Genomic DNA, 121251 nt, shown 5'->3' with positions numbered 1-121251 from the left:
AAGATGATATTTGTGTCCATATGTTAATGCTGTTCGAACTTGTAATTATGGTTCATTTATGCTAAGCCTTTGTTATTAGGGTCAGTGCTCTAAGGAAATGTAAGCTCGGACGGCACTACCCACAGTGGTTCAAGTATAAAAATGTGTACACACTTTTGCAAAGTTTAACACTATGAGGCTACATATAATCACTGAGTGTTCTCTGGTTTGGTGTAAATATTTACTGAAGCCTGAAAGCAAGGTTGATGAATCTTTGTTTTCAAAATAAAATGTTCACAAAAAAAGAAACTAGGAAAAAAACATTTAGCTGAACTATTATACAATTTTAGGTACTATTTCTTTGACGCATCATTTAGTAAAATGTGTTGCTGCATGCTAGTATTTGAATAAAATAATCGTAATGGAAAATCTGCATAATCAGTTTCAAAAAGATTATGGGAAGCATGGAAATGAACAAGCATTGGCAAAACCAATAGATCTGTTATAGCTGGTCCCGCCTTTTGGTTTTGTCAATGCTTGTCTTGTTTTGACAAGGTTTTTTAAAAACTGTATTGTTATGGGAGCTGCTGGGCCCTCGCTATTATAACAAACATTGGAAGAAAGCAAACATATTGATTGGTCTCAAAAAGCACACATTCCACTTTAGTCCCTGGCCTGAACAAAACTACTTTATGTGGCAATATGTTCCTTGCGAATGCGCAGAATGCTGTTATTCACAGTGAAGCCAGTCATTAGCTAGAGATAGCATTTTAGTAAAAACAAAAGGTCTTGGTTGCCGCAGACCTAATTAAGGGCCCTATTCTTAAAGTTACCGATGTGCACCCAGGGTATATGTCCCTGCAATAGTAAAGATGTACAGCTTTCATGAATTAACCAAAGTAGGCCAAGAAATCGTACTCCTAAAAAATATTATTGACCAGCATTTTAGCACAAGCAAATATGCATGTGTTAATCTGATCATACGAAAATCTGTTTACACATTTACTTTCCCTCCAACCACTTTTTCCCAACCTGGGATGAAGTTTTACTACTTCTTTTGTTAAGAGTAAATTTACAGCTTTTCTCATTATGGGAAAAGATTAGCAAAAAGCTGGTGGAAACCCCTAAAACATGGAAGTTATTAGCTTTGCACAGACTCAAACGGGCATTCCAACCCTGAAACTGTTACTGCTACCTCAAGCTTGTAGATCTGCCAAAAGTGGCAAAACAAGAGATCTGCTAGTATTCAAGCCCACCTATAGAATGAGTCCTAGCATAATCAGAGACTCTGTTATCAGAGCTCTTATATGATAAAGTTGTTGCCAGAATTGGTCACTGCATTGTGTGGCACAAAATAATTTTTTTACGGACAAGCAGATTTTTGAAGGCACGGCCCCATGAACAAGTAGATATTTTAGTAAATTCTACAGCTCTTTATTTAAATTATGTTGTCTGTTAAAAAATTGACATCATACAGTCTTTCTTTTTAAACTCCCAGTACCCCAGCAATATTGTCATATAGTTCAGTTTACTAAAGCCTCTCTATTTGCAGTCAGAGAAAGAAAAGTAAACCCCAGTTTCCATGTTGAAAGAATAAGCAGCAATTAGTCAGAATACATAGCCTGACATTCGAACTCTATCTTTGAATGCACAGGAAATGAGACAAACCAACAAGGTATCTTAATTGCTTATTCACCTTCTGACTCTCAGCCTGGTTATGTTTTGGGGTGCTCCAGCACTCATGAGACACCTATGTCCAGCACCCATACTTAAAAATAGCTGCAGTGCTGTCTACTTTTGAAACTTTGTCCACTGTTAGAGCAATGGGCGACCAGCCATCTACTATGAGTCTAAAATGTATCCCCTGCTTCATTGAACTAATAGAAGGGAAACCAGCCCGTAAAAATGCCTGCATGATTGTCACCCTGACTTTGACTCTAAGCCGCACCGTAGCTCCTTCTGTCATTTGTGCTTAGTGCTGGAAATTTACATTTTTACTTCAGGATACCACAAATTGGGGACAAAGGTGTGGTAGCAGAAAGGGGTTTAAGGCAGAAGACCCCGAGTCTTGAAAAGCAGGATCTGATAGCTAACTTACACATCCTTTTTCATTTAATAAAAACTACAGCAACAAAATTGGCAACAAAGGCGAATGTGACAAAATTAGTTTTAAATTTCTTTTGAGGTTAAGACATCTGCTGCAGAGATCTTTGCATGTTCAGCAATTTTGTATAATAATAATAGTAAGCTAACTCTTGTGGTGAATGCACCTGTTGCAGAGAGCTGGGTTTTGGCTAGTCACAGTTATAATTTATCATAATGTAGAATACAGGGCTAATGTGCCTGCTGTAAAGCACAATGCATAACATGCAGATCACAGAGTAATGAACTGCACGTAAAGTGCAAAGCATAGATTTGGAGCCTTATTGGTTTTTCTTAATTTGTTTATCATTCCCAAGTTGCTAAAAAGGTTCCCATCAGTAGTAAACTCTTTTTAGTGCAGACAACCCCAACAGCTGTTTTTTCTATTAAATCAAACATTTCTGTTTCTCTAGACATAACACTCTTAACATACAATGCCTACCAGCCGCTGGCATACGATGCAACAAAGAAGATAAGGAAACACCACAGGCTAACACACGTTCAGTCTCATGCACTACCCAACAGTAACCGCAAATTGTGTTAAAAAAGAAAACGTTGATTTAGTCGAAATCCATCCTTTACCAACCTTTTCATTTTTTAACTAAGAACTGATACACTTATATAATATAAAATATTCACATAAATTAGTAATACAACCACACACCAAATACAAAATAAAGACTCTCCACAAAGTGACGTCCAACCGAACTTGATTATTCCATTTTAGAGCAATGAATCAATTTAGCTCACAAATTAATCAGACATGAAAGAAGCAGATACTTAGTTGGCAAGGAACATCAACGAAAATAAACGGCTGCTGGTGTCACGTGTTTTATGGAACTATGTTAAGGTTCTAGAATATTAGCGGTTCTTGAATTTTTTAATTGCTGCTAATGAGTGGCAATAAGGGACTTATGCATAACACTAGCGTCCGGTCTTGTCATGAAATCACAGCGACAGCATCTGGTGTCTGCTCCACTCCCCGCGCCTCTTGCATGGATATCATTTAGAGATCTTGCAGAGGTCGCAGCTGCGACCTCTGGCTTGCCCTTTGCGACCCCTGGCCTCGGAGGTGGCAAAATCAGTGCCAGGAATGCAGTGCTGGCTCACCCTTATGGATGTAGGTTGGGGTGCCACTCTTTGTTTTTTCTCAGTTTTTTTAATTACACTAGTGGTGTATAACTTTTCATTATTAACTATAAGTGTAATAATAAATTGAGAACAATTAGCTGGAATATGGCCTTACTGACAGTTGGTGTAAGTAAAAAAAATGCTTTTAAATATATGTTGTGTGCGTGCTTGCAGGTGAGTTTGTGTGCACGTGAAAGAGTGTGTAAGTGTGAACGCAGGTGTGTGTGAGTGAAATTAAAGGTGAAAGGGCATGTGAAGTCACTTCCGCTACCCCTGGCATTTTGGTGAATTGACATTCATGGCTTCTACCCCCCACCAAGATTCTCTAATTCCAACACATTCTGCATTCCCAGTTCCACCGACAACAAACTTAATTAGGTTACAGACACCACACCACCTCACTCTGGTTATTACAGACTCCGTTTCCAGTCCACGATGCAATGTAACAGCCTAATGTTTTCTCACTGTTGTAGTCTTAGTTTCATTTCATTGAAGTGATTAGAGTAACACACCTGGAAGCAGTGATTTGTGGGCTTCTAAGCACCAGACTGGAAATGATGTCTGTGATCACCTCGAGAGGTGGTCACTGTAGTGGTAATACACCTTACTTTACACTACATAAGTACTATATGTGTGGCAGTTTGTGTGTGTGCGGTGCTTGCACTTCTGGTGGATGAGTGTATCTGCGAAGTCTAGGGAACCTTCTCTTGTTTCTACCTCTGCCTACAGTGTACAGTGAACATCTGTGCTGCTTCATATGATGTGCTGTGTGTGTGTGAAGCTTACAGTGCGGCAGTGGTACTGCTGCTGCTTTGCAGTACCTGTAGTGTATGAGGTAAAGTTTCAGTTGTACTGTACTCTCAGTAATGGTGCTGCTGTTGAAACTGCTGCACTCGTTGCAGGCCTGTGAGGGACGAGTTTGGCCTCTGTGCTGATCTTGTGAATCCTGCACCGTGCTGCCCTGTGCATGTTCTGTGCCTGTCTCACTTGAACTCCTGCTGCCTGGAAGCCTAAACTGCAGCATCCTTGCTGTACCTGTTGTGTGTGAGGGAATCCTTCAGTGCTGCTTCCTTGCAGTTACTGTCAGCATGTGGCAGATGTCGCTGCCTAAAGTGAATCTGTTCTTCTAATAAGCTGCTGGTTGCAATACAGTAACTCTTGTATGTAAGAGGGGAGTTTCCACTACTACTGCCAGGGCTAAACCTACTCCATGTAAGAGGCAGCTAAGCACACACTCTGGTTACACACATTGTGCTTTTTCGGTATGTGTGGGATGCTTGCACTGACACTGCTCATGCTGTACCTGTCTTCCTGATGGATACTTACAACCAGAGATTCTTCACCCCAGCGCATCTGCTGTCACACCCATCAGCAGAGGCTCCGTTATCTTCTTGTTTCTGACTTGCATCCTGCGCCAGAGCAAGGATACTGATAATGGTGAAGGAGATGCCTTGCTCCCTTTTCATTATACTTATGTTCCCTTATAATTTGGTTTACAAAATGCCAAAGAGCTTGATACCTCCACTGAGACGGGCTTGTCTGTATATGGGCCACCAGCATAAAGAGAGCCTCATTCAGCGTGGTGGTTTGGTACATAGCCAAAGAACAACAACTGAAGCTTCTCTACATTGAGACTAAAATTAATGTTTCAACAGAAATTTTGCTCCAGGGCCAGCAACGCTGAACCATTTAATAACATCCTCACAGATCATTTAAAGGATAATGTGATGGCCTCCTGGTCGAAGCCATGTTCTAGGGCAGCACCCAGTCACCCAGATTTTCTCCCTGACCACTAAGGTTCAGCCTAATTAATTTCCAACCAATCCCTCGGATAACAATTTCATTTTTAAGTGTGTTTTAACACCAGGCTCAGCAATTTCCCAATCTGTTCCGAAAATATAGGAGTTATTTTAGGCACTTGGCATATATGCAGCGATAGCCTTCCCAGTCAGTGATGAAGGTCCTTTCAAGGCAGATAGTGCGCTGGCCAGTTCTCCAGTTCCTCTTCCCAGGCTACAGTGGCCAGCAAACCCCGTTACTTTGTCCTCAGCGGAACATGCCAAACCAGTCAGGAGAGGGCATTATTCAACCAGGCTAGCAATCCATCACTTGCAACAGATGTGTCTTGAAACTTGTTCAAAGAGGCTAGGCCCTTCCTTTTCTCTCCTCCCACCCAGTATCCCTCCCACACAGCACATAAGAGCATCAGTCCACCCTGCTACAGGAGGTATGCTTGTTACTCTCCAGAGGTGTTAGAAATAGGATACCAGACTCGGAGTAAAGTTGAGGTTGTTATTCCCGCTGCTTTCTCCTCCCGAAAAAGAACATGAGTTTTAGGTCTGTCTTGGGCGTCCGACCCCTGAATGCCTTCTTGGAGAAGGACAAATTCAGAATGCCCACATAGACTTACATTCTTTCTGCTCTGGACCGTGGATTCTGGATAGTGTTCTTCAACTCATAGGACGTGTCTTTTCGTATACTGATCTTGCAGTCCCTCGCATTACCTGTGATTCAAGTTAAGCCAGGAGATTCAAGTTAAGCCAGGAGCATTTTTAGTTTGCTGTGCTCCCCTTTGACCACACAAGCTCCCCTCAGATGATTGCGGTGGTCACTGGTCATCTTTAGAGGTCTGGTGTTCCTGACTTCCCATAACTCGACGACTGGCTGCTGATGGTGGTTTCGCCGCAGTCAGTAATGGACCACCTCTGAACAATGTCAGAACTTCTAACATCATTGAGATTTACCTTGAAGTATCAAGGTAACCTTTCTGACACTATCGAGGTATCTGCAGTGATGGCACACCTGTTACAATATTTCTTGTGGCAGGCCACTCTCTCTTCCCCAGCCAGAGCTGACTGTGGTGACAGGCATGTTGCTGGGTCTCGGGGGGGAATCATCTGGGTGAGGTGGAGATCAGAGGCATCTGGACTTCTTTTGAAGGCTTGCTCTTCATCAACCTTTTGGAATTATTGGCTATTCACCTGGCCCTGAAGTCTCGGAAGTACCTGGAACTCCTGAACATGAGCACCTCTCCTCATATCAAGCTGCCACGTCACGAGTACCTCCTCTCTCTGCAACGGGGCAGCGTCCTATACCCAAACATGCTTAATTTACACCTACATGTGTGGAGATTGAGCAGCAATAATTAACTACTTTTGATTTGCTGTTTGAAGAGGTGGATGTCATCCTTTCCGCCAGACATCCCTCCATAAAATCCATCTGTGTTAGTTGGGTGCGCAAAAAATGTCTTACCTGGTGTGAAGGTTGGGATACTAATCCATTGTAGGAAAAACTACTGGGTGTCCTTTAGTTTGTAGCCAACTAAGGCATTGCAGTGGGCACGTGTAGGGTTATTTGTCAGCCCTTTAGGCCTTTTTACGTTTGCAGGACCAACTGTACTTGTTTAAATCACATGTTGTGATGAAGTTTATTAAAAGTGTGGTAAAAATGTTTGTGATGCCACAGTGGTGAGAACAAATTTAGACACTCGGGAAATCTCATTGAAATCTAACATATTTAAATGAAAAATAGTTGGCAAGGATAAAAACTTAAAGTGCAGTTAGCCATTTCAGTGGACAAGCACTCTTTATAACACATCAGTTGGAATACATTGTGCTACATTGTGTCCATTTTCACACTACTTTTATACATTTTCCCACTACAATACGCAGAACACTGAACAAAATAGAAACCTTGGATGGACATTAATTAGCAGGTGTCTGGCTCTTCTCATGTGATGTTATGTTTTAGGATTTATACAGCGCATGGCTGCCTCAGCAACGAGGTATCCCAGCGCTAGTCCTAGATGAACAGACTGCAGATGAAAAGAGACCTATTGCGAGATGCCACTGGATGCGGCCAAGAAGAGAATAACCAGGTCTTCAAGATCTTCCGGAAAGACCAATGGTTCTGAATACTCCTGATTGACCAAGGGAGCGCTTTCAAAGGGCCAGAGCTTTAGCACAGAAGGAGCAGCCTCCCACTCTGACTCTCTTGATGCGTGGGACAGAGGCCAGGTTAATATTGACAGAATACCCATGAAGGCATGTACGGGGACACTAGGTTAGACAGGATGAGGGCCCCCTGAGAGAAGAGGATCTTATGAGAGATTCACAGGGTCTTAAGAAGCACACACTTCTCAACAGAGAGCCAGTGCAAATTACGATGCTGGAGACTGAACAACACTTTGGAAGTGAGAATAACAGGCCAGTGCAGTATTTTGGGTCAGATGGAGTCTGCAAATCAGCCTTCTTGGTTCCCAGGTAGAGTATCCTACTGTAATCTAGCTAGGAAAGAATAACCGCCTGAATAATTGCTTGTTGGGTGAAAGGATAAAAAAAGGATGGGTTTGAGCCCAGGCATAAGTTCAAAGCACATACAGACCACTGATTTCACCTGTGTTTTGAAAGTTAATGCATTGTCCACCCAGACACCTAGTATTTTAACCACCAACCTAGGCTGAGGGGGGAGACCAAGTAAGGACAGTGATAAGACCTTTAGATCAAAATACAACAAGCTACGGTAAAAAGCTGATCACTAAATCTGCAGTTCATGCTTGACTATACTAACTTCTTAATGAGCATGTGCTTACTTGAACAGGCTAAATGTGCAATGTACAAAACAGAATAACATGATGGCAGTGCATTTAAAATATGTGTTAATGTTCAATACCTCTAAGATTTTGGGAGTGCTGTATGCAGGTATTAAGCACATTCATAAATGTTATTACAGAAAGCACCGTTTTATTTTACCAGACTTATCTCTCTGGGTTTGTTGTGGAAACAGGAACTGTTTCAAGTTGGATCTTTGTGTTAGAAGCAGCAGATGATGGATTATGTGTTTAATGCGTCAAATACATAATTATGCAAAAAGTTGTGGCTGCGAAATCGCATAATTCTAGTGGCTCTGTTATTAACTGAGGACAGTATCAATCTCACCCCCCTCCCCAATTTATAGCCCAGTTTCTCACATACATACAACGCTGGAGCCAATACAAATTTGCCCTCTGCATCTTTTGCCCTTCAACCAGCACTTTCAGTGAAACTCCCCCACAAACCACCATTTTTGTGTACAAATTCGTGCTGCAGTCTCAGGTGGCCTTCTTACCAAAAGTCGTGACTGTTTTTCCACGTTAGCCAATCGATCACTCTACCAGCATTCTTTGGTCCCCCACCAACCCTACGAAGGAGGGGGATAGGCTCCACCTTTTATATCCCATTAGGGCTCTTACATGGATTGTACCAGGGGGAAACGAGTAGACAGTCCACTTTTTGTTGGGTCATCTGGAGAATTTAAAGGAAAGGCTGTGTAGACGAGGACCGTGTTGAGATGATTAGTCTGCGTTAAGATCTGCTGTGCACTGGCAAAGAAGCAACTCCTGGAAGGTCTGAGAGCCCACTCCATTAGGGTCAAATCTGCTATCACTGAAATTTTCTACTCCCCATTAGTAAAAGTGCAAAGAGGGTACTGTCATTTCTATTTTGAATATTAACTAAACATTCCCATTTTAGGTGCTTTGGGGCAAACGTACAAAGGCACGTAAGAGTGTGTAAAAGAGTACTACATGTTACTAATTTACATATTCTACAATGCGTTTGTGAATGAGCCTAATTTTTTAACAATCTTTGAAAACTTATGCTGTAAAATGCGCTACTGGTCCATTGTTTGTGAAGTTTTATTTTTATCTTTTAACAGATAGTTCCCCCTAATTTTTCTCCAGGACATTGTTGGACTTACTTCCTGTGATCACTCACTGCAATTTGGGGATGGTATTAAAAAAGTTCCTGGGCGGTTTTAGTTTGCAGTCCATTCTAAGCATTTACCATTCCTGTCTTTGGCAGGACTGTGATAGCAGACGACAAATCACTGCTGTCAGGCTTTGATCTCTGTTTACCTTTCCAGTAACTGTGGCTGAGGTGACCAGCAAATTCCAATCATCGTTGTGCTGGGCAGTAACTCCAACTGCATGCAACTGCTCTGCGAGGCTAGCCAATGTATGAAGACACAAATACAAGCAATTTCCAGATGATTCCTTTTAATGAACTATAAAGGAAACAAGTGAGAGAAAGGACAATTAACCTTATCAGGCATTGTTATGTCTGGGTGGAAGGGCTTTTTTTTTAATGTGGCCTATGAAAGAGATGTGACTGGCAGTGGCTGGTCTTATCTTGTCATTAGAGCATTTATCTACACTTATACTTGGAGCAGAACAAAGATAAGCGAGAGCCGTGCAGGCGGTCACGTGTATGACTTTGAGGGAGATTTGGTTTCAGTTCTGTTGTGTGTATGACACTTAAGAACTCTTCCATCCATGACACCCAATGGCAGAGGACTCGGGTTCCTTGGGGAGTGAGATGCTTCATCATTTGTTATGGAAGACCCAGGTCTTTACTGCCTTCTTGATGTCTAGGTGCTCTTGAATATGTGTCTTTGCTGGGAGAGATCTCTGGAATTTTAATGCGTATCTGAGGGAGGAGGATCCACTGTGTCATGTAGTGAATGACAGTCAGCTGAAGTGCTGGCCTAAAGTGGATGGATTTGTTTTGTGAGTATCTTTACAAATTAACTTGGATAGAGGATTGGGGTTTGCTGTTGATAGCCCTGCGAGCAATACAGAGTGCCTTGAAGGCTGAGCGCCTGCACACGGGTAGCCAGTGACGTGCATGGAATGCTGGTAAACTGTGGTCATATAAGCAAAGACGTATCACGTCTTGCTGCAGCACTTTGAACTGTACACAAGAAACCTACACAAGACGGTGTGAACTGAAGAGTAAAAAGCACTTCTTGTAACTTGGTTCACTTAGTGCACAAGAGATGAGCTTGAGCCCACAACAATCTGCTTACCTTCTTCCTGAATCAGTGTTGCTTGTGGTGGGCCAAGACTGTGGAGCCACGTGTATGCAGATGGTTCTTCCATTCGCTCGAGGTTGGCACCTTTGTTTTGGAAGAGTTAACTTTAAGTTGGATCTTCACAAGTATTATCTTACAGTCCGAGGCACAAATGTCCAGCTTTAAAATGTTCTAAGAGTCATCAGCAGGGTTCTAGGAGGTTAGATGTCTTTTAGCCGGTTGTGGTAGATACCCAACAAGAGTGGTGTAAGGTTCAAGCCTTGATAAACACCACAGTTGGTGCTGAAATGAGATGGTTTATTAGCAGTGCATGAGCATGCTGTGCTGTGGAATCTGTAATAACTTCAGTTAATGCCATTCAGTAGTTATTGTAATTGTATTTATGTAGTGCTTACTACCCCTGACGAGGCGTTGAATCGCTTTCCGGATAGTAGCACACTACTCCGGAACCCAAAAGTATTAGTGAAGGATTAGTATAGGGAAATATGAGTTTGTGTGAGCAGTGGACACGTGAGTCTGTCAACTGGATTTAACAGAATAATGGAGGGATAGAAGAGGGAAGAATCCAAAAGTGTTAATTTGGAGATCATAGTAGTAAGATGAGGTTTGGAATGAGTAAAGGAGAGATGAAGAAGGGAACAGTCTGTAGATAGGGATTAGGGAGATAATAGTAGTAAAATTAGGTCTGGGGTGAGTCAAAGGAGAAATACTTAAGCGAGAATTTAGAAAGGGCTATTTGAGAGATCATAGTAGTAAATTGAGTTTTGGAGTGAGCCAGGAGGGGTAAAGGGAGGAAGAGTCTAGGAAGGGACATTTTGGAGTTCATAGTAGTAGAATGAGGTTTGGGATGAGTCAGAGAGTGGGCTACAGATTAGATTGATAGAGGTGTGCGGTGAGACAGTAGTGCGTTGGAGAGAGTGTTTTTTACCTTTTTTTCTTTATTGTACAGTAGGACTAAGGTAATAAATATATAGATACATTATTACATAGGAAGGGAATATATGTTTAAGGAAGATACTATATTGAGTTTTAAAGTTGTATAAACACAGACTTTCACGTATTGCAGTATTTGAAGTTCATTTATTTGTGTACTTTTTATAACATTACTTTTATCTTTCCCTCAATATTTCAATGTTGAAATGCTTGTAGATAAATAGTAAAGATAATATCTACCTATTGTGATAGATAAATCAGAAACTCATAAGCATCTAATCTGACAACTTATATAGAAACTATGCTATGACCTATGAACATGTTAAGTGTAGAATAATCTATCTATCTATCTATCTATCTATCTATCTATCTATCTATCTATCCACACACACACACATATATATATAGCCTTAAGATTGTTAAGAAGGCCTAAATAGTATATATTTTTGTAGGAAAAAACATAGTTATTATAAATAATAATTGTACAAAGAAATGCATATATATATATATATATATACACATAATTACACATTAGAAAAATTTACACACACAGGGAAATGCAGTACATTGCTGTTTGAGTATGGTGGTTATGTAGGAAAGAGTCAACTCTTCATTAGTCTTCTGATGATAAGATAGTTAGCCGTGGGCTCTTATATTTGGTGGTAATCAATTCCATAGTTTGGCTGCTTGAACAGAGAAAGATGTACCACCTATTGTCTTTCTCTTGTATGGTGGGATTTTGAGGCGTGGTGCCAACCTTGAGCGGAGGTTCCTTTGTTGAATGTATTTGGTGATTTTATTCCTGATGAAAAGCTATTCTGTTCCATGTGTTGCTTTGTGGGTGATACAAAGCAGCTTGAAGGTGGATCTTCTGGCATCAGGTAACTAATGTAGGGCCCTTAAGGCAGGCGAGATTTGAGCTTGTGGTTCTACATGTAGCAATAGTCCGGCAGCAGAGTTCTGAATCTGGTGTAGTCTTTTCATAGTAGATAGAGCTGATCCATGGTAGAGGCCATTGACCTAATCCAGTTTAGATAGTACAAAAGAGGTAGTAGCCTGGACCTTATATGGAAATCCAAGGTGGAGGAAGATGCGTTGCAGAGTTTTCATGGTGATGAAGCTTGATTTTGCGAATTTGTCCACTTGAACATTCATTGTTAACGTGGAGTCCACGGTAATTCCAAGGTTTCTCACTTCCTTAGATACTTCAAGAGGTGGTCCCAGATCATCAGGGCAGGCTCAGAGTGGGTTATAATGTTTCCAATCACCACATGTGAGTATTTCCGTTTTGGAAGCCTTCAGTTTGAGATGGCTTCATGTCATCCACTGATCAACGGCTCTGAGGCAATTGTGAGTTTTTAATGTCTTTGTGACGTTCCAGTTTAAGGAGTATTTTGTGTCATGTGCATAGTTGTAGCAGGTGAGTTGAAATTCATTGGTCATTGCCGGTAATGACTTCATGGAGACGTTGAAAAGCTTGGCTGAGACGATTGAGCCTTGAGGGACCCCAGCTTTTGTGAAGTACATTTTGGGGAGTCTGGATGACATTTGTTCTGTTTAGAAGGAAGGATGTGATCCAGTCGAGAGCAATCCCTTGTATGCCGGCTTCGTGGAGTCTTTGTATTGGGGTGTCAAGGTCAACTGTGTCAAAGAGGTCCAAAAGAAGTAGTGCAGCAACTCCATTGCAGTCTATTGTGTTTTTAAGGTCATCCTTAGCTTTGTTGTATAATAGACATGGGGATGCGAAGTTGTGAAGAGTGTCATGTTGTTTATTTTATTTGCATTATTTAGGGTGCAAGGAGTATGGGTTAGGGATGGTGGTGGAGCATGTGGGTCTTATTCTAAGGCTTTAAATTGTGCAGTGGATGAGAGGCGGGTGAATGGGAGTTGAGATGTTGATGTATTTGTTGCTGTTGTTGGTGAAGATAGAGAATTTGGGATTAAAGATGGATTAGGACATGGCTGTTCGAGCAGTAGCAGCTCCTCCCCCTCCACCCCCCCCCCCCCATCAAGTGCCTTGAGACCCTCACAGATGAGCAGCGCGCTCTACAAATGCAATGCTTGATTGATTGAGGATGTGTGTTATTTGTGTAGTCTTGAGGGAGGGAGGGAGTGTATGTTTGTAATTTGTGACGGAAAGTATTATGAAAGTGTGTGTGATTTTGATGTGGTGGTGTTTGGGTTTTGTTTTTGTGGAGTAATGAGAGGAGATATTGATGTAGTGGTTTTCTGGGAAGGATTTGTATATAAAGTACTGCTGGCCAGTGGAATTTGAATTGTACATGGGGTAGTGATATGTTTTGGAAAAGAGTGTATGTAGTGTGTAAAAGTGGTTGGACAAGACCTATGAGTGTTTGTGTTAGAGTTGATCACTGGAAGAGGTAATATGTGTGGTGGAGTTCCGGTGTAAGGATTGTTTGGTTATGTGTTTTCGGCAAAAAGAGGAGCAGGGTGTTGGTGGATGATATGATGGAAGGCTGAGAATAGGGTTTGTCATCATAAAAAAGGTTTGTTAGGAGAAAGAGGATAGAACTGGTGTTTAGTATGAATAGTGAGTGTGTGTCTGGTTGCAGTAAAGTTATGCACAATGTGGCTTTGTGTTGTGTTGGTGATCTGTGGATTTGTTAGTGGTTTAGGACAGAGTTGTATTTCATGTGAGAATGAAGGTGCCATAGTGTTGTAGTTGGTGTAGAAGGGTGTATAGGTGTGGTTTGTAGGGTTTTGTAGTGGTTGTTGAGACATTCAAATATGTATGTGTTTGTTGGTGGTATGTCAGTAGAATGCATTTGCTGATAATGTGTTTGGATGTTTGTGACTATGAAAGGCTTAAGGTAGCTGCTGTTAAATGATAAACTAGGCAGCATCTCTGACCCTTGGCCTGAACGGGCCCTAACAGGCAACTGCCCTTGTCCTTTCCGCCCTTAGAATTGATATCCGGGCTGACACAACCTGAGCCCTTGTCTTAAATAGCCCTATTGATCAATGGAAACCTAGCCCTAACCATACCCATAATCAGAACCCTAAACCCCAGAGCCAATGGGAGACCTGTCCCTATTAACCAATCACAGCCCTAGCCCTAAGAGGCAATCCAAACCCAAAATCTATGCTCTAAGTCCAATAGGAAGCCTAGCCCTAACAGTCAATCAGAACTTAAAACCGTAAGCCCTTAGACCATTAGAAACCCTATACCTCTGAGCCAACCAGAACTCAACGTCTAAACCCTTAGTCCAATAGAAAATCCTAGCCCAATCAACCAATCTGAAACTCTAGCCCAACCAGCCAGTCAGAACTCAAACCCTAAGCCCTCAGTCCAATAGAAACCCTAGCCCTAGCACTCAATCAGAGCAGAAGATGCAACAGCCAGTAAAAATGTATATAAGGGGCAAGAGACCTTAAGCACAGGCTGCTGGTGCAGGGGGAGGGAGGTGCTGCTGTATTTATAATTTCCTTGGATACAGACAGACTCAGTCCACACTTTCTGGCTTCTTTATTCACCTCTTCAGGTAAGACCCAATTCTGAAGCCACTAAAATACTTCTTTTTGCTCACTTAAAATAATCACTTTTTCAAGCCAAAAATTAGTACTACATTTTCCAAAGATACTTGAAACATCAAAGCAGATTAAGCAGTCTCTTAAACACACTGTGGTTAGCCACTGAGGTGTATTTTGCCTATTTACCTTGTAGAGGGGGAAGGGGTGGGGGGGGGGTCAGGGATGAATGGGGGCCTGGCACAGTATAGAGGAAAACTAGGAGAGAAATTCAAGCAGTCATGGTCGGAACAAAACAGTTTAAAAGTACAACATTCGCAGAAACCAAGAGATAAACCTATAGTCATGGGTAGAGGAAATAACACTTTTAAGAAAAGGCAACAATACACAGAAAGTCTGTGTTTTTACCACATTCTTTGTCTGTTGCTCATTGGGCTGTTTAGGGCGTAGAACCCACATCAGTGTGGAAGGATACAGCTGCAGGAAATGATGCTGTACGGAAATGATTCTGAATGGGATTATGAAACAAGATAAATGACCACTCCCCCAGTCAATCAGCACTACAGTAGTAGTATTACTTTATTGTGCACATAATATTTAAAAATTTGTTACAATTAAATCATCAACATAATTTTGCTTATAACCCGGGAACAAAAACGTTCCACCAAACTTCGAGTTGTGTGGCAAAGAGAATAAGTTCCTATCTAAAGATAAAATAAGTAATTAAAAACAAGTATCTGCTAAAGAGCAACAATACCTGAAAAGGGCAATAAAAAACTAATACATGGTAAAGTGCAAACTGTGTGTGAATGAGTTTGACAAGTGCATGCCAGTGGTGTGTAGATGTCACCTTGACAATCAAGTCATTGATGACTTCTTGCTTGGCATTGATTCCATGATAGATACCCTTGTCTATCATGGTCTTCTATCTCGATTGATACTGGCATTCCGATGATTCTGATGCGAATTATGATGGTGATAATAATTTTGCTATTGGTACATGGAAACCTGAAAAAAGAGTCCCATTTATGTGGTTCAGCAATTGAAGCCACATTCTTCTTCTCACAGAGCACAATGGGATTATCATGCTGTGAACATCACTGTGTATCCTGTGCTGGACTGTGTTGCTTGGGAAAGAGTTCCTTGTTAGATTTTGGGTCTGACAGAAATTGTTCAAATCTCCTATGTTTTCAAAATCTCCCTGGGTGACTTTTTAATTGCTGGCCTTCTTGCAAGTACATGGGACATACATACCATTAAACAATGAATGAATGGTTTGAGTTCCTATGTCTCATTAGATAGCAGTGATCTCTTTTCAAATGCAAAAAATTACAGGAGCTATTTTGTTTCCCAAAATATGGACATCATTCTGGAAGGAAATGTTGAGCACCACTAAGGTTCTGAAAGTTTTAAAATAAGTTGTGTTTCATTGTATTTGTTCTTTTTGTTAGTTTTTTGGTTTCAATACATGGGTATTTGTTATTGTTTTTATGGGCATGCATCAGTTTTTAAGGAGTCATCTTTTCCTTGCACACAGCTCTTTGTTCTTCCTGTCTCAGGCTTCAAAATATTACCCTGGTCGTGGTCTGGCATCAGGTGGGAGTTGGAGGTCATTAGGGGAGTTTGTTTTCCTCCATATTTCTACCCTGTGCTCCACTCAGTGTTTATTACATATGTGAGTGTATGCTCTAGTGGTTGGCCATGGGCGGGACGATTAGCGCTCCCCAGACCTACAAAATGCAGACAGCTGAACGGATGCACCACCGATGTGCCAGGGGTAAGCCCATCCATGCCCATCCACTCCCGGAAAGCGATCAGTGCCAGTCACGCTGCCTTTCCCCTTGCGGTCAGGTTCTCTTCTTCAGCTCACTTGGATTGACTATTTTCTTATTTCCTGTGTTGTCAACCAGGTTTCAACCAAACTCTGCAGAGGCATTCAGAGCACGGAATTCCGAACAAGGCCTCACGAAACTGTTCTCAGGATAAAAATGAACAAAGTAAATGGGAATCCATGCTGAGATCACTGCCTTTGACAGTTCTTTAGCATCAGGTTTTGACAACCTAGCACCGTTAAAAACCAGCACAGGGAAAATATCTTCTCCATCTGCCAGTTGGTTCTCACTGTGTCTTTACACTGAAAAACAGAAGTGTGAAAAATTTGAAAGAAATTGGTGGTTGAGCTATTATAGTGACAAAAAGCAGGCTTACTGTGTGGCTTTAAAACTAGTTAGAAAAAAATATAAAAGAGGCAAAAAAAGATTTCTTTGCTCAACAAATTGCTGCTCAGAAAATGCTCCCGGAGCAGTATTTAAAACTGTGAAGTCATTGTTAAGACGTGAGGCAAGTAAACAACGTACTCCTGCTACCCGGCAGTTTGCAGAAGGCCTATCTTACTTCTTCCAAGCCAAAGTGACAAAAATCTGTGCAGACTTTGTCCACTCAGATGCATCTCTCTCCACAGGGCCTTCCGCACGTACCTCTTTTATTTAGTAGGGTTAGTTGTTGGAATCATTCAAAAAGATCTATCTGGAAGAACCAGAACAAATGTTGCGTAAAATAAAATCTGGATCTCATTTTGACCATGCCACTCCTTAGCATTAACCCACTTATCAATCTTCTTTTTAATGTATCTCTTGAACATGGTGTAGTACCTCCCTCTCTTGGAAAAAGGCACTTATTGTACTCCTTTTAAAAAAAAAGATCAATGCTGATCCGCTCACACTGAGTACTTACAAACCAATCTCCCTTATTCCTATCTTAGGAAAGATGTTGGAATCCTTAGCGAACAGCCAAATTAACAGGTTTATTGAGCACAATAATATCCTTCATTCCTCCCAGCCAGCCTTCCGTGCCGGGCTCAGCACAGAAACTGCTCTTCTGAAGGTTTCTGAATACATCAGAACCAATCGTGATCTGGGTTGGAAGAGTGCTTGATTTAGTAGAGCTGTCCACTGCCTTCGACACAGTATCCTATAATATTCTCCTTCAGAGATTGCAGAAGATTGGAATCGTGGGCAGGGCTTTTGACTTGCTACATTCCTTCCTTTCTGAAAGACAACAAGCTGTATTTCTCTCTCCTGAGACTTCCCAGTTCAGGTCCACTGGTTGTGGTGTCCCACAGGGCTCAGCTTTAAGTTCCACTCTATTTACCATCTATATGGCCTCTCTAAACTCTGTGGTGCAAATAATGGGGGGTGAACACCATATCGTATGCACATGATACCCAACTGATGCTGGCCTTTCAACACCTTGACGATTCAGTGCTAGTGACTTCCAGGGCTCTCACAGTGGTTGCGGACTGGATGTGTAACAGCTGTTTACATCTTAATGTTGGAAAAACTGAGATTCTTAGTTTCGACACGCCATCTCCTATGGATTCTTCTTTACTTTGGCCGTCCAAACTGGGCCAAGTTCCCACTCCATCTGCAGTTGCCAGAGACCTGGGGGTTCTGATGCATTCAACCCTGTCCTTTAAACTACAAGTAGGGACCACAGTTGCTACCTGTTTTGGCTAATTTAAATCTTTTAAAAAGTTCTTAAAAGCCTTCCTTTAACTAGGAAGGGGATTATTCATGTCCTGATTATCTCTAGATTGGACTATGCCACTGTCCTTTATCTGGGTATTTCTCAAGATCTGCTCACAATCCATTCAGTTCTGGACTAAAATCTCTTTACTTGTTACCAATTAAATCCAGAATTAAGTTTAAAGCTCTTTTAATCACTCATAAGGCCTTTTTTTTTTAGAACGGTCTGCCCTATCTTCAAAACAAGTTAAAAAGCATATGTTCCCTCTAGGGCACTTCACTCTGTGAAACAAAATCTGCTTTTTGTCCCAAAAGGGTGTAAAACTAAATCTGATGGCAGATCTCTCTCCCTTCTTGCTCCCACTATTTGGAATACTCTTCCATTGTATCTTCGCAATATCTCTAGTTAAAGTGTATGTAGAGATCAGTTGAAAACACTCTTGTTCCGTGAACATTAATACCTCCCTCGTATTTCAGTGCCAGGACGATTCTCCTGAAGCAGCAGCTGTGCTTTATAAGTATAATTTCAGTCATTCATGATTACTTTAATCCATCACCAGCCCTAGGGAAATATATAATTATACGCAGTGGGGGTATTGTCAGACCCCATTCACAAATAGTGCTAAAGATTTCTACAGAAGGGTTCCCTACTTTAATGGTGTTGATGGTCTGATCCATCCGCCTTCTAGTATTCTCAAGACACAGAAAAATTGAAAACGATCCTGATCACTTATCACGGGTATATTTATTTCAGATAGTTTATTGATTAATTATTTGCCAAACAAGTTTTTTATGTGTAACTATATGGGGGACTAATGAATATATACACACACACACACGTATGCGTACACATATATATAAACATATATTAATGCATATAAACATATATGTAAAGTGACGAAATGGGCAGTGTTGTCATCAGTGATGTCATTTGAGATGTTATCTTTGATGTCAATAATGTAATTGAGCAGGTCATGAGTGATGTATTCTGTGAGCTCATAAGTAGAGCATGATGGGGACACAAGTTCTTGACTTGAATGGGTGAATTTCAGTGTTTTTTAATTTAAAATGCTATGTTTAAATGATATGTTCACAAACCATAACATCACTTTAATTTTTGTTTTTTTCAGTGAATTCCTGTTTTTTTTAAAGGCAGAGTAAGATATTGTTACCATACCTATTTATAATGTCACTTTGACATTTGGTTTTCCAGTGAATTTCTAGGGCTTAAGGTAAAATAAGCTCTTATTACCATGCCCATCCCCTCCATGGGCAACCTTTCCCTGCTGCTTGCAGCCTTCAGCAGTGCACAGTGTGGGGTTTGACGAAGAGCTTGGCCAGTGTCCAGGGCCTGCACCTCACCTTGTTGGCGCTCAACCCCTTGCCGAGGGTGACCGTAGGCTGGTATGGTGGGGGGGCGGCTGCCCACCCTGCACCTAATGCCCCACAGTTTGCCTGTAATCAGGTCCTGTACCAAACCTCCTGTAGGTGGCCATTACCCTACCAAGCATATTGTGTGGTGGGTGGGCACAGTACAGTAGTGCATTTTACAACTGACTCAGACATTTAAAAGGTCGACTAAATAGGAGTGAAAGCATGGCACACTCGTAGGACATAGTTTCTACTTTTTATTTTCTAACGAAATAGTACCGGTTCCCCAGACGAACCTTTCACTTCCCTCCCCCAGCACCAAGACCTGCTTTCTCCACTGGTCTGAGTTTTATATAGCCAGCCGCCATATTCCAAACATTGACTAAGTTGTCACTTAAAAGAAATGTAATTTCAACTTTCTAGGGTTAGGCATTTCACGTGAAAAACGTGTCCTGTGAGCTAACACCATTAAGATTTTTGAGCTTGTTCCCTGTGTTAAAACAAAATACAGTTTGAAAAATCAACTTTCTATGCTACATTCTAGTGGCTGAAAAGCCACAAGTGCTTGGGAGTGCCTCACTAGGCCAGTTACTGAGCCATGGCAGAGCTGCAATGAATCAATCCCAAGATGAGAAGTACTGTTGCAACAGTTTGAGCAAGGTGACATTTTTCCCAAGAATGAAGGCCATATTTGAGGCCTTTCGTTGCAGTTTCGTTCCTTTCTGTGGTGGCACTTTAAGGCATGTGCCTACTGTCCCTTATGTAGAGTCAGCTCTGAACAGCTGCCCTGGGCTTCTGCTGCTTTGAGACTGGTGGTCACTGCATTTTGGCTTTTCTTTATTTCGATCTTGTGCGTTTCCATTTTTCTTTTAAATCATTAAGGGCCTCATTATGAGTTTACTGCGTCCCAAACGTGACAAATATTCCATCCGCCGTATTACAATTCCATTATATCCTATGGAACTTGTGAAACACCCGACGGGTTACCCGTCACGTTTAGGATGGAGTAATCCCCTCCGCCAAACGCGTAATGAGGCCCTAAATCTTTTTCAAACCTTCACATGTTCAATTAACAAATAACCCTGACTTTTCTCTTGCCACTGCTTTCCTTTTCTGTGGTTTCTTCATTTGTCCATTCGATTCTCCATTCCTTCTACAGCCCTGTTCCTGTATCACACGCATCTGAACCGAAGCAACTATTTTGAACCGGGTTTTAGACTTGTACTTCCCAACAGCGAGATAGTACAAGTACGTCATATAATTCCTTTGGAAGCTTTATGGCTTGGGACCTGAGTGCAACACATATGAGTGGAAAGCCCACCTTATGAGAAAATCTAAGAAGATAGAAACTGTACTTTTCCAACCTGGATCTGTATGCTCAAATTGAGTCTATGTCGAATAAAATTCCCTTAACCAAACCATAAATTGATTAGACTTTCCTCTCTTAAAACTTTGAGAGAACGACCACCCTTACTCCAAAGTTCACTGTCCATAATTACTAGGTAGTAGGTGAAACCCAAAAGAGTACACCGCACTTCAAATAAGCGCTTTCACTACCTACAACTTCAGAAGGAATTCCAAGTACCGACTTTTTACCTACACTACATTTCAGTACTCAAGGATGACGTAAGAGTTGTTGCTCCTGCGGTGCACTTAAATCGTGCTGAGCGGTGATCTTCTTGAGGAAGGCTGCTATAAGAAGTGCAGGAATTTAATTTGTATACAAATGTTTATAATTAGGCTACAGCTTGGGTTCTAACAACTTAGGTGACATAAGCCATCAATATTGACTTTAGAGGTGGATATTACTGAACATGCGAGCTAATGACTACCTACTGTGTTCAGTATTTCAGTTTTATGGAACCAGCACTCCAATTGTGTAACAGTATGTGACTGTGTAGTGAAGAAACTGATGTGTTACTCCACTGTCCCGCGCACAGGGTCGCGTGACTCACCACCAGCGCTTGTGATGGAATAGGTCATTGTGAAGTGCTTCCTGTAGCAGGACAGCTTCCTGTCAGATGACCAGAGGATTCTGGGAGCAGCAGTGTGGGGTGAGTGCTCCTGGGATCATTTCGTAGTAGAACGAGACAGGTGAGAGTCCAGAGAATGTACAGTTGTTTAAAGTTTGTTCTAAAACAAATGTAAATGTAATGTTTAACTGATTTGTCTAAGAAAAAGCCTGGTCACCGTAGAAATGTAACATTATAGCGCGCAGTCACTGATCAAATGCTAGTTATATTTATCCACTAGTCATTCAGTTATAGGTCAGGTGTAAGACTATACGTCTTAACTGACATGTAAGTCATAAGTTAGAAAGGAAGATGTCAGTGAGTGTCTTGTAGACCTTCTGGTGGTTGAGCGCTAGTTCAAGCAATCAATCAAGGATTTATAAAGCGGGGCAAATCACCCATAAGATCTCAAGGCGCTTGGAAAGCAAGGAGAGGACAGGAGCAAGAGCGAAGTAGCAGCGCGGGGAGAGCTGGACCCAGGACCTGCTCCATGGAGTCACTCTGCAGCCTCCATTAAGGAGGACCTGGGAGGGGCATTGGGAGGTGGTGGGTGGAGCTAGGTGGGAAATAACGGGCGGAATGAGGGAGCAGCAAGGAGAAGGCACACACAAAACGGTGGAAAAACAAGGAGAAGGCACACAGAAAACGATGGAAAAACAAGGAGAAGGCACACAGAAAAAGGAAAAGCAAGGAGAAGGCACACGATGGAAAAACAAGGAGAAGGCACACAGAAAACGATGGAAAAGCAAGGAGAAGGCACACAGAAAACAAAGGAAAAACAAGGAGAAGGCACACAAAAAAACAAAGGAAAAACAAGGAGAAGGCACACAAAAAACAAAGGAAAAACAAGGAGAAGGCACACAGAAAATGACAGAAAAGGGAAGGGGAAAGTAGTGAAAACGAGGGAAAAGCAAGGACAAGACAGGAGCAAGAGCGACACAGCAGCACCGGGAGAGCTGGGCGTAACCCACCCCAGAAAGTGTTTGCGTTACCATATTACCAGGAAATTAAATGTATTTCATGGTGTAAGTATTGCAACCAGAAGTAACTCACTCAAAGGTGAAGAGAGTATACTCTGCAGTGGGCAGGTATCCTCAGCAAAGGGTGGCCGGTGTAACACAGATCAGAGACGTGAATCACTGGAGCTTCTGGTTTTAGGGGTCTGGCTCAAAGAGATTGTCTCTCTTCAGAAGGTTTCACTGTGTTCCTCTTGTGAGGATTTAGTCTAAGGTTTGTCAAATTGTGGAGTGAGACCGGCTGCTGCAACTGGCAGTAACATTTCCACAGGAGACTAGTCCTGGACAAATATGGAGATGTTTCTTCCTTCCTAGTGGAGCTATACTCTGGTTAGCTGAAAGGTTCTGTAGAGCAACTTGCTTTCTCAGGTCTTGTTCTTTTAAGTTCTCTTCTTTTTTCCTTCTTCTGATTCTCTTTGCTCGTTGCTTGCTAGGATGTGCCATGGTCATTCTTTCAGACAGTTCTATCTTCTTAATGTGGTTCAGATTACTCTTACGTATGTAACTTCATCAGGATACTCTACAATTGTCTTGCTTGTGATATGACTTATGCAGTGTCCTAAGTTTTTCATATAGTAAAGCCTAATGTTAAAAAACAGATATATGTTATATACGCTTGGTGAAATAATATGTAAAATTATCATTACTTATGTTTGAAAAATTCCAAAAAATTGACACTATGCAGCAACTCTTATTTTCATTGGATGTTACTATAGAAGAGGTCTGTGTTGTGCTTGGCGCGGGTCTCTATGCATGCAAGAACTTTGTGGGAGGTCTCCACCTATGCATGGCTACTGTACAGCACACCCTGGCTGGAGGACAGACAGCTGCAGTGAGTGGTCATGCAAGCCACAGGAAAGCTGCCAGTATGTTCCAGCAACACCCATGAAATGGTATTCAAGTGACCTGCTATGTCAGCGTTTCCCTCCAAGTACAGCTTTCCATTTATATTCCAGTCCTTCAGGGCGCCTCGTCAACCAGGCAGCTGCCCCTGTGGGCAGGCAAGACAAGAATGCCATTTGCTTTGGCCTGTTAGAGCCAGGAAAGGGAATAATGCAAAATCACTTTTACTGACAATTGACACAGACCTTTCTTTTAAACAGCACATTGTCAAGAACTCACTTGTTGTGACACAGTACCCTCCAGACTTATAACCTTAGCAGTATGCTGTTGTGCTCCTGTGAACTGTTATGGTCAGTATTGGCCATTATGCCAAAGGATACTTGGGGTGACTTTCTTTCGAAGCGCTCTGCTGACATGAGAGATTTTCACTGTGTTCAGCTCTAATAGACTGTTGTGCAGTACAACCTCCATCTCTCTTCTTGGAGGGGCATACCCATCGGTATCATTGAATGTGTGGGCACTTGACTTTGTTGATGTCCTGAGGAAGCCTTTGTACGTAGACCGAAACACATCGACCCCTGAATATAGGAGCACAGGAAACACAGTGTATACCACTGGCTCAGTTTGCCAGAACACCAGGGTCTGAGTTCAGTCCAGCCCTGGGGCTATAACATGATTGAAGTCCCTGCCCAGTATTGGTAGTGTGCTGCCAGCCTTTAACTGGAGGGTACCCGTTTTATTTAGTGTGTCCTTCTGTAGGCAAGAGGGTGTGCAGGTGTTAATAATGGTGAGGCCTTGGGTCCTCGCGGTACTGCTGCGGTCAGACCATTTTTTAGTAGCCAAGATGGGAGACTTGTTTTTTGTTAATATTGCCACCCCTCAGGACCCGGAGTTGTAGCCAGAATAGCCGAGCGATACATATTGACATCAGGCAAAGAATCTGCCCACACATTCACTGATGCCCCTCCAGGAGGAGAGATGGTGGTTGTACTGCGCAACAGTCTATTCGAGCCCATGTCAGCAGAGCGCTTCAAAAGAAAGTCATCCCAAGTATCATTGCAACATAATGGTCAGATACCGACCCTAGCGGATCATAGGAGTATGACAACATACTCTGAAGGATGTAAGTCGGGAGGATGTTGTGTCACAATATCTGGGCAGTGGCGTAACAAAACTGGAGGGGGCCCCTCTGCAAATAACAAGGAGCCCCTCCAGACTCACCCAGGCCAGGTGCTGTGCTGAGAGAGCCTCCTGGAGCTCGGGGGGTCCCCGCACTACGGGTACTATGCAAGCCTTTGTTACGCCATTGTATCTCGGCGTTCATGCACCTTCAGGGATGGTTGTGGTGCCATCAGCAGGCCAGACCACATGTTGAAACTGGTATAGGATGAGACATAGAGTAGTGGATTGTCAAGGGCCAAAGTTTTTTTTTTCTTCTACAATAGCAATAAAGCAATACATGTAAAGACACATAACTACATAGAAAGGGTATATATGTATAAGGAAGATAATATATCGAGATATAAAGTTGTATTGTATAAACAGACTTATCAACCTCAGTTCTATATTTCTTAATCAATGGTTTCCTTCCCCTGAGATGCAATCTCAGTTTGACTACATTGTGTGTCCTTGTAAATGTAAAATGTAAATTAGCACTTGTATAGCGCACTACTCACCCGTTAGGGTCTCAAGGCGCTGTACTCATACCGCTATGGAACCCCTCCTGGCTTTTCCCTGTGAGGCGCCCACTCCTGAGCACCCCCAGGGTGAAGCCAGGCATCCAAGCGCTGTTGGGGCCGTTGTGGAGATTAAGCAAGCTATTGCCCAGAGTTGCAGAGTGGGACCCATGAATTAGATTAGGCACCGAGGCGAGAATTATCTGGTCAAGGGGAATTGAGCCCAAGACCTGCCGAAGCGGGACTTGAACCCTGGTCTTGAGCCAGATCTCTGCTTCAGGGTCTGCCGCTCTAACCATTGAGCCACACTTCTCCTTGGGCACAAGGTGCTAACAACATGTTCAAAAACTTCTTATATCTGGAAAAAAAATCCAAGCTCTAATTGAATATGCAAATGAAAAAACTGACTTAATGTCCTTGATGACTTATGCGGTCCACTTGACCGATAACTAAACTGGTTTAAGTAATCTCTCCTCCAAGTCTGTGGGTAACACTCACAGCTCCACAGTCACACACACCCATCCGGGTACACTCTCACCAGGTGAGATCCTGTGACGTGTACAGACACGCAGCCTGTCTCTCCTCCGAGTCTGGGTAACAGCAGCGCCTCACAGACTCCCATCCAGGTACACTCTCAGCAGGTGAGGTCCTGTGACGTGTACAGACATGCAGCCTGTCTCTCCTCCGAGTCTGGGTAACAGCAGAGCCTCAGACACTCCCATCCAGGTACAATCCCACCAGGTGAGGTCCTGTGACATGTGCAGACACCCAGCCTGTCTCTCCTCCGAGTCTGTGGGTAACAGCAGAGCCTCACACACACCCATCCAGTTACACTCTCACCGGGTGAGGTCCTGTGACGTGTACAGACACGCAGCCTGTCTCTCCTCTGAGTTTTGGGTAACAGCAGAACCTCACACACTCCCATCCACGTACACTCTCACCAGGTGAGGTCCTGTGACGTGTACAGACATGCAGCCTGTCTCTCCTCCAAGTCTGTGGGTAACAGCAGAGCCTCACACACTCCCATCCAGGTACACTCTCACCAGGTGAGGTCCTGTGACGTGTGCAGACATGCAGCCTGTCTCTCCTCCAAGTCTGTGGTAACACTCACAGCTCCACAGCAGAGCCTCACACACTCCCATCCAGGTACACTCTCACCAGGTGAGGTCCTGTGACGTGTGCAGAAATGCAGCCTGTCTCTCCTCCGAGTCTGTGGGAAACACTCACAGCTCCACAGCCGAGCGTCACACATTCCCATCCAGGTACACTCTCACCAGGTGAGGTCCTGTGACGTGTACAGACATGCAGTCTGTCTCTCCTCCAAGTCTGTGGGTAACAGCAGAGCCTCACACACTCCCATCCAGGTACACTCTCAGCAGGTGAGGTCCTGTGACGTAAACAGACATGCGGCCTGTCTCTCCTCCGAGTCGGTGGGTAACACTCACAGCTCCACAGCAGAGCCTCACACACTCCCATCCAGGTACACTCTCACCAGGTGAGGTCCTGTGACGTGTGCAGACACGCGGCCTGTCTCTCCTCCGAGTCGGTGGGTAACACTCACAGCTCCACAGCAGAGCCTCACACACACCCATCCAGGTACACTCTCACCAGGTGAGGTCCTGTGACGTGTGCAGACACGCAGTCTGTGTCTCCTCCAAGTCTGTGGGTAACAGCAAAGCCTCACACACTCACATCCGGGTACACTCTCACCAGGTGAGGTCCTGTGACGTGTACAGACACGCAGCCTGTGTCTCCTCCAAGTCTGTGGGTAACAGCAGAGCCTCACACACTCCCATCCAGGTACACTCTCAACAGGTGAGGTCCTGTGACGTGTACAGACACGGAGCCTGTCTCTCCTCCGAGTCTGGGTAACAGCAGAGCCTCAGACACTACCATCCAGGTACAATCTCACCAGGTGAGGTCCTGTGACGTGTGCAGACACCCAGCCTGTCTCTCCTCCGAGTCTGTGGGTAACAGCAGAGCCTCACACACACCCATCCAGGTACACTCTCACCAGGTGAGGTCCTGTGACGTGTACAGACACGCAGCCTGTCTCTCCTCTGAGTTTTGGGTAACAGCAGAGCCTCACACACTCCCATCCAGGTACACTCTCACCAGGTGAGGTCCTGTGACGTGTACAGACACGCAGCCTGTCTCTCCTGCGAGTCTGTGGGTAACACTCACAGCAGAGCCTCACACACTCCCATCCAGGTACACTCTCACCAGGTGAGGTCCTGTGACGTGTACAGACACGCGGCCTGTCTCTCCTCCAAGTCTGGGTAACAGCAGAGCCTCACACACTCCCATCCAGGTACACTCTCACCAGGTGAGGTCCTGTGACGTGTACAGACACGCAGCCTGTCTCTCCTGCGAGTCTGTGGGTAACACTCACAGCAGAGCCTCACACACTCCCATCCAGGTACACTCTCACCAGGTGAGGTCCTGTGACGTGTACAGACACGCAGCCTGTCTCTCCTGCGAGTCTGTGGGTAACACTCACAGCTCCACAGCAGAGCCTCACACACACCCATCCAGGTACACTCTCACCAGGTGAGGTCCTGTGACATGTGCAGACACGCAGCCTGTCTCTCCTCCAAGTCTGGGTAACAGCAGAGCCTCACACACTCCCATCCAGGTACACTCTCACCAGGTGAGGTCCTGTGACGTGTACAGACACGCAGCCTGTCTCTCCTGCGAGTCTGTGGGTAACACTCACAGCAGAGCCTCACACACTCCCATCCAGGTACACTCTCACCAGGTGAGGTTCTGTGACGTATACAGACACGCAGCCTGTCTCTCCTGCGAGTCTGTGGGTAACAGCAGAGCCTCAGACACTCCCATCCAGGTACACTCTCACCAGGTGAGGTCCTGTGACGTGTACAGACACGCGGCCTGTCTCTCCTCCAAGTCTGGGTAACAGCAGAGCCTCACACACTCCCATCCAGGTACACTCTCACCAGGTGAGGTCCTGTGACGTGTACAGACACGCGGCCTGTCTCTCCTCCGAGTCGGTGGGTAACACTCACAGCTCCACAGCAGAGCCTCACACACACCCATCCAGGTACACTCTCACCAGGTGAGGTCCTGTGACGTGTGCAGACACGCAGCCTGTCTCTCCTCCAAGTCTGGGTAACAGCAGAGCCTCACACACTCCCATCCAGGTACACTCTCACCAGGTGAGGTCCGAGTGTGGGTAACAGCAGAGCCTCACACACTCCCATCCAGGTACACTCTCACCAGGTGAGGTTCTGTGACGTGTACAGACACGCGTCCTGTCTCTCCTCCGAGTCTGGGTAACAGCAGAGCCTCAGACACTCCCATCCAGGTACAATCTCACCAGGTGAGGTCCTGTGACGTGTACAGACACGCAGCCGGTCTCTCCTCCGAGTCTGGGTAACAGCAGAGCCTCAGACACTCCCATCCAGGTACACTCTCACCAGGTGAGGTCCTGTGACGTGTGCAGACACGCAGCCTGTCTCTCCTGCGAGTCTGTGGGTAACAGCAGAGCCTCACACACTCCCATCCAGGTACACTCTCACCAGGTGAGGTCCTGTGACGTGTACAGACATGCGGCCTGTCTCTCCTCTGAGTTTTGGGTAACAGCAGAGCCTCAGACACTCCCATCCAGGTACACTCTCACCAGGTGAGGTCCTGTGACGTGTACAGACACGCAGCCTGTCTCTCCTCCAAGTCTGGGTAACAGCAGAGCCTCACACACTCCCATCCAGGTACACTCTCACCAGGTGAGGTCCTGTGACGTGTACAGACATGCGGCCTGTCTCTCCTCCAAGTCTGGGTAACAGCAGAGCCTCACACACTCCCATCCAGGTACACTCTCACCAGGTGAGGTCCTGTGACGTGTACAGACATGCGGCCTGTCTCTCCTGCGAGTCTGTGGGTAACACTCACAGCAGAGCCTCACACACTCCCATCCACGTACACTCTCACCAGGTGAGGTCCTGTGACGTGTACAGACATGCGGCCTGTCTCTCCTCCAAGTCTGTGGGTAACAGCAGAGCCTCACACACTGACATCCGGGTACACTCTCACCAGGTGAGGTTCTGTGACGTGTACAGACACGCAGCCTGTCTCTCCTCCAAGTCTGTGGGTAACAGCAGAGCCTCACACACTCCCATCCAGGTACACTCTCACCAGGTGAGGTCCTGTGACGTGTGCAGACATGCAGCCTGTCTCTCCTCCAAGTCTGTGGGTAACAGCAGAGCCTCACACACTCCCATCCAGGTACACTCTCACCAGGTGAGGTCCTGTGACGTGTACAGACACGCAGCCTGTCTCTCCTCCGAGTCTGGGTAACAGCAGAGCCTCAGACACTCCCATCCAGGTACAATCTCACCAGGTGAGGTCCTGTGACGTGTGCAGACACCCAGCCTGTCTCTCCTCCGAGTCTGTGGGTAACAGCAGAGCCTCACACACACCCATCCAGGTACACTCTCACCAGGTGAGGTCCTGTGACGTGTACAGACACGCAGCCTGTCTCTCCTGCGAGTCTGTGGGTAACACTCACAGCTCCACAGCAGAGCCTCACACACTCCCATCCAGGTACACTCTCACCAGGTGAGGTCCTGTGACGTGTACAGACACGCAGCCTGTCTCTCCTCCGAGTCTGGGTAACAGCAGAGCCTCAGACACTCCCATCCAGGTACAATCTCACCAGGTGAGGTCCTGTGACGTGTACAGACACGCAGCCTGTCTGTCCCCCGAGTCTGTGGGTAACAGCAGAGCCTCACACACACCCATCCAGGTACACTCTCACCAGGTGAGGTTCTGTGACGTGTGCAGACACGCAGTCTGTGTCTCCTCCAAGTCTGTGGGTAACAGCAAAGCCTCAGACACTCCCATCCAGGTACAATCTCACCAGGTGAGGTCCTGTGACGTGTGCAGACACCCAGCCTGTCTGTCCCCCGAGTCTGTGGGTAACAGCAGAGCCTCACACACACCCATCCAGGTACACTCTCACCAGGTGAGGTCCTGTGACGTGTACAGACACGCAGCCTGTCTCTCCTGCGAGTCTGTGGGTAACAGCAGAGCCTCAGACACTCCCATCCAGGTACACTCTCACCAGGTGAGGTTCTGTGACGTGTGCAGACACGCAGCCTGTCTCTCCTGCGAGTCTGTGGGTAACAGCAGAGCCTCACACACTCCCATCCAGGTACACTCTCACCAGGTGAGGTCCTGTGACGTGTACAGACACGCAGCCTGTCTGTCCCCCGAGTCTGTGGGTAACAGCAGAGCCTCACACACACCCATCCAGGTACACTCTCACCAGGTGAGGTTCTGTGACGTGTGCAGACACGCAGTCTGTGTCTCCTCCAAGTCTGTGGGTAACAGCAAAGCCTCAGACACTCCCATCCAGGTACAATCTCACCAGGTGAGGTCCTGTGACGTGTGCAGACACCCAGCCTGTCTGTCCCCCGAGTCTGTGGGTAACAGCAGAGCCTCACACACACCCATCCAGGTACACTCTCACCAGGTGAGGTCCTGTGACGTGTACAGACACGCAGCCTGTCTCTCCTGCGAGTCTGTGGGTAACACTCACAGCTCCACAGCAGAGCCTCACACACTCCCATCCAGGTACACTCTCACCAGGTGAGGTCCTGTGACGTGTACAGACACGCAGCCTGTCTCTCCTGCGAGTCTGTGGGTAACAGCAGAGCCTCAGACACTCCCATCCAGGTACACTCTCACCAGGTGAGGTTCTGTGACGTGTGCAGACACGCAGCCTGTCTCTCCTGCGAGTCTGTGGGTAACAGCAGAGCCTCACACACTCCCATCCAGGTACACTCTCACCAGGTGAGGTCCTGTGACGTGTACAGACACGCAGCCTGTCTGTCCCCCGAGTCTGTGGGTAACAGCAGAGCCTCACACACACCCATCCAGGTACACTCTCACCAGGTGAGGTTCTGTGACGTGTGCAGACACGCAGTCTGTGTCTCCTCCAAGTCTGTGGGTAACAGCAAAGCCTCAGACACTCCCATCCAGGTACAATCTCACCAGGTGAGGTCCTGTGACGTGTGCAGACACCCAGCCTGTCTGTCCCCCGAGTCTGTGGGTAACAGCAGAGCCTCACACACACCCATCCAGGTACACTCTCACCAGGTGAGGTCCTGTGACGTGTACAGACACGCAGCCTGTCTCTCCTGCGAGTCTGTGGGTAACAGCAGAGCCTCAGACACTCCCATCCAGGTACACTCTCACCAGGTGAGGTTCTGTGACGTGTGCAGACACGCAGCCTGTCTCTCCTGCGAGTCTGTGGGTAACAGCAGAGCCTCACACACTCCCATCCAGGTACACTCTCACCAGGTGAGGTCCTGTGACGTGTACAGACACGCAGCCTGTCTGTCCCCCGAGTCTGTGGGTAACAGCAGAGCCTCACACACACCCATCCAGGTACACTCTCACCAGGTGAGGTTCTGTGACGTGTGCAGACACGCAGTCTGTGTCTCCTCCAAGTCTGTGGGTAACAGCAAAGCCTCAGACACTCCCATCCAGGTACAATCTCACCAGGTGAGGTCCTGTGACGTGTGCAGACACCCAGCCTGTCTGTCCCCCGAGTCTGTGGGTAACAGCAGAGCCTCACACACACCCATCCAGGTACACTCTCACCAGGTGAGGTCCTGTGACGTGTACAGACACGCAGCCTGTCTCTCCTGCGAGTCTGTGGGTAACAGCAGAGCCTCAGACACTCCCATCCAGGTACACTCTCACCAGGTGAGGTCCTGTGACGTGTACAGACACGCAGCCTGTCTGTCCCCCGAGTCTGTGGGTAACAGCAGAGCCTCACACACACCCATCCAGGTACACTCTCACCAGGTGAGGTTCTGTGACGTGTACAGACACGCAGCCTGTCTCACCTCCTGGAAGTGCCTTTGATGTAATCTGCCGGAGGAAGGTGTTTGGAGCCCTGTGTTGTAAACATGAGGGTGGCAGCCGTTACTAATAACCCCTCCCAGACTCGCCCCCCCCCTCACACTGGTGCCATCTCACACCCCCAGGCCGCGTTGTGCCCAGCTCTGACCTCTGCCCTAGTGCTCCCAGTCTGACCATTGCAGGGAGGAGCGTCTCACTGGTGGCAGAGGGGAGGGGGGAGGGCTCAGCAGCAAGGCTGGGGGAGGAGCAGGGGGAGGAGGGAGTGTGTAAGAGGGTTTTACTACAGCAGGGACCAGGGGCAGGAGACACGGAGGGCTGTCATCCCCCACAGCCGAGGAGCTCTCGCCGACCCTCTTCATCACCGGTAAGTGCCCCCCCGCATCCTTCACTGAGGTCAGGGGGATGGAGGGACTTCATGTGCTGGGACAGAGAGCGAGAAATAACGCGGAGACGTGAACCTGTCCTTGTCAAAAGCCTCTGCTGTGTACAAACACCAGGCAGAGGGGCTGCTGGGACAAGGCTTCTGTGGGAGCGCTCTACACCCCCCCCCGGGCTGGTGTGGTGGGGTATTGTTTATTTAACTACTCATCCACAACCGAGCATCCTCTGCTATCACTCGCTCACTTTCTGCCTGTCGTTGACTCTGTACAGCGCTTCGATGCCCTTTGGCTAGGCTCGCGTTGCAGAAGACCACATCCGCACATGTGCATTAATTCACAATTACAATGTGCACACAGCAGCTGTGTGTACAAACCTATGCTTCTAACCCTCTCATGTTTATTTTTCTTAAAGTAACACATTTTGATACTGTGTCGCGCGATCCAACACGCAAGTTTACAATAAACGAACGAACGAACGAATGAATGAATGTTGGTTTGTGGCTTGTTGTAAACATGAATGATTGACAGTGACGGGGATTTGTGACAGCTATCAAGCGTCTTCCAGCGAGAGTCACTTTCACCCACTCCTCGTATGTTGCCGAGGTGCACTATGAATTCTGGGACTTGTAGTTTTCCTTCCTTATTACATATGCGTGCCTGAAGCCTGCAGAGTGCCCTTGGCTTTTAAAAACACGACCCATCGGTGCTGTTTGTGCAAAATTCCTTGCACTTGTGCAGAATGGTGTAATCTGACTCCAGGACTGCCTGGAGGTGACCTCGTGACCTGAGGCCAGTTGGCAGGCACAGGGCACTTATTATTGGGATTTATGGCAGGGTGCTAAATATATTTGTCACAGTGCACGCAGGATCTGTACACAGCCGCCCCAAATGTAGTGCTACCCACCAGTGAACGTGGCGCTTCCCATGGTGCACAGTAAGGTAGTGAAAATCAAATGTATGACGTGAGGTGACTGTGGAGATCACTGTCCACACTTGTGTTATGGCACACCGGTTTGTATCGGTGCGTAGGTCACTGTACACCGTTGTTGCTGTATGCAGACTTGTTATTGTGAAAACCACTAACACAATTATTGGGCACAAGTGTGTGTTCCTGTGGGAGTTACAATACCTATACATATATTTCAGTGCACCCCCCGTGCATGCTTGTCGTACTGCACATTCACTTGTGTTTCCGTTCAGACGACTATACATATTTGTGTTACCCTATATTCACATACCCACCCATCCATCCTTACTGTCCAATCCTAAACAAATGTGTTAATCTACACACACGCTTTGTACAGATCCCTATACACACTTGTGACTTCTGGGGTACTTGTGTGACTGTATACATTGTGTAAGAGTACACACACACGTGTCACTGTGAAAACAAGTACACATAACTGTGTATTCGTACACACTTGCATTACTGTGCAGACCAGAGTGCACAGTTGTGTTACTTTGTGCATACACGTGTGTTACTGTACATACCTCTGCTATTGATCACAAACTATTTTCACGTGGAGACCACTTTGTGGTCCAGATGTTACTATACACATACTTGTGCTAACTGTTCAGAGCACTGTGCAGCTTGTTCTACGACGAAGGTGACTAAACATAATTGGTATGTACAACCCCTTGTATCGCTGTGCAGACCAAAATACTTAGCTGTGTTATGGGCTCACCCTCGTATTACAGTGCAAACCACTCAAAACTCGTGTGTTATTGAATACAAACCGTTCTCCTTTGGGGACCACTGTAGACAACTTTCTTACATACTTGAGCATACACTGTAACACAAACACGTGTTATTGTGCAGACCAAAGTGCATCCTGTGACTGCATACACTTGTCTTATTGTGCACACTGCTGAATACGAGGCTATGCTACTGCACACCCACGTGTGTTACTGTGCAAACCATTGTGCACAGTTTTATTCCTACAGACACTCATGTTGCTCCTTTGCAGACCAATATATATATATATATATATATATATATATTTTATTTTACTGCGCAGCGCGCTGCATAGATTTGTGTTACTGCATGCACACTCGAGGTACTGTGCATCGATTTGTGATCTGTGCAAAGCACTGGACATGTGTGTCTTATTGAAGACACGTGTGTGCTTTTGTGTAAGCCATTGTACATAATGATGTTACAATACTCACTTCTGTTACTGTTCACACATGGAGATGTGCTACTGGGACGCCCACTGTACATACATGTCTCTGTGCAGACACCTATACATGCCTGTGCTACTGTACAGACATGTTATTCTGCGAGTTATATATATTTTTCTCTGCACCCAGACTTTATTTGCCTCACAAAGCCTTTTACATACGTTAATTACTAGGCACACGTATTGATCTTGTGCAGGCCACTGCACACACGATTATTACTGTGCAAACGTGCTACTGTACACACTTGTGTCAAGATGTAAATATCTGCATACCTGTGTTAACAGACACACCCACTTTGTGTCTTGATAGAGCCTTGTATATACATTACACAAACCTGGAATACTATACTCAGGCTTGTGGTGCAGTGCAATCCTCTGTAAAAGCTACAATACTATAAACATGTGTGTTACTGAACACACACCGTTACAGCTGAACAGGTCATTAATGCACACATGCCACCGTGCGTTGCATGTATGGGTTTCTCTCCAATTGTGTTACATTAAACATGCACATGCAAGCATGTTTAAACAGTAACATCATTTTACATATGGTAATCGATGTTTGTTGACAATTACCTAGTGACAATTCTTGTGCAACAGAGTATATTCACAGTATCTAGGCACTTGTATAATGGACAAGCACACTTCCATTTTACATGTTAAAAGAAATTTAGATCTTTGGAAGATTCTACGTAACTTGTTCACTGCAATTTACTTGTAGGCGTAAAATGTTTATTTAAGATACCACAAATATATAAATAAACTAAATTGTATTTATTTGTGCACAGTATGCCAGTCATATGTACGCAAACACGTGAGAACAGTAGTACATGTAATTAAGTGTGCACCATGTGTGTACAGTGACCTGCTGAGGAGGAACTGCGCCAGATAGAGCGTCAGAGGCGGGAAAGCCGCGACCGACCCCGGGCCCTGTTAGATGAGGCCTTAGCAGCCAGTGTAGAGAGACGCCCGGCTTTGACTACAGGGGACACGTGGCACAAGCACGTGCGGAGAGAGGTAAGGTGGGCACAAAACTGGCCTGGCTGGCCAACCCCGCAAAGAGGGGGGACTCCAACTGGAAACAGATGACGGGGGGCCGAGAATTCAGGCAAGAGGAGATTAATGACTGTTTCCTTCAGTACTGTACACAGTTATACCAGAGATAGAAGCAGGTAGGGCGTACCCAGCCTCCCTAGAGATACCCATCTATTTATTGAGGAGGCTGAGGCTCCGGGGAGGCTATCACCCAGCAAGAGATCAAGGTTGCGATAAAAGGCATGGCATGTGGGAAAACCCCTGGGACAGGTGGCTTTCCAGCGGATTGGTACATGACTTATGCAGACCCGTTGGCACCTAAACTTGGGAAACTGTGTAATGAAGCCCAGACAAGGGGCTGATTGCTTGATACTACTCTGGAAGCATTGATGGTGCCGTTATTGAAGCCCGGTAAACCCCCTTGGGATTATAGAGCCTACTGCCCCCTTTCGATGCTAAATGTTGATTATAAAATCCTTAGTAAATAATTGGCCACATGTCTGATCCTCCACATGTCTCAGTTAGTGCACCCAGATCAGGGAGGGTTCATACCTGGGCGTAATACGTCCCTCAACATTAGACGCCTACTCTCCATTCTGCAACAAGGGGCCCCTGACTCCAGAGGGGCAGTGGTCATGGCTGTTGATATAGAAAAGGCGTTTGATAGTTTAGAATGGGACTATTTGTATGCGGTAATGACACAGATGGGATTGGATGGCGGCTTTGTGGCCTGGACTAGGCTATTATACATGGACCCAACGGCACACGTATGGACGAATAAGGTGATATCACAAAGTTAAAGGGTGGAGAGGGGGACAAGACAAGGGTGCCCACTTTCCCCCCTGCTTTTTGCTTTGGCTGTGGACACCTTCATGGCTCGGGCTCGGTTGGGAACGCATTACAGAGGTCTGAAAGTGAAAGGGCACTCGCACAGAGTAGCATTATATGCTGACGACATGCTGCTATTTTTGTGAGATACTGCAGAAGAGTTAGCTGGGGTAGGGCCATGTTGAAGGATTTTGGGGGCTATCAGGCATTAAAGTGAATTGGCAGAAATCCTGGATGTTCCCAATAGTTGCAGAAGTAGACCCCCCAAATGACTTAGTCCCTCTGCAATGGGCCGAGGTGTGTCTCGTACCTAGGCTTTAGGATATATCACGATCGTGCAGCCCTGGCGGGAACGTGGGCAGTGCTCTGCGTGCCCTGAAAACTAGCATAGAATTTTAGAAAACCCTCCCACTGTCAGTTACAGGTAGCATAACACTGTTGAAGATGGTTGCCCTTCCCCGTCTTCTATATTATTTTGGAGCACTCCCCTTGAGAATCCAACTAGTGACGTTTAGGGAAATGGATTCAATGATTATATCATTTATATTGGGCTCAGCCCGCAGACGGGTAGCACTGACTACACTACAACGGCCAGTGGGGGAGGGGGACCCAGCGGCACCAGACTTTGAGAGGTACTACCTAGCGGCCCAGTTGCAGTAGTTTGTCCAGTGGACAGCAGGTAGCCAAAGACCAGAGAAAGAGTTAAGCCCTTTTGTGCCAGGGTTGACGGACTTAACTAGAATGTTACTGAAGGTCAGGTGCACTTCCACGACAGACACTGAGGAATTCAAGGTGATTGCTAAATGCTGGGATAGATGCCTGCATAGGGGCCATGTTAAAGTACCCTACTAGCTGGGCCTGCAACACGAGGGGATTGGAGAAGTCTGGAGGCCATGGCGGGGGCTTCCACCCTGGGGGGCCTCTTTAGGAACGGAGAAATGCTTCCATTTGAGGATTTTAGAGCAGACTTTAATATCTTGAGGGGGCACTTTCTCTTATATAGATCATTTACCGCTGTGATTTGCCGCCACTGGAGAAAGGGCACAGTTGAGCCTCCAGCAATGGGCAGCTGTAGATATATAGCCCTCCCCTTGGGTACTATTAAAGTGGTTCCTGTTTGTACAGGGCAATAGGTGGGATTGCCGCCACCCGTTTGAAAAACTGAAGACTAACTGGGAGGAAGATTTGGGTACCCCGATATCGGAGGAGGCCTGGGATGCCATACTTGCTAGAATGCCTAGAGTTTCACAAAATGCTCTTTTTAAACTGATTTAATTTCTCTGTGATGCAGCGAGCATATCTGACTCCTGAGCGAATACAACAGTACTTTCAGGTGGGAGGCAAGTTGTCCTCGATGTGGAGAGAATGGGTGGGGATGCTCCACATGTTATGGAGTTGCCCACAGGGGCATCAGTACTGGGAGGGGATCACGACGCTGCTGGCCACTATGCTGACTAGGGATGTCCCTTGTACACTGGGGCACAGTTTGCGGAGTTGGTTCCCTCACACTTTGAAAAATGGAATTACCAGCAAATTTCAGGACTTGGCTTTCCTAATAGCGAAGCGTGAGATAACGCGTAATTGGAAAACAAAGGGGGGCCCAACTACTGCTATGGCGCAATGAAGTAGCAAGGTGGGCAACAGTTGAGGGCATGAAGTAGCAAGGTGGGCAACAGTTGAGGGCGAAGTGCTATTGAGAGATGCACACAAGGGGATCGGCTCCCTGGAGATGGGATGTGCATGGGAGGCCATAGCGACTGACTTTCAGGCAGCTGCAGTAGATGATGTTGCATCACCCTGAGGGATTACACCTGGAGATGCTTAACATGGGTCTGCGATGACGTTTATTGGAGTAGGGGCTGGCTGGCTTCTCCTCCGCCCCCGCGACTAACTCTTTGGGTGAATAATACATATGTCACTGGTGTACTGAACATATTGTGCAACTGAAGGACTCACCTGGGATTTTACTGTACTAAAAACCTACCTTAGATGCAATCAAGGGTGGGATTTGGGGGGCTGTTTCTGATAATGGTTGCGGAAGGGTAACAGTGGGCATCAAATGTGACAGATGCAACAATATGTTTAGACACACTTAACGTTTTCTATGTGCACACTGTATCACTGCTTTTACTTTTATAAGGAAACAATGATGCAAGTTTGGACCCAACTGAGTCCTCTGATTTTTAAAAAAATTAATAAAATGTGTTTACAAAAAATATGTGTACAATAGCACAAGTGTATTTATGGATCTACATTAGTAAGTTTAAGAAATGAAAGAAGCAATGGCAATGCACAGGCATTCAATATCTCATCATACACGTGCTGTATCGCTCATCCTCGCACTCCTATATCCATTCATCCACCCTCTGATTCTTACATTCACTTACTAACCCATCCCCAATAAAACACACAGACAAACTCAACAAGCACATGCAAGTTAAATTAAAAGAATACAGGTAGAAAAAATAGAAAAAATGCCACTGTCTAAGGGCCCATGTGCTTGCAATGGAAAAATAAGTAAAACATTGAACATAATAATGGAATGTCATCTTTGAATGCGTATAGTATGTAGTTCTTTTAGAGATGTAAAGTGGTCAACACGTTGTTTATAAATATGACAACCACCTTAAAATGGTTAACAATAATACACCATGGACAATACCATTCCAAGATGGTCACCAGTTTTAGAAACCGTGGCAGCACAAGATCCGCGCGCAGCAGATGAAATGAGCAGTGAGCGAGCCACCCGCTGCTCTGCGCGTGAGCTGCGGCGTGCTCCAAAAACAATTAACGATGGGGGGGAAAGAAATGAAAAGAGGACTACCAAAGGAGAAAATGAAAAATTCACTTATGCTCAGGCAGAGGTGCACATGATGCTGCCACTCACATGCCAATGGTTGCAGTGGACTGACCCATCCCCCCATACTATATGCAGGGACGGTGGAAGCAGAAGGGGACAAACACAGACCAGGCCTGTGGCTGAGAGGAATAACCTAAAGACCCTCTATACATGTTTATATATGTGTTTTTAATGCTTCTTTTATTGCAGGCGTGCGGTAGGTGTGTGAAGCTGCCAGGCTACATCTAAAATGTACTTTAATACACAAGCGCAGATAAATTCTACAGCTATTTACACAATTACTGCTGTCAAAGTAATATACAACCCTTTCTAATAGGGGGTTGTAAGGACTGTCCCTGCAAACCTCATTCCCCAGGGTTGTCAGGGGATGTAAACAAACACCACAACCCTTGCATACTACAGGAATCTTTGAGATTGCATGCAAAAAAGTAACTGTCCACAGACTTTACCACAGTGTAATTACAATCCAGCCTTAAAGGCCTATTGGCTTTAACATATCTTTTTCACTATAAATAAGTCAGCCCTACTGCCTGTGTTGTAACTTTTCAGATTGAACAGACGAGACGTTTGGCATTTGACGTAACTGTTCTCAATGAACCAATCAGGCTTATTGCCTTTATCATCGGCCTGTCACTATGACAACTCAGGCCTACAGAATTGATCACTATCTTTCCCATAAAACAACAATCAGAGAATTAATAATATGTACAAAATTGGAGTTGGCAAACTCCAAACCCTCCTAAGAGGATCTACCAAGGATTATCACAGTGGAAATGTTGTTACCACCACAGAGGATAAGCAACACCAAAGGCCTTGACTGCTTTGCTTATCTGTGAGACTCCATGTAACAAGTTACTCTGTGCTCTAAATGTGCCAGTACTGTCAGGTACTGGGTCCCTGCCCTTCTTTCTTTGCGGAGGGAGAGTACCTACACTCAGCAGTACTTTGAATTAGAGAGTACCAGTACCTCTCAGATGTAAGCAGGGACTGTGGTATAGGGTACCTGTACTTCTTCTGGGTTTTAATTTCAAGCACTGAAAATACCTGTCTGCAGGTTTTAGTGCTGTGTATTAATTTGGCTTTACTCACACTCGCTGTGCATTGAATAGGAATGCCATTGCATTCCTTTCTGTTGTTCATAGAGACCTCTGCTCCCTAATGTGTTTTCTGACTATCTTGTATTTCTTAACTTTAATGTTACATGCTCCTTCCCAGTTCTGTGGGCATGGAAAATGTTATATTCCTATCATGTTGTTTATTGACAGTTTGAAACATTGGTTTCATAATAAAAAAATACATGATAATAAAAGAGTATTAAAAACATAGAAGCACAACAATTTACAAGATTAAAATAACATAAAACAGGAATAAATATCATTAAAAAGGTCCAGTGCAAAAATTCATCAAGTGGTTATAAATCTCATTAAAAAGATTTCAGTGCAAAATTTAATTGAGTGGTTATCAAGAGTCACTGTGGAACTTGCCTTTATACTGTAGCTAATAATTTTTGTCTTAATGACCATGCTATGTGCAAACATTTTGAGACCACCACGTATCACTTTGACATATGTAGGCTTCTCCTCGCGCTATACTGAAGTCTGCTAGGTGGTAAACATGTTGTGAATTGCAGTTATATGTACACCGGTCACTTGCATGGTGAGATGCCTTATGTCACTCGCCAAGCAGCCTCCTCGGCTATTCCACCGCGTGAAAATAATAAAAAATCATCCCTCCCTTTCCTCACATTTCCTTACACTCTCCGTTTTTTCTTCTCACTCCCTCTTCTTTCTTCTCTCCCCCACTCTCTTCCTATTTAAAGTAATTTTAATTACATTGATATAGCTTTTAGTACCCCTGGAAGGTGTTAGTATGGATGCCTTTGGTTTTGTTCAACTTTTAGGTCTGTTATTGATCACTGTTTCTTTCCCCCAGAATGCCTCTTCTCACCTCACCTTCTCACCCTTTAGTCAGTGCCCCAAGCCTCTGTTCTCCAAGATACTTTAATGTTTTGTCTTCAGTTTCTTGACTCTCTACTTTTCCTCCTACAGAATTGCCCAATCCGGCTCCTGAGTTCATCGCCCCCTGGAGCTCCACTCTGCACATCACAATCACTTCTTCACCCTCATCCTGTCGGACCCTTTGCTGTGTTCCGAGCCTATCGACGCACCCCTCCCTCCTTACCAGTAGGTGTCACTCTAGGGTTAATCGTGGAGTCTTGAGGCTTCTCTCTTTTTTTATGCACCACAATCTAGAGCTAACATCTCATTCTTATTTTTCTTTTGCTGGTAAATTTTTTGTTGTGCTACTAACTTTGGCGGCGTTCGACGAATCAAACAATATTTTCAAAACTAGTGTGCCAGTCACCTCAGCAGCTGTCTGGAAAGTTTTGGGGTGATATGTGAAGCAGGGCCGAGAAAAAGAAGGGGTCCAAAAACACATTTCCCCTATGCAATTTCCCACAGGAATTTTGAAAACTACTATACCCCAAACTGCTGAGCGGAATTCACCAAATTTGGCAGAAAGCTAAAGATTGGTCCAGCACGAGTGCTTTTTATGGGCGAGCACAAAGTGCTCCGTCCATTCTGTAATCTCTCTTTGGGCTTGAAACCACGCCCATGCCACGTCAGTCACTTTTAAAATCAGCTTGCTTTCATTTGTGAAAGGCACGCATACGTCATGCCTTTTCCGGTGTTTAACCCACCTACACAGCACTGGTAAAGTACCAAAAACATACGAGGCTCGATGTTTTCAGCCTGGAGTCCGGACTACTTTATCTGTTTGTTTTCCACGCAGTGCAATCGTGCTGCATTTTACATAGCGCGATCGCGCTGTGTTTTTTTTTTCTTTACAACGCTAATAGCTCTAACTCGAACAAATGCGAGACCCGTTGCATTGAAAATGCTTGTTGTAATTTGGTGTAAATTCATTCAGTAGTTTTGGAGTTATCAAAGTAAAAATGAATTATGTAGATCTAGGGATGTGGATCTACACGCCAACAGCAATGCCGTGATTGGCTGGCTGCAACCTGATAGGAAAGTTGCGGCCGCCATTTTCTGTATCAGGACATGGTCCAGGGGGTAAAAATAAAACTTAACAGTGATGGAAGGAGTCAGGGTAGAGGTACTCTGACCACATGGGAGTGATGGAGGGGCCTATGAGGGGCCCCTCATCGGCAAGAAAATGCCCAAAAGGTTTTTTGGGGGATTCGAAGACTCAGCGCTGCCCCGTTGTGTGACACCAGTTTTAAAAAAATGCCCACTCCCAGATCCACTCACACACCCATTTACACACCCACTCACAGAACTATGAAATCAATACCACACCCTCGCACATAGACCCACACAGTCACTTAAACATCCACTCACAGACCCGCTCACACACCCACAAAACCACTCGCATGCACACCCACTCACAGACCCACACAGCCCCTCAGACACCCACTCACAGACCCACAAAACCAATCACAGACCCACATCATAGGGTTGACTGGATGGGAGGGGTTAGCTGTAGGGCCTGGCCACAGGCTGGGTCCTGCGGCCAACCCCGCTGCATACAGCTAAAGGCAGTGTGCGTCGTGGAGTTGGCTGCATGCAGGGGGTTGGGCGTCGGGCCCTGCCGCCAACCCCCTCCTCATATGGCCAAAGGCCAAGCGTGGCGGCAGTTGGATTAACATATGGTAATTAAATACTACTTAACGTTAAAAAAAACCTAGAAATTCACTGAAAAAAACAAAGGTTACAGGGACTTTATTGTTAGGAAATAGAATTTAAAAAAACTTTAGAAATTCACAGAAAATCAAAAGGTTACAGGGACGGTATGGTTTGGTTCAGATTTTGCACACAAAACCATAGAAATTCAGCAGTTATACTTATTTCGAGAAACTATAACTCATGCCCCAAGGTAACTATAACTTGTGCCATCGCTATGCACTCTTAATGACCCCACATATTACATCAGTCATGACATCTTCTATGACATTATTGATAATATCACTGTAACATTTGCAATAAAATTATAGATGAGAAAACTGTGCATGGCGGGGCGTGAGTTATAGTTAAGTTAGGGCACAAGATATAGTTTCTCGAGATAACTATAACTGCTGAATTTCTATGGTTTTGTTTGTGTAAAATGTGAACCTAACTATAATGTCCCTGTAACCTTTGTTTTTTTTAGTGTGTATGTATATATGTGTGTGTGGTTTTATTTATTTATTTATATATATATTCACTTAAAAAAAAACTAATTTTACAGGGACATCATAGTTAGGTTCTGAATCTACACAAATAAAACCATAGAAATTCAGCAGTTTATAGTTATCTCAAGAAATTATAACTCATGCCCTAAGGTAACTCTAACTATAGCCCCCACCATGCACTGCTAATTACCCCACATATTAAATCTCTGATAACATCTTTCATAACATAATTTATAATATCAATGTAACATTTGCAGTAAAAGTATTGAGAAAATTGTGCATGGCAGGGGCACACGTTATAGTTACCTTAGGGCACGAGTTATAGTTACTTGAGCTAACTATAACTTCTGAATTTCTATTGTTTTGTGTGAGTAAACTCACAATCTATCTATAATGTCCTTGTGATATTTTTATTTTTAAGTGAATTTCTATGCTTTTTTTATTCTTATTTCCTAACTATGGGCGACCCCATATAAGCACCAACCCCACCCCTCAAAAGAGTGAGATCATGTTTCAGTATGTACCTTAAATGTTTGAAGTTGAAAAGAAATTAAAGCGAGAAAATGACCACTCACACACCTAAACTTGAACCCTCAACCTTCAGTGTGAGGGCCTGAGTTGTTCACCACTAGACTACAGGTGACTCTTTACACTGTAGTGTCATAACTGTGACCTAACTATAACATTCAACCCAAAGAAAAACATGCAAATGTTACATCACAGGGAATGTTTAACATTTAACACACTAGTAAATATACTGACGCATTGCCATGAGATACGGGGATTTGAACCTTCAACCTACTGAGAGATAGTCCAAGAGCTTTACCAGAAGGCCACAAGTGACTCTGGGCCACATGTACGTATATTTGAAATTGCGATTCCATGCAAATTAGGGAATAGCAATTCCAAATGTAAGAAACTGCATTGAGTTTCTTTTGCGATTCCCAGTGGGTCGCAAGTAGACCTGCCTCATTAATATTAATGAGGTAGGTCGCAATTTGCGACCTACAGAGAATCGCAAAAATCACAGCGATGGTGGCCTGCTGGTGTCAGCAGGCCACCATGTCTGTGATTGCTTTTAAATAAAGCAATCTTGTTTTTTTAAACGCAGCCTTAAAGGAAAACGGGCTGTGTTTAAAAAGAAAACAAATGAAACATTTCAGTTTCATTTTTGAAGAGTAGGCAGTTGTCCCTGGGACCACTGCCTGCCCTTTAAAAATGTTTTTGCATGCATTCACAAAGGGGAAGGGGTCCCTGGGGGATCCCTTCCCCTTTGCGACTGGGTTAGCACCAATTTGAAATCGGTGCTAACTGCGATTGTTTTGCAACCGCATTCACGGTCACAAAACAATCATACATACCATTTAAATTCGGTACTCGAAAGGGATGCCCTAAACACGCCCCTTCCTAATACGGAATCGCAAAACCCAAATTGCAATTCGGTAACAAGTTACCGAATCCCAGTTTGGGTTTTGTACATCCCAAGAAGCATTTTTCTAGTTGCAAACAGGCCGATTCTGCAAATCGGCCCGTTTGCAACAAGAAAACTGCTTTGTACATGTGGCCCGAGGTTCTGCTGTGCATCAAAACATAACTACAACATTATAAGCAAACATCATGCTAGTGTGAAGCTTTGAAGTCATTAAATGGAGAGACCATTGCAAAAACAATCTCTCTCTCACTCTTCCATCCTATTTTGGGATGGAAGCGAGAGGGAGAGAGAGAAAGTGAAAGGACCGTGGGGGAAGCCTCAAGACCCCAGCAGTCCCAGCCGGCTCACTGCCTCCTCCAGGATTGGATTGGAGTGGAGTGGAGTGGAGTGCAGTGGGGTGGATTGGAGTGGGGTAGTGTAGGAAAGTACCATCTTGCCTGGCATGTTACCCCCATTTTTCACTGTATATATGTTGTTTTAGTTGTATGTGTCACTGGGACCCTGGTAACCCAGGGCCCCAGTGCTCATAAGTGTGCCTGAATGTGTTACCTGTGTAGTGACTAACTGTCTCACTGAGGCTCTGCTAATCAGAACCTCAGTGGTTATGCTCTCTCATTTCTTTCCAAATTGTCACTAACAGGCTAGTGACCATTTTTACCAATTTACATTGGCTTACTGGAACACCCTTATAATTCCCTAGTATATGGTACTGAGGTACCCAGGGTATTGGGGTTCCAGGAGATCCCTATGGGCTGCAGCATTTCTTTTGCCACCCATAGGGAGCGCTGACAATTCTTACACAGGCCTGCCACTGCAGCCTGAGTGAAATAACGTCCACGTTATTTCACAGCCATTTTACACTGCACTTAAGTAACTTATAAGTCACCTATATGTTTAACCTTTACCTGGTAAAGGTTAGGTGCAAAGTTACTTAGTGTGAGGGCACCCTGGCACTAGCCAAGGTGCCCCCACATTGTTCAGAGCCAATTCCCTGAACTTTGTGAGTGCGGGGACACCATTACACGCGTGCACCACATATAGGTCACTACCTATATGTAGCTTCACAATGGCAACTCCGAATATGGCCATGTAACATGTCTATGATCATGGAATTGCCCCCTCTATGCCATCCTAGCATTGTTGGCACAATTCCATGATCCCAGTGGTCTGTAGCACAGACCCTGGTACTGCCAAACTGCCCTTCCTGGGGTTTCACTGCAGCTGCTGCTGCTGCCAACCCCTCAGACAGGCATCTGCCCTCCTGGGGTCCAGCCAGGCCTGGCCCAGGATGGCAGAACAAAGAACTTCCTCTGAGAGAGGGTGTGACACCCTCTCCCTTTGGAAAATGGTGTGAAGGCAGGGGAGGAGTAGCCTCCCCCAGCCTCTGGAAATGCTTTGTTGGGCACAGATGTGCCCAATTCTGCATAAGCCAGTCTACACCGGTTCAGGGACCCCTTAGCCCCTGCTCTGGCGCGAAACTGGACAAAGGAAAGGGGAGTGACCACTCCCCTGACCTGCACCTCCCCTGGGAGGTGTCCAGAGCTCCTCCAGTGTGCTCCAGACCTCTGCCATCTTGGAAACAGAGGTGCTGCTGGCACACTGGACTGCTCTGAGTGGCCAGTGCCACCAGGTGACGTCAGAGACTCCTGCTGATAGGCTCCTTCAGGTGTTAGTAGCCTATCCTCTCTCCTAGGTAGCCAAACCCTCTTTTCTGGCTATTTAGGGTCTCTGTCTCTGGGGAAACTTCAGATAACGAATGCAAGAGCTCATCCGAGTTCCTCTGCATCTCCCTCTTCACCTTCTGATAAGGAATCGACTGCTGACCGTGCTGGAAGCCTGCAAACCTGCAACATAGTAGCAAAGACGACTACTGCAACTCTGTAACGCTGATCCTGCCGCCTTCTCGACTGTTTTCCTGCTTGTGCATGCTGTGGGGGTAGCCGGCCTCCTCTCTGCACCAGAAGCTCCGAAGAAATCTCCCGTGGGTCGACGGAATCTTCCCCCTGCAACCGCAGGCACCAAAAAGCTGCATTACCGGTCCCTTGGGTCTCCTCTCAGCACGACGAGTGAGGTCCCTCGAATCCAGCGACTCTGTCCAAGTGACCCCCACAGTCCAGTGACTCTTCAGTCCAAGTTTGGTGGAGGTAAGTCCTTGCCTCACCTCGCTGGGCTGCATTGCTGGGAACCGCGACTTTGCAGCTACTCCGGCCCCTGTGCACTTCCGACGGAAATCCTTTGTGCACAGCCAAGCCTGGGTCCACGGCACTCGTCCCTGCATTGCACGACTTTCTAAGTTGGTCTCCGGCGACGTGGGACTCCTTTGTGCAACTTCGGCGAGCACCGTTTCACGCATCCTCGTAGTGCCTGTTTCTGGCACTTCTCCGGGTGCTACCTGCTTCAGTGAGGGCTCTTTGTCTTGCTCGACGTCCCCTCTCTCTTCAGGTCCAATTTGCGACCTCCTGGGCCCCAGCAGCGTCCAAAAACGCCAAACGCACGATTTGCAGCTAGCAAGGCTTGTTGGCGTTCTTTCGGCGGGAAAACACTTCTGCACGACTCTGCACGGCGAGAGGGATCCGTCCACCAAAGGGGAAGTCTCTAGCCCTTTTCGTTCCTGCAGAAACCTCAGCTTCTTCTGTCCAGTAGAAGCTTCTTTGCACCCGCAGCTGGCATTTCCTGGGCATCTGCCCATCTCCGACTTGCTTGTGACTTTTGGACTTGGTCCCCTTGTTCCACAGGTACCCTAGATTGGAAATCCACAGTTGTTGCATTGCTGGTTTGTGTCTTTCCTGCATTATTCCTCTAACACGACTTCTTTGTCCTTAGGGGAACTTTAGTGCACTTTGCACTCACTTTTCAGGGTCTTGGGGAGGGTTATTTTTCTAACTCTCACTATTTTCTAATAGTCCCAGCGACCCTCTACAAGGTCACATAGGTTTGGGGTCCATTCGTGGTTCGCATTCCACTTTTGGAGTATATGGTTTGTGTTGCCCCTATCCCTATGTTTCCCCATTGCATCCTATTGTAACTATACATTGTTTGCACTGTTTTCTAAGACTATACTGCATATTTTTGCTATTGTGTATATATATCTTGTGTATATTTCCTATCCTCTCTGAGGGTACACTCTAAGATACTTTGGCATATTGTCATAAAAATAAAGTACCTTTATTTTTAGTATAACTGTGTATTGTGTTTTCTTATGATATTGTGCATATGACACTAAGTGGTACTGTAGTAGCTTCACCCGTCTCCTAGTTCAGCCTAAGCTGCTCTGCTAAGCTACCATTATCTATCAGCCTAAGCTGCTAGACACCCTATACACTAATAAGGGATAACTGGGCCTGGTGCAAGGTGCAAGTACCCCTTGGTACTCACTACAAGCCAGTCCAGCCTCCTACAGGTAGAGTGGAGGGATTGAAATGGGGTGGGGTGGATTAGGGTGGGGTGAGCTGGGCTGGAGAGGGTGGACTGGAGTGGGGTGGATTGGATTACTTTGTGGTGGGGTAGATTGGGTCGGGGTTGATTGCATTGAGGTGAGGTGGATTCGATTGGTGCGGGGTGGATTGATTGGAGGGGGTGGACTGGCGTGTTTTCTCTCCCAGTTAAAGAGCGACTTATTCAATCTTTGAGTGTTTCTTTGGTGTAGGGCATTGTTCCCAACTCCTGGAAGCTTGCTCTTGTTACTCCTTTGCCACAAAAAACAAATCTAGATCCTTTGAAGTGGTTGAAATACAGACCTCTATCTCTCCTGCCTGCTGTAGCCAAAGTCTTAGCAAAGCATGTACACCTGCAGCTTACATCATATATTGACCAAAATAGTAATCTACACTCCTCGCAATCAGGCTTTAGTGCCGGCCATAGTACCGAATCGGCTCTCCTCGGGGTCCCCGAATACCCGAGACACCAACTCGATACTGGGGGTACGGCAGCATTGATTCCCCTAGATATCAGTGCCACTTTCAACACTGTAAACCATACTGCTCTGCTTTTAAGACAGGGGGAAATGTGTGTTCAGGGCACTGCCCTGGCTTGACTGAGATCCTTTCTGCATGACAGTAATTTTTAAGTTCATACGAACCAACATAGGTCTAAATCCCACCATTTAGCTTCTAGGGCGCCTCAAGGCTCTTCTCTCAGTCCATGTCTGTTAACCTTAATGCTAGACCTCTAGCTGAAATTGTAGAATCCTAAGGACTTACTCTCTTTTCATATGCAGATGATACCCAGATTGTGGTATCTATATCTGCAAGTGACAGTAGCTACACCAGAAGCCTCAAATACCTGTCTTGTCCAAGTTTCATCCTGGATGAATGCCAATTCACTAAAACTAAATGGAGACAGGATGACGGTCCTGCTGGTGGGCAACCTCCCTAACCTATGGGGTCCCCATTTCTGGTCCATATGCATGGGTAATACTCCCTCTCAAGTACCTGTCGTAAAAAACCTAGGGGTCTGGCTTAATGACAAGTTATCCATGAGTCATCAGATTAGCAAAGTTGCTGCCACCTGTTTTGGCATTCGGCTCAGAAATATTCTCAGTTGTCTTCCGGTTCCATCACAGAGGACCGTGGTCCAGGCTCTGGTCATTTCCTGTCTGGACTACGGCAACGTTCTCAATCTGGGTGTCTCGAAAGCTCTGCTCGAATGGCTTCAGGTGGTAGGAAATGCTGCTGTGCGCCTTCTACTCCTCGCTCCCAAATCCATTTCTGCAGCCAGTCTGCTCCACAAACTACATTGGCTACCAGTAGAAGGTCATATTCAGTGTAAAGCTTTGTGCTATATGCATCAGTGCCTTTCCAACACTGGGCCTCGGTACCTGAGATCTCTAGTTGCTTGGTATGTGTCCAATCACTCGCTCCGCTCAACTAATCGTGAGCAGGCATTGGTTCCCAGAGTTAGGAGATCCCACCAAGGAGTTCGTCTTTTGCGATTGTGCCCTAAACTCTGGAATAGCATGCCTCAGAAGCTGAGAGCCTATAGCTCACTCACAGTGTTCCGTAAATTGCTAAAAACCTGGCTGTTTCCACCATCCTAACGTTCGACGATTGGGTGTGACTTTTTGGGATTACCTTGATTGGACCTATGTTTCAGTTAACAACTTAGCATTGGGAAACCTTTTTTAGGTAGCCATGTGCTTTATACATCACCCATAATGAAGCATGCTTGAGTGAGAAGCTATCACTCACTGGCTTTGCACAAAACTACAGGTCCTCGAACATGGTCAGAACTCGTGGACTGTGGGCATGGAGGGGGCTAGGACCTTGGTAATCCTGGGGCTGCAGAGTGGGGAGGAAAGAAAAAGAAGTAAAACTCAGAGAAGGGTTTTATTGAAAAAAAACAAGAAGGGAGGTGGAGCCGACTGCAGCCATCCAGCTTTAATTGTGCACCCCTTTATTTCAACCACGCAGGCGACAGAAGTGATCACTATGCCTCCAAGCACGGTTCCTGACAGCGAGAGGACCATGAGGCGGTATCCTTCTAGGCTGGAGGGAATCCGGGTGCTGAGCGCCGATGCCCTGCAAATTTGGATTGGCCATCGGGGCATCTGCCCAGGGGGGGGGGCATGAAGCAGGCTCCTCTTGGGGTATGATGGACTCGCAAACTGGGTCCAAGGATGCATCTGCTATTGTAACTTAACTATCATTTGTGCAAGGGGCGATGATTCCTAGTCAGGGACATCTTACGGATTTAGGGGCCCTGGGCAAAATGTATTTTGGGGGGCCCTGTTCCGAACAGCATTGAATTTATGACCAGTTTCAGCTCTTTCATGCCTTGTCCAGGTCACTGACAGTGCACAGGCACACTGTCCAAAATCTAAATGTGTTTACATCTAATATTCAGGGATAGTGACTATTTTCAAAATTGTGATACAGCAGCTCATTAATATTACTGCAAATAATCTCTGTGACCCCCCCCTCCATTTCTCATATGTGAGGTCCTGTTTTGATTGAAACTTTTTTTTATGGATGTTGCATGAAACACAAACACAACATTTCTTTGCAAAATGTCTGTAGTCGTCTCCCACACATCACCCTCTTAAAAATATATTCAAGAAAAACTGTATGTTTAAGAATTATTCAAGATCATCAGGGCAAGACTCTCCAGTACAGAGCTGGCTCTATCGGGACCCCTGAAATGCCGGGGGGCCTGCGCCAGAGCCCAGTTTGCCCATTCCCTAAACCTTCTCTGGTCCCAATCCTTGGACCCGGAATCACCGGACACCCCAAGAGTGCAGGAAGAGAGTAACCCATGCCCTAAACCTTCTCTGGTCACAGTCCTTGGACCCGGCATCACCGGACACCTCAAGAGTGCAGGAAGAGAGTAGCCCATGTCCTAAACCTTCTCTGGTCCCAGTCCTTGGACCCGGCATCACCGGACACCTCAAGAGTGCAGGAAGAGAGTAGCCCATGCCCTAAACCTTCTCTGGTCCCAGTCCTTGGACCCGGCATCACCGGACACCCCAAGAGTGCAGGAAGAGAGTAGCCCATGCCCTAAACCTTCTCTGGTCCCAGTCCTTGGACCTGGCATCACCGGACACCCCAAGAGTGCAGGAAGAGAGTAGGCCATGCCCTAAACCTTCTCTGGTCCCAGTCTTTGGACCCGGCATCACCGGGCACCCAAATAGTGCAGGAAGAGAGTAGCCCATGCCCTAAACTTTCTCTGGTCCCAGTCCTTGGCCCCGGCATCACCGGACACCCCAAGAGTGCAGGAAGAGAGTAGCCCATGCCCTAAACCTTCTCTGGTCCCTGTCCTTGGACCCGGCATCACGCGACACCCCAAGAGTGCAGGAAGAGAGTAGCCCATGCCCTAAACCTTCTCTGGTCCTAGTCCTTGGACCCGGCATCACCGGACACCTCAAGTGCACCCCAAGAGTGCAGGAAGAGAGTAGCCCATGCCCTAAACCTTCTCTGGTCTCAGTCATTGGACCCGGCTTTACCCGACACCCCAAGAGTGCAGGAAGAGAGTAGCCCATGCCCTAAACCTTCTCTGGTCCCAGTCCTTGGACCCGGCATCACCGGACATCCCAAGAGTGCAGGAAGAGAGTAGCCCATGCCCTAAACCTTCTCTGGTCCCTGTCCTTGGACCCGGCATCATGCGACACCTCAAGAGTGCAGGAAGAGAGTAGCCCATGCCCTAAACCTTCTCTGGTCCCAGTCCTTGGACCCGGCATCACCCGACACCCCAAGAGTGCAAGAAGAGAATAGCCCATGCCCTAAACCTTCTCTGGTCCCAGTCCTTGGACCCGACATCACCGGTCACCTCAAGAGTGCAGGAAGAGAGTAGCCCATGCTCTAAACCTTCTCTGGTCCCAGTCCTTGGACCTGGCATCACCGGACACCCCTAGAGTGCAGGAAGAGAGTAGCCCATGCCCTAAACCTTCTCTGGTCCCAGTCCTTGGACCCGGCATCACCGGACACCCCAAGAGTGCAGGAAGAGAGTAGCCCATGCCCTAAACCTTCTCTGGTCCCTGTCCTTGGACCCGGCATCACGCGACACCTCAAGAGTGCAGGAAGAGAGTAGCCCATGCCCTAAACCTTCTCTGGTCCCAGTCCTTGGACCCGGCATCACCCGACACCCCAAGAGTGCAAGAAGAGAATAGCCCATGCCCTAAACCTTCTCTGGTCCCAGTCCTTGGACCCGACATCACCGGTCACCTCAAGAGTGCAGGAAGAGAGTAGCCCATGCCCTAAACCTTCTCTGGTCCCTGTCCTTGGACCCGGCATCACGCGACACCTCAAGAGTGCAGGAAGAGAGTAGCCCATGCCCTAAACCTTCTCTGGTCCCAGTCCTTGGACCCGGCATCACCCGACACCCCAAGAGTGCAAGAAGAGAATAGCCCATGCCCTAAACCTTCTCTGGTCCCAGTCCTTGGACCCGACATCACCGGTCACCTCAAGAGTGCAGGAAGAGAGTAGCCCATGCTCTAAACCTTCTCTGGTCCCAGTCCTTGGACCTGGCATCACCGGACACCCCTAGAGTGCAGGAAGAGAGTAGCCCATGCCCTAAACCTTCTCTGGTCCCAGTCCTTGGACCCGGCATCACCGGACACCCCAAGAGTGCAGGAAGAGAGTAGGCCATGCCCTAAACCTTCTCTGGTCCCAGTCCTTGGACCCGGCATCACCGGACACCCCAAGAGTGCAGGAAGAGAGTAGCCCATGCCCTAAACCTTCTCTGGTCCCTGTCCTTGGACCCGGCATCACGCGACACCTCAAGAGTGCAGGAAGAGAGTAGCCCATGCCCTAAACCTTCTCTGGTCCCAGTCCTTGGACCCGGCATCACCCGACACCCCAAGAGTGCAAGAAGAGAATAGCCCATGCCCTAAACCTTCTCTGGTCCCAGTCCTTGGACCCGACATCACCGGTCACCTCAAGAGTGCAGGAAGAGAGTAGCCCATGCTCTAAACCTTCTCTGGTCCCAGTCCTTGGACCTGGCATCACCGGACACCCCTAGAGTGCAGGAAGAGAGTAGCCCATGCCCTAAACCTTCTCTGGTCCCAGTCCTTGGACCCGGCATCACCGGACACCCCAAGAGTGCAGGAAGAGAGTAGCCCATGCCCTAAACCTTCTCTGGTCCCAGTCCTTGGACCCGGCATCACCCGACACCCCAAGAGTGCAAGAAGAGAATAGCCCATGCCCTAAACCTTCTCTGGTCCCAGTCCTTGGACCCGACATCACCGGTCACCTCAAGAGTGCAGGAAGAGAGTAGCCCATGCTCTAAACCTTCTCTGGTCCCAGTCCTTTGACCTGGCATCATCGGACACCTCAAGAGTGCAGGAAGAGAGTAGCCCATGCTCTAAACCTTCTCTGGTCCCAGTCCTTGGACCTGGCATCACCCGACACCCCTAGAGTGCAGGAAGAGAGTAGCCCATGCCCTAAACCTTCTCTGGTCCCAGTCCTTGGACCCGGCATCACCGGACACCCCAAGAGTGCAGGAAGAGAGTAGGCCATGCCCTAAACCTTCTCTGGTCCCAGTCCTTGGACCCGGCATCACCCGACACCCCAAGAGTGCAAGAAGAGAATAGCCCATGCCCTAAACCTTCTCTGGTCCTAGTCCTTGGACCCGACATCACCGGTCACCTCAAGAGTGCAGGAAGAGAGTAGCCCATGCTCTAAACCTTCTCTGGTCCCAGTCCTTTGACCTGGCATCATCGGACACCTCAAGAGTGCAGGAAGAGAGTAGCCCATGCTCTAAACCTTCTCTGGTCCCAGTCCTTTGACCTGGCATCATCGGACACCTCAAGAGTGCAGGAAGAGAGTAGCCCATGCTCTAAACCTTCTCTGGTCCCAGTCCTTGGACCTGGCATCACCCGACACCCCTAGAGTGCAGGAAGAGAGTAGCCCATGCCCTATACCTTCTCTGGTCCCAGTCCTTGGACCCGGCATCACCGGACACCCCAAGAGTGCAGGAAGAGAGTAGGCCATGCCCTAAACCTTCTCTGGTCCCAGTCCTTGGACCCGGCATCACCCGACACCCCAAGAGTGCAAGAAGAGAATAGCCCATGCCCTAAACCTTCTCTGGTCCCAGTCCTTGGACCCGACATCACCGGTCACCTCAAGAGTGCAGGAAGAGAGTAGCCCATGCTCTAAACCTTCTCTGGTCCCAGTCCTTGGACCTGGCATCACGCGACACCCCTAGAGTGCAGGAAGAGAGTAGCCCATGCCCTAAACCTTCTCTGGTCCCAGTCCTTGGACCCGGCATCACCGGACACCCCAAGAGTGCAGGAAGAGAGTAGCCCATGCCCTAAACCTTCTCTGGTCCCAGTCCTTGGATCCGGCATCACCCGACACCCCAGAGTGCAAGAAGAGAATAGCCCATGCCCTAAACCTTCTCTGGTCCCAGTCCTTGGACCCGACATCACCGGTCACCTCAAGAGTGCAGGAAGAGAGTAGCCCATGCTCTAAACCTTCTCTGGTCCCAGTCCTTTGACCTGGCATCATCGGACACCTCAAGAGTGCAGGAAGAGAGTAGCCCATGCTCTAAACCTTCTCTGGTCCCAGTCCTTGGACCTGGCATCACCCGACACCCCTAGAGTGCAGGAAGAGAGTAGCCCATGCCCTAAACCTTCTCTGGTCCCAGTCCTTGGACCCGGCATCACCGGACACCCCAAGAGTGCAGGAAGAGAGTAGGCCATGCTCTAAACCTTCTCTGGTCCCAGTCCTTGGACCCGGCATCACCGGACACCCCAAGAGTGCAGGAAGAGAGTAGGCCATGCCCTAAACCTTCTCTGGTCCCAGTCCTTGGACCCGGCATCACCCGACACTTCACTATGTAACACACTAAATATAATTTCAAAATCTTTAATTAAATGGGAAACTATTACCTCCAACTCATTCTTATTTCATTTTTCAGATATTTCTTCTTCTCTGTCCCGAGAGAAACATGTTTTACAAAATATAGTGAATCCCTGTGATTGAATTGATAAGACTCCTGCTGATGTTCGTAGTTTTAGTGCCCCCCCCACTTCCGCCTTTCCAAAAGTTTGTGGGGTTTACAAATTCCCAAAACCTTTGTCTGCACCACCTCCCTTTGGTCTTTTATATATAAACATTATTTGTGCACATTCCCATTTCCGACTTCTGCTTTTTTCACTTAAGCAAATTAGTGGGGGGAGGGTAGGGGAGGGGTCGCCACTGTGATGTGCTGGAAAGTCCCATTACTACATCATCAAAGTAGCCAGGTGTGAGTTAAGAACAGTACATCGGTGCCTCTCTACATGCCTTAACTTGATATGGTGGTAGCCAATATCATGGATGCAATATTTTCATAGGTGGCTTTTTGTAAACCCTATACAGTAATGTATGAGCAGCACATTAACTAAGACCAGTCCCATGCCAAACTGGTGGCACATACGTATTTTGTCCTCTCGGTGTAAGTGATGGTAAGAGTTGTGAACATGTGGGCACGGATGTTGTCACTGTGAGTACCTTGCACCACTGTGTCATGTGATATGACTTTGCAGCCTGTGCCTGTTGAGTAACACTCTTCCATGAGTGACTGTTGTGAACTACTTCTTGTTCAAATCAAACAAGCACTGGCAAAGCCATCCAGTCTGGCTTTTTGTTAGAGGAGCTGTTTGATAATAGTTGGGTGACTTTGTGTGTGTTGCCTCCAACTGTCCTAGAAACAATAGAAAAATAAGCAGCCTCTAGGGCCAGAACAGTGTGGAAGCCGGGAATGATGTATGGAAGCTGGGAGTTGGGAATGATGCATGGAAGCTGGGAATGATGTATGGATGATGGAGGCTGGGAGTTGGGAATGATGTATGGAAGATGGGAGTTAAGAATGATGTACGGAACATGGGAGCTGGAAATGATTGATGGATGATGGAAGCTGTGAGTTGGGAAAGGTACGGAAGTTGGGAAAGATGTACGGAAGATGGAAACTGGGAGTTAGGAATGATGTATGGAAGATGGCATGTTGGGAATGATGTATGGAAGATGGAAGCTGGGAGTTGGGAATGATGTATGGATCATGGAAGCTGAGAATGATGCATGGATGATGGAAGCTGGGAGTTGGGAAGGATGTATGGAAGCTGGGGTCTCTTTGCTGAACAGACTTAATTGGGAGAATCAAAGAAGAGTTGTGTGGAAAGGAGTTAAATCAAGTTTGTGTTGTAAGTTGTGAGCTTAAGAGGCATACACAATAAGATATTTCATAGTAAACACTTTGTACACAGGGCCAGCACTTTTTTTGCCTCCATTCAATTCAATGGTGCAGCAATGTCCGCATGCAGTAGGAACATATAGAATGGACCATAAGGCGAATGTAGTGGAAAGGGTGAATGTGCACAGATCATACGCGCTTAACTATAGGATTAACTCATGTGAGGTGCCCACAGTGAGGAAGACTAGCGCCATGATGTCCCAGGATGGCTGGGAACATTAAAAACATAATATGATGAAGAACTCCATCAGGACTACCAATCATCGTATTTTCAACCTCAGTGGGCTAGCTGGTCTTTGTAAGGGAGTGATGCCCATCCAGCAGGAGGTCAGATGGACCAAGGCAGAAGCCAAGAGATGTCTATTACCCTGGGTCAGACAGGGACAGGAAATAGACACGGGCACCAATATAAAAGTGTCCCCAATGAGCGAACCATATATGGCCACATCAGGGCAGTTTTGAACTTGTAAAGACGAGCTGTGCAGGTGTTTTGGAAGGTGTGGGAGACTGTATGCGTTTGTGCTTGCTGCAGGCAATGTTTATAGTAATGTCAGGAAGTCAACAGTAAATATCAGCCCACCAGACCATAACACAGGCCACAAACAGCAGAAAACAACCCACACATTGACCTGCCAGACCAGCCTTCTGACACTGCCAGATTGGTCTGAAGGCCAGTCCAACCCTGCTGTTAACATTACTAAAGAGAAATAGACTAGAACATTTACAAATTGTTTAAGGACCTACAAATTCAGTGAAGTTTTGTTTATTTTGTACTATTTTGTCTTGTTTTCCATGTTTAGGAAAATAAAGCGGGTAATCTCATTAGTGTGGGAGTTGTGACAGGGGAATGGGACGGCTGACCTACTGGTGAGATGTGGAATTAAGATTTCACTATGGGTGTGATCTCCTGAGCAGCTTCAGGAGCATCATCTGGAGAAGAGAGAAGAGGAAGGAACAGCATCAGGTGATGTAATACACCTGTGAGAAATGTGGGCCATGAACAGACCCTGTAGGATCACCCTTCCAGTGCTGTCTCCCTCTCTCTGGGGCTCTCTTTCTCTTTCTTTGCTTTTTTAGTCACTCTCTTGTCGTCTCTAATTCTTTATTTTGCTTCTCTCTCACACTTGTTCACTCTCCCTCTTTTTACTAATTTTCTACCTCTTCTTGTTCTTCCTTTCACTGTCTTCTCCAGTGCTTAATTTGAACCAGTGTTTGCCACTGGCACGTAGAGGCTGATTTAAGAAAAGTGTTGCTGCACCCAGTGTTGCGCCACCTTCTTTGCGCCCCTTAGCGCCCCCCTACCGCCACCATGTGTGCGCCTTATTTAAAATACGGTGCACCATGGCGCAGGGTAGGGGCAACAGCGTCAGAATTCCTGATGCTATTAATGTACTCTGCAGGAGTAGTGCCAACATTTTACACCTTAAGGGTTCTGCAAAGTCGGTCCTGGAGAGCCGGGTCCATGCCAGATTTTTAGCATATCCACATTTAGAAAAATGTAGATTTCTGAAACATCTTGTTTCTAAATGTAGATATGCTAAAAATCTGGCATGGACCCGATTCTCCAGGACCGACTTTGCAGAACCCGAAGTTTAGCGCAAAAAAATGACGCCATGGTGGTGCTAAGGCCTCTTAAATCAGGCCCTTAATTTCCAATACCGGGACTTATGAAAGCGAGCCACATGGTGGCGCTGTTTGTCTAATTTTGTGATGAACACAACAATAGTTGTTTGCTCATTTTATATACATTAAAGACTAATACCTGCCTCCCAAAGCTATAAGAACAGCTTGGGTAGCAGGTATTAGTCATTTTAATGTATCAAAAGTGAATTGTCAGTAGCGCTGACAGCGGGAATGGGTGGGGCCAGCTGCAGAGATCTGCTGACAAGGGCCCGACTCTTACTGTTTACAAATTAAGTGCTGGTCTTCACATTCCTTTACGCTGTTTTCCTCTGTCTGTTTCACTATCTCTCTCCTTTTCTCCCTGTCTCTCTGACTTTCTATTGCCTCTCTTGTTTTCTCCTTTCTGTCTCTTAGTTCGTGTCTTTCCATCCACATTTTTCTGTCTCTGTTTTGCTATCTCTCTCTTGTTCTCTCTCTTTCACTTACATCTTTCTCTCTCTCTCTCTCTTCCTCTCAGCACCACATCTAATTTACCCAGCAGTGACATGACCTTTCCCAGACCTGAGTCAACAAGACATGCTTTGTTCAAAGCAAATATGGTAGAAGACATCAGATGACTTTGGCTTAAGAGGGTGACTACAGAAAGGGACACGTTCTGGCTGTCCTGCCACCCTGTCTGTAGGAAATAATGCAACACTTTGTATCTGCATCGGGCATTGCACAAGAGCTGCCAGGCTGGCAGCTGCACTTTGCCCCTCATATGATTGCACCAGCTTCTCACTCAGTCAAAGGGCAGGTCCTGGCTGGATAAGCTCATATATCAGAAATAGCTTGGATTTCAGAACACTGTTCTGAGGCTTCGCACTGAGTCTGGGACCTGCTTGGAATCGCCTCAAAATGTCTGGAATGTGAGTATTTTTTTCAAATTCTGAATTCTCTTGGGATTGTCTGACCGAGCTAAGCTGGCATCATTTCATGCCAGCAGGGTGAGTTCTCCAGTGTGGAGCAACACCCTCCAGGGGTTGGTATTATACTCAAGGGTGGTCACTTCTTGGCTGGTTCTTAGAACTGGGGAACTTGTCTTTTTTATCTAAAAGCTTGGTGGGTCCTGGCAGATTTTGAGACAAAAATACCACATTTGTACAATAGCTGCTTCCAGTGTTTCCTCCCCAACCCTACATCCAATGAGCTTCAAGAGAAGACCCTGCTTTTTGTCTTTTCTCTGACATGTTTTGGGGTGCCCCTCCACCCATACTCCCACTTTCTGATTACCTCCTAGGGTATTTATTTTGTATTCACTTAAACTGAATTTATCTAGATTATATTTTTCATTTAGCTCACTATGTTGCCCTTTGGCTGCTTCATGACACTGTCCGGCACTTCAAGCTTTAAAGAAATTAAGAAAATCAATAACCAAGTTAACAAAATAAACAACCTCAGCAAACAGTTTTTGTCAATCTGGTTCCAGGGTTGTCCCGATGGTAGTGATATTGGTTAATATTAGGTGACTTCTGGAATTACACAGTCACAGAAAATGCCTATAGCATGTCACCCCCACCGGACGTCTTATTTATCCAGTAAGCTACACGTCGCAGCTCCTATATACCCCAATAATGGTCTTTGACTGACTTAGCCATGCCTGTCCACCATCATTTAAACCTCGTTGTATTTTGTCAGCTTTTTTAAATCCTCTTTTGTTAAAACCTCTGCCACTTGCCAAGAATAAGCCTTGTCGTTTCTCGCCTTGACTATTGTTACTGTCTCTACCTGGGCACCAGAAGTTCAGTCTTGAACCAACTACAGGTCATCCAAATGCCACTCTCAGGCTTCTTTGCTCCTTCCCCAAATTGTGTTCGGCCTCTCAGCTCTTAATCAAGCTTCACTGGCTCTCTATTGAGAAGCGCTCAAAGTTTAAAGCGCTGTACATCGCCCACAAGATCCTCTAGAAACAATGAGCGCCAAGCCTTGCGGCTCTGACGCAGTCTTATTTCCCTGCGACAGCCTCGCGCTCTGCAGACATGAGTCTGGCCTCCATCCCCAGCCACACAAGAGCCAGGTTGGGAGGATGCCCCTTTCGTGTGCTTGCCCCCACCCTGTGGAACTCTTTGCTATTTTCATTAAGAAAGATTCAAAACCATTTAAGCTTGCGGAAGCAATCGAAGACTTGGCTGTTCTCCCTGTAATCCCAGCCTGCTTTCTCCTACGGTCGCCTTACCCGTGACTAGTCCTGTGAAGCCCCCTCGGGCACATCCATGCGCTCTAGAAATCTTTTTTAACATAAGATTACAGTGAGCAGGGGTACATGCGGTGAGGCAATTCCAAAGGAGAGGTCTCTGCCTAAAACGTTTGGGTCTTATAAAGATCAGGGTTTGTCGAGAAGAGAATCCCGCAATAGAAGCAGAACTGGGGAATGTAGAAGTTAAGAGTGGGGGCTCTGAAAAGGAGTGAACCTGGACTAGAACCTGATATGGGGGACGCAGCAGTTAAATAAAACTGGAGTGCTAAGAAGCTGGTATCAGAAGATTCAGAAGGTAAGCAAGAGGCAATGAGAAGTTGAGGGGCGACAGGTTCAGAAGCTGAGATCGTGGGGAGTCAAAAGCCCAGAGCAGGGTACTGAAAAGCTGAGCATGGATGGAGGGGTTAGAAGCTGAGAGCAGGGGAGCCAGAAGCTGGAAGCAGGAGGTTCATGAGCTGAAGGTGGGAGGTTCATGAGCTGAGAGCAGGAGGTTAAAAAGCTGAGAGCGGGAGGCGGTTTGAAAGCTGAGAGCGGGAGGCGGTTTGAAAGCTGAGAGCGGGAGGCGGTTTGAAAGCTGAGAGCGGGAGGCGGTATAAAAGCTGAGAGCGGGAGGCGGTATAGAAGCTGAGAGCGTGAGGTTCAGAAGCTGAGAGCGTGAGGTTCAGAAGCTGAGAGCGTGAGGTTCAGAAGCTGAGAGCGTGAGGTTCAGGAGCTGAGAGCGTGAGGTTCAGAAGCTGAGAGCCAGAACTGGAAACGTGAGGTTCAGGAGCTGATAGCGTGAGGTTCAGGAGCTGAGAGCGTGAGGTTCAGGAGCTGAGAGCGTGAGGCGGTTCGAAAGCTGAGAGCGTGAGGCGGTTCGAAAGCTGAGAGCGTGAGGCGGTTCGAAAGCTGAGAGCGTGAGGCGGTTCGAAAGCTGAGAGCGTGAGGCGGTTCGAAAGCTGAGAGCGGGAGGTTCAGGAGCAGAGAGCGTGAGGTTCAGGAGCTGAGAGCATGAGGTTCAGGAGCTGAGAGCCAGAGCTGGAAGCGTGAGGTTCAGGAGCTGAGAGCGTGAGGTTCAGAAGCTGAGAGCCAGAGCTGGAAGCGTGAGGTTCAGAAGCTGAGAGCCAGAGCTGGGAGCGTGAGGTTCAGGAGTTGAGAGCGTGAGGTTCAGGAGTTGAGAGCGTGAGGTTCAGAAGCTGAGAGCCAGAGCTGGAAGCGTGAGGTTCAGAAGCTGAGAGCCAGAGCTGGAAGCGTGAGGTTCAGGAGCTGAGAGCCAGAACTGGAAGCGTGAGGTTCAGGAGCTGAGAGCGTGAGGTTCAGGAGCTGAGAGCGTGAGGTTCAGGAGCTGAGAGCGTGAGGTTCAGAAGCTGAGAGCCAGAGCTGGAAGCGTGAGGTTCAGGAGCTGAGAGCGTGAGGTTCAGGAGCTGAGAGCGTGAGGTTCAGGAGCTGAGAGCCAGAGCTGGAAGCGTGAGGTTCAGGAGCTGAGAGCCAGAGCTGAGAGCGTGAGGTTCAGGAGCTGAGAGCCAGAGCTGAGAGCGTGAGGTTCAGGAGCTGAGAGCGTGAGGTTCAGGAGCTGAGAGCGTGAGGTTCAGAAGCTGAGAGCCAGAGCTGGAAGCGTGAGGTTCAGAAGCTGAGAGCCAGAGCTGAGAGCGTGAGGTTCAGGAGCTGAGAGCGTGAGAGCGTGAGGTTCAGGAGCTGAGAGCGTGAGGTTCAGAAGCTGAGAGCCAGAGCTGGAAGCGTGAGGTTCAGGAGCTGAGAGCGTGAGGTTCAGGAGCAGAGAGCGTGAGGTTCAGGAGCAGAGAGCGTGAGGTTCAGGAGCAGAGAGCGTGAGGTTCAGGAGCAGAGAGCGTGAGGTTCAGGAGCTGAGAGCGTGAGGTTCGGAAGCGTGAGGTTCAGGAGCTGAGAGCGTGAGGTTCAGGAGCTGAGAGCCAGAGCTGGGAGCGTGAGGTTCAGGAGCTGGGAGCGTGAGGTTCAGGAGCTGGGAGCGTGAGGTTCAGGAGCTGAGAGCGTGAGGTTCAGGAGCTGAGAGCGTGAGGTTCAGGAGCTGAGAGCCAGAGCTGGAAGCGTGAGGTTCAGGAGCTGAGAGCCAGAGCTGAGAGCGTGAGGTTCAGGAGCTGAGAGCGTGAGGTTCAGGAGCTGAGAGCGTGAGGTTCAGGAGCTGAGAGCCAGAGCTGGAAGCGTGAGGTTCAGAAGCTGAGAGCCAGAGCTGAGAGCGTGAGGTTCAGGAGCTGAGAGCGTGAGGTTCAGGAGCTGAGAGCGTGAGGTTCAGGAGCTGAGAGCGTGAGGTTCAGAAGCTGAGAGCCAGAGCTGGAAGCGTGAGGTTCAGGAGCTGAGAGCGTGAGGTTCAGGAGCTGAGAGCGTGAGGTTCAGCAGCTGAGAGCGTGAGGTTCAGCAGCTGAGAGCGTGAGGTTCAGGAGCAGAGAGCGTGAGGTTCAGGAGCTGAGAGCGTGAGGTTCGGAAGCGTGAGGTTCAGGAGCTGAGAGCGTGAGGTTCAGGAGCTGAGAGCCAGAGCTGGGAGCGTGAGGTTCAGGAGCTGGGAGCGTGAGGTTCAGGAGTTGAGAGCGTGAGGTTCAGGAGTTGAGAGCGTGAGGTTCAGGAGTTGAGAGCGTGAGGTTCAGGAGTTGAGAGCGTGAGGTTCAGGATGCTGAGAGCGTGAGGTTCAGAAGCTGAGAGCCAGAGCTGAGAGCGTGAGGTTCAGGAGCTGAGAGCGTGAGGTTCAGGAGCTGAGAGCGTGAGGTTCAGGATGCTGAGAGCGTGAGGTTCAGGATGCTGAGAGCGTGAGGTTCAGGATGCTGAGAGCGTGAGGTTCAGGATGCTGAGAGCGTGAGGTTCAGGATGCTGAGAGCGTGAGGTTCAGAAGCTGAGAGCCAGAGCTGAGAGCGTGAGGTTCAGGAGCTGAGAGCGTGAGGTTCAGGAGCTGAGAGCGTGAGGTTCAGGAGCTGAGAGCGTGAGGTTCAGGAGCTGAGAGCGTGAGGTTCAGGAGCTGAGAGCGTGAGGTTCAGGAGCTGAGAGAGTGGGGTTCAGGAGCTGAGAGCGTGAGGTTCAGAAGCTGAGAGCCAGAGCTGAGAGCGTGAGGTTCAGGAGCTGGGAGCGTGAGGTTCAGGAGCTGGGAGCGTGAGGTTCAGGATGCTGAGAGCGTGAGGTTCAGGATGCTGAGAGCGTGAGGTTCAGGATGCTGAGAGCGTGAGGTTCAGGATGCTGAGAGCGTGAGGTTCAGGATGCTGAGAGCGTGAGGTTCAGGATGCTGAGAGCGTGAGGTTCAGGATGCTGAGAGCGTGAGGTTCAGGATGCTGAGAGCGTGAGGTTCAGAAGCTGAGAGCCAGAGCTGAGAGCGTGAGGTTCAGGAGCTGAGAGCGTGAGGTTCAGGAGCTGAGAGCGTGAGGTTCAGGAGCTGAGAGCGTGAGGTTCAGGAGCTGAGAGCGTGAGGTTCAGGAGCTGAGAGCGTGAGGTTCAGGAGCTGAGAGAGTGGAGTTCAGGAGCTGAGAGCGTGAGGTTCAGAAGCTGAGAGCCAGAGCTGAGAGCGTGAGGTTCAGGAGCTGGGAGCGTGAGGTTCAGGAGCTGAGAGCGTGAGGTTCAGGAGCTGGGAGCGTGAGGTTCAGGAGCTGGGAGCGTGAGGTTCAGGAGCTGAGAGCGTGAGGTTCAGGAGCTGAGAGCGTGAGGTTCAGGAGCTGAGAGCGTGAGGTTCAGGAGCTGAGAGCGTGAGGTTCAGGAGTTGAGAGCGTGAGGTTCAGAAGCTGAGAGCGTGAGGTTCAGAAGCTGAGAGCCAGAGCTGGAAGCGTGAGGTTCAGGAGTTGAGAGCGTGAGGTTCAGAAGCTGAGAGCGTGAGGTTCAGAAGCTGAGAGCGTGAGGTTCAGGAGCTGAGAGCCAGAGCTGGAAGCGTGAGGTTCAGAAGCTGGGAGCGTGTGGTTCAGAAGCTGAGAGCCAGAGCTGAGAGCGTGAGGTTCAGGAGCTGAGAGCGTGAGGTTCAGGAGCTGAGAGCGTGAGGTTCAGGAGCTGAGAGCCAGAGCTGGAAGCGTGAGGTTCAGGAGCTGAGAGCGTGAGGTTCAGGAGCTGAGAGCGTGAGGTTCGGAAGCGTGAGGTTCAGGAGCTGAGAGCGTGAGGTTCAGAAGCTGAGAGCCAGAGCTGGGAGCGTGAGGTTCAGGAGCTGGGAACGTGAGGTTCAGGAGCTGGGAGCGTGAGGTTCAGGAGCTGGGAGCGTGAGGTTCAGGAGCTGAGAGCGTGAGGTTCAGGAGCTGAGAGCGTGAGGTTCAGGAGCTGAGAGCCAGAGCTGGAAGCATGAGGTTCAGGATGCTGAGAGCGTGAGATTCAGAAGCTGAGAGCCAGAGCTGGAATCGTGAGGTTCAGGAGCTGAGAGCGTGAGGTTCAGGATGCTGGAAGCGTGAGGTTCAGGATGCTGGAAGCGTGAGGTTCAGGATGCTGGAAGCGTGAGGTTCAGGATGCTGGAAGCGTGAGGTTCAGGATGCTGGAAGCGTGACATTCAGGATGCTGAGAGCGTGAGGTTCAGGATGCTGAGAGCGTGAGGTTCAGAAGCTGAGAGCCAGAGCTGGAATCGTTAGGTTCAGGAGCTGAGAGCGTGAGGTTCAGGAGCTGAGAGCATGAGGTTCAGAAGCTGAGAGCCAGAGCTGGAAGCGTGAGGTTCAGGAGCTGGAAGCGTGAGGTTCAGAAGCTGAGAGCCAGAGCTGGAAGCGTGAGGTTCAGGAGTTGAGAGCGTGAGGTTCAGGAGTTGAGAGCGTGAGGTTCAGGAGTTGAGAGCGTGAGGTTCAGGAGTTGAGAGCGTGAGGTTCAGGAGTTGAGAGCGTGAGGTTCAGAAGCTGAGAGCCAGAGCTGGAAGCGTGAGGTTCAGAAGCTGAGAGCGTGAGGTTCAGGAGCTGAGAGCCAGAGCTGGAAGCGTGAGGTTCAGGAGCTGAGAGCGTGAGGTTCAGGAGCTGGAAGCGTGAGGTTCAGAAGCTGAGAGCCAGAGCTGGAAGCGTGAGGTTCAGAAGCTGAGAGCGTGAGGTTCAGGAGCTGAGAGCCAGAGCTGGAAGCGTGAGGTTCAGAAGCTGGGAGCGTGTGGTTCAGAAGTTGAGAGCCAGAGCTGGGAGCGTGAGGTTCAGGAGCTGGGAGCGTGAGGTTCAGGAGCTGGGAGCGTGAGGTTCAGGAGCTGGGAGCGTGAGGTTCGGAAGCGTGAGGTTCAGGAGCTGAGAGCGTGAGGTTCAGGAGCTGAGAGTGTGAGGTTCAGAAGCTGAGAGCCAGAGCTGGGAGCGTGAGGTTCAGGAGCTGGGAGCGTGAGGTTCAGGAGCTGGGAGCGTGAGGTTCAGGAGCTGGGAGCGTGAGGTTCAGGAGCTGAGAGCGTGAGGTTCAGGAGCTGAGAGCCAGAGCTGGAAGCATGAGGTTCAGGATGCTGAGAGCGTGAGATTCAGAAGCTGAGAGCCAGAGCTGGAATCGTGAGGTTCAGGAGCTGAGAGCGTGAGGTTCAGGAGCTGAGAGCGTGAGGTTCAGGATGCTGGAAGCGTGAGGTTCAGGATGCTGGAAGCGTGAGGTTCAGGATGCTGGAAGCGTGAGGTTCAGGATGCTGGAAGCGTGAGGTTCAGGATGCTGGAAGCGTGAGGTTCAGGATGCTGAGAGCGTGAGGTTCAGGATGCTGAGAGCGTGAGGTTCAGAAGCTGAGAGCCAGAGCTGGAATCGTTAGGTTCAGGAGCTGAGAGCGTGAGGTTCAGGAGCTGAGAGCATGAGGTTCAGAAGCTGAGAGCCAGAGCTGGAAGCGTGAGGTTCAGGAGCTGGAAGCGTGAGGTTCAGAAGCTGAGAGCCAGAGCTGGAAGCGTGAGGTTCAGGAGTTGAGAGCGTGAGGTTCAGGAGTTGAGAGCGTGAGGTTCAGAAGCTGAGAGCGTGAGGTTCAGAAGCTGAGAGCCAGAGCTGGAAGCGTGAGGTTCAGAAGCTGAGAGCGTAAGGTTCAGGAGCTGAGAGCCAGAGCTGGAAGCGTGAGGTTCAGGAGTTGAGAGCGTGAGGTTCAGGAGTTGAGAGCGTGAGGTTCAGAAGCTGAGAGCGTGAGGTTCAGAAGCTGAGAGCCTGAGCTGAGAGCGTGAGGTTCAGGAGCTGAGAGCGTGAGGTTCAGAAGCTGAGAGCCAGAGCTGGAAGCGTGAGGTTCAGGAGCTGAGAGCGTGAGGTTCAGGAGCTGGAAGCGTGAGGTTCAGGAGCTGGAAGCGTGAGGTTCAGGAGCTGGAAGCGTGAGGTTCAGGAGCTGAGAGCGTGAGGTTCAGAAGCTGAGAGCGTGAGGTTCAGAAGCTGAGAGCCTGAGCTGAGAGCGTGAGGTTCAGGATGCTGAGAGCGTGAGGTTCAGAAGCTGAGAGCCAGAGCTGGAAGCGTGAGGTTCAGGAGCTGAGAGCGTGAGGTTCAGGAGCTGAGAGCGTGAGGTTCAGGAGCTGGAAGCGTGAGGTTCAGAAGCTGAGAGCCAGAGCTGGGAGCGTGAGGTTCAGGATGCTGAGAGCGTGAGGTTCAGGATGCTGACAGCGTGAGGTTCAGAAGTTGAGAGCGGGAGGTTCGGATTCTTTAAGCGAGAGTACTGGAAGCTGAAAGTTGGAAAGTAAAGCAGCCGGAGGCAGGAGGCTTGGACCAAGGAGTTGAAAATTCAGCAGCTGTGAGCAGGAGATTCACAAGCCATGACTGGCTGCCTCAGAAACTGAGTAGAAGGTTCAAAAGCTAAAGGACGTGATGTTCATAAGCTGTGAGTGAGAGGTTCTGAGATTGGTCTAAAAGTGAGGTATTCAGAAACACCTGGTAGCTCAGAAGCAGAGAGCAGGGGGTGTTGAAAGCAGGTACCTTTGTAGAAGAAGAGGTTCAACAGTGGGCACCAGTAGTTATAAAATGTAGGCCATTAGCCTCTGAAGCCCTGGGCTCTGGTTCTTGGGGAGAAGGCAGGATGTGCGGCTGCAGAGAGTAAGAGGCCTGGATCGAGAGCCAGGGGTTTGGAAGTAGGGACCAGTGGTCGAGAAGCCCAGCACGGAGGTTGACCGGCACCTGATGGATACTTGAAGAGACCCGGACTGAATCATGCAGAAGGGACATTGAAGCGCACTAACCTTTTCATGCTACAAGAAAGTGGTATTTCAAAGTACTAAATTGGTTGCTGAACAAAAATCATAACAAGGTGCGAATTAAAATGTAATAGCGCCCACTTACAACCAAGACAGCATCTGGATTTGTGTAAAAACGATTCATAATGTGTGATGCTCCATCACTGGCCCTAAATATAAAAATAAAATATGTGAGGGTGGGGTAAGAACTGATTGAGATCTGCCCACATTTCATGAATTTGCATTCAAATATATTTTTTGTTTTTTGCAAATAAATGTATTTATCTGGCACCTCATTTAAGTAATTTAGTAAGTACACCCATAAACCTACAAAATAGTAATTAATTGGGAACGAACTACAGAGTTGAAATAAATTAGGAACTAGTACATTGCACATTGCACATGTGGAATGAGAGCATTGCACAGATGCCCCTTTACTAGGGCTAAGCAAACAAGTGTAAGTCCCCCCAAGTTCATGAATGTTGTATTTTGAGACACAAGGTATGCAATCCCCAGAACACGAGTCTACAGATGCATTTGAAGCAGGGCAATATAAAAAAAACAAGCAATGTAGCAGAGACCAGTGGACACAATAGAATATTAAGACTGAAACACAAACAACAGTAGAAAGAACCAACATAATGAGGAAACTGAACACAGACCTCTGTCAGAAAGAAACTAGAAGAGCACAAATTGTTACAGAGACAATGAGTCAACTAATAGTATTTCAGGTTCCAATTCACAGAAAGAGCTACAAATGTTGGCAGCATAAACTCTGGCGATTCATTGTGGATTTTATTTCTCTACATTGACAAAAAAGCCAGACGCAAGAGGTATCTATACTGCTCACATTTTCAGGTATAATCCTATTTCCCCCAACACTTCATTTGGAGACCACAGAGAAGAAACAGCATGTGTGTAGGCTGAGGAAAGATGTGCATTTGCACAATGGTGCAAGTTTGTTTTTTTCTTCTTGAAGAATGGTTTCAATAGGAAGAAATCCCTTTGCCTAAACACCATTAAATAAGAATTGACCATACAAATGTTACTGGATGGATTTTATATGGTAAAGGCAATTAACAAGTACCACTAACTGTAAGGAAATGCCTCCTTGGCATGGTTGCCCCCTGACTTTTTGCCTTTGCTGATGCTATGTTTACAATTGAAAGTGTGCTGAGGCCTGCTAACCAGGCCCCAGCACCAGTGTTCTTTCCCTAACCTGTACTTTTGTATCCACAATTGGCAGACCCTGGCATCCAGATAAGTCCCTTGTAACTGGTACTTCTAGTACCAAGGGCCCTGATGCCAAGGAAGGTCTCTAAGGGCTGCAGCATGTCTTATGCCACCCTGGAGACCTCTCACTCAGCACAGACACACTGCTTACCAGCTTGTGTGTGCTAGTGAGGACAAAACGAGTAAGTCGACATGGCACTCCCCTCAGGGTGCCATGCCAGCCTCTCACTGCCTATGCAGTATAGGTAAGACACCCCTCTAGCAGGCCTTACAGCCCTAAGGCAGGGTGCACTATACCATAGGTGAGGGTACCAGTGCATGAGCATGGTACCCCTACAGTGTCTAAACAAAACCTTAGACATTGTAAGTGCAGGGTAGCCATAAGAGTATATGGTCTGGGAGTCTGTCAAACACGAACTCCACAGCACCATAATGGCTACACTGAAAACTGGGAAGTTTGGTATCAAACTTCTCAGCACAATAAATGCACACTAATGCCAGTGTACATTTTATTGTAAAATACACCACAGAGGGCACCTTAGAGGTGCCCCCTGAAACTTAACCGACTATCTGTGTAGGCTGACTAGTTTTAGCAGCCTGCCACAAACCGAGACATGTTGCTGGCCCCATGGGGAGAGTGCCTTTGTCACTCTGAGGCCAGTAACAAAGCCTGCACTGGGTGGAGATGCTAACATCTCCCCCAGGCAGGAATTGTCACACCTGGCGGTGAGCCTCAAAGGCTCACCTCCTTTGTGCCAACCCAGCAGGACACTCCAGCTAGTGGAGTTGCCCGCCCCCTCCGGCCAGGCCCCACTTTTGGCGGCAAGGCCGGAGAAAATAATGAGAAAAACAAGGAGTCACTGGCCAGTCAGGACAGCCCCTAAGGTGTCCTGAGCTGAAGTGACTCTAACTTTTAGAAATCCTCCATCTTGCAGATGGAGGATTCCCCCAATAGGGTTAGGATTGTGACCCCCTCCCCTTGGGAGGAGGCACAAAGAGGGTGTACCCACCCTCAGGGCTAGTAGCCATTGGCTACTAACCCCCCAGACCTAAACACGCCCTTAAATTTAGTATTTAAGGGCTACCCTGAACCCTAGAAAATTAGATTCCTGCAACTACAAGAAGAAGGACTGCCTAGCTGAAAAACCCCTGCAGAGGAAGACCAGAAGACGACAACTGCCTTGGCTCCAGAAACTCACCGGCCTGTCTCCTGCCTTCCAAAGACCCTGCTCCAGCGACGCCTTCCAAAGGGACCAGCGACCTCGACATCCTCTGAGGACTGCTCCTGCTTCGAAAAGACAAGAAACTCCCGAGGACAGCGGACCTGCTCCAAGAAAAGCTGCAACTTTGTTTCCAGCAGCTTTAAAGAACCCTGCAAGCTCCCCGCAAGAAGCGTGAGACTTGCAACACTGCACCCGGCGACCCCGACTCGGCTGGTGGCGATCCAACACCTCAGGAGGGACCCCAGGACTACTCTGATACTGTGAGTACCAAAACCTGTCCCCCCTGAGCCCCCACAGCGCCGCCTGCAGAGGGAATCCCGAGGCTTCCCCTGACCGCGACTCTTTGAACCTAAAGTCCCGACGCCTGGGAGAGACCCTGCACCCGCAGCCCCCAGGACCTGAAGGACCGGACTTTCACTGGAGAAGTGACCCCCAGGAGTCCCTCTCCCTTGCCCAAGTGGAGGTTTCCCCGAGGAACCCCCCCCTTGCCTGCCTGCAGCGCTGAAGAGATCCCGAGATCTCTCATAGACTAACATTGCGAACCCGACGCTTGTTCCTACACTGCACCCGGCCGCCCCCGCGCCGCTGAGGGTGAAATTTCTGTGTGGGCTTGTGTCCCCCCCGGTGCCCTACAAAACCCCCCTGGTCTGCCCTCCGAAGACGCGGGTACTTACCTGCAAGCAGACCGGAACCGAGGCACCCCCTTCTCTCCATTCTAGCCTATGTGTTTTGGGCACCACTTTGAACTCTGCACCTGACCGGCCCTGAGCTGCTGGTGTGGTGACTTTGGGGTTGCTCTGAACCCCCAACGGTGGGCTACCTTGGACCAAGAACTAAGCCCTGTAAGTGTCTTACTTACCTGGTTAACCTAACAAAAACTTACCTCCCCCAGGAACTGTGAAAATTGCACTAAGTGTCCACTTTTGAAATAGCTATTTGTCAATAACTTGAAAAGTATACATGCAATTTTGATGAGTTGAAGTTCCTAAAGTACTTACCTGCAATACCTTTCGAATGAGATATTACATGTAGAATTTGAACCTGTGGTTCTTAAAATAAACTAAGAAAAGATATTTTTCTATACAAAAACCTATTGGCTGGATTTGTCTCTGAGTGTGTGTACCTCATTTATTGTCTATGTGTATGTACAACAAATGCTTAACACTACTCCTTGGATAAGCCTACTGCTCGACCACACTACCACAAAATAGAGCATTAGTATTATCTATTTTTACCACTATTTTACCTCTAAGGGGAACCCTTGGACTCTGTGCATGCTATTCCTTACTTTGAAATAGCACATACAGAGCCAACCTCCTACATTGGTGGATCAGCGGTGGGGTACTAGACTTTGCATTTGCTGGACTACTCAGCCAATACCTGATCACACGACAAATTCCAAAATTGTCATTAGAAATTGATTTTTGCAATTTGAAAAGTTTTCTAAATTCTTAAAAGACCTGCTAGGGCCTTGTGTTAGATCCTGTTTAGCATTTCTTTTAGAGTTTAAAAGTTTGTAAAAGTTTGAATTAGATTCTAGAACCAGTTGTAGATTCTTAAAAAGTATTCCAACTTTTAGAAGCAAAATGTCTAGCACAGATGTGACTGTGGTGGAACTCGACACCACACCTTACCTCCATCTTAAGATGAGGGAGCTAAGGTCACTCTGTAAAATAAAGAAAATAACAATGGGCCCCAAACCTACCAAAATACAGCTCCAGGAGCTTTTGGCAGAGTTTGAAAAGGCCAACCCCTCTGAGGGTGGCAACTCAGAGGAAGAGGATAGTGACTTGGAGGAAAATTCCCCCCTACCAGTCCTATCTAGGGAGGACAGGGTCCCTCAAACCCTGACTCCTAAAATAATAGTCAGAGATGCTGGTTCCCTCACAGGAGAGACCAACACCTCTGAAATCACTGAGGATAGCCCCAGTGAAGAGGACATCCAGTTAGCCAGGATGGCCAAAAGATTGGCTTTGGAAAGACAGATCCTAGCCATAGAGAGGGAAAGACAAGAGATGGGCCTAGGACCCATCAATGGTGGCAGCAACATAAATAGGGTCAGAGATTCTCCTGACATGTTGAAAATCCCTAAAGGGATTGTAACTAAATATGAAGATGGTGATGACATCACCAAATGGTTCACAGCTTTTGAGAGGGCTTGTGTAACCAGAAAAGTGAACAGATCTCACTGGGGTGCTCTCCTTTGGGAAATGTTCACAGGAAAGTGTAGGGATAGACTCCTCACACTCTCTGGACAAGATGCAGAATCTTATGACCTCATGAAGGGTACCCTGATTGAGGGCTTTGGATTCTCCACTGAGGAGTATAGGATTAGATTCAGGGGGGCTCAAAAATCCTCGAGCCAGACCTGGGTTGACTTTGTTGACTACTCAGTGAAAACACTAGATGGTTGGATTCAAGGCAGTGGTGTAAGTAATTATGATGGGCTGTACAATTTATTTGTGAAAGAACACCTGTTAAGTAATTGTTTCAATGATAAACTGCATCAGCATCTGGTAGACCTAGGACCAATTTCTCCCCAAGAATTGGGAAAGAAGGCGGACCATTGGGTCAAGACAAGGGTGTCCAAGACTTCAACAGGGGGTGACCAAAAGAAAGGGGTCACAAAGACTCCCCAGGGGAAGGGTGATGAGACAACCAAAACTAAAAATAGTAAAGAGTCTTCTACAGGCCCCCAAAAACCTGCACAGGAGGGTGGGCCCAGAGCCTCTTCACAAAACAATGGGTACAAGGGTAAAAACTTTGATCCCAAAAAGGCCTGGTGTCATAGCTGTAAACAGCATGGACACCAAACTGGAGACAAGGCCTGTCCCAAGAAAGGTTCCACTCCAAACTCCCATCCAGGTAACACTGGTATGGCTAGTCTCCAAGTGGGATCAACAGTGTGCCCAGAGCAAATCAGGGTCCACACTGAGGCTATTCTAGTTTCTGAGGGTGGGGTGGATTTAGCCACACTAGCTGTCTGGCCGCCTAACATGCAAAAATACAGACAGCAACTCTTAATTAATGGGACTAGAATAGAGGGCCTGAGGGATACAGGTGCCAGTGTCACCATGGGGACAGAGAAACTGGTTTCCCCTGGCCAATACCTGACTGGAAAAACGTACACAGTCACCAACGCTGACAATCAGAGAAAAGTACATCCCATGGCAATGGTTACTTTAGAATGGGGAGGGGTCAATGGCCTGAAACAGGTGGTGGTCTCCTCAAATATCCCAGTGGACTGTCTGCTTGGAAATGACCTGGAGTCCTCAGCATGGGCTGAGGTAGAACTAAAAACCCATGCAGCAATGCTGGGTATCCCTGAACTGGTGTGTGTGAAAACAAGAGCACAATGCAAGGCACAGGGTGAACAAGTAGAGCTGGAGTCTGGAAGAATGGCCCAGCCTACCAAGAGAACAGGAAAGTCAGTTGGGAAACCAACTACAACACAGCAAAAGAAAGGGAACCTCTCTTCCCAGGAAGAAGTTCTGCCCTCTGAGGGAACTGAGCCTTTGGAGCTTGAACCTTATCAGGTTGAGCTCTTAGGCCCAGGGGGACCCTCAAGGGAGGAGCTGTGTAAGGGACAAGAAACCTGTCCCTCTCTTGAAGGCCTTAGGCAGCAAGCTGCTGAAGAGTCCAAAGGCAAGAAAAATGGAACGCATAGGGTCTATTGGGAAGATGGACTCCTGTACACTGAGGCCAGAGACCCCAAACCTGGTGCCACTAGGAGAGTGGTAGTGCCTCAGCTGTTCAGAGAGTTCATCCTAACATTGGCCCATGACATTCCCCTTGCTGGACATTTGGGACAAACCAAGACGTGGGAGAGGTTAGTCAACCACTTCTACTGGCCCAATATGTCCAACATGGTTAAGGAGTTTTGCCTCTCCTGCCCCACCTGTCAAGCCAGTGGTAAGACAGGTGGGCATCCAAAGGCCCCCCTCATTCCACTTCCAGTGGTGGGGGTTCCCTTTGAAAGAGTGGGTGTGGACATAGTTGGTCCACTAGAACCTCCCACAGCCTCCGGAAATATGTATATCCTGGTAGTAGTGGATCATGCTACCAGGTATCCTGAAGCTATTCCCCTTAGGTCGACTACTGCCCCTGCAGTAGCCAAGGCCCTCATTGGTATCTTTACCAGAGTGGGTTTCCCTAAGGAGGTGGTGTCTGACAGAGGTACCAACTTCATGTCAGCATACCTAAAGCACATGTGGAATGAGTGTGGAGTGACTTATAAATTCACTACACCATACCATCCACAAACTAATGGCTTGGTTGAGAGATTCAACAAGACATTAAAAGGCATGATCATGGGGCTCCCAGAAAAACTCAAAAGGAGATGGGATGTCCTCTTGCCATGCCTGCTTTTCGCTTACAGAGAGGTACCACAGAAGGGAGTAGGATTCTCACCCTTTGAACTTCTGTTTGGTCATCCTGTAAGGGGACCACTTGCCCTTGTTAAAGAAGGCTGGGAGAGACCTCTCCATGAGCCTAAACAGGACATAGTGGACTATGTACTTGGCCTTCGCTCTAGAATGGCAGAGTACATGGAAAAGGCAACCAAAAACCTTGAGGCCAGCCAACAGCTCCAGAAGTTTTGGTATGACCAAAAGGCTGCACTGGTTGAGTTCCAACCAGGGCAGAAAGTCTGGGTTCTGGAGCCTGTGGCTCCCAGGGCACTCCAGGACAAATGGAGTGGCCCTTACCCAGTACTAGAGAGGAAGAGTCAGGTCACCTACTTGGTGGACCTGGGCACAAGCAGGAGCCCCAAGAGGGTGATCCATGTAAACCGCCTTAAGCTCTTCCACGACAGGGCTGATGTCAATCTGTTGATGGTAACAGATGAGGATCAGGAGGCAGAGAGTGAACCTCTCCCTGATCTTCTGTCATCAGACCCAAAAGATGGTACAGTAGATGGAGTGATCTACTCAGACACCCTCTCTGGCCAACAGCAAGCTGATTGTAGGAGAGTCCTACAACAGTTTCCTGAACTCTTCTCCTTAACCCCTGGTCAGACACATCTGTGTACCCATGATGTGGACACAGGAGACAGCATGCCTGTCAAGAACAAAATCTTTAGACAATCTGACCATGTTAAGGAAAGCATCAAGGTGGAAGTCCACAAGATGCTGGAATTGGGAGTAATTGAGCGCTCTGACAGCCCCTGGGCTAGCCCAGTGGTCTTAGTCCCCAAACCTCACACCAAAGATGGAAAGAAAGAGATGAGGTTTTGTGTGGACTACAGAGGGCTCAATTCTGTCACCAAGACAGATGCTCATCCAATTCCAAGAGCTGATGAGCTCATAGACAAATTAGGTGCTGCCAAATTCTTAAGTACCTTTGACTTGACAGCAGGGTACTGGCAAATAAAAATGGCACCTGGAGCAAAAGAGAAAACAGCATTCTCCACACCTGATGGGCATTATCAGTTTACTGTTATGCCCTTTGGTTTAAAGAATGCCCCTGCCACCTTCCAAAGGTTGGTGAATCAAGTCCTTGCTGGCTTGGAGTCCTTTAGCACAGCTTATCTTGATGATATTGCTGTCTTTAGCTCCACCTGGCAGGATCACCTGGTCCACCTGAAGAAGGTTTTGAAGGCTCTGCAATCTGCAGGCCTCTCTATCAAGGCATCCAAATGCCAGATAGGGCAGGGAACTGTGGTTTACTTGGGCCACCTTGTAGGTGGAGGCCAAGTTCAGCCACTCCAACCCAAGATCCAGACTATTCTGGACTGGGTAGCTCCAAAAACCCAGACTCAAGTCAGGGCATTCCTTGGCTTGACTGGGTATTACAGGAGGTTTGTGAAGGGATATGGATCCATTGTGACAGCCCTCACTGAACTCACCTCCAAGAAAATGCCCAAGAAAGTGAACTGGACTGTGGAATGCCAACAGGCCTTTGACACCCTGAAACAAGCAATGTGCTCAGCACCAGTTCTAAAAGCTCCAGATTATTCTAAGCAGTTCATTGTGCAGACTGATGCCTCTGAACATGGGATAGGGGCAGTTTTGTCCCAAACAAATGATGATGGCCTTGACCAGCCTGTTGCTTTCATTAGCAGGAGGTTACTCCCCAGGGAGCAGCGTTGGAGTGCCATTGAGAGGGAGGCCTTTGCTGTGGTTTGGTCCCTGAAGAAGCTGAGACCATACCTCTTTGGGACTCACTTCCTAGTTCAAACTGACCACAGACCTCTCAAATGGCTGATGCAAATGAAAGGTGAAAATCCTAAACTGTTGAGGTGGTCCATCTCCCTACAGGGAATGGACTTTATAGTGGAACACAGACCTGGGACTGCCCATGCCAATGCAGATGGCCTTTCCAGGTTCTTCCACTTAGAAAATGAAGACTCTCTTGGGAAAGGTTAGTCTCATCCTCTTTCGTTTGGGGGGGGGTTGTGTAAGGAAATGCCTCCTTGGCATGGTTGCCCCCTGACTTTTTGCCTTTGCTGATGCTATGTTTACAATTGAAAGTGTGCTGAGGCCTGCTAACCAGGCCCCAGCACCAGTGTTCTTTCCCTAACCTGTACTTTTGTATCCACAATTGGCAGACCCTGGCATCCAGATAAGTCCCTTGTAACTGGTACTTCTAGTACCAAGGGCCCTGATGCCAAGGAAGGTCTCTAAGGGCTGCAGCATGTCTTATGCCACCCTGGAGACCTCTCACTCAGCACAGACACACTGCTTACCAGCTTGTGTGTGCTAGTGAGGACAAAACGAGTAAGTCGACATGGCACTCCCCTCAGGGTGCCATGCCAGCCTCTCACTGCCTATGCAGTATAGGTAAGACACCCCTCTAGCAGGCCTTACAGCCCTAAGGCAGGGTGCACTATACCATAGGTGAGGGTACCAGTGCATGAGCATGGTACCCCTACAGTGTCTAAACAAAACCTTAGACATTGTAAGTGCAGGGTAGCCATAAGAGTATATGGTCTGGGAGTCTGTCAAACACGAACTCCACAGCACCATAATGGCTACACTGAAAACTGGGAAGTTTGGTATCAAACTTCTCAGCACAATAAATGCACACTGATGCCAGTGTACATTTTATTGTAAAATACACCACAGAGGGCACCTTAGAGGTGCCCCCTGAAACTTAACCGACTATCTGTGTAGGCTGACTAGTTTTAGCAGCCTGCCACAAACCGAGACATGTTGCTGGCCCCATGGGGAGAGTGCCTTTGTCACTCTGAGGCCAGTAACAAAGCCTGCACTGGGTGGAGATGCTAACATCTCCCCCAGGCAGGAATTGTCACACCTGGCGGTGAGCCTCAAAGGCTCACCTCCTTTGTGCCAACCCAGCAGGACACTCCAGCTAGTGGAGTTGCCCGCCCCCTCCGGCCAGGCCCCACTTTTGGCGGCAAGGCCGGAGAAAATAATGAGAAAAACAAGGAGGAGTCACTGGCCAGTCAGGACAGCCCCTAAGGTGTCCTGAGCTGAAGTGACTCTAACTTTTAGAAATCCTCCATCTTGCAGATGGAGGATTCCCCCAATAGGGTTAGGATTGTGACCCCCTCCCCTTGGGAGGAGGCACAAAGAGGGTGTACCCACCCTCAGGGCTAGTAGCCATTGGCTACTAACCCCCCAGACCTAAACACGCCCTTAAATTTAGTATTTAAGGGCTACCCTGAACCCTAGAAAATTCGATTCCTGCAACTACAAGAAGAAGGACTGCCTAGCTGAAAAACCCCTGCAGAGGAAGACCAGAAGACGACAACTGCCTTGGCTCCAGAAACTCACCGGCCTGTCTCCTGCCTTCCAAAGACCCTGCTCCAGCGACGCCTTCCAAAGGGACCAGCGACCTCGACATCCTCTGAGGACTGCTCCTGCTTCGAAAAGACAAGAAACTCCCGAGGACAGCGGACCTGCTCCAAGAAAAGCTGCAACTTTGTTTCCAGCAGCTTTAAAGAACCCTGCAAGCTCCCCGCAAGAAGCGTGAGACTTGCAACACTGCACCCGGCGACCCCGACTCGGCTGGTGGCGATCCAACACCTCAGGAGGGACCCCAGGACTACTCTGATACTGTGAGTACCAAAACCTGTCCCCCCTGAGCCCCCACAGCGCCGCCTGCAGAGGGAATCCCGAGGCTTCCCCTGACCGCGACTCTTTGAACCTAAAGTCCCGACGCCTGGGAGAGACCCTGCACCCGCAGCCCCCAGGACCTGAAGGACCGGACTTTCACTGGAGAAGTGACCCCCAGGAGTCCCTCTCCCTTGCCCAAGTGGAGGTTTCCCCGAGGAACCCCACCCTTGCCTGCCTGCAGCGCTGAAGAGATCCCGAGATCTCTCATAGACTAACATTGCGAACCCGACGCTTGTTCCTACACTGCACCCGGCCGCCCCCGCGCCGCTGAGGGTGAAATTTCTGTGTGGGCTTGTGTCCCCCCCGGTGCCCTACAAAACCCCCCTGGTCTGCCCTCCGAAGACGCGGGTACTTACCTGCAAGCAGACCGGAACCGGGGCACCCCCTTCTCTCCATTCTAGCCTATGTGTTTTGGGCACCACTTTGAACTCTGCACCTGACCGGCCCTGAGCTGCTGGTGTGGTGACTTTGGGGTTGCTCTGAACCCCCAACGGTGGGCTACCTTGGACCAAGAACTAAGCCCTGTAAGTGTCTTACTTACCTGGTTAACCTAACAAAAACTTACCTCCCCCAGGAACTGTGAAAATTGCACTAAGTGTCCACTTTTGAAATAGCTATTTGTCAATAACTTGAAAAGTATACATGCAATTTTGATGATTTGAAGTTCCTAAAGTACTTACCTGCAATACCTTTCGAATGAGATATTACATGTAGAATTTGAACCTGTGGTTCTTAAAATAAACTAAGAAAAGATATTTTTCTATACAAAAACCTATTGGCTGGATTTGTCTCTGAGTGTGTGTACCTCATTTATTGTCTATGTGTATGTACAACAAATGCTTAACACTACTCCTTGGATAAGCCTACTGCTCGACCACACTACCACAAAATAGAGCATTAGTATTATCTATTTTTACCACTATTTTACCTCTAAGGGGAACCCTTGGACTCTGTGCATGCTATTCCTTACTTTGAAATAGCACATACAGAGCCAACCTCCTACACTAACACACAGCACAGATCTGTTTTCTTGTGTTGTTGCTCCTATATGAAGGCACATGTGATATTCCCATGTGCTCCTGACTCTCCTATACGTCATGATATGACACGCCATTGTATACTCCAGTGGAAATCTGTCCATACTCCTGGAGCTGAATATGTGTGCTCTACCTACAGTTCATCTAAACTCCAGCACAACAGACGTCAACTCCTCATCACTTTGCTAATCTCTTTCCAGGTGCGACGTGGTGGTGCTGACGAAGATGGAATATGCCATGAAGTCCTTGAGCCTTCTCTCTCCCAAGTCCATTTCCAAGTAAGAATCCTTTTTGTAACAAATACACCCTGGAAAATCTACTGGTCCTTGCTTCCTGCCTTTAGCTAAGCTCTGGTGTGGGAAGTCTGTGGCCAACATGTATAATAAGTTGGACTTTCCTGTTAGCAGATGGAATTGTGTATTAAATTAGTCCTAAGAATGTGGCGATATCTGAAAATGCCTTAGTTGAGCTAATGTTGATGTAGTCCTAAAGTTAGTCCACACTGCCTCCTACGCGATGTTGGTCATTGGACCACAATTTGGACGGACCCCTGGTAGCCGTTAGCTGAGTTTACATTGCGGGGCGGTGGAAATAAGAGGGGAGCCAAGGTGTGGATGGGACGTTCATAACGTAACCTTGCAAAAAGTTCCTGGAGGTGCCTCTCCTTTGAGAAGGAGAGGATATCGCCATGCTGAGGCCAAGATCAGGCATAATAACTCTAGATCCATGAAAAGAACAATATCCTGGGATGGACCTCAAGCTGGTCTGCGTGTATCCTGTGATGTATGTTATGCTGTGTCATGTTTTTCTCTGTGTGTACACATCACTAAAAGCTCTCGCAGCTAACTGAGCACTGTGTGAGCAAGGGTGCAGTACCAGAATATCATTATCAGAATATCATGGAACTTAAATGTTGTGTTCTAAATAGCATTTTCAAAAACATTGTCCCATTGGTGTTAGTAATCTACATCAGTGGTTCCCAACCTTTTGACTTCTGTGGACCCCCACTTTATGATTACTGGAACCCAGAAACCCCCACTGACTCATTATTAGAGACCGGGGACCCCCCACTAAGTCATTACTGAAAACTGGGGACCTAATCTTTTAATAGTGTTTTAATTTTCTAAGCAGTCACGGACTCCCTGAGGAGGCTTTGGGTCCCTGGACCACAGGTTGGGAACCACTGATCTATACGCAATTAGACAGTATTTTTGCAAACGATGTCTAGATACAGTACTTATTTCAGATTATATTTCTGAAATACAGCCAAGAAGGAATACTCTTTCTAGATTTTGGAGGATTGTTCTTGTTATTTATCCTAATTTATTAGACCTCTGACCTGGAAGGTCACATTATCCTTATCCGAACACAGTGGGTTTGTTCATGCTAGAACTGAAAGTCTGTTCCTAGACTGTTGGGTGTTCGTCTCCTGATTGTGCATACAAATGCTTTTGAAACATAGCTGTACCTGAATCTTTTTTGTCTGCACTGAATTGTCAGTGGGAATTCGAGAAAAGAAGTGCTAAGCACCGTGGTCAAACGTGGAACCAAATCATCCCTGGTAGAAAACATGTATCCCAACTACACACTGCAAATAGCAAGCAAGTGGGTTGTAGGAAATTGTGTTATTAGTTGAGGGAGGTAGCAGTCCTTGTCAGGGTGAACCCTCAAAATCACTAAATTAACCTGAGTTCACCTCCTTGTAGCTATGGCACAGAATTGACAGGTTTAAGCTAGGGGCAATGTGTAAATTATTTACGCAGTACCAAAATAGTTATTAAGTTGAGGTGCAAAAACAATAAAAATCCAAATGGAATTAGAAAATAGAGTAAAATTTCATAAACAAATTGAAATCAAAATGACAAATATCCAAGAAGGGAAACTGGAGATATGATTTTTTAAAGTTTTAAGAACATGAATTGCAAATGATAGTCAATGGTCACAATAGACTGGGATCCAGGCACAATTTGACCACAATGGAATGCAGTTCAGATACACTAATCAAGTTTTTCCTGGTCTAATATTTTACCTTCTGGCTTTAGTCCTTTAATGTCCAATCCACTACAGGGGTACACTTGTAAGCCCCCAACCCTCCCACCCCCCCAATGATCTCCACCAAGGCACAGGGTTTCAGACAGACATCATACAGCAGGATACAGTCAAGGTCCAGTTGCCACTGGTTCGCTGGGTAGTTGCAGGAAAACACCTCTGTAACCTTTTGTGTCCCTGTAGCTTTAGCAGGAGGTCAGCCTTATGACCCTCGGGGTCCACTTCTTTGTTCTGGGCAGGGAGAGCAGGTTTGATCTTCTAGGCTCTCCTCAGGGCTCAGACATCAGGCCCAGTTCTCTTCTGATCTTCCTCAGGTCCAGGAGTGTTCTGAAGTGGGTGCCTGGAGTGGTCACATTTAAGCCTGGCTAGTGGGTGGAAATTACCCCTGGAGACTCCTAACCAATGGGGTAAAAGTTACTGGGGCTAACTCTAAACACTGCCCATTTTCAAGATGGCCGAAGTCTTCACCCACACTAAACTTAGTCTCTGCGGGCTGCGGTGTGTGTGTGGTTGGGGGGAGTATACCAAGGTGACTCTAGTGTCCTCCCACATCTAGCATTTAAATCCAATTTGAAGCAGGCCCTGTACACAAAAGTCTGGTAGAGCAAAAGCTGTGTTTGCCAGACATTGGGTACACAAGAATTGTTTTGGCATCCTGTTCCCACCTTTTGAAGTGTACCCTAAGTGTTATATGTAATGCCTTGGCATACTTGTCAAGTAGGTTTTAACACTTCAGCAGGATTTGACACTGTAATGTCAGAAAAAGGCCCAACTGTCATTTGTGCCTGCTTGGCTTGGGGGAACCAGAGAAGGACACATCCCTGGGTGTTTGTGACAGGTAGGCTTCTTTGAAGTTAATCAAGTTCCTTGGCCCAGCCCACAGGCCATCTTCATCCTGTCAAGGGCACAATACCACCCCACAGCTGGCAAATAGATAAAGTCACACCTATATGACAAACTGTGCCCTCTATAAGAATATGGTAATATTCTACCCCCAGAAGTACCCGCAGTGATGAATACTATGGCTCATCCCATCAGCAATTCATTGATTACGTGTCCCTTATTCGTCCATCAGTGTCAATACCATAAAATTTAAGGTTAACCAAAGTGATATTTGATAGGTTATGTAACTGCCGTCACATCCCAGGGAACCTCATAAAATGTTACATTCTTGGATTAAGACAAGAATTCCCTTGGTGCTACTAATATAGAGGTAATCAGGGGGTCCCCTGCCAAGGGTAGTTGGGAATGCCCTTATAGGCAAAGGTGGCGCGTAGGGTCTGCACAGCACTCTTACATACAAAGATGTTGCACCCTCTGGTTACTAAGTCTACAGCTTTGGGCCTTACAATGGAGTCACCAATGGTGACAAATACCCACTAATGCCCCTGTATGGGAAGTACACAGTGAACAGATGGTACCAACATTATTCCCCAGAAGATGAAGCACACATTAACGTTTCTGTACCCACTGTGCCCCACAATATGTCAGAACATATTACCACAAAAGCGTTCTGTGTTTCAGTTCCCATTTGCCCCAGGACTGCAAGACCTCGCCTGCTGGTGATCTGCTTATCCTCTCGTCTGCTGCTTTGGAAAAGTTTCTGGTCAGTAGTGAATTGTGCCTGCAGTGGCCTGCGGTGACCTGGTGCAGGCTAGTGTCGGCCCGTGTGTCTCTTTCAGCCTGATGACATCACGTGCAAACTAAGGGGCCAGTTCATAATGCCAGATTTCTTGGAATGTAAGACCAAGAACAATGGAACACCATCCCCTGGGCATGAAGGCAAGGCTAAGTTACCTAGGCCCTGGTTACAGGTGGCCCTTTTCCTCCATGCTTAATTTGAGCTGGTGGCTCCATTGCTCAGCACTTAATTGCCAACATCAGCACTTATGACAGCTGCCACACGGTGGTGCTGTTTGTGAAAATTAAAGATGAGCAGCACAGCAGTTGTTTATTAATTCAATATGCATTCAAAACAATTCATACATTCTTATAGCTTTGGGGCCCTGGAACAGTCTGAATTGTCACACTTGTAGCGTGTGATGGTTGGTAGTTGTGTTGGCTCAGTCACTGGCAACGCTGACCGTGGCCACGTGTGGTGCAAGCTGCAATGGCTTCTTGATGAGGGTCCTGGCACTTATTTATTTATGTTTTTACAAATTCAGCACTGCTTTTATTCCGATGGGGTTAGTAACTGAGGTACCAGCCGCACTGGCATTTCAGGTTTTGAGGGAATGATGGATATCTTAGGGCCTGATGTAGAACTCAGCAGACAAGTTACTCCGTCACAATGGTGACAGGTAGCCCAGCCGCCAAAATCTAAATCTCATAGACTATAATGGGATTTATATTCAGACGACGGGATATCCCTCACTGTTGTTATGGAGTAACCCATCCGCCAAGTTCTAAATCAGGCCTTTTATCACACTGAAAGCAAACACAGTCTCCAGGTGAAATGCCACGGAAAAGTATGGGGATACGGCATGTAAAGTCCAATTCCTGCATGGTATCCCCCAAGAAATCATACTACCAGTTATTTCCTTGCCAAGGAATTACCAGCATTCCCAGGACAGAGGTAAGGAGTATTGCACCATGCCACCAGTAATTGGGGTCTAAATGTTCTGGAAACTACTGACCTTACACCAGTTCAAGAGCTGAGTTTTACTGACCCAGCAGTGACAGCAGGCAGGACTCCTGTGCGGCCTGGGGTGCCACCACATGTCAGTATCCACAACACACCTCCTCCACTCATCGATCAATATGGCCTCCCTTATTAGCGGACAATGCTCACTGGACCCACGAGGCCCCCAGTTGTGGTTATCTCAGTGAGTACCTTGCTCAGGATGACCTATGTCCTCAACATAAGGCCAAACGAGTTGTGAACCTAGCAACCTCCTTAGGTGCTTCAGTGGATGACACAACCGAGTGGAAAACACCAAAATAAATCGGTAAATTCAAGGTAGTAGCTTACATTTGTGCAGCAGGTGCAGTGGCACCGGGGTGCAGAGCTCTGTGGGGCCTATTGAACCTCGATAATCACTCTGTTTTGCTACCCCAACAGTAGTCAAAGTGACTTTTTTCCTTGATTGCACCAGAGTCCATGGCATTCTTGCAATGCTGCTAAGTAAGGGCCAGATGTACATAGGTAATCGTTTGCAATTACCAAATAGCAAATTTTTGCAATGCGCTATTTGGTAATCACAAAACCCAATGTACAAATGTGTCTTTGACACATTTTGAAATGCCCACTGGGTCGCAAATAGACCTACCTCATGAATATTAATGAGATTGTTCTCACTTTGCAACTCATTGGTAAGCGCGAAAATCACAGGGATGGTGCCTGGCTAGGGTCAGCACACCACCATGTCTGGGACTGCTTTGTAATAAAGCAACCTTTTTTTAATGCAGCCTGTTTTCCTTAAAGGAAAACGGGATGCGTTTAATAAAAATAAAAAAAGTTATCTTTTTATTTTTTAAGAGTAGGCAGTGGTCCGCCTGCTCTTAAAAAATGTTTTTACAAACATTCATACGGGACCCCTTCCCATTTGCGAATGGGTTACCACCAGCTTCACGCATTCATGTATTTCACTTGCAATACATTCATACATACCCCTGCATTCGGTATTAGGAAGGGACGCCCTAAACACCCCCTTCTTTATTCTGAATCGCAAAACCAAATTGCGATTCAGTGACAGGTTTTGGCCATCCGGCCCCTAATTATTGCTAATTTTCATTTCTAAAATCGTGAAATCTGATAGAAGCTGATTTTATTCACAGAGCTTAATGTAAGAAGTCTTCACCCCTTGGTGAAGGAGATGAGAATCAAGGAGAAAGAGGCTGGTGTTGGCATAAAAGGTAGGCTGTCTGAGAGGGTGGATGGCAATTTGTCTGGTGTGCCAGGTCGTGCCACATTGTATCAAGTGCTTTACCAGATGGGTCGACCAGGGGGCGCTCCTGCAATGATTTGTATAGTAGGGATATAAAACCGCTGCACACCCCCTTCACTACTACATCTTCTTTCCTTTTGTCCGTCTCCCTTCCCTGAATCCCTCCCTTTTCTCATCTTTCTCTCTCTCCCCTTCTTTTCCTCTGCCCCCCTTCAGCTTTCTCGCAGTCCGTCCTTCATCAGCCGTATTAGGAATGCAATTGTTTGCTCCTTGGTGGCCACCAGGTACCGATAACCTGTGATCTGTCTCTGCACCTTGAAAAACCAAGAGATCAGTCCTTGGGATGTGCAATAATGCTAGCTTGGTTCTGTGTCGGTACAGTTGCTTGGCACTTGTATGGTGCACAATCAGCCAGGAGTATGCACTGCCCAGTGCTTAATTTGTGCTTGTTTTTTCCGGTGCTGAGCACCGGCACTAATTTTTGAGGGTCGGCACTTAGTTTTCTGCCCCAAGCATTTCCTGCGAGCAAAAGACACATATGGGAAAGACGGAGGAAGAGAAAAACGAAAAAGCATCACAAAGAGAGAAAGCAGAAAGCTGCAAGATTGATCTGAAGGGGCAGGAAGTGACTGTAAATGGATTAAAGAGACCCAAGATGGTTTCTGGATTATGCCGCCTCAGTATTCCATGTTCGCACATTTAATTGCAGCAGGCGCGAGTTTAAGAGAAGAGCTCTGGGCACTTGCACCTCTTTATTTACACATTAAGCACTGACACTGTCGTGTATTTGGTAATGGGGTTGTGCCATTTAACATGTTATATTATCACTCTCTGTAAAAGTATTCCGTTTACAGACCACGGAAGGATGGAAGACTGAGTTGGCCCTGCCAACATTCGAACTCGTGACCCGCAGAGCAGAGCCTATCTCACAGATTAGCATTTAACTCACTGATCCATCCTTTTGGGTTTGGTAACTCTTTGTTTATTCAGTGCCGCGCAGGAAGTGGACTTTAAACCAGCTGAAGTCACTCACCTGTGAGAAATGTCCCAATCCTCGTCTGGGTGTTTCACTGAGAGTTCCTTTCTCTGCTCTCAGGTGTTTGCTTCGTTTATGGGGGTTCTCACAAGCGCACCTGCAGAGGTCTCCTTAGTACAGGTATGCACCAGGGCAAGGGATTACTCTTTTGAACACTTTGCAAATTTTATGGAGTTTATGAAGGGGCAGCGTTATCAAAAGCTGCAAAATAATTAGAAACCTTTCAAGCTTGTGATGCTGCAAAGTGCCTCACCTTTGCAAACCTTCCCAGAGGAGAATTTACAGTGCAACACCTGATGCGCCCAGCAGATGGCGCCAGATGCGAGGGTCTCTGTCAAGAGCTGGTCGACAAGGCACGTAGGACAGACAAGAACAGGAACACAATTATTCAGGTCACGTGATTTAAGCAGCACTGTGAATCTTCACTTTGCCTCTGGTCTGCAGGGGTTTGGCGCGGCCTTGGGGGTCTCTTTGGTTCAGAAATACAAATCTAATATCTTTGTTGAATTAATCTGCGTCAGGATAAACTAAAGTAACCAGGATCCAGCATTTCATTTGATTGCAGAATATTCTCTGCTGCTGTGAGCTCTGGGGAGTCTGTGAGACCTCACAGCGGATGTTCACTGCTCTTTTAAAGCAACGACTACTTGTCGGTGCACGAAGTTGTTAGTCAAACCGCCTTTTATCTCAAGTGTCCAGAATCACCAACTTACTATTGCATACAAAACTTCAAAGTCAAAAATATAACTTTGTTTGTGGAGTTTAAAATAAAATAAGAAGGGTCAACTTTCTGTTCCACCAGCAGCAAAGGGCCGGACAAGCAAGAGTCCACTAGCCCTGTTCCAGGCCTGCCACCCCCCCCCCCCCGCCACCTGAGGGCCCAGTTCAGAGCCCCCACCCCAAGCACTGTTCATCCTTGCAGTGCTAGAGAGAGTCCCTGTTTAGGTCTTCTCTACTTACAGCTTTAACTCTTTGTGGTCAAAATACCTACAGCGGCCGTTCCATCTGCCCATTGTGCAGCAATGGCTCGCGGGACTTCATACAGGTGGGGCGGCACCGGGGGTGGGGAAATTATATTGAAAAAAAAAAAACACCTTCATCGTCGCCGCAGCTACCACCACCACCGCGCCGCTCCTCGGCTGCGCGCACATTCTTTCAGCCTGCCCTGCGGCCAATCCTGGCGCTGCTCAGATTAGTGTTAGGAATGGCAGACTGGGAGCCTGGGCTGGCACTCTCCAGCCCGGAAACACAGTGGCGGGCTGGAGAGAGCACAGTGCGCATGTGTGTTTGGCCCGCCCGAGATGACCGGGCAAACATACATGCGCAATGAGGGGAGCGCTGTGTACTCCCCCCCCACCCCTCACTGCTCGTCACGCCTGTGCCCCGCACATTTTACTACAAAACGATAATAAACTAAGTTTATTATCGTTTTGTAGTAAAAGGTTTGCTTCTGCTGGCGGGCGGGGGACGGGATGGCCATGCCTGCCGTTGTGTATGATTGGTTGGCTTTCTTGGGAATCTCATTTGCTTTCTTTTCTCTTCTTGTCTTTGTCCCTCCAATGGAGCTCATATTTATTGACGACTTGTAGGTTTCCACGGCTAACATTTAGGTACTACTTTTATGTCTCTTGTTTGCAAAATACCTACTGTGGGCTTACCAAGTATTTAAAAGTGTGGCTCTAGTCCACCCATTGCTTACCATTAGTTGATTTAACTGTCACTCTTTTTTGCTTCCCTCCTATTTGATGGCTTTCCTTGTCTATCTTGTGTGTGCCCCTCCCCAGCTCACACCTTCTTTTCATCCTCTTGATTTGTCTGGCTTGTGTCCTTCCACTGCTCACTTTTAGGGAGCTAGTTTTTTCTGTTTGCTTAGGCAGGCCATGTGTGCATGCGTATTGCAGCTTTCTTCCTTGTGTCTTTATCTTAAATGCCCACCTCCAGCTCTCTCTGTTCTCCCTCCTTTATCTCCCACCTGCTAACACCAGGAAACATCACTTACAGCAAAGTCATTACAATTCAATGCATTTACCACAATGCCTTTACCGCACATATGCGTTTACCATGCATGGCTTTACCACGTCTGCCTTTACCCCGAATATAGCTTTACCATGCATGACTTTACCTCGTATGCCTTTACCCCGAATATAGCTTTACCACGCATGACTTTACCACGTATGCCTTTACCCCGAATATACCTTTACCACGCATGGCTTTACCACATATGCCTTTACCACGAATATACCTTTACCACGCATGGCTTTACCATGTATGCCTTTACCTCGAATAAACCTTTACCACGTATACCTTTACCCTGAATATACCTTTATCACGCATGGCTTTACAATGAATTTCATTGTAAAGGCATGAAAGGTAAACGTATATGCTTGGTAAATATTTCAAAGATAAGTATTTTTGTATTTTTTATTTTGTAAACGCATGAATGTTAAAGGTGTATGCATGGTAAATGTTTTCTAGGTAAGTACAGATAAATATTAAGTGGTATATATAGAGTTTTGAGGGTCAAAGGTGGATAATAGTTATTGGGTGGTAAGGGCATTTTTAGGTTTTCGGATGGGTATGGATTTTGGGGTGGTAAGGGTGTTTTTAGGGTTTATGTTGGGTATAGGTTGTGCGGTGGTAAGGGCATTTTTAAGTTTTAGGGTGGGTATGGGTTTTGGAGTGGTAAGGACATTTTTAGGTTTTAGGGTGGATATGTGGTTTGGGGTCATAAGGTCCTTTTTAGGTTTTAGGGTGGTTATGGGTTTTGGGGTGGATAGGGGTGTCTAGGGTTGGGTATGGGTTTGTGGGTGGTAAGGAAATATTTAGGTAAATGCAGAATGACCAAGGCACTCAGAGGAGCAAAGTTCAGCACAGTTTGAAGGAGAAGGTATCCCTGGTCGTATGAGTCCAGAAGCGGAAAAGAAAGCGCTGATTCCAAGTTACTGTTGAGTGATGTCTTTATTCTTTGACAAAGTTTGTCATGGGTGAGATATGTCTTGCAGAAAAACAGCCAACACGTGTTTCGTCACACAAGTGACTTTATCAAGGCTGGGCCCGTCCGGCCAAGGAAAGTGAGACCACAAGCGGTGTATGGGAAGTTAGTGGTTGTGTGTAGAGCCTGGCAAGGTTGCTGATTGATCTTCATGCAATCGAAGAAAGAGACGAGGAAGCCCTGATAAGCCTCCCAGCAATGTCCTGAGTCGATTCGTAAGGCCCACCGATCCGTCCGTAGAAGCGCGTCAAACACGTGTTGGCTGTTTTTCTGCAAGACATATCTCACCCATGACAAACTTTGTCAAAGAATAAAGACATCACTCAACAGTAACTTGGAATCAGCGCTTTCTTTTCCGCTTCTGGACTCATACGACCAGGGATACCTTCTCCTTCAGACTGTGCTGAACTTTGCTCCTCTGAGTGCCTTGGTCATTCTGCATTTACTGTCATTGTGTATCTTGATACATAACTCTCAGTGCCTATTGGGTAGTTGGGCACCAGGCCAACATGGCACCAGTCTCTCATATCGTCTAAACTTTGTTGTTTACTAATAATTGTAACGCTACGGAGGTGCGGCCTCTTGACCGCCACTACCCTTGTACGTTCTGAGGAAATATTTAGGGTTTAGGGTGGATAGAGTTTTTAGGTGGAAAGGTGTGTGTGTGTGCGCGAATATATATTGGGGCCGTTTGTGGGGGGTGGTGGTGTTTTTTTTGGGTTTGTTTTTTTACAGATGCTTCACAACTTCAGGGAAAGGCATTTCACGTTTTCCCCGTAATGCTGTACAACTTACCCAAAACACATTATCAAAGCTAGTAGGTCCCAGAGGCAAGACCAATTGGCTTTAACAGTGCTTGTTCTCTTTCGCTTTTAGCACCTTATGGGAGTCTGCTCTCCTCCTTCTTCACTTCTTTAGCAATGCATTAGACGTAGTTTTCTGTTACTCCTTTTTCCATTGCACAGCAGTTTGCTCTCACAAGGAAATTCTGTCTTATTTGATTACTTGTCACTAATGCACTTATCTGTGCTTCTAACCTTTCTTCTACCTTGGTAACTGCAACGCATCTACTAGTGAAAGATGCCCATGTTTGCTGCAAGAGGTTCTGTAAATCCATCCATGCTCTTTCCTTTCTTTCACAGTGCACTGCAGAGACGAGCAGTGCCTCCCTCGTCTTCAATGCACTTTCTTTTCACTCAGCTTGACTTCTGCTTTCATCAGGTCTGTCTTATGTTGGAATTAGTTGGGATTCCCAGATCCAAGGAGCATGTCCAGGTGTTTCTGTGGTGGCTGACTTCAAGTTTGTTACATTTTCTGTTGCGATTACTGTATGAAGGTCTCTGTTCTTAGGATTTGTAAATTACTTTCTGAAGAAGCTGCCACACTCAGTGCTCTGAAACAACTGCATAGGTATGTAAATGTGAGTTTAAACATCTAGCACACCTAAAGTCCCTGTTATTCTTAGGATGGCTTCAGAACATAACTCAGTTGATGTGTTATATTGGGTTTTCTGTTATCGAACAGCATTAGAAAAGCCAAAAGGTGAGACCTGTAGGTGTTGCAAATGTTTGTTGCCCCTGTCACCATCAGCTGTGCTCTCCCCTCTATCACTATCCATCCCGCATCCCTTGCCCCTGCTTTATCACTGTCTTCCTTCCTCTCTCTTCCATGCATGTGGAGGGATTGCCGTCCAGTTTGGGGCGTCCCATCAACAAATATCCTGTGTAAATCTGACTCACCAGTGGGCCAAGCGGGTTACACTATTTGTTGTGAGAAGTCGAGCAAACATGACATTTCACGGACTTCCTTTCCCTGCCACATCCAACTGCATGGGCTCAGTACTAACCATCGCTCACTCCTAGCTCATACCAGTAAACCTCAAAAACATTCTCAAGGAACATCAAAGATGCTCATACTGTCTTGAGTTTGGGCTTTTCAGAAGCTTTGTTCACCTCTAAATTTGATGCTAAATCCTGAACCCAATTGATTCCACTTTAGCCATGACTTTGTGAAGCAGGAGGCATGGGAAGCGAGGCCCTTTCTTTCTCATTGTTAATGTGTACGGGGAAGGGCAGGCATTCATTTGCAGAGCAGTTCTGCTGTTTTTTAACAATATTTCCTTTACTTTCATGCTGGCATCCAGCCTGCTGTGTCTTTCGCCAGTTGCACCTTTTTCACCAGAAAGGAGTGTGACCATGAATGTTGGTGATAAGAGTGGCCCTATGGACCCAGTAGGTGCACGTCCCTCTGATTCTAGTCACAGATCATCAGGAGACACAACCCCTCAGTGTCACCAGGCCCCTCCCACATCTCCATCTCACACATCTCCATCTCACACATCTCCATCTCACACATCTCCATCTCACACATCTCCATCTCACACATCTCCATCTCACACATCTCCATCTCACACATCTCCATCTCACACATCTCCATCTCAGTTGTTTCCCAAAAATGCTGCCTAGTGGCACAGCAAGTCCTTCCCTAGCTCCTAAAAGTCTAGTTTCTACTTTATTGGATCCATATGATTTATCCTTGGTCAGTCTTCCCAGTGATTTTCTTAGGTGCCCCAACTCTTTTACTTACACTCCAGCTAAATATTCTTTGAGCATCTCTGCTGCTTCATCAGATTGCTTTATTTGTTATCAATGCTTTTTTTTTTTTTTTTTGCAATACAGAATACAAATATGCAGTTCTACAAATGTTTACCTTTCACTTTGACGCATACTTGAGTGCAAACTCATTGTCCCTTTACTCTGTTTGGATGATGTTTGAGAAATCTCCAACTCATGCCCTGAGTTTGTGGTCCTCCCTTGTACTTTCTTGCTAGGTATCATTCTTCACCCCTGGTTGAATAGATATTTTACTTTCAATTTTTGCATTTTTGATTACCTTAATTTGTGGTTCTCTAATGTGTCCCACCAAGCACCCCAAATTACACCCCCCCTCACGTCATCATACACATTACAATTAATCTTCTCAATTTGTCCAGTCCTCATTTTTTCAATAAAATCTGTTGCTTGTACACCCCAGAGGCTACCAGGACTAACAGTGGTAAATTTAATTGGTTCATGGTCATTGGTCGCTTGGCTTGAAAGTCTGTAAGAGTTTTTGAATTCTTTTCCATCACACCGCTGATAAACATTTCAGACACCTTGTAGACATGTTTGTTTCCATCTATAGGTCAAATTAATTAGAAACACCCACAAATAGACAATCATGTTTTTGAAGCAGTGTGCATTTAGTGTATTGATTTGTCACCAAGAACTTGACTTGGTGTCCCCATTACAAACATTTGTGATGTTAAGCTAGTTCTCCCAGGGTACGCCATTGTGTAGTATTCTGATTCCACTGCGTAATGTTTGTAGGTCCGAGAAGGGTTCACTTGAGGTGGTAAAGCAACTTCATGTCATCGGCTACAAAGGGCAACACTAAAAGTGACATAGGTGGCGGAAAGCTGGGTACCAATTAAAGTTTGCCATTGTGAGACGAGGTGTATTCTTATTAATTAAGAGAGCAGTTGAATTATTTTGAGTTATTTATGATGTCTTTGTGCGCTACAAGATGAAATGCCTTAGCTTTGTGGAAAACACACCAGCACATGTTTTTTAAAGCTAAGCTTTGACTACAGAGCAGAACTCCCAAACACAAAATATAAAATATAGGCGTTGTCACCCCAAACTTTCTAAGTGTTCACCTACCACAACCTCCACTCTGTTCCACTGCCTTTCGAATTTTGGTCAACTTTTGAGGTCCTGCAAAAGAGATGTTTTCTTAAGAATGAGGTCAAGTTGCAGCAACCTTTGGCCATGCCTTTCCCAGACCATGCTGCTGTCCCATGATGTGACTTCTGCTCTGAAGCCATGGTGCCTGCCTACTCCATCACCAGACAGGATGCTGTTTCCCAGGCATAGGTTCCATTGCCCTTGGGAGCTTTAGAGCATTGGCAGTGTCCAGAGAATGTTTATAGGGAGGATATAGAAAGAACCAATTGGGGAAAGAAAATAATGAGGCTGGCTGCCTTCTGCCTTCTTTGACGACAAATCTGTCATCGTGGAAATCTTAAACTTCTCCAGGGTGGGACGCGGGATGTCATGAGTGGGCGTTAATGTGATGGAAGCCAATGCTCTGTTTAGGCGCAAGTTTCCACTCAAGATTTGATATTTGTTTGTTCAGCTTTTGAGGTCTGTACAAAAAAACAACAGTTTCCTGACCTCTGTAATAAGTCACTGTGCAATGCCAACAGTCACAGACGAGATTTCAACACTCTCCGGTAGTGAGTGGGGAGTGATGAAATCCCTTCTGGGACCGCCCTCGATGCACCATGGTAAGCAAGTAAATTACTTTCACTTGCTTCTTTAAAATCGTTTTTTGGGGTCACTGAAGAAGGAGGAGAAATGAACTCTTAATGAAGTAATTTAAATGCAGCTTAAGAGCTGTTCTTCTGAATGCGATATCCATTTTTCTTTTGTTAGGCCATATTGCATTAGAAGGTATTCCAGTATTCTTATGGTGAATGGTGACACTTGCTATTGGGTATACAGTGAGTGCCGACAGTACAGTGATAAAGAAACCAACAACAAAGCTGTAGTTAAAAACAAAAACAATAGATTCTATGCAACACAAGCCAACACTATTGCATTAAGGCAGTGGTCTTCAAACTTTTTAATGCCGCGCCCCCCCAGTTGAAAAATAAAAATCATTGGGCCCCCCCCTCAGAATTTTTCACAATTATTTTAGAAAGATGGCAATGTTTAAATAGGTCTAAGCCTATTTAAACGTTGCAGTTAAGTACTGTTACCTTTTTAAAACTGCAAGAGCATGCTTCTGCTTAAAACAAAGGCATGTTATCTGTATAATATTTCTTTTGTCCAGAGTTTGGCAGCCCCCTCCCCCCTCGCGATCACTTGCGGCCCCCCAAGGGGGGCCCGCCCCCCCGTTTGAAGACCTCTGCATTACGGTTATGTGGCAATTCTGTACTTTTTGCGAGCCTTCGGTTTTGGTTTATTAACGGCGTTTCAACCCTCATGTCTGGAACAAGGCAGAAAGGAATCTTCCTTTTGTCCGGCGGGTGAGCAACAGTGACGGGCGCGTGCACTCCTGATCCTCCTGCACTATAACTTGAACTCACAAGATCACTTGCAATTAACAAATCACAAATGCTGATTCTAATGATGACTGTTATTTTTTTCTACCGGTTAGGATAATGACCTTCTCATTATTCTGTCCGAAGGTGCGAAACCTGTTGACATACCTATACTAACAGGCCACACAGACTACAAAAGGATGCTTTTGGTTCCTCCAAAAAGCTGGTATTGGACTATGTATGATCTGTACCATTGTGTATGTGTGGGGGGGGGGTATCCTTTACAAAAGGGATCACTGAGAGTTTAGAGCCCCAACTAGAGCAACAAGCATTTGCAATGCAATGGGTCTTGCATTTGCTTGAGTTAGAGCTATTAGCGTTGTAAACTCCGAACCGGACTTTTCTTGCCACATTAATTGAAAATAAAAAATAAACAGTTTCACATAAGCGAGCCGATTCACAGTGCCGTCAAACCTATCGGCATAAGTGCAATTAGCCATGTAACAGGGGCGATGGCCAAGGCGGTAACAAAACCTCCCCAAGGAAGGACAAACGTAAACCATTTACCAATGTCATCAAAGGATTTTTGAAAGGCAAGCCCACTAACGAGTGGTAGTGATGGGCATGAGGTGGGCGTTGTTAAAAGCCCAAATACATACCCTCACATCAGAAAAGCAGCTCTTGCGCTCTCCTATGCTCAACTTAAAAAGAACGATCACTACACTGTTGACATGCCAGTGACAGGTCTCCAGCTCTGATTCTACATTAACCTTTAACTTAAGATTCCCAAATTAGCAATGTCTTTTAAACTCAGGCGAACCCCAATGTCCTAAGATTAATTTCCTGTATGGTTCTCGTTGGGTGCATTAGTTTCATTTATGTTTAAGCTGGGGAATATTCCTTTCTGCATAATATCTTTGGACTACTGTCAGAATCTTAAACTTCAGTTTTTGTATCAGATGAGGGATAGAATTAAGTCCCTTAAAGGCAAAACACATGACTCAAGTCCTGAAAGCAGTCCACTGGCTACGATTAGATCAAGGCACTTTGCATCGTCCACAGAGCTTGCCAACAAAATGACCAAAATCCCTACAAATAAACTTACAGTAATTCAAATACAACAGCACTTTGTGCTTCTCTAGCACCATGGTTCGTCCTTCTCTAGCACCATGGTTCGTCCTATCAGCTTACTGGTAGAAATCCTTAGAACGCTCCACTTTCTCACGGCAAGCGGCCACACTCTCCAGGTCTGTGCCAGCTAAGAGTCAAAACTTTCAAGTGTTGCTTAAACTACAACTTTCGTGTAGTTCTACAAGGTGTGCTTTCCTGCCCAGGGGTGACATGGGTGGTTCAATGCACCAATGATGAATGTGAAAGACAGGTTATTGTAGCCCCGCAGAACACTGCTCAATGTGTTATGAAAATCGAGTTATTGCTTTTAGGTTACTAACAGTCCCTATGAAGGTAGCAGGGACATGGTGGTAACAGTATCAAACCTATTTCTTTGTTCACAGTATCACACACACAATGCACTAAGAAGAATAAACACTTGTAAGTAAAAGTATTTATTACTAGAGGAACAATCTGTTTCTTAGCACATCTAAAAAACAACCACACAGAATATTATAAAAGCAGCAAGAAGGCACGTTATGAATAATGAGACTAAAATGAACATTTTCAACATTATTAAAATGTCATCTAGAGCTTAACACCATAATAAAATTCCTAATCCTCAAAATTCATCTATGGAGCTTTTTGGGATTGTTAAATCTTTGTTAGTTCCTGGATGCAAGTCTCTGGTGTTCTTTCTATGTCTAACTGTGAAGACATTGCAAAATTCTTCTACGATAAGATATCTAACTTGTATTCTTCTTTGGCTGTTTCTGAAAACCAGAGCAGAGATTAGACATAACCGATTCCCAGAGAGCTGGTATGAGCCACGCTCATAAATTTAATCTATATCAGTTTAAGTTAGTAGATCTTTTAACACTCAAATCCCTCGTAGATTCTATAAAATCTGGCTCCCCTTCATCCTCTTCCTCCGGAGCAGATGAGAATAATTAATAATGTGTTGAATCACCACCTGCTGTCACTCTTGAACTCCTCTTTAATGAAAGGTAACGTTTCTTCATCACGGAAACACTCCATGGTTGTCCCTCTACTTTAAAAACCTACTTTATATCCAAATACATGGACAAAGTATTGCTTCATTTCACTCCTTCCTATCTCCCACGATCATAGAAAAGAGTGTCCACACCCAGCTTTCCAGTTATTTGGAATTTTCTGGTCTGTTGCATCCCTCTCAACTGGAATTCTTTCCTGGCTTCAGCACAGAATCTGCTCTTTTGGGTGCAGTAGAGCACCTCTAGAAACAACAAATCCTAATATACACCTCTTTTCTCTTTTTCCGTAAGCTGCTGAAAACCTGGGTCTTTTAGGCACCTCTCTCTGTCTCTTCCTTCTCATCAGCACTGTGAAATTCTTTTGAAGTCACCATATGCTTTAGAAATTCTGTGAGTGATCGATTGATTGATTAACATCTAATTCAATGCGCTACACTGAGAGAGCAGGGAAGGCAGAGCAATTTGCAGTCTAGAGTTTCTTAGGGAGAAGAGGCTTACTGCAGACCGTGTTCAAAGGAAAGGCTGTATTTATCAGCGGAAGTGTGAAGACGGTCTTACCTGCGAAGGGCAAACACATGCTGCGATATCGGTCTTTCTCTGGGAGTTAGCTTTATCAGCTTCAGGCGAGATGTAGCATCTGTGAAGTGCAAAGTGTGGTGGCAGTAGGTGAGACTCTCTGGCAGAATCTTATGTGATTAATTTGAGTGAAGGACCTCTCCTGGCAATTGGTAAGTGTCAGTCCTTGAACACTAAAACTTGTCAGTAGTTGGAATTTCTGACGTACGTTTAGGAATGTCTGGCATAGATTATGTGCCTCAAGCTGTGCATCCCAGACGTTGCCTTATGAACGTGTAAGGTAAAAGGACATCAATTCAGACTACACGGTTTCGGCTATATGTCTGTATTTGTTCTTATTTAACCTTGAAATAGTGAAAAGCAGGCTAATATTTTATCGGGTGTTATATCTATGTCATTAGTCAAATGACTTGACACTTTCACAGCCTTGGAAAGATGAGGTCAGGCAACACCTGTGCCAAATGGCAGACATGACGATGATTCTGCATAAAGCAAGAAAGATGACGACCACCGTTGTCTACGATGGAGAAGATGGCGAACTCCAATATCTAAGATGGAGTCAGACCTTAGGGGCTTTACATCACAAGAACAAGTCCAGAGGAGAGGTGAAAATGTGACTGTTCCCAAGATAATTACGTCAACTGCTGACCCTGGGACAGAAAATGAATAAATTAATAACATTAATTTGTAAAGTGCGAACAGCTATCCTGAGGTCATCCTGGTGCTAGTAAGAGATGGCACAACAGAAGGTTAAGATCAGTGCTGAACGAATATCCAGACCTTTGGCTTTGTATTTAAGGAAGGGAAATGTTCATCTGACCGTAAGTCAATGGGAAGAAGATTCCACGGCTTAGGGCCTAAGAAGAGTGAGAGCGCCCTCCTGCCCCATTCTGCGCACTTGAGACACGGCACAGTCATTAGCTGGGGGTTACAATATCTCACGGAGTGGAGAAATGCGACGGTTATGTCTGAACAAATAATGGTTCTTTCTTGTAGAAAGCTTGATGGCAGAAGAACACTGTATTAAACTAGACTTGTTGATGGACAGGTAACCAACGTAGCTCCTTTAAATCAGAAAATATCTGACAGTGGAGAAGCCGGTTGAAGAGTACTCTATCTGCAGCATTTTGAACCTGTTGAATTTGCTGGGTGGACTTTTTGGGCAAAGGTAAAGCACATCTCAATAATCAATGCACAACAAAACGAGAGCAGCACGCAGTCAGCCCCATTGCATCATGGTAAATGCAGTACAAGTTAGTTTTTACTTCATTAAGTACTCTGCAGTTTTTCACCTTAGTAGGTGCAGCTAGTGCTGTATATCTCTGAACACGTGTTTCTGGGTTTGGCCCTTCATCAGCAGAGAGCAGCAGATCTATCTCTCGGATTGCTGGAAATGCTGTCAAAAGTCCTCTCCGGTCTCAGTACCATTCACTGGCAGGCAGGTGCTAGAACCAGAGCTCGTCAGCTCACTGGCTCAAGGGAGCCTTTTCAAACAGGAAAGAGTTGGGAGCACCCCGCCTCACACTCCAGCTGTCCTCCACACACTTTCCAAATGTACAAGAATAACTTTCCATAACAATTTCAAGGAATAGAAGCAGGAAGACCTGATGGAGGTAATTTGTTTGTTAAAAGAGAAAGACGTGTGCATCTTCTCTACAGGATTTGTAACTTCTTCTTTGGGAGAGGGAGTGGAAGAGGGGTCCCGATTGGCTGGTCGTCATTCAGGGAACCCAGGAAATAAGGCACCCCAAAAAGAAACTGCCGAGTTTTGTGCCAGTTAAGTGAATGGTGCCTCATCCAATCTGTTACTGATGAGATGCAACTGTTTAAACTCTGTCTGGACGTATTCAGATCCCAGTGAAGGAATCCACAATTTGTGTATCAGCACAACAGCACACGACACGACAGCAGCACATAACCAAAACTACGAATCGGCTTGGCAATAGCTGTCCTATAGATGTCTAAGAGTGTTGGATTCAAAATCGAGCCCTGAGGCTCCCCACACTTCTAAAAGCCTTCAGATGCACTGCCGGAGATTTGTTGCTCAGGGGGGAGAGCAGCATCTTATCAAGATCAGAGATACCAGTCTTCCAGAGCTGGTCAACAAGGCAAAAATGTGTGATAGTAACTCGAATGATAATCACTCCTATTGGTTAAGCAGGGTCCAGAGCTGTAGAATGGTCCCTACCCAGCAGACCGTGACAAGAAAACAGACAGAGGCAACCTACCCAACCTGGGGACTTCCATCCACCATCACCTCGCAATGCCCTCAACGTATGAACGGAATATACTAAGACATCCAAACCTCAAGATGTCCCTCTCCGCCCCATATTAGAAACACCCACTGCCACTCAGCACTTACAGTTATGTTTCACGACTGGTGAGATGCAGGACTGTAAACATAGCCGCCCCCAAAACACATCACAGATGTAGCAAACAGTGTCTGCAACACCCTCCACCTCTAACTACAATGCGAAGGAGAGTAAATCCACGGTCGGACTGCGATAATCAGCAGGCTCAGGCATCAAAATGAATGCGGCCCCATTCGTGACTTAGAAAGCTAAAAACGTGGCCCATGTTTGCAAACTGAGTCAGTTTTGACCTTGTAAAGAGATGCTGTATGAGTGTTTTGCAAAGTAAGGCAGACCGCATGGATTTGAGTTTGCTAAAGGCAAGGTCTGATTTAATATCAGGGAAATTAACAGTAAAAACCAGCCAGCAGACCATAAAACAGGCCCATAACAGCCTGAAAGTTGACACACTACTGACCGGTCAGACCAGCCCATCGGGCACTGCCTGATTGTCCTATAGGTCAGTCCGACCCTGAGTAAATCTGGTCATTTTGATGGTCCTTGGTATCTCAACCTGATATAATCTGTGTCACCACATGACCCTGTATACCAGTTCACTACCTGATACTTCATCATTGCTGGACAGGCACATAAAGGACATGTGGAGGGTTGTCGTCAACTGTAGGGCATAGGTGCAGACTATACCAGCCCACTCAACTAACCACCCAATACTAACCAGACAGGCCTATGGGGACCATAGTGACCTGCTCCGCTGGTCAATGGAGGGCTTTACATAGGTTACCTTGAAGGTTCCGAATAGTAACATACCATGAGCACCGACATCATATAATGTCAATGATAAGTGCATCTTGTAAAATCGTCTTACTTGATGTCTCAAGGCATTCACGTAAGAGGACTCTAACAGTCAACCCGTGTGTATCTCTCACTCCCTTCACGCCTTCTCCACACCGGTTACTTCCACTCGAACCATAATGTCTCAGAGAGCACAGCATCCGCGCCACAGTCAGTATAGGAAATCGGACTGGGAACATAAACAACAAGCATTGGCAAAGCCAATAGGTCTGGCATTGGATGCCTGCCTTTTGGCTTTGGCTGTGGTTATTTTGTTTTGCCTTGTTTTTTTGAACAACCATTGTTGGGGCATATACGGGGTCCCACCAATAGACAAAAGACATTGGGCAAAGAGGAAGTATGTTTTTGCCTCAAAAAGGCTCACATTGTCCTGGCACTGAAGGGAGCTACTTTGTGTGTGGACGTGCTTTGTGTGAAAGAGCAGAGTCCTGTCACACACAGTGCAGTTTGTAAATGTCTCACGTGGGCCGACCCACTGCTGATGGTGTGTGCTGTAGTGGGTGGACAAAATGTGTGAGTGACTATATATATATATGCCTGTGATGAAGGTCTCTCAGACCGAAACGCGTAGGGCAGGTGATTGTTGAGCTGTAAACGAAGTTAACGGAGCCTGAATAAATGAATTTTGTGAAATAGGAGATCCCGGAGTGCGGTCGTCCGTGAAGTATTTCATGAATGTTGTTGATATATATACACACACATATTTCATTTTAGTAAAATCAAAAGTTCTTTGTTAATGTCATACCAAAAGAAAATTACAAACATACCAAAGGGACCCAGTGCTGGTCATAGCTACCAGCATACCATAAAGTATAAAATGCATGACGTATCCCTCATATGTCCTCATTCTTCTCACCAGCAAGATTACGCCAGCTCGATAATCCTCCTGCATGGCATGGAAACACTTCCCACATAAGCTGAAAGCAGAGTCGACACCCGTCCAGCCACACACTCACACATTCGTGATATCCATTTGGGTAAGCGCATCAGCACCTCACATAAGGGTTCTAAGCGCTATACAAATACGAAGAGTCGATACGTACTACAGAGCGGAACAGATAGTACTGCATTATAGTGTTTCTTCTGTAATCTACTAAATATGAAGCATAACTTCTTGTTAGGACACTTTAAACACATTTTTCATTTTTACTCACTGTACATGACAAGTGTTACTATTAGCCACTTCACTAGAACTCACTTTACGCATCTCGGAAGGATGGAAAGCTGAACTGGCCTTGCCAGGGTTTGAACTTGTGATGCACAGGTCACATCAGGTGTGAGTGTTTAAGTCCCTGAGTGTCTTGTCGTCTCGCGCAGAGGGTATTTTAGTAGGTTCAGATTATCTGATGTAAATAACTGTGCTGCTATACACGTCATGCCCCAAGATATGGATGTGAGTACAGCACATCCATAACAAGGGACATTGTACAATACACCTACAGCAGGCTTCTTCAACGAGAAACCCGTGAGCTAACGGTAGCTCTCCATCTACCTGCAAATAGCTCTCCTGTGTGCAGCCTCGCAAATTAAATTAAAAGATTTTGATTGTTTGAAATAATATATGTAATAATATAGTAAAATTGGAAAGGGTTTACACAAGATGAAAATGTGTGTATTTAGAGATCTTGTGCTGATGTTTAGACAAAAATGGCTGAATATGCAAAATACATTTAAAGCAGATTTTTGAGTTATTAATTTTGAGGCATTGGGAGGCTCCTGGCTCATATTATTACCTTGCTGCCAAGGGCATTTCAGCTGTGGGTGTTATGTATCACCCAAACAGAGGCATTTCAAAATGAAAAGGCCTTTTTGACATTAGACCCAGTAACCCTCCCCGATGCACTGAGGTGATCACTGCTGGTAATCTTGCATGGGGTGGCCGCTAATGTAATCTTGTCTGATGCAGTACTATTAAAACGCTAATGATAGTAGCTTGCGACAATTTTCATTGAGCATAAGTAGCTCTTGTTTTAGAAAAGAATGGAGGCCTCTGATCTACACCATGTTCACAGGAGGATTGCAACAGATAGGAGGGAAGAGGTGTGGGTGTGTTGTGATGTAGTGATATCTCTAATTCTCCATCTCCTTGCATGTCCTCATATGGTCTCCTTATGTTCTACAGGTGTGTCTCAGTTAGTGCCTCGATGACTCAGCAACTCCTATCAGGCCCCCCACCCAAACCACGGCCATTTCGCGTCAGTAACTGGGACCGCAGCATCAGGAAAGGAGTCATGGCCGACAGCTTGGAGGATCTCATCCACAAGGTGTGTGTAGGGAGTGTAAACCCTTCCCGCCCATAGACCAGGAGGTCTGATACCCAACTCACATTGCAGTGTTCTCCTCAGTTCACATCTTCTCCTGTTCCGACACCTTCCCTTGCTGTGTAGTTATGTCTCGCTTCTCCTTACTTTCTGTCAGCAAGTTCATTATCACATCACCTCTGTCTCCCTCCACCCGCTCCTCCTCTTCGTCCCTTGTTACGCAGCTCTACCTTGTTCAAGGGCTTGTCGTCTGACTGCTCATTGACATTGTTGCATCCCTTCATCATCCTTCTTTCCTGTATCAGAATTTCCATGTTTCCTCAATATTCTATTGTTAGACAATGTTTTTTCCTGAAATGTATAAAATCTCATTCTCATTGCCATACTCTCTGCATTCCCATCTTTCTTAGCCTCCTTTCTCAATCGCATCATTGGCCTTTGCTAGAATTGTGATCTTTCCTCTAGATCTGGGCACAGACCATTGAAGAATGGATGTTTTCTTTTTGTGAACTCCTCATGCATTTCATGGACTATTGTACAAGGCAACAAGAGGTTCAGTATGGGCCAGATAAACCTGATGATTCATGTCAACCTTTCGTATGGTTATTAGTTCAGCCCATCTCTTGCACGTATTGCTGGTTCAAGCTGACCCATCTGTATGTTCACTAGTTCAAAACAACTTTTTTTGTGTGGTTTTTAGTTCAAACCCAGTTGCGTGTCCTCAGGCTGGTTCAAAACAACTTTTCATTTTACCAAGTCCCTTTCACATTTGTTGTCTCTGTGCTCAGTGTTTGCACCTTTCTCTGTTCTCTATTTTTCTTTCTCCTTCATCCTCTTGGAATTTTCTATTGGTTGACTTCACCTGTTCACTTATTCGCGTCTCAGGTTACTCACTACCGTCTTGTCTTGTTTTCGCCATATTTCTAGGTTCAAGACGCTCTACTGGTTACTGGTGCCATCACCCTTGTTCTGGATGAGGATGGGACGGGTGTGGACACTGAGGAGTTTTTCGAGTCTTTAGAAAATGGGACTGTATTTGTTGTGCTCGAGAAGGGACAGAAGTGGAAACCTGGTGAGGTGAGTCTGAACTGACTGTGCCAGGATGTGCATTCTTTTTCCTACTTTGATGGGACCATTTCACATTTTTCCCAACCCTTCCCGATGCTGTTTGAATAACAGACCCTCAGGGGAGTATTGTCCACATGTGGCTAACAATGCATTAACATGCACAGTTCCCTTAGGATGCTGACTCTGCAACAAGATGTGCCTGAAAGATATAAATGTGCTCAGTGGTGTGAGCAGCGGTGGATGGGGGTGATTCTTTTTCTTTAAGGTCTCTGGGTCTCCTTGAGGAGATGTGTAGCAGGATGAGGTGAAAATGTCCTACCAGGTTTAACTCTCCTGATGCCATTGGAGGTTTGCTATTAACTACATTAATCCTAGGTTTATGTGAAATCTCACTGCGTTGTGAGATGTGAACTTGTTTTTTTCCAATTACAAGGCCAGTCGTTGTCCCAAGTACAGCGTTGAGTTGAAACAGCAGGTCCTTTAACACAGTATGTGGCCTATGTCTATGTGGGCGGGAGGGCAAAAAGGTATATTTATCCAGAAGGTAAAATTACACCCTTTAAAATGAAGAAATATGTACTTCATCGTTGAACTGAGGATGTGATCTCTATCAGTGGCACGGTGTAGTGCCATATCAGTGACATTAATGTAGCACCTTATCTGTGGCATTGATGCAGTGCCTTATCAGTGGCTCCAATGTGGTAGTGCCTTATCCGTGGCTCCATTGTAGTGTCTACACCTCTTGATTTCTTCACCTAAAGCACCCCTGAGGCAAATATTGATAGAGAAATGTACCAACTTTTTCTCCCTATTCCCTGACCAAGGAGAAGGACCCTTTGCACTCTGTAAGCTCCATTTTACGCACACTTGTTACGAGCACATTGAACCCTGGCAATACTCTACATGTGGGGAAAGTACATCTTCTCTTGCCTGGTGATAGTCCTCATCTTGCTGTTCACTCTTCCTTCAAGCCATCCCAGTCCATCTCCATCCCTAACCTCCGGCCATTATGTTTTATTTCACTTCTGGTTCTTGGCTTGGATTGTGAAGTGTTGTAACGCTCTTCTCGCCTCACCACCCAACATCTGTGCTCTGATACCCTTTACCTGCTCACCATCCTCCAATCCTCCGCTGGGTTCAGTCTCACCCTGCATCGCTGGACGCCCTCCTGGTGGACCTCATGGGTGCATCCACCCCTCTTACCTTCTAAATTGCTCTTGGAAGATGCCCCCTCAAGAGGAGGTCTCACATACAGAGACTTCCCCAGCTCCATGCTGTCATCCCCACCTGCCCTCCCTGAGCCCCTGGATCAACTTTCTATTCCTGAGATTCCCACACTCCTGCTTCACATTCCGGTGCCTTATTGTACAATATGAATGTGTAGTTTCGCTTTTTGTTGTCTCTGTACATCCTCGTCACCTCCACTCACATGGCCTCTGAGACCACTCAGCCAGTGTTATCTCCTTGTGGTGTAGGTCTTCTATGTACAGTGTTTCTTGTAAAAATGCTATTTCTTTCCAATAATTGCAAATAAAATATGGATTATTCTAGGTTTTTTTTATTGAAAAAACTGGTCTACCATGCATTAAATCCAAACTATGGTTGAGTAGTATTTTCTGCTCTGCTCTAGAATAGAGGTTGAGCACTTTGGGGCTGAATTCAGGGGAAAAGTGTGCATAGCACAAGCACCCAGTGTTGGTATAGTTGGTAATCACATAGTATCTCAATACTCTTCCGTCGTCTGCAGAATTCTGGGTACCACCTCGCCCTCAGCCAGAAGCAGCCCAGGAAAATTGATGTGGCGCGTGTCAGCTTCGACTTCTACAAACTGCATCCTCGTGATTTCATTGGCTGTCTCAATGTGAAGGCGACGCTCTACGGCAGCTACACACTGTCCTACAACCTGCAGTGCTACGGGGCAAAGCGGATCATGAAGTGAGTGGGCGGTTACAGTCTGTGTGCTAGATCCTGAGCGAGTGCCAGGGCAGTGGGGCACTCTACCACTGTACACTCTACTGCCCGGTAGCATGTGTAGTGATGGCGTAAGAGCTGGAGACTAGATAGGGTATGTGGTACATCAGACAGGCCATATGTCTTGTTCTTGAATAAGTATATTTATTTCCTTAAATTTAACATTTGTTTATGTGACGTACAACAGATAAATCATGGTCACAACTGCTTCTAGGTGCTTCTCCTGAGGACATAGACCATGAAAAGACACTTTTCATTAAAGTAGATGACAAAGTGAGAGAGCAGACCTTTAACATCAATAAAGTTAGGTAAAATGTCAGATTTCAACGGTGTTAACAGGTGAGGCTACTAGGGTCTTTAAATCAGGCTGCAGTTGATTCCTGGGGCTGCAACAGAAGTTTGATGGTCATCTTGGCCTTAGAAAGCTCCAGATGGGTGTAGAGATGGGGGCACCGCAGGTGTATTAGAGAAAAAGGCACAAAGTTTGTCTGGGAGGAGGGAAGCCTGAGCTATGCTGATTCAAGAACAGCTCCAATTGTCTGATTTGGAAACTTTTGTGCATGTTAATGAAATTTACGCATGCACAACTTGATTTCTAGGTAGGAAATTCCAACCGTCTGATTCACAGAATAGGGATCAGCAAACATTTCTGATAGATCTGTAAAACAAAAGGCACGTTGGTGGAATTCTGATATAAGGTAATCAGGGGTATAGATATCATTTGTGCAGCAGGTTCAGTGACAGCCGAGGCAATGAAATGTTGGGAGGGCGCTTTGTCTTAGTCCTAAGAGTCTTTTACAATCAATACAGACATCATTTGGGACCAAATTTTACTACTCTGATAGTGTCGTAGTTGGGCTCTTGCTCTAGGCAAGACTGCACTTTAAGGATGACAGTACTTATGTGTGTAGGCAACTAGGCCAGTCCTACAACAAATCGCAACTGTCGTCCCAACCCTCCCGGCTCACAAGCAGTACCTCACCAAAAACCCATGTCTCATTCAATCATAGGCAATGAAGAAGATGCAGTAAGGTTTCAATAAGTTTTATTTTAACAAAACTGCAATCTATGATAAGTTGCGTGGCCTGCAATGATTAAGATAATGAACAGTGCAAGAAACAGAATGGTAAACACAAGAGTCATTAATACAAAGACCCCACCATCTTGCAATGACATGAAATGACATGAAGTGTGAAATCTGTCCTAATAGCCTAATATCATGTACTTAATCTCTAACCTAGAAGAGAGCTACACGTGTTAAACCTAATCTGCCAGTGCTGTGTCCATGAGAAGAGTCCCTAACCCTTGTTACCTTGGAATGAGGTCTCTAGCTCAGACTCCATAGGGACACGAAGACTGGGTCAGCGTCAAGCCAAAGAGCAGCATCGATAGCAGCGATGGCATCTGGTCGGAATCCCTCTGACTATCTGTCTAAGTGAGGTGCATTTATACCGATCTGCTTGGACCCCTGACGTAGGCCTGTTCGTAAACAATAGATAACAAGGCGTGCTTGGGTCGGTAATTTATATAAATAATTCCCTTGAAAGCATGAAGAGGGAAAGTACCTAATGTGAACACCTACAGTTTGTTTATCTTTGTTGCTCGATATTGATGCGTTAGCGCGGTGGCACTGATAACACGAAACTAAAACATGGGCCTAACTAAAAACAAGGCAGCAATCTTAAAAGATTTAATTAAATAAATGCGCTAAAACAGAGCAAGCTAAGTAGGGTTAAAAGTCACTAGGTGATGGGGGCACAAGTCTGCAAGCCAAAGGCTAAGCTAACTCCTGTATCCCTTTAAAACAAACTAGGATTCACTACAATAGTGGCAATGGCACCCTTACTAACCACTGAAGGGTAAGGGAGGGGCAAGGAACTCTGGGGTTTCTGGAGTAAATTGTATCGTAGTGCTTTTATAGGGCCCACTTACCCAAAATGACTGCAAGCTACACTAAATAGGGTGTGTGGGTATAAGGGTGTTGTGTTTTGGTTTTAATCTATGTGATACCTGTTTTCATGTTGTAGCAAACGCGGCAAATCTATAGTTATGTGAAAATAGCCGCAGCCACAACAATCCCATAATTCCAGTGGCCCTAGGCATGGGGTGCCAACAGCAACCAATATCCCTGAGATGCGGAAAGAAAACTACCTTGATAGCACCGAATCACCTTCTAGAAATTGGTGAAGGATTGCATCACTGCCACTCTGCTCCCTCATCCCACATAGAGGTGGTGAAGCCACTCAGTTTCACACCGGAGGCCACCACCATCACCACCACCGGTAACACACCGTGACCACACAGCCACTGGCTGACGTGGTGTCAGAAGTCATCCCCAAAAGGGCAGGCATTCTGACGTCATGGCATGCTTTTTATTAGGTCGAGCGTGCAAGCGCTCTGGCGTGTTGTAATCTAACTGTGGGCACTTAACCACGCCGACCTCACGCCCATCACTTTCACTCGTTCATGGGCTTGCCTTTCAAAAATCCTTTGTTGTCATTGGTAAATGCTTTACGTTTGTCCCTCCTTGGGGTGGTTTGTTATCACCTTGGCCATCGACCCTATTACATGGATAATTGCACGATTGCTGATACGTTTGACTGCAAACTAATTTCTTTTTCCTTTTGTGTCTCTCCTTCGCAATCATGTTCTTGGCGGCCAGGGTGCTTTAAATCGTCTCGCTTATGTCAACTGTTTTACTTTTCATTTTCAATTTATGTGGCAAGAAAAGTCCAGTTAGGAATGTATAACGCCAATAACTCTAACTCGAGCAAACGTTCCACATGGTGCTTTCAGGAAGGAATATATGAACACTGCACCCCCTTCCACACCTCCCCCCCCCCCACACGCACTGGGAACAAACCCCCGAATCATCAGGGACGTTGATTTTTTTTTTTTTTCTGAAAATACATCTCCGCCTTGGGGTTTGTTTGTGAAAATATGTTAAAAAACATGCCTGTCATGCCCCCATGGCTTCAAGGACCAGCCCAGAATGTCAATTTTCACCAAAATTGCTCCCCCATTTCAGCAGAAGGACTTTGGGCAAGAAAGTCTTTCTGGCCTGACCGGGAAAATGTAATATGGCGGGGTTGGTTATGACAGCGCCAGCAGAGGAAGTGCCTTCGCTGTCTGTAAAGTCACAGCCATGCAACCAAAGTCATAATGAGCCCCACAGTCTGATGTTGGGGGACTCTACGTGCCGATGCACAGATCTGGACACAGCAGCGATCAGGTACCCCCAGTGCTGTCAATCTGGTCCTCTCCACAAGCTCGGACACCCCAGTGAACAATTACACTTTTACAAGTTAAACTGTTTCATTGATCCTATCATCAAAGACCAATGTTTTGTACAGAACAGGTAAGGTTGGGGCAGGGTCAGTCACGTGCCTGATAGCAGCTTTTGTTAAACGTGGCTTCAGATTTCTAGAACTCTAGAGTGGGCTGTCAGTTACCCTTTTGGCAAACTCTAGGGTCCCATTCAAAGGCTGGAGTTCATGGCATCATAGTCTAGATAGTGACATCACAGGTCCCATCTCTAGACATGGACATTTGTGTCCTTCCTTTCTGTGGGTGGAACTGCCCCGCAGCCTCGCTTCTCCCCACCAGTGTGCAATCCGCGAGTGTGTCCCCTAACAAAGGACCCGCTCTGTGTCCACTTCCTGTAAATGTGCTGCGGGTTTGCTAAGTGTGTTGCTTCCGCCTTTTTGCCTTTGCTCCAGTGTCTGCAAGATGGAAAATGCATTTAGCCAAAGTTATTTCCACATTTTCATGTGACAGTGTCCGAAACAAATATGGGTTTATGAGCATACTTCTATGTCACCTATAATAGTTTGGCAAATGTTTGCCTCAGAATTAAATTTAAACAAAGGAAGTCTGCTTGCAGCATGCTTGACAAATTTCATGTAAGATTCTGCGTCTCGAGATTTAATTTCATTTTATTCAAAATACTTGAAAACCACGGCCCTCACCCATCATCGAAGCAGGCCAGGGAAGAACAATTTAGAACAATACAGAAAGACACGGAAAAATAAAATCCTATGTTGAGGGCAACAGAGGAGGATTTGTACATTTTTTAGGGGGCCTGGCACTGCCAGAAAATGTACAGTACAGAAATACAAATGTGGATAAAAATGTCGTTTAAAAAGATGCAAGTAACTGCACAAGAACCCTGCCCATCCCAGTAGCACAAAGCACGTATAATTGTCAGCTGTGTGCCTTGCCTGGCACTTCCTTCTTCGGGCACCTGGAGAGGATGCCATCCAGGCCCGTGGAGGGAAAGAACAATCGTGCCATCCTACATGCCAAGTGGTGGGATCCCTCCATCTCATTCACCTGCTTGTTTGACCAGATCACATATTATTGGCCTCCTGGGCACTTCCCTGGAACAGGTCTCGCCTGAGCTGGTTGAAGGAACCGAATGCCACTGTAGGCACAGGGCACCGTGATCGGCTGATGGCTGGCCTGGCGCGCCTGCTGGTGGCATGGTGTTAAGAGCGGTGAGAGCTTGACGGTGGGGCACACAGCGGTGACGTCAGCAGTTTATGTGGGATCCAGGATGTTTGATCACATTGGTGGGGTGAGACATGGCCTCATGAGGGACGTGAAATGCTATTCTAGGATTGGGGTGGGGGGGGGGGGAGGGGGGGTCAGTACCAATATGTCCTGGACTCCGATCTAAGGTTCCCCAAAGTTTGTTCGCAGTGGGCAGATATTTTGTATGTTAAGCAGTTGGCACCTGGCCCCGGTGTCTCAGATAGTGATTAACAATGGGTTCCGTTGAACTGTGCACCGTGGTGCCTGTCCGGGGGTGGAGTATTCTGGGGCCGCTGGGCAGCACCCAGTCAAGGTGGGCAGCAGAGAGCGGAAGGTCACTGACCCACCTGCCTTTGAGACGGCCTCCTCTGCCGCACATCTAACCTGTGTCCCCAGCCCCCTCAAACTAACCATAGACAGCCCCCCTTCGCTCTCCTTACTGTTCAGAACCCCGCTGCCTACACCCAACAGATCAGGCGATGGGCCTGGGGTATAGCTATCCACCGCCAGGAAGTCTCCGCAAACTTTACCAAGTACACTGACCACGTGCCACGAATGACGCTGTGTTCAGTGTCTTTGGTTGCAGTAAGTACATGTCATAAATAGTAATGTTTAAAACCTCAATGTTCGTCTGCGCTGGGTGCATCCGACTAATGGTGCACACTCTTTGTTAGGTTGCACTAACCACAGGATACAAATAACGCAGCATTCACAGCCTTTGTTAGATTGCACCAGGCAGAGGATGCAAATAATGCATGTTTACAGCCTTTGTTAGATTGGACTAAGCACAGGGAACAAATAATGCAGCGTTTACAGCCTTTGTTAGATTGCCTTAAGCACAGGATACGACCAGTGCAGCATTTACAGCCTTTGTTAGATTGCACTAAGCACATGATACAATGAATGCAGCGTTTACAGGCTTTGTTAGATTGGACTAAGCACAGGGCACAAATAATGCAGCGTTTACTGCCTTTCTTAGAGTGCCCTAAACCCAGGAGACAAATAATGCAGCATTCACAGGCTTTGTTAGATTGCCCTAAACTCTGGATACAAATAATGCAGCGTTTACAGCCTTTGTTAGATTGCACGAAGTACAACATACAAATAATGCACAATTTACAGCCTTTGTTAGATTGCCCTAAGCTCAGGATACAAAGAATTCATCATTTATAACCTGTGTTAGGTTGCACTAGGCAGAGAATACTAGTAATGCAGCGTTTACAGCCTTTGTTAGATTGCCCTAAACAGCAGATACAAAGAGAGCAATGTTTACAGCCTTTGTTAGAATGCACTTAGCACAGGATACAAAGAGAGCAATGTTTGTAGCCTTTGTTAGATTGCACTAAGCAGCAGATACAAGGAGAGCAATGTTTACAGCCTTTGTTAGATTGCAGTAGGCACAAAATAGAAGGAAAGAAATGTTTACAGCCTTTGTTTGATTGCCCTAAGTACCAGATACAAGGAGAGCAATGTTTACAGTCTCTGTTAGATTGCACGAAGCAGCAGATACAAGGAAAGCAATGTTTACAGCCTGTCCTCCTGGCTTCAACAGATGCTACAAACAGGACAGTTCTTGCAGCCTTTGTTTGGCTGCACTAAGCGCTGGATACAAATAATGCAGTGCTTACAGCCTTTGCTAGGTTGCACTAGCCAGATGATACAAGTAATGCAGCATTTGCAGCCTTTGTTAGATTGCACTAGACACAAGATACAAATATTACAGCCTTTGTTAATTTGCACTAGGTAGAGGATACAAGTGATGCAGTGTTTACAGCCTTTGTTAGATTGCCCTAAGCAGCAGATACAAAGAGAGCAATGTTTACAACCTTTGTTAGATTGCCCTAAGCAGCAGATACAAGGAGAGCAATGTTTACAGTCTATGTTAGATTGCCCTAAGCAGCAGATACAAGGAGAGCAATGTTTAAAGCCGGTCTGCCTGGCTTTAGCAATTGCTACAAACAGGACAGTGCTTGCAGTCTTTCTTTGGCTGCACTAAGCACTGGATATAAATAATGCAGTGTTTACAGCTATGTTAGGCTGCATTAGTTAGATGATACAAGTATTGCAGCACTTGTTAGATTGTACTAGGCACAAGAAACAAAGAGAGCAATGTTTACAGCCTTTGTTAGATTGCACTAAGCAGCAGATACAAGGAGAGCAATTTTTACAGCCTTTGTTAGATTGCCTTAACCAGCAGATACAAGGAGAGCAATGTTTACAGTCTCTGTTAGATTGCACGAAGCAGCAGATACAAGGAGAGCAATGTTTACAGCCTTTGTTATATTGCACTAGGCACAAGATACAAAGAGAGCAATGTTTAAAGCCTGTCCGTCTGGCTTTAGCAGATGCTACAAACAGGACAGTGCTTGCAGTTTTGTTTGACTGCACTAAGCGCTGGATACAAATAATACAGTGTTTACAGCCTTTGCTAGGTTGCACTAGCCAGATGATGCAAGTAATACAGCATTTGCAGCCTTTGTTAGATTGCACTAGGCACAAGATACAAAGAGAGCAATGTTTACAGCCTTTGGTAGATTGCACTAAGCAGCAGATACAAGGAGAGCAATGTTTACAGCCTGTGTTAGATTGCCCTAAGCAGCAAATACAAGGAGAGCAATGTTTACAGCCTTTGTTAGATTGCACTAGGCACAAGATACAAAGAGAGCAATGTTTACAGCCTTTGTTAGATTGTACTAAGCACAGGATACAAGTAATGCAGTGTTTACTGCCTTTGTTAGATTGCACTAGGCACAAGATACAAGGAGAGCAATGTTTACAGCCTTTGTTAGATTGCACTAGGCACAAGATACAAAGAGAGCAATGTTTACAGCCTTTGTTAGATTGCACTAATCACAAGATACAAAGAGAGCAATGTTTACAGCCTTTGTTAGATTGCACTAGGCACAAGATACAAGGAGAGCAATGTTTATTGCATTTGTTAGATTGCACTAGGCACAAGATACAAGGCACAAGATACAAGGAGAGCAATGTTTACAGCCTTTGTTAGATTGCACTAGGCACAAGATACAAGGAGAGCAACGTTTACTGCATTTCTAGATTGCACAAGATACAAGGAGAGCAATGTTTACAGTCTCTGTTAGATTGCACGAAGCAGCAGATACAAGGAGAGCAATGTTTACAGCCTTTGTTAGATTGCACAAGATACAAGGAGAGCAATGTTTACAGTCTCTGTTAGATTGCACGAAGCAGCAAATACAAGGAGAGCAATGTTTACAGCCTGTCCTCCTGGCTTCAGCAGATGCTACAAACAGGACAGTGCTTGCAGTCGTTGTTTGGCTGCACTGAGCGCTGGATACAAACAGTGCAGTGTGCAGTCACGGCGTACATGTGGTGAAATAAAGACACTCTCAAGGCCAAAACATGGAGGAAGCTTTATTGGACACACGATTAAAGAGCATCCCCTGCAGATGCAGGTCAGGAAGTGCCTGAAAGGATGGAGAGTTGGCACCACTGTCCCTGCCAGTGTCACATCACTACACGGGGCCTTTCACACGCATGTATGAGCCGGGAAGTGATACTGCAGGAGCACTCCCTCACAGGCCTCTGTGAAAAGATGCCACTCCTTACTAGGAAAAGTGTAAAGAGGAGGCCGGCCTTCCCAATCCCCTGAATATTCCCATTTGGGGTGTTTGGTGCCAATTCACAAAGGTGAGTAAAGGTATTAAAAAGAACGCTACCGAGGTGCTAATTTGTGCACCCCAAAACACCTTTGTGAATAGGCACCATGGTGTATCCAGTACGTACGTCAGACTGCAGTAAACACAAGTTACAAATGGTGTGGCGTTCACAGTTTGTGTGTCTGCGTGCACTAACCACAGGGTACATCTCGCTCCTAAAAATCTCAATCTCTTCACTTCATTCCCTGGTCCTTGGTTTCCTGTCAGAGGGGGAGCACCTGTAGTGACATGTTCAGACCTGGAACTGGCTGCTGCCTGTCAGTGAACAGTAGGACACGAGCAGAGTCTGTTGCGCGTCTCTTTATTTCCCAAAACGCCAGTCAGTCTTTTTTACGTCCTACAGATCAATCACCCACAGTCCCTTTCTGATCTGAAATAATCACTATGATCTGGAGTGACAGATCCTGGGGGACATATCCCTATTATTTGCAAAATTAGCTTATATAGGGTGCTTCAATATCCTGCAGTAAAATCTCAAGCCATGCATGTATGCATGTATGTATGCATGCATGTATGTATGCATGCATGTATGTATGCATGTATGTATGAATGTATGTACGCTTTTGTAGAGCACCAACCTACGTATAGCGGAATAGAGCACCGTACCACCCTCACATCTTTAGAAATTGATGCTGTGTTCTACCTTCCACCACTGCCCTAGTCTTCCCTGATGTTCTTCTCCTCTGTTCTCACAGGGAAGCTCTGCGCTGGACGCTCTTGACCATGCAGGCCACGGGCCACGTGCTTCTGGGCACCTCCGGCTATGTGCAACAGCTACTGGATGCTACAGAACAGGAACTGCCACTGGAGACAACAGAGAACCCACTGCCACTGCCGGAGAAGCCTGCGTCTGCTCTGAAGGACTTCATCCCTAACCGCTGCCGCAAGATGCTCAAGTATTAGTCAGTGTTGCAATCTGTCTGGCTGATAAGGTAACAAGCTGTAGTGACATATACTTCTGTGACGCGTGCAATATATGGAACACATGAGCGATCCACATACACTCTGCGTTCCTATGGGAAGACCTCCGGTTGCTTCAGGCTTTTCATCTCCTCCAATTCCGTTTAGACTAATTGCAGGCCACAGGCATTGTTTGTGGTCGAAGGTGCTCTAATCGCGTACTGCTTTATTCTGGAATATTCATTGATGAGCCTTAGGAGAGCTCATTTTCCACCTGGTGCCTTGTACCAACTGGTGACTAGTAGTTAATAGTGCTTTCAAAAAAATTGGGTACAATAGAAGATTCTGGAGGACATCAGCAGATCCTGCAAATGCAACCGCCGCTGAGGCGCATTGTCCACTTCATTATCTTTGTTGATTTTTAGGGTTCATCCTCTGCAAAAGGTACAGCCTCACACAGCTGGTTGATGTCCTTAATCTGTCAAGGGCTCTTATGTATGAAATGGAGTACCATCAACTGGGGTCAAGTAGGGTTCCAAACAAAAGGATGAATGGATCATGACGAGCCACATATCATAATATCTCAGATGTGACATCCTGTTATCTATTGACTTGTTTTTATGAATCTTAAAAGGCACTTAAGGTGCACGTCATTTTTTAAATGAATACCCCAGGCTGCATGGTCCTCCTTGGAGCAATAGTATTTGTGATACAAGTTGTGCACATTTCTGAAATGACATGAGTGTCACCAAATTTTATAGTGAGTTACAGGAGTGTTAATTTCATGTAATTTCTATTTGCATAATTTTCAGAAAAAGTATGCATAATCATGTGAAATGCAAAAATGATATTTGGTCCTATATTTTAGCTTGAATCACGTTCTTGCATCCATTTTTAATGCGAGGAGGCCTCTCGTGCTACAAAAGCCCCAGAAAACACAATCCCAGTGAACAACAACCACTCGCGTTCCGGGATTCGCATTGTTCCTTTGCGCTCACAGTACATTTTTACTACAAATGCCATACAATTATACAAGGTGGCATAATAACACAACTTTTGGAACTGTGCATAACAGGAGTAACACATCAGGTGTGAGAGGTGTGGAACAATGATGCCAGATAAACAGAAATGCGGATTATGCGTCACGAGTTTACCTTTAACTTGTGGTTGTACGGTGCTTCATTTGCAGTCTGCAGGAAAACACATCCTCGTCCTACCTGTCTGTCATTAAGAAGTAAGTCGACGCCCCATCTTGAGGCTACAGTTGCTCTGCTCCACAGCCCCTTCTGTCCTCCAGCACTATTGCCAGCCACCCAAGTCAGGATCCGGTTCTGGGGGAATGGCTTGTCACCCAAAGGCGGAAAGCAGTTTGGGCAAAGTGGGGACAAAAGACAGACACATCCCACATGACCAGAAACAGAAAGTAGGATGTGAACCGTTTGTGGATTGTCTGGATAATTCTTCCTTATGTTGTCACTGGCACAACATTCACAAGTGTCCATGTTTCTCCTGTGCGCACCTTTGTAATATATAATTCAAGGTCCTGCGTAGTCTTCTATACCCATTCAGAACTAAAGCCACGCCAGCTGTTTTAGCTGGCTTTACCAGCTTTAATTGCTCTATCCCCTGCTTCCAGCTACTACTTGCCCCACTTTCCAGCTCTATCACCTTGTAGAGGTAACTACTGACCTCCCCAAGCAGGATCTCTCGATCCCCGGCACTTAATGTAATAATTTTCCAGAAATACCACCCATTCTGAAAGCTCCCCCAACCTCCCTTCTCTCCCATCATTACTGTCTCCACGCCCAGGCATTATGCAACTCCAGTTTCTGCCCAATTCTTGCAGATCTTTGTGCTTTTCCTGTTGAGTACCCACTTTCCCCTCATCACTACCTCCTCTTTTCAGCATCCACACCATGTATTTTAGCCGTTCTAGCCACACTCCAGCAGTAACCTCTGTCCCTTTCAGTGTGATCCTGGCTTCCAAACATCCTGCAGTTAGAGCTCATCTGTCAGTCCACGATATCGTCATTTCCCTCTGCACCTCCAACGTCTGCCTCGTTCCTTCCAGTGGCAGGCAGACGATTTTGAGTGCAATTGTTATTTTTTCTGGCTTTGTCTAGTAGGGTATTGAATCAGTAACTGAACGTTATCAAATCCTCAGAGTCATAAACACTGGTTAACTCCTCTTACAAGAACAGGTTTTGCAATGTGGCAGGTATTTGATTTTAGAGGCAAGGACTCCAGCATTTCTTAAAAACTTCCTGATCTGCAAGTGCTCATTTCCATCTCTGCAGACTTGAACTTTGCACGGTGCATCTGTAGAAACTTTGTGCAATAAGGAGTGTCTGCAGAGATAAGCATGGGGCACTCTGGAAACAGGGTAAATATTGAATGCCAATGATAAGAGGGGCTATCCAAGGTTCTTGAATACAAAGGTCAGACGTGACTGGTATACAGTGAGTGATGAACATGAAAGGGTGGCAGCGTACCAGTGGACGAGACTGCACTTCATAAGTCATTGGCCGTCCAGCGCAGGGTCCAATGTATGCATGAATATGAATCATGAAGTTGGTAGCAAAGTACAGTCACAAGTCTGTGACCGGGATCAGGGAGGGTCATGTGTTATTGTGGTGCAAATGTAGTTCTTCTGACCAGTTCCTGAAATCCAAGGAAGCTTGAAGTGCCACTCTCTGTACCTCAACTGCAGAGAAGCTTGCGGAACTGCTGCCTATTATCCTAGCTCTGGGGAAACCTGCAGTACTTCTGCCCCGTTCCTCATCTGCGGAGAGGCTTGCAGTGCCACCTCACAGTGCCTCAACTGGTAAGAAGCTTGCAGGCCTCCTCTGGGAGGGATTGTCAGTGGTTAGGATTTGTTAATCCACAAGTCACTTCACACTTTCACTGTTTTGTTAATCTGTAAATCACAACAATTTTCAGACTGTTTATGAATCATCTCAAGAGAGGAAAACAAAGGTTGGCAGGTAGAAAGTTGAAATTGTTTGGTACATCAGAAATAATGCCAAAATTAAACAATAAATTACAATATGCTGTAACACGAATTAAGCCAGAGTACAGTCATTTTGAGTTCAAGGTAGCAGGGATGGAACACATCCTTCATCTTCCCATCAGATCCAATCAGGGCTAAAATATTTGCTTGTTTTTAATATATTTTATTAGATTGTATCATAGCAATGTGCAGTAAAGAAAACACAATGGTGGTAAGAGTGTTCCTATAGAAGTAACTAATGCACAACTATCTGAAGATAATGTGCAAGAGAGGACCTCAATGTATGTGATTTAACCTGGTAGACATCTTAGCCTTGGTTCACCTACAGTTGCTTACAAAGAATGAAACAGAGATTTTGGGCATGAAAGGAAAAACAAAGTAGGGTCCAAGGGAATGAGTCTAAAACATGTGAATATTTCTTGTTAATCTGGGGTTATTATTCCCTTCCTTGGGTCTAGGGCCCCTCCATCACACCGATCGCATGACCAGTACCTCAGTTTGACATGTCTCTATATGATGCTGGTGTGTAACATATTAAGACAGGAGTATGTTTAGTGAATTGGACGGCTTGCTGTGTTGATCGTGTCAATGTGACGGTCACAATGTGAAGATGCAGATCCTTGAACCTAGAGTTATGTCCTGAGTTCCCTGACTTGGATATAAACGCTATATGATAAGAAGACATCAGTGTCTGGAGTACGACATGAGGAATATAGGATGGGGAACAAAGCAGGAGTCCATGCATGGCTCTGTTGGCCGTATAGCCACCTGTGACATCTTTGCCAGCCGTAGCATCACACATTCTACTCGCTCCTTGCAGGCGTCAATTCATCCGAGGCACTAGGAAGCACCAGCCAAATTATGTGTTCACTAAGCATAACCTTACACTAAAGGTGCACCCCACCAAATACAACAAAAACATGCACATCATCTCTGTAAAAGTACCCTGTTCTTGCACAATTTAAGCAATATAAGGTTCTATTGGCATGAAGGGCCATAAGACATAGTCAAACTTTTATGAAGAGCATTAATTGATACATTACTAAAAAGAATGTTCTCTTTCCATCATGCATGTATTACCCATGTTAGTCATGAAGTCATTGAGCCTAGGCGAGCGGTGCTTCCATCCTGTGCACTTTCATGGTGTGTTCCGTTACTCTCCTGTAAGCAGTTGGCCTCAAGTTTGCCTCTAGGGTGAGTAAAGGTATTGTACTTAAAGGAAATGCAAGCAAATGTGCTACTGAGGGATCTGTGATGAATGCATTGCCAGACTTCCAAAGGGGTAGGATGCACCCCAGTATAGCATGGGGGTTCAGGATAAGGGGTTTGTCCCAGTACAACATAAAATAAAGGATACAATGTTGCTTTTGCTCATCTCCATAATGCATCATCAGTTGGGTTGTCTGCAGCGGTTCCTTTCACGTTTCTGTGAATTTATTCCTCACTTTTGCGCTCTTGACCTCAGTCGCACAGAAGTAAGCAAACTGGGCATGACAATGAAGTTCGCCCACCGTTTCAGAGCTCGTGAGTAAAGAAGCTCTGTAGCTCAATGTCATTAATGGAGACAGATGAAATAGAATGGAAGTTGACTTTGCACCCGGACTGTACCAGTGGACACTCTTCCTGTTTAAGATTAGACATTTAAAGCTGGTCATGCGCATAGACGTCAATGATTCTGGTAGATTTTTATGCATGGGGCGTTGGGTTTTAGTGAACGGAAACAGCGAGTAATGTTTCCGAAATCATAGGTTAAGACCGAGACTCCCAAGACTTTATGCACCTCCTTCGCTAGAGTTGTGGTTATAAAGAAAAAAGTAGGATTTGTGTTGCAGTTTAAAACATCTGGTTTGTTGAGTTGGGATATGAACGTTTCTGACTCTAAAACCAACTTATAGCCGCAGACGTTGTGCCAATATAGTAATTGTTTCACTGTTGAAAGACAAGAGCGGCTCTGGGTGTTCACTGGAAACGCAATGAACACCCACAAGCTATCACTTTGTGCACTCAAAGACATTCTCAGTAGCTTTACAGAACTATTTTGCAAATATGGAATATATGTGGAAATTGGATCTAAAGTGCCCAAAATATACCATATTGTTTTTGGGTAGCAGGAGTAGAAGCAAATTTTGAAAATGGGGAGTCCACCAACCATATCAAAATGGTGCAAGTACAGGAGTACCCCTGCAATCCTAAGTCTGGAGAGTGTGTTGGGCACATTTAGGACAATGAGGAAATCTGCACAACTTGTAAGTGGAAATCAGTGATGTGTAGTGGTGCTAACTTTCTTTGGTTAACTGGATTCTGCATGGCATTTTATGAGTTAAGACTGTATAGCATGGCTGACTTCATACAACGTGGTGCATTTTAAGATTGTAGCTTTTCTTGTGTCATATAATATTGGCATCTTCTATGACTATATAATTTGTCCTTGTCTTATAACATGTTGCCTTCTAAGACTTCAAGTATCACAGTTGATGTTGTATACCATGGTATATCTTAAGATGTAGCGTCATTTGTGTCATATAACATGGTAGTATTGAAAGGTTTTACGTAACACATCTGGGGTTATTTCGCATGGTGTTTCTTGATATTCTATATAATAAGGGTGGTAACATGACATATTGTAAGCCTACATAACAAGTCGGATGACAAATAACATGGGGTAGAATTAGACTATATGACATGGTTGTTGTTAATAACAGGACCCGTGATTTATCTCCAATATAACATTCCCAATCCCACCACCTTAATTCTGGAACTGAGCTAAAATGATATATCAACCACAACTATGGCGTCATTTACTGAAAGAAGGGTATTTTGCTAAGCACTTTGGATCGGTAGAACGTCCTTATGCATTGGGTTATTACTATGCGATCCGAGCACTGTACAAGCAGAATGTGGCATGCGCATGGGGCAGGAGAACAAAGTCGACATTTCACATTTTGGATATCATATATTTGTAAGATAGTTTGTACTATTACATCTCTTGTAGCATAGGACTATATTTGAAGACTTCAAGTTCCACTATCAGTTGCGAAGAAACCATAAGTGACTCAGCTGTGCTACTGATGTTGGACTATCTATATTAAAACTTAAAAGTACATATTTATATACTGTTAACATATCTGTATATATATATATATATTGTTGAATATATATTGTGTTTTATAATATTACACTAAATTAAAATGTTGTTCTCTAGTGTGTTGTGCTTAATTTGTTCATTTTTTAATTGCTTGAAATTTGCCAGAACACGCTTGGGAACTTGGACCCGAGCATCACTCTCCTTGAAGTATTCACTAAGAACCTGATTTACAAAGCCTTTTCTCTGTAAGTGTGTCTCATTTTGAAAGTTAAAAAGTTAATTTCACCTAAGTTCGACTAAGGCCACCGCTGCTTGCAGACAAAACTGTGTGATGTGTGCGCTGAACTAGGGAAGGAAAGTTTTTGCATCAGGCAAAAGTGACCATTTTGTGTATAAAGCTGTCAAAGACAACAAAGTTAGAGTACTTAGGTCAGATGCACACATTGTTATATGCTAACCTCCTGTTACTTAGTCGTGGGTCCCCTGGGGGGGGGGGTCCAAACCCCACCAGCCCATGAAATGCTTCCCTATAATCAACTGCAATGACTGTTTGTAGTATCAAAGGTAATGAATTGTGCGTGCTCAAATATGAATGATAGAACGTTTTGTGTGAGTGCAATATGTCTGGGTAATATGTAAATGAGGGCATGTAGTTCTTGATGTATGGCCTCTTGGTGGCAGCAGAGACTAGGATATCTTGTGCATGAGCTGGGATATTGGAGGTAATATGGTGTAGGTGGTTCAGATTGAAGCTGGGATTCCCTTTACGGAAGACCAACTGGTCTACTGAAATTAAATGATAAAAAAATGAAATGATAATCTGTAGAGCACACTGAGGCGTCAAGACACTAGGCAGGCAGAGCTCCAAAAAGGGCAGAAGAGACTCCGATTAAACATAAAAGTACTAACCAATCACAAAGTGAAGAG

General features: G+C 46.2%; 1 protein-coding gene across 4 annotated transcripts; it reads left to right on the top strand.

Annotated features, from left to right (window-relative positions):
• Positions 1-32105: 32105 nt before the first annotated feature.
• CIDEC (cell death inducing DFFA like effector c) lies at positions 32106-120440 on the top strand. Of its 4 annotated transcripts, none has more exons than XM_069206151.1 (7): positions 32106-32217; positions 41185-41319; positions 79086-79163; positions 101921-102062; positions 102987-103136; positions 104875-105062; positions 114025-120440. In XM_069206151.1, exons 3-7 carry the CDS (start codon positions 79111-79113, stop codon positions 114230-114232), a joined length of 741 nt encoding a protein of 246 aa, XP_069062252.1. In that variant the 5' UTR covers positions 32106-32217; positions 41185-41319; positions 79086-79110; the 3' UTR covers positions 114233-120440. The 4 variants fall into 4 exon arrangements, with proteins under 4 accessions (XP_069062252.1, XP_069062254.1, XP_069062253.1 ...); XM_069206152.1 differs by lacking the exon at positions 32106-32217 and adding an exon at positions 35225-35430; XM_069206153.1 differs by lacking the exon at positions 41185-41319 and having other exon boundaries at positions 32118-32217.
• The last annotated feature ends 811 nt before the right edge of the window (positions 120441-121251 follow it).

The sequence above is a fragment of the Pleurodeles waltl genome, chromosome 9 (assembly GCF_031143425.1).
Source record: "Pleurodeles waltl isolate 20211129_DDA chromosome 9, aPleWal1.hap1.20221129, whole genome shotgun sequence".
Taxonomy (NCBI): domain Eukaryota; kingdom Metazoa; phylum Chordata; class Amphibia; order Caudata; family Salamandridae; genus Pleurodeles; species Pleurodeles waltl.
Note: the sequence above shows the minus strand (reverse complement) of the source record. Positions and strands in the feature narration are given on the sequence as shown.

Excerpts from the sequence above, each read along its gene's own strand:
- CIDEC (XM_069206150.1), top strand. Across the intron at positions 103,137-104,874 it reads AGAAGTGGAAACCTGGTGAG|AATTCTGGGTACCACCTCGC; the intron begins GTGAGTCTGAAC and ends CGTCGTCTGCAG. Across the intron at positions 105,063-114,024 it reads GGGGCAAAGCGGATCATGAA|GGAAGCTCTGCGCTGGACGC; the intron begins GTGAGTGGGCGG and ends CTGTTCTCACAG.